At 44.8% G+C, this 144,179-nt stretch overlaps 2 protein-coding genes across 3 annotated transcripts in view; one reads left to right on the plus strand and one right to left on the minus strand.

The window, feature by feature from the left end:
* Window positions 1–2,722, plus strand: part of CCDC167 (coiled-coil domain containing 167) — a 4,327-nt gene extending 1,605 nt beyond the window's left edge. Inside the window, exons 2-4 of the mRNA XM_075863506.1 lie at window positions 1,314–1,408; window positions 1,684–1,736; window positions 2,118–2,722. Coding sequence (XP_075719621.1) covers window positions 1,314–1,408; window positions 1,684–1,736; window positions 2,118–2,221 — 252 coding nt within the window. The 3' untranslated portion in view covers window positions 2,222–2,722. The remainder of the gene's footprint in view (window positions 1–1,313; window positions 1,409–1,683; window positions 1,737–2,117) is intronic.
* Window positions 2,723–6,355: 3,633 nt separating this feature from the next.
* Window positions 6,356–64,696, minus strand: CMTR1 (cap methyltransferase 1). 2 transcript variants are annotated; one of them, XM_075863507.1, is made up of 25 exons: window positions 64,604–64,696; window positions 42,948–43,044; window positions 41,988–42,125; window positions 40,416–40,567; window positions 38,088–38,246; window positions 37,915–38,007; window positions 33,842–33,913; window positions 32,635–32,729; window positions 31,585–31,657; window positions 26,329–26,527; window positions 24,035–24,153; window positions 23,832–23,928; window positions 21,186–21,318; window positions 20,575–20,754; window positions 19,655–19,711; window positions 17,797–17,854; window positions 16,672–16,740; window positions 16,322–16,453; window positions 16,065–16,187; window positions 15,709–15,800; window positions 14,865–14,933; window positions 9,619–9,666; window positions 8,982–9,094; window positions 8,788–8,896; window positions 6,356–7,068 (listed from the first exon to the last, which is right to left on the minus strand). In XM_075863507.1, exons 3-25 carry the CDS (start codon window positions 42,115–42,117, stop codon window positions 6,906–6,908), a joined length of 2,535 nt encoding a protein of 844 aa, XP_075719622.1. In that variant the 5' UTR covers window positions 42,118–42,125; window positions 42,948–43,044; window positions 64,604–64,696; the 3' UTR covers window positions 6,356–6,905. The 2 variants fall into 2 exon arrangements, with proteins under 2 accessions (XP_075719622.1, XP_075719624.1); XM_075863509.1 differs by having other exon boundaries at window positions 64,567–64,696.
* Between the last annotated feature and the right edge of the window lie 79,483 nt (window positions 64,697–144,179).

Genomic DNA, 144,179 nt, shown 5'->3' on the forward strand with positions numbered 1-144,179 from the left:
TCTGCTCTGTGTATGACATGTCCCTGTGTTCTGTCCTATAGATCAGTGTCAGTCACTATGGCGCCCCGTGTCTGCTCTATGTATGACATGTCCCTGTATTCCGTCCTATAGATCAGTGTCAGTCACTATGGCGCCCCCTGTGTCTGCTCTGTGTATGACATGTCCCTGTATTCTGTCCTGTAGATCAGTGTCAGTCACTATGGCGCCCCCTGTGTCTGCTCTGTGTATGACATGTCCCTGTGTTCTGTCCTGTAGATCAGTGTCAGTCACTATGGCGCCCCCTGTGTCTGCTCTGTGTATGAAATGTCCCTGTGTTCTGTCCTATAGATCAGTGTCAGTCACTATGGCGCCCCCTGTGTCTGCTCTGTGTATGACATGTCCCTGTATTCTGTCCTATAGATCAGTGTCAGTCACTATGGCGCCCCCTGTGTCTGCTCTGTGTATGACATGTCCCTGTATTCTGTCCTATAGATCAGTGTCAGTCACTATGGCGCCCCCTGTGTCTGCTCTGTGTATGACATGTCCCTGTGTTCTGTCCTATAGATCAGTGTCAGTCACTGTGGCGCCCCCGGTGTCTGCTCTGTGTATGACATGTCCCTGTATTCTGTCCTATAGATCAGTGTCAGTCACTGTGGCGCCCCCTGTGTCTGTGGAGTGATAGTTTCAGGGTAGACTATCATTTTATTGGTGCGTATGACGTGGCGGCTGATTCCGGACGGGTTCACACGCAGCATAAATACTGCAGATTTTCCGCAAGGCATTTCATTATGGAAAATCGTCAGCAGAAGCAGCGAAGTGGATGATATTTGAACAAATCTCATCCAGACGCAGCGTCAAAAACCCGCCGAAAAAAACGCTCCTAAATTGACCCGTGGTACGATTTATTTTTATTAATGATATTTGCGTAATCGCTGCTTCTTTGTTGCGGGTTTCACACTGAATTCGCTGCTGAGGTAAAACCCGCAAGAAAAGCTGCAAAAATCGAAACTCGGAGAGAGAAAAAAAAGTCTATAATTACCCAGAATTCTCTGCTCCAGCGTCCGGGCCGGCCTCCAGGGATGACGTTTCATCCCATGTGACTGCTGCATCATCCCGGGAGGCCGGACTGCACGTCAACGGAGCGGCACATCGCCATGACTACGGCCGGGGTAAGTGTGAGCGGTTTTTTTCTAGCGCTGCTTCCCGCAGAAATTCCTTCCAAAAAACGGCACCACAATGTGCTGCGGGCTGGAGGTCGGATACGTTGTTTAGTTTTACGTGGTGTATCCGACCCGTGGGAACCACAATTCCTAATTGCGCAGTTTTTCCGGCAGATCGACGGCGTTGAGGAGCGGCTGGAGTCCTGCAGGAACAGCCTGGAAGATGTCGACTACAAATTACGCCAAGTTGAGCTGACGGAGGAAGGAAGGTGAGCGGGGGCCACGGCGCGGAAGGCGAAGTCGCCGGCCTGAGGCGCGATCATGAGAATCACACAGCGGGTCTTTGCATTTTCTAGAATTTTCATGGATGAGAAATGGCGACTATAGTAGCGTTATCCTTAATTGTCTAAGTATTGGACCCCTCGTTGGGTCGTGGGAATCTTTATGGGGGAGGTGCACGGCCCCCTCTGTCGATTGTGGCTTTCAGTTCAGGGAGTCCATGTTTTCCGCGCCGGTTTGACGTCTGACCGTTCTTATTCCACAGAAAATCATTAGAGAAGGAGAAGAACTCGCTCACCAGCAAGGTGTCGCATTATGGTAAGTAGGGGGAGGGGCATATGTACACCTGCACGGAGGGGGCGGAGCATGACAAAGTATCCAGTATTAAATATAGTGCAGAGAGAGGGTGGGGCATGACACAGAGGAATTGACGGCACGCTCCGGCCACAACAGATACTGTTCTGTACCTAGTGAGAGGCGGAGCATGACACAAGGATTTAAAAAAAATACCAGAGGCCCCGCCCCTTGTACTTGGCATAACAATGTATCAGTTCTGCCAGGACCGTTCCTTTAAACATAGTGCAGGACGTGAGGTGGGAGGAGCGTGACACATGATGGGGTGGAGCATGACGTGAAGGATTCGAGGTGTAAATACGGTGCTGGTTTCCAATTAACCCACGAGCTGCTTTGTCTTTTCAGAGAAGGAGCTGAAATCCCTACGACACGAGAACCGTAAGAACGCGCTGGTGTCCTTCGCCCTCTTCTCCCTCATCGTGGTGGGGTATTGCTGCTGGACCATGTGACGGTGGCGGGTGAGGAGGCTCCATGACGTCTCCCGCTTTACAGATATGAATGTCGGGGGGGGGGGTCGAGGAGCAGTTTCCAATAGCAGCGCCACGTTCCAGCTCCTGTCCCCTCCCCCACTTCTGAATGTAGTCCATCGTACGGTGATGTTCCCGGTTTCCGCCTCAGTCGCTGCCTGGAAAGATTATAAGAGGATTGAACTAGGAAACCCTCCAGAACGGCACCTGCAGCGGCTCATGAATATTAATGAGCGCCGCGGTGATGTCACCATCCTGCTGACTGCCTCCACACGGTCTGACCAGCGCTGTCGTTTCTATCAATGAGGATGTGGAATGTTTGTTTTCATACATCCCGGGGATCCACTACTGGGGTCCGGGAGGGGGAGCAGTAAAGACGTAATCTTCTGCGCAGTTATTCATCTTGGTAAGGCCGCGTTCACACCTGGGGAAGTGCTCATGTGGATGTGGAATTCAAAACCCCACACATAGTGGATAAAAAAAAGACTTGCATGCTGCGGATTCTCACCCATTGCAAAGCATCCGCCACATCTGCACAGATCCGGGGGCGACTACCACTAATGACGGCCGCCCCCCGGCGGTCCAGAGCCTGGATGGCAAATAAACCTGCGTTCTTTTTACTGCTGTAACTGTGTCAGTCTTTACTGCAGCTCTGGAATTCTATTAGTGAAGCAGGAGGCTCAGGATGAGCTGTAGATCCTTCTCATAGGGCACAAAAAAATGTATATCATAGAAACCATCAGTGACCTGAGCGTCCAGCGTTGTGGCCATATTACAGCTCTGCCGACCTTGTCAGAGGAGAAGATGGGCATGGCCGTGTGCATGAGGCCCATCCCCCGGAATCGCGTTTGCGGGAACAACCAGCCGCCGACGCCCGCATTTTCGGGCTGTGCTCCCATACAAAGTATGGGAGCACGGCCCGTAAACAACAAAAAGTAGGGAATGCTCCAGAACTCCCGACACAGGTCTACAGCACGGTCACCTATCCGTAGCGCTAAAGAAAGGTGTCCGTGGGTGGGTCCGTAATTGCGGACCGTATTGCGGTACAATTACGGAGATTTTTTACAGTCGTGTGCACGGCGCCTTGCTGTAGAAAATTCTGTTCCGTGTGGTCGAGTCGTCTATAGTGTATTATGTAAACGATCCGAGAGGGACTCAAAATAACAGTGAAGAGAAGTTCCCGCTTGCGTTGTTTGGCTTCGTTCACATCTGCGTCAGGGTCCCGTGCTGGCGTTTTGTCGGAGCTTCGCGTCAGAACGGGACCCGGACTGAAACAAATGGAAACGGTTTGCATCACCTTTTAATTTCACTGGTGACGGATCCGGTGCAAATGGTTTCCATTTGTCACCGGCGTGCAGGGGTTTCGCTGTTTTGACGGAATCAATAGCGTAGTCGATTAGTGAGTGTCAAAAACAACGGAACCGTCAACGGTGACAAACGGAAACCATGAGCACCGGATCCGTCACCATTAACATCATGGGTGAGGGAGGCGGCCAGGCCCGACTTGTTCCAGCAGCGTCCGTGTAAAACGTTATTCAGCCCGAACAGTGAACGCCATAAAAACCCACAACGCTGGAATTACTGGAAAGCCATTGCGGTCACATTCATGGCCACGACTGCTGTTTCCACGGTCCGTGCATTGCCCGGGAGCCTGGACCGCAAAAAGATCGGACATGTCTTATTACGGCCGCATTTTGCGGTCCAGGCACGAGGCCTAATTGTTAATCTCGCCTCCCAAAAAATGGGATAGAAAGTAATCAGTCGTCTGTACTCAAACGGTCGCAATGAAACCTACAGGTTGTCCTGCAAAAAACAAACCGCCGCCCAGCGACATCCACAGAAAATACAAGCGTGCGGATTATTTCAATTATTATATAAAGGACAGAAAAACCTAAAAAAAAAACAATCTACGGTCCGTAATTTTGTTCTGGTAACGAGCCGCGGAATAAAGTTGTCGTTTATAACGCGCGGAGAACGCCGTTAAAAAAAAAAAAAAAAAAGATGGTGGAACCGTCATTAGCGGCCGTACGACGGCCAACGGAAGTGTGCATGAGGCCTAAGAGTAATGGGACTTACAGATGTAGCCATCTTTATCTGGACTTTTAAGTGTCAAGAAACTTTAAAGGGGAATGTTACATGACAACAGTCTGAATCCGACTCCGGTGGCACCATAAGTCAAAGGGGATCATTCTGTGTCACTCATACAGGCACCAGAACTTCCTGTATGATGTCATCACATGGACTGTTCCACATGAGGGGGGGGCACTCCTATCACAGTTATAATTGAGATCACAGCTCAGCCTCCCCCGCTCTATGCTTATAATCTCTTATCTAGCAGGATAATTACACTGTCCTCCCCAGCAAGCAGAGATGGTACCGGCTCTAGCCACCCTTTAAAGGGTTATTCCCAGAATCAACGTTTATCACCCATCCACAGGATGTCTGATCGCTGGAACCCCCAACCGATCACTAGAACGGAGGTCCCAGGCCCCTGTTCATCTTCAACGCATCCCCCGCCTGCAGTGAGCGCTCTGAATCTGTCCGGCCGCTCCGTTCAAAGTCTATGAAACTGACAGACAGCAGAGTACAGCAGATTCCGTCAGCCCCATAGACATTGAACGGAGCAGCCAGGCAGGTTCTCAGCCACTGCTCCATTCAGCTTTCTCACAGGGGGGAGGGATCCCCATTCTATCGATCGATGGGGCCCCCAGCAGTCAGACATTTACCACCTATTCCATGGATATTGGGAATACCCCTTTAAGAGAAGTTCCCACCTGAGTGATTCCCCTCTTATATAATGTAGTAAATCCGGCAGCCGTGACACTGATCTCATTTAAATAATGGGGTCCGTACGGCTTTCAGTATTTTTAAAAGCAAGAATGGTGCTAGAAAGTGTGAACAGAGCCTAAGTCGGAGGAATTTCCCCATGGCTTCTGTATTTCTGTATCATCAGATGCCAGATAAAAGGAATTTTGTTCTTTTCGACATATCGAAACGTGGAAATCCCTCTGATGTAGCGGATGTGGTAGCCGAAGGTTTTGTCATCGAGAAGGTTTATTTAGTTTCCTGATAATCCAGCACCTATCAGGTCCCAGTCATGCCGGATTAAAGGAATTTTACTGTAGAATTAAAAATAAAATAATGCAACAAAAGTAAAGCCGTGAGTGTAGAAAAGAGATAAACCGCCAATAACAGGAAGCGCGAGGAACAGCAGATCACACCGGACAGAAAGCGTCGCCTGCTGCGATGTCAGATCCTGCTGCAGATGATCTCACCACACGACTCCGTACATCAATCCTGTCTGGGGGGGGGGGGGTCGTCTCTTGGCGCACATTACGACCTCGTATACAAACCGCCTTGTGTAAAGGGACACTATGGGTAACAGACACACGTAGCGGCCTGTCTGGCTGAGGGGCGGCCACAACGATTTTCAGTTAGACGGGGGCCACTACATAACCAAGAAGGACAAGAAGAAATACCAACAACTCCCCCCATCTCTGCTGGGATCCTAGAATTTTTCTCAATTTGTCCCAGATCATCATTTACAGCCAACATGAAATCAGATCCTGCTGTAAAGCCACTGGCTGCAGCAGGACCCTCCCCACTGTATATGAGACCCGAAGCCCCATCCTCTACGCTGCCTGTCAGCTAAAAATGGAAGCGGTCAGGAGGCAATGAACACCTATAGGATTGTCCGCAGACAGAGGGCAAGTTTTCCTCCTGTTTACTTTTATCTTTCCGGTTTGGCGTTCCCATAAATGCCGCAGTCTGCCAGTTTTGCTTGTGCTTTCCTTTAGGACCGCAGTGCACCCGCCTTCTACCCACACAGCAGCCGAGTCCTCCAATGGCTGCACCGGCACCAGGTCTCTATCCAATAAGACGCCTCTAGGATGTGGTAGAACAAGAGATTCACGCCAGGAGTTTCACAGCCTCCAAATCTGCTGCAACTGCGTGCCGGAGCACCATCTGTACGGAGCGTCCCAAGACTTCCGGCGGAAGGAAATCCTGCCCAATACAGAAAAGGTGACCACCGAAAAAAAGAGGCCACTGAATGCACAGAGAACAGACACGACACGTTCTATACCGATCCCCTCCGCAGAACGAGGCGCCAAAATCTCGTGTTATATCCAAACTCTGGTGCTTTATTGCGGTAGGAGTGGGGTGCGCGCCCTGTGACATGGGGACAAGGCAAACCATGCAGTAAAACACACGCTGATAAAACAGGACAATGAAGCTTAAAAGCAAATACAAGTCCAGCAGATCCCCCCTCCCCCACCTCAGCGTCCAAGTCTTCCATTTTATTCCAATTGTGCCCATAGAGAGTAACAGGAAACTTATAGGGGGGGGGGGGGTGACCGCCGGACGCTCAGGACGGGCAACTCTACGTAATAAGAGAAAAAAAAACTTGTTGCAACTCAACAAAACGAAACACCCGCAGCTACAAGAAAATATATTCCAATGTCTCTCTGATCTGCAGTGCAATAAATGTCTTTAATGAAGTAGACAGGAGGAGGGGGGGGTCCCCAAACACCCCCCAAGTCCCCTCCCCCTCCATTTAGGCTTCAAGTCTCTGACAGCCGCACTGACTCCGAGCCCAACAGGAGAGCAGCCGAGAACGAAGAGGTCGCCACGCGTTCCGCATCCCGCGTCCCTGACCGTCGTGTCACTACCTTTCCTCTCTACCCGCGGAGGACGACGGCTGATGCATCCGGATGAAGTGCAGGACGGCGTCTTTGGAGAGCTTGTCCGTGTTGGGGTTTTGTTTCTGGGACTCGTGGATCTGAACCCCCTCGCCCCATTCCCAGAAGAGCCGCTCCGAGTAGCAGATGCTGCGGGACACAAAAGCGGAGATGAGAATACGCAGGAAACCCCCCAACAATTCCTGCATTTAACCCATAAACAGGTATTAGACATTTTTCTGTAAATGAAACTTTCTACTTTACTTTGTATTTCATTACTCACCATTTTTAAGATCTGTGCTTGCGGTTAGTGAATGGAACACTCTTTTGTACATCCAGAGAATGAAAACCATTATAGACCTGTCCTGCTCACACAGCTGAGGGTTTGTTACCAATTGTTACCAATGTATAAAGTCTAGACCATCCTCTGTGAGCTAAACACAAATCAGTATCCTGATAGTTTGTTACAATGTATCAGTGCAGGTAAAATGTACAGTCGTGGACAAAATTGTTGGCGCCCTTCCGTTATAGAGAGAAAAACCCACAGCGGTCACTGAAATAACTGGAAACGGACAAAAGTAATAATATATTTTAATTGACTGAAAATCAACTAATATCAATCAGACTCTGCTTTTGAATTGGGGTTCAACAGAAAAAATAAAAAAACGAATGAAACTGTCCGGACGATAATGATGGTTCCTTAACGTAATATTTTGTGGCACAACCTTTTGAGGCGATCGCTGCAAACAAACGATCTGTGTAACTGTCAGTGGGACTTCTGCACCTGTCTGCAGGTATTTCTGCCGCTCCTCGTGAGCTCCGGCTGTCTCAGGTGTGACCGGGACTTCTCCAGGTTTCAGCTCCTTCCATAGATGTTCAATAGGATTTAGATCAGGGCTCATAGAAGCCGCTTCACAATAGTCCAATGCTTTGCTCTGAGCCATTCTTGGATGTTTGTAGCCGTGTGTTTTGGGTCATTTTCCTGTTGGAGGAGCCATGACCTGCGGCTGAGACGGAGCCTCCTGACACTGGGCAGCACATTTCGCTCCAGGATGCCTTGATAGTCTTGAGATTTCATTTTACCCTGCACAGACTCAAGACACCCGGTGCCAGATGTAGCAAAACAGCCCCAAAACATACCCGAGCCTCCTCCATGTCTCACAGTAAGTACAATGTTATTTTCTTTGTAGGCTTCATGTTTGTGTCTGTGAACATAGAACTGACGTGACAGCCCAGTGTCAGGAGGCTCCATCTCAGCCGCAGGTCATGGCTCCTCCAACAGGATAATGACCCAAAACTCACGGCTACAAACATCCAAGAATGGCTCAGAGCAAAGCATTGGACTATTGTGAAGCGGCTTCTATGAGCCCTGATCTAAATCCTATTGAACATCTGTGGAAGGAGCTGAAACCTGGAGAAGTCCCGGTCACACCTGAGACAGCCGGAGCTCACGAGGAGCCGCCAAAATACCTGCGGACAGGAGCAGAAGTCCCACTGACAGTTACAAAATATTAAGTCAAAGTCTGATTTACATGAGTTGATTTTCAGTAAATTAAAATGTTTTATTACTTTTGTCCATATCAAGTTATTTCAGTGACATTTGTGGGTTTTCCTTTATGAAAATGTCCACGACTATCAGTCTTCAGTCCAGGCTGCTGAGCTCACAGAGGATTGTCTGGACCAGATACAATTGTCATCCGTGATCAAGGACTAGGTCAGGATGCGTTTTCAGTCTCGGGATGTAAACAATAATGCTGCAGTTCACTGACAGCAAACAGAGATCTTGAGACTGGTAATTGAAAGACCTCGTTTACAGAAGACTGGACGAGTCCTTGGGATATTAGAGAGAGATCTGAGCTCCAGACTTACTGAAATGGTGCAATGGATTCGACCGGGACCTCGAACATGGACGTGTGGGTCCTGATGTTGTAGAAGTATTTGCGGTTGTGGCTCTTACTGAAGGCCATGGTCCAGGGATCTGCGGGGGGACACAAGAGGGTGGAGGTTATTGAGGGGGAGGGGTGAGCTCCATCTGTTCGGCACCTATGGCGCACCCTGCTCACCGTTCACCGTCTTTACAATGTACAGTCCGGCTGGCACAAAGTGACGGTCATCCCTGCCGGTGTAGGAGAGTCGCAGCATCCCACCGGAGCTCTTAATGATCTTCATCTCCAACCTAAGCCCGAGCACAGGAGAATGCGATCAGTGAATATCACGAGAGTCCCGGCCCAACCTCACTCCTGTCTTTGATGGGTCACATTGGATAGTGTCAGCGTTGAGCTATGTTCACACTTGCGTTGTTCAGGCCGTCTTACTGTACCCGCAAATATGGGGAACAAAACCTGAACCGAACAGGCATCTCGAAAGACAACCCTTTAATTTTAGACACATGAGAAGATGTCAGCGAGGAGGGACCCTGCGATGACGGCTGGCGCCACGTGTGCGTCTAACCACTATCCCCCCCAGAGCTGGCCGTACACTATAGAAACTCCTTCATCTGACGGCCATTCCTCCTACTCCCCGATACACTGGGCTGAGCATGTTCTCAACGGGAAGAGGGGAATAAGAAGCCGCCAGACCCTACAATGAATGGAGGATCAGGCGTCCTGAAGTCCCACATGCCCGATCCTTCTTTCCCCTGACATTGTGGGGAGAGTCGGGACCCCCCCCCATACACATTACATGAGAAGCTCTGAATACCTTAAGAAGATCTTCTGGATTTCCTCTAGTCGGTAAACTTCCTTCACCCTGTTGGAGAAGCACAAGAAATCACTATGTTAACCCTTTCACTGCCAGGGGTGTACGTAATACGCCAGGACGTCTCGCCACCACTAGATTATAAGGACTAAAGATTAGATCTTGGCATCTTTAACACTAATATGACTATTTACATCAGGAAAGGGTTTTGTAAAAATGGCGCCCGCTCAGAAGCCGTGCGGTGGGGGGTTCATTTACAGGCTGTCCAGTATACAAAGTCAGCGGAGTGACAACCTCTACAGGCCACGTGACGGCGGCCAATAGTTGTTAGGAAACATCCGTCCCTTTAAGATTACATGACTACTAGTCTAGTTTCTGGCTTCCGGGGGTTCTGGTTTTAGTTGTTGAGCCTATCCCACTTCTCTGTCTTTCTTCCTATCAGATTGAAGGGTGTAGTATTTAAATCCGGGTTGGTTCTCTTTTCTTTGCTTGTGATTTTCCTTGTCTTCATGTGGTTGATCAAGCTACCGACTATACCCTGTACCTCTGATTTGCACTTTTTGGAACTGGACCTCCGCTTGTCTCTGGATTACCCTTTGGTTACGGACTTGGACTTTCTGCTCCCGGCTGGTTTTGACCTTTGCAATCCCTGATTTTCTTCTAGCTTTGGGATTTGGACTTTCCGTTTACCCTCGGGCGGTCTTGCCTGGATTGCACCTCTCATCCAATACCGAACTCTGTTAAGACAACCTGGGTTCTATGCTGCAAAGTCCAACCTGCCTCGCGGTGGGCTCTGGCATCAGATGAAGAGACCTCAGTGCAGGGAAGGGGAGAGGCCATTGCCGATCTTTCATTTTTGCGTTCTCGTAGGCGATACTGTTAGGAAACGTCCATCGCTTTAAGATTACCATGACTACTTGTCCAGCTTCTGGGCTGTTCTGGTTTTAGTTGTTGGTCCAGAAGCATCGTCTAAATTCCGGACAATAATCTATGAGAGGACGCCGTCCCTGCTGGAGAGATAACAGATTGGCCTCAGCCACTGCGGTGATATCTGGTTCCCCATATATTAAACCCAAGGCCTCAAACCTGGGCCTTTTCGTTGGGTCCTGATGCCCCAGAACTTTCTTCTGCGGAGATCTTCTTTGGGGCCTTGGGATTAATATATGGAGAACCAGATGTCACTGCAGTTTCTGAGGCCGACCTGTTGTCTCTCCAGCAGGGACGGCGTTCTGTCATAGATTATTGATCGGAATATTGACGGTGGTCGTCTCTTCACAGTGGAGCGATGCAGCGCTCCGTCTCTTCACAGTGGAGCGATGCAGCGCTCCGTCTCTTCACAGTGGAGCGATGCAGCGCTCCGTCTCTTCACAGTGGAGCGATGCAGCGCTCCTTCTCTTCACAGTGGAGCGATGCAGCGCTCCGTCTCTTCACAGTGGAGCGATGCAGCGCTCCGTCTCTTCACAGTGGAGCGATGCAGCGCTCCGTCTCTTCACAGTGGAGCGATGCAGCGCTCCGTCTCTTCACAGTGGAGCGATGCAGCGCTCCGTCTCTTCACAGTGGAGCGATGCAGCGCTCCTTCTCTTCACAGTGGAGCGATGCAGCGCTCCGTCTCTTCACAGTGGAGCGATGCAGCGCTCCGTCTCTTCACAGTGGAGCGATGCAGCGCTCCGTCTCTTCACAGTGGAGCGATGCAGCGCTCCGTCTCTTCACAGTGGAGCGATGCAGCGCTCCGTCTCTTCACAGTGGAGCGATGCAGCGCTCCGTCTCTTCACAGTGGAGCGATGCAGCGCTCCGTCTCTTCACAGTGGAGCGATGCAGCGCTCCGTCTCTTCACAGTGGAGTGATGCAGCGCTCCGTCTCTTCACAGTGGAGTGATGCAGCGCTCCGTCTCTTCACAGTGGAGTGATGCAGCCCTCCGTCTCTTCACAGTGGAGTGATGCAGCGCTCCTTCTCTTCACAGTGGAGTGATGCAGCGCTCCGTCTCTTCACAGTGGAGTGATGCAGCGCTCCGTCTCTTCACAGTGGAGTGATGCAGCCCTCCGTCTCTTCACAGTGGAGTGATGCAGCGCTCCTTCTCTTCACAGTGGAGTGATGCAGCGCTCCGTCTCTTCACAGTGGAGTGATGCAGCGCTCCTTCTCTTCACAGTGGAGTGATGCAGCGCTCCGTCTCTTCACAGTGGAGTGATGCAGACCTCCGTCTCTTCACAGTGGAGTGATGCAGCGCTCCGTCTCTTCACAGTGGAGTGATGCAGACCTCCGTCTCTTCACAGTGGAGTGATGCAGACCTCCGTCTCTTCACAGTGGAGTGATGCAGCGCTCCGTCTCTTCACAGTGGAGTGATGCAGACCTCCGTCTCTTCACAGTGGAGTGATGCAGACCTCCGTCTCTTCACAGTGGAGTGATGCAGACCTCCGTCTCTTCACAGTGGAGTGATGCAGACCTCCGTCTCTTCACAGTGGAGTGATGCAGACCGCCGTCTCTTCACAGTGGAGTGATGCAGACCTCCGTCTCTTCACAGTGGAGTGATGCAGCGCTCCGTCTCTTCACAGTGGAGTGATGCAGCGCTCCGTCTCTTCACAGTGGAGTGATGCAGCCCTCCGTCTCTTCACAGTGGAGTGATGCAGCGCTCCTTCTCTTCACAGTGGAGTGATGCAGCGCTCCGTCTCTTCACAGTGGAGTGATGCAGCGCTCCTTCTCTTCACAGTGGAGTGATGCAGCGCTCCGTCTCTTCACAGTGGAGTGATGCAGACCTCCGTCTCTTCACAGTGGAGTGATGCAGCGCTCCGTCTCTTCACAGTGGAGTGATGCAGACCTCCGTCTCTTCACAGTGGAGTGATGCAGACCTCCGTCTCTTCACAGTGGAGTGATGCAGCGCTCCGTCTCTTCACAGTGGAGTGATGCAGACCTCCGTCTCTTCACAGTGGAGTGATGCAGACCTCCGTCTCTTCACAGTGGAGTGATGCAGACCTCCGTCTCTTCACAGTGGAGTGATGCAGACCTCCGTCTCTTCACAGTGGAGTGATGCAGACCTCCGTCTCTTCACAGTGGAGTGATGCAGACCTCCGTCTCTTCACAGTGGAGTGATGCAGCGCTCCGTCTCTTCACAGTGGAGTGATGCAGCGCTCCGTCTCTTCACAGTGGAGTGATGCAGCGCTCCCATGTCAATTCCGCCCAGGCCTTTCTAAAACCTTAAAAGATCTCCTGGTAAATTACCCTCCGCCCTTGACTTTAGAGGATACCATGACCCTTGTTGTGCGTCTGGACCGACAACTAAAACCAGAACCGCCCAGAAGCTGGACTCGTGGTCATGGTAATCTTAAAGGGACGGACGTTTCCTAACAATAGTGTTACTTGTGTAGGACGCTAAATACAGGACGGCGGCTCGAGGACTCCTATGTTCAGGTCCTTGGTGTCTTCTTATAGGGGAAGGCTCTTTAACCCCTCACTATTTATCCCGAGCACATCTCCGGCAGAGGTGTGGGTGTAGGGAGAGCTCCTCGCTGCACAGTATAAAGGCATATTCACACGGGTCAATGATCGCATGATCCCGTCCCCATACCGTGTACATCAACCTGTGTAAAGGACCTTTAACCCCTTAAGGACAGAACAATTTGTTTATTTTTTCCTCTTTGCACTCACAATTTTTTTCGTTTGGCGTAGCTGTAGGAGACTTTCTTTTTTGCGAGACAAGTTGTACTTTTTTGGTACGTTTAATTTGTATACATTTTTATTTTGTCAAAAATGCAGAAAAAAAGCAGTTCTGCTGCAGTTTTCATATTTATTTTTTTTACATCATAAATGACGCTATAAATTATGTGTATAATATTTTATGTTTTGGGACTTCTATTTTCTTAATTGTAAAAAAAATAGCATTTGTGTGTATTTTTTTTTTACAGATTTTTTTGTATTTAACATTAATATATATATATTTTTAGTAATAAAATGTAGCTTTTTTTTTTTTTTAATCCCGTAGGGGGATTTTTAATTTCGATTATTTCACTTTAACGTACTGGCAGCCACCTATATACTGATCGCACACTGGCAATAGAGCCTCAGTACGTCCTAACAACAGGAAATATGGCCAGACAGCCCTGCGATCCTCCAATGAGGCTGTCTACACATATGACATGTCCCCCAATCACATCACAGGGATTCCCCAGTCTCCCCCTTTGATTTTCCCTTGAACGCCGCGATCAGCTTTGATTTCAGCATTCAAGGGGTTAACGATGACGATCAGAGGTTTTTCTGATCTCCGCCGTTAGAGTGGGGCTGCGGCTGTGTACTACAGCAATTGCCCCTTCCCTGATCACACGGGCACACTTGTCGTGCCCGCGTGATGTCTATAGTCGTCATAATGCGGCAGCGTCCGGCCACTAATGATGAGCAGAGACATCGAGCGTTGCCAACAGGTTAAACTAGTGCCGATTGACTTGATTATATCGGGGATCGGTACTCGTTATGGGCAGGAATATCGCTGTGTAAACCAACCTTAAATTGAGTTCATATTTTTGCCACTTATTTTTTTTTTCAGAGACAGAAAAATATTGAACGTCCACCTAGTGTATCCAGTGGCGGTGAAAAGAAGCCGCTACCAGTGCGCCGATTCTTATTGACTGTCCTGCACAATAGCTGGAATGCTGGAGACTGCGCTGCTGAGCCCCGACGCTGGACATTCAGGGGGCGCCATAACAAGCCTTCAACCACAATGTCTAGACATAGGGGCATTTATTAAGAATTATTCCAATCGCTCTAACAGTGAATTGTCAGATTTAATCGCAGGACGACACCTTTCATGTAAGGGTGTGTTCACACGGGCTATGTTCTCACGGGCTATGTTCACACGGGCTATGTTCTCACGGGCTATGTTCACACGGGCTATGTTCTCACGGGCTATGTTCACACGGGCTATGTTCACACGGGCTATGTTCACACGGGCTATGTTCACACGGGCTATGTTCACACGGGCTATGTTCACACGGGCTATGTTCACACGGGCTATGTTCACACGTTTTTCGGGCCATAAATGTCCCGAAAAACGGCTGAAAAATCGGAAGCAGAAAGTCTCCAAACCACTGCCCATTGATTTCAATGGGAAATACGGCGTTCTGTTCCGACGGGTCGTTATTTTACGACTCATTGACTCAATAGAAAAACAGTTCCAAAAACACCCCTTGAAAACAGCTCCGCATTTTCAGCCGGATTTTGTGAAGCGTGTGAACATTCCCTAATCGTCTGCTGGTTTTACTCACCGGATGGGGTTCATATCTGGCCGACTGGGCTTTGAAACGGCTTTCACAAACTTCTCAGCCAGCTGTATCCTGGGGACGAACAGGACGTTATTCCCACAATCAGTCATTTTACTATTAGACCTTGTTCACACCAAGATGATTCTACCGCAAAACGGCACCGCATCCGATCCTTGGTGTTTCTGCAGCATTTTTATCGCTTTTTTACATGCCAAGCAACGCAAAAGCAGTTCTACTATAATTCTGAGGACAGCAGAGGTGCGAAGATCATGGTGGAAGTGTCTGTGCTCCCTGCATGTTACATAAGGAATAACGGAAAACGCACGCAGCTGCCATTATAACGCACGTACAGAAAGATTATTCCCTCTATACTGAAAAGGTCTGTAACGTTCTACTCTACTGTGTTTCAATTCCTAACCTTTTTTTTCCCCAAGATCTCTGCTTCTGGTCAGTGACTGGAAACTTTCTCAATTACATGCACCAAAAAAGTTGTGTAATCTGCATTAGAAAAACAGCGCCAGCAACACGTGCCATGTTTGAATAAGACTCTGCGACACGTACAACAGGTTTGAAAAAAAATGCGTCAAGGACGTGGTTTAAATAACCAAATTTATTATTAGGAATTGTAACATTTTATTTTAGTGCACAATGCTGGTATCTCGTGAGCTGCACCAAATGTATTTTGTAGTGAGCGCTATTTTAAGGAATTTGGCGCAATTTGCCACATTTCAATGCCTCGTCCGTCCTTTGTAAAGTGTCGTCGTTCCAACAATATTGATAAACCAGCCCCGATCCAGTGAAGAACCAGAATTATCCCATATACAATACAGAGGGGGGGACGACTTACCTCTGGTTGAAGTGCTGCGGTCGGACGTCCATGCCGTTAAGGAAGAGGACATCCAAGATGTGAATGGCGCTGATTTTTCGCTGTGCTTTACCCTGCCAATCAGAGAAAAAGTCCTTTACCAAACAATATGGCCGCCACTACCACTCTATGTATCAATACAGGAGCAAGGGATGTACAGTATCATTATAGAACTGGTATATATATAGTATAACTCTGGGTTGTCATCCAGATTTCCTAGTCATAGTCAGAAAAATCTTACAGAAGAGACTGAATCGAGGACGTTATATTCTGGGACTTCTTGACTTGAGGGGTACATTTATTTTTAATATATGGCCAGCATTAGAGTCACCACTCACCTCGCCTTTCAGTTCGTTGACAATCTCCACGGACAGGAGCGTGTCTCTAGGGAGCTCCGTTTTTAACTCCAGTTTAGTCCAGCGGTCGGCAGGACGGCCCCCCCAGGTGTAGATCTGAGACCTCTGAAGAGATAGTGACACAAATGGTTAAATAAAAACGTCCAGCGTGTGGTATAGAAAGCTCCGGAATGGTAAATCTGACTAGTAATGTAGGAGGCAGCGGGTCTATATCCAAGGCCATACTACAGCAGCCTTACCCCTAATCCTAAGAGGAACTTCTGCTCGCTGCCGGACACCATGCACCTGTAGTCCAGCACGTGGCTCAGCTTCTCCAGAGTCTTGGCCGTCAGTGGGGTCGGCTTTAAACTGTAAATGTCAATGTCCCGGCTCTAGAGACAGAATAGATGAATGGACACCACGATCCTCAGCCTCAGGGTCTATTCACACCTCGCGGTCATATAGCGTTTGTTGACACGATTTTTGCAAAGCTACTGCAAAACGCAATATGACTGCGACGTGTGAACAGATCCTCAAATACGGATATTGTAAGATGCAGAATGACCAGTAAGATGGGGTGAGACAAGCGGAGGTGGAGCGCAGACCGTACCTGGATCAGCTGGTAGAACTTGTTCTTAGGGTCGGTATTAGTAGGGGCCACTCGAGCCTGGTCAGGAATCTGGAAGGAGAAATGAGATTCATTCATCCCACGCAAGCATTTCAGATCCTATATGTTAAAGGAGCGCGGAGCAGATCTATAAAGGGATCGTTAGCAGAAATAAAAATTGTGAAAACTTTTTTTTTATTCTATTTCTTTTATGCGGAGATCTGATTACTTGAAGCTCCAGTCCCTGAGCCTGAGGCTGCACTACTGAGACCATGACGACAAAGTGATGCGTTCTGATCTCGGTCGCTCTCCTTGAAAGGAGAATCTACTGACTGTCCCATGTTTTCTGTGAACCTACTCTTATACTTCCAAAGCTACATCTGGAATTGGCCGTCACATCATTACCTTTGGACTTCTCCTGCGCTCCATCACCGCAGTGTTAAACTAACCTGATAACATGGTGTCCATTATAACCTCACATCATCACCAAGACTTAAAGGGGTTTTAGAGAATTGGCTGCTCTCAGTGCCACACCTGTCTACAGGTTGTGTCTGGTATTGCAGCTGAGCCCTATTCACTTCAATGGAGCTGAGCTGCAATACCAGACACATCCATGGACAGGTGTAGCGTTTTTTTCTGGAAGAAAGCAGCCATGTTATTTTTAAAAATCCTAAACAACTTCCTTAAGGCTCCCAGGGCAGGTAATGGTATAAAATAATAAACTATCTAATACTCACGCCTGAAATACACCCGGCTCCAGCGCAGCGGCTCCGGGCACTGAAGCTCTTGCAGCGGTCACAGCCCAGTGATTGGATGAACAGCACGGGACCACTGCAGGAGCTTCCACGACCAGAGCAACTGCAGGGGTAGGGGGGCATTTTAGGGCTGAGTATTAGACAGCTTCGATTTTAAACCATTACCTGCCATAGGAGAAATTTTGAAGTCCCAGATAACCCCTTTAAGCATCATCTTTGCTGGATCGGAGCCATGGTAGTCACGATGGAGAACTTGTGTATAGCCACGCTTCATGATTAGGCTCTGCACCAATCTCAGTCTTTTCAGGCTCATTCTTACTGTTCTGGTGACATAAACCAGCAGATATTATGGAGATGCAGCTTCTCTACTCACCCCCCACAGCTTCAGACACTCTTTACGCAGGTCGGCCTGGTGGGGCTCAGTCAGGGTCCTGCAAAAAAAAAAAAATTACAGGTGAATACAAAGGAAAAATGTCAAGATTAACCTTCCCTCAGAGGCTAGTTCATGATCGGGGTCCAGCGGCGGGGACCCCAGTGATCAGATGTCTGGACAGCAGCCTCTCGCTTATCTCTCCCCATTCCCACAGCTCTGGAAGGAATTGTAACATCTTCCGGCAGTCCGACCCCTCCGATCAGAGAGCGACGACATGTCCTAGAGATAGGCCACCACGTTGTACGATGGGAAAACCTATTGAAAGAGAACCTTTCACCTGCCCATACATGTGCAGCTGAGTGCGGCGTGTAATGGGCCAGGCTGCACAAACCCTGGGGCACTTTAAACAAAAATCTACTCCTCCGTTATTTAGACATCGGTGCCATTATATTTGGCGCCCGATATTTAAATAACCCCCTGATCTGTCAATGGGGCGTGTAATGGCAAGGGGGCGTGTAACATGGCTGGGACACTGTCCAATCAGCTACTGACAGTGTCACAGCAAGAGCTGGAGAGGAGAGCGTGCGCGCACACACACGCACGCACACACGCACGCACGCACACACGCACGCACGCACACACGCACGCACGCACACACACACGCACGCACACACGCACGCACGCTCTCACTCTTCTGCTCCCGGCAGACAAGGACAAGACTGATCTCTCGCGAGAGATCACATAGTCTTGTACTTGTCTGCCGAACTGGCCAGGGGGCGTGTAATGGGAAAGGGGCGTGTCACTGCTACGGACAGTGCAAGAGCTGGAGGCAGGAGAGGAGAGCGCGTATGCAGTGACACGCCCCCTGGCCAGTTCGGCAGACAGGTACAAGACTATGTGATCTCTCGCGAGAGATCAGTCTTGTCCTTGTCTGCCGGGAGCAGAAGAGTGAGAGCGTGCGTGCGTGTGCGTGTGTGCGTGTGTGTGCGCGCACGCTCTCCTCTCCAGCTCTTGCTTGTGACACTGTCTGTGGCTGATTGGACGGTGTCACAGCCATGTTACACGCCCCCTTGCCATTACACGCACCGTTGACTGTTCAGGGGGTTATTTAAATATCAGGCGGCAAATATAACGGCACCGATGTCTAAATAATGGAGGAGGGTAGAAAAAAATGTAAAGTGCCCCAGGGTTTGTGCCTGCTGGCCTATTACACGCTGCACTCACCTGTATGGGCAGGTGAAAGGTTCTCTTTAAATAGGTTTTCCCATCATAGACCTGGTGACCTCTCTCTAGGATATGTCGTCGCTCTCTGATCGGAGGGGTTGGACTGCCGGAAGATGTTACAATTTCAAGCTTCTCTTTAAGTCCATATTGCCTGACAGGGCATATACTGTATGTCCAGCGCGGTCTGCCCTAATTCTTTCCATTCTCCTTATATTCCAGTCCACACACTGCGCCAAGTCTGACGAGTGAACTTGCACTTTTATTTTAGGCAGCAGCATGGACAACAATTACCTAAAAAATACTTAAGCCGACCGTCCCAATGTGAGATGGAGCGTTCCACCAATACAACATGGGAGCTTTACGGTGGCAAATTCTCAATTCTCCCGCACTTTGCCCATCAGCAGACACGGGATGTTTTAGGAGAGTCTGTGTCTGCTGCTCCATACACAGGACACAGGCGGCTGAAAACTGCTCCTGCATTCTGCTGATGGATTACCCAGGAAACAACAGGGATTATGGACTCCATGATGTCTCCTGCAATCCCATATAACAGAATATATCAGCACAGGAAAAGCAAATATCAACCTGCAATTTAAACCCACGAATTACACAGGTCGTTGGCGATGTTACTTACGACTCCTGGACGAAGGCGTGAATCTTAGCCAGAGCTTTTATCTGAACCTCACAACAACTGCAGGGAAGACAGAAAGAAGAACATGTCTGAATATACTCAGAAGGTGTCACAGATGTCTGAAATTCAAGGAGTAATCAAGGCCTAACAGGGGGGTGATCACCATTTACCGAGTCCTGTCCACACAGCTGAGGGTTTGTTACAATGGATCAGTCTCTCTCCTGTCCTAGACTCCAGCCTCATCACTCTACTTAAACTAAGACATTGTAATAAACCGTCGCTGTATGAGCAGGACTAGGTCAACACAGGATACTAGCCTCTACATGCAAACAAGAATGTTTCAATTCACCGACAGCAAGCAGAAATAATAAAATTGTGACAAAATAAAAGACAAAGTATATTAGAAAGTTACTAAACTTTTTATAATACAATAATTAAGCTTCAAGGAAACAAAACCCCAATTATTCCAAATTGCCACTGCATACTGTTTATTATTGCGTTCAAAGGGAGCCGTATAAAGCTGTATATCGCTAGTACTCAGAGATCGGAGGGGCCGCAGAGCTGTACACTGCAGCGCTGCTCTTTTTCAGTGAATGGGGATCGGCTGTAGTTCCCTGCACGGCGGATGGCCGGGAGCGCGACTGTGCAGGGAAAACACAGAAATGGAAGCCGCGATAAATCAGCGCTGCGGCCCCTTCATTCTCAGGATAGGTGCGGGTCTCAGAGGTCGGACCCCCGCCATCATCACGTGAAGGATTTCAGACATAGAATCTTAATAATGTAAGCTTTATATTCACTTTAAATTGTTTAGTAATCTCTTTATGAACTCTGCAGCCGATAATCTCCAGCTTTGGGGGTTCTTTAAGGAGCATCTTATTATTTCGGAAAGAAGAAAGTTTTCCTTTGATGAAGTCAGTCCTCACCTTTCATTGGATCGCACCATGAACTCATGAAACTGCCGGTCACCTCTCAGCACCTCCAGAGGCACCACCAGATTTACATCTTGCTCAGAGTTACGCAGCTGGTTCAGGCGGAGGTTTACGGTAAACAAATAATTGCGCACGTCCTCTATACCCACCTTCAAGCCTCGGCACACCACGTACCTGGGAAGAGAGGGAGAAATGCTGCAGACGTGAGACAGAAGGTCACTACTCGGCTCTCATCAGGACGGACAGCCCGGGCTGCACCTAACACAGGTTCCATGTCGCCGCTCCACAACTTGCTGTATTACAGGGGTGTTCCGTTACCATAGGAGCACAAGCGGTACCTCACAAACTGCAATACACATTCATCCTGCGGACCCATATTGTGATCCGTGTGTCTGAGGCCTAACAGAGATCACTCTCCTGGGCAGCCGCTCTGTACAGCTCCATTAAAGTGAATGCAAAGCCGGCAGCCGGGAGCGCCAACGTGCCAGAAAAGTCAGAGAGGCAGCCGCATGATTAGCGCTACAGCCCCATCGTTCTGAGGATCAGAGGGGTCCCGGCAGTCGGGTTTCGATCTTTTATGCTCTGCCACGTCCCTGCTCACTCACCTTTCAGAATTAGCCGGCCGGCTGGTCAGTGGCTTGAAAAGAGAGATGCGCTCAAAGCAGCAGTACAGCAGGTAGAGCAGACCCACGCTGAACGGGGTGAACACGTCAAACGTCTTGCAGATGAAATGTCCTCCTGTAATGGTCATAGGAAATGATGAGCAACTGCAGAAAATAATGCAAAGAAACAAAGGAGGCATCGCCCACCAAAGACAATCAGATGCCAGAACAGTGATCGGATGGATATGAGATAGATAGATAGATAGATATGAGATAGATAGATAGATAGATAGATAGATAGATAGATAGATAGATAGATAGATAGATAGATAGATAGATAGATAGATATGAGATAGATAGATAGATAGATAGATAGATAGATAGATAGATAGATAGATAGATAGATAGATAGATATGAGATAGATAGATATGAGATAGATAGATAGATAGATAGATAGATAGATAGATAGATAGATAGATAGATAGATAGATAGATAGATAGATAGATAGATATGAGAGAGATAGATAGATAGATATGAGAGAGATAGATAGATAGATATGAGAGAGATAGATAGATAGATAGATAGATAGATAGATAGATAGATAGATAGATAGATAGATAGATAGATAGATAGATAATGAGATAGATAGATAGATAGATAGATAGATAGATAGATAGATAGATAGATAGATAGATAGATAGATAGATAGATAGATAGATAGATAGATAGATATGAGATAGATAGATATGAGATAGATAGATAGATAGATAGATAGATAGATAGATAGATAGATAGATAGATAGATAGATAGATAGATAGATAGATAGATAGATAGATATTAGATAGATATTAGATAGATATTAGATATGAGATAGATAGATAGATAGATAGATAGATAGATAGATAGATAGATAGATAGATAGATAGATAGATAGATAGATAGATAGATAGATAATGAGATAGATAGATAGATAGATAGATAGATAGATAGATAGATAGATAGATAGATAGATATGAGATAGATAGATAGATAGATAGATAGATAGATAGATAGATAGATAGATAGATAGATAGATAGATAGATAGATAGATATGAGATAGATAGATAGATAGATAGATAGATAGATAGATAGATAGATATGAGAGAGATAGATAGATAGATAGATAGATAGATAGATAGATAGATAGATAGATAGATAGATAGATAGATAGATATGAGATAGATAGATAGATAGATAGATAGATAGATAGATAGATAGATAGATAGATAGATAGATAGATAGATATGAGATAGATAGATAGATAGATAGATAGATAGATAGATAGATAGATAGATAGATAGATAGATAGATAGATAGATAGATAGATAGATAGATAGATAGATATGAGATAGATAGATAGATAGATAGATAGATATGAGATAGATAGATAGATAGATAGATAGATAGATAGATAGATAGATAGATAGATAGATAGATAGATATGAGATAGATAGATAGATAGATAGATAGATATGAGATAGATAGATAGATAGATAGATAGATAGATAGATAGATAGATAGATAGATAGATAGATAGATATGAGATAGATAGATAGATAGATAGATAGATAGATAGATAGATAGATAGATAGATAGATAGATAGATAGATAGATATGAGATAGATAGATAGATAGATAGATAGATAGATAGATAGATAGATAGATAGATAGATAGATAGATAGATAGATAGATATGAGATAGATAGATAGATAGATAGATAGATAGATAGATAGATAGATAGATAGATAGATAGATAGATAGATAGATAGATAGATAGATAGATATGAGATAGATAGATAGATAGATAGATAGATAGATAGATAGATAGATAGATAGATAGATAGATAGATAGATAGATATGAGATAGATAGATAGATAGATAGATAGATAGATAGATAGATAGATAGATAGATAGATAGATAGATAGATAGATAGATAGATAGATAGATAGATATGAGATAGATAGATAGATAGATAGATAGATAGATAGATAGATAGATAGATAGATAGATAGATAGATAGATAGATAGATAGATAGATAGATAGATATGAGATAGATAGATAGATAGATAGATAGATAGATAGATAGATAGATAGATAGATAGATAGATAGATAGATAGATAGATATGAGATAGATAGATAGATAGATAGATAGATAGATAGATAGATAGATAGATAGATAGATAGATAGATAGATAGATATGAGATAGATAGATAGATAGATATGAGATAGATAGATAGATAGATAGATAGATAGATAGATAGATAGATAGATAGATAGATAGATAGATAGATATGAGATAGATAGATAGATAGATAGATAGATAGATAGATAGATAGATAGATAGATAGATAGATAGATAGATAGATAGATAGATAGATATGAGATAGATAGATAGATAGATAGATAGATAGATAGATAGATAGATAGATAGATAGATAGATAGATAGATAGATAGATAGATAGATAGATAGATAGATAGATAGATAGATAGATATGAGATAGATACATAGATATGAGATAGATAGATAGATAGATAGATAGATAGATAGATAGATAGATAGATAGATAGATAGATAGATAGATAGATAGATCGATCTCACCTGTTCTGGTGACAGAGAGTCCCACCAGGAACTGGCAGAGCAGGAGTTGTTTGCTGAGAATCTCCTGAATATTTTCCTGGCCCTCCACAGAGAATCCCTGTAAGAACAACAAGCCGTCATTGACCAGCAGAGACTCAGACACAATTATCCGTCACGGCCGGCCGTCATAGCCGGACACAGCAGCGCTCGTCCTTTGTACGCACCCCGTCCGCCATCATGAAGTGCACGCCCTTGTGATCCGTATTGTCCATGACAAAGTTGCGGAAGGCTGTGATGTTCTCCGGGCGAGTGACGTCTCCGTCCCCATCCACCCCCCCCTCACCTGTAATACAAACAATTATACATGATATAATAACTACACAAAACCTGGCGGAGCAGAACATTATTACACTCGCCATCATTTTTGAAAGCTTTGGTTTTTTCCCGCGACGTTGCACGGCTTAGAACTTTAGCAGCAAATTCTCATATTTTGAATAAAATTTCAAAAGCCTCTTTTTTTAGGTACCAGTTCAGTTCTGAAGCGACTTTGAGGGGCCTATATATTCGAAACCCCCCATAAAACACCCCATTTTACAAACTAGACCCCTCAAAGTATTCAAAACAGCATTTAGAAAGTTTATTAACCCTTTAAGTGTTTCACAGGAATTGACAGCATAAAGGTGGCATTTACACATTTCATTTTTTTTGTCAGAAAACAGAAGGTTTTACCGGAGAAACAGAACTCAATACTTATAGCCCGGATTCTGCCGTTTTTAGAAATATCTCACATGTGGCCGTAGTGCGGTAATGGACCGAAACACCGGACTCCGAAGCAAAGGAGCACCTAGTGGATTTTATTAGGCACCATGTCCGGTTTGAAGGTCTTGTGGTGCCAAAACAGTGGAAACCCCATAAAAGTGACCCTATCTGGCAAACGACACCCCTCAAGGATCTTATCGAGGGGTATAGTGGGCATTTAGACCCCATAGGTTTTTTGCTGCATTTTGTGGAATTAGCCTGTGCAATTGAAAATCAAATTTTCCAGATAAAAGGTACGAATTTTTGATTTTGACAAGGAATAAAGGAGAAAAAGCCCCCCAACATTTGTAAAGCAATTTCTCCTGATTACGGCGACACCCCACATGTGGCCATAAACTGCTGGTTCGACAAACGGCAGAGCTCAGAAAGGCAGGAGCGCTACTTGGCATGTGGATTTTGCTGGATCGGTTTCTGGGCGCCATGTCGCATTTGCAGAGCTTCTGAGGTACCAGAACAGGGGAAACCCCTTAAAAGTGACCCCATTTTGTAAACTAGACCCCCGGAGGAATTCATTGTAGTTTTCATGGGGTGCATGCAAATTATTGATAAGTTTTTATTCTATTTTGTAGAGGCGTGGTGGCTAAAAAACAGCAATTCTACTATTGTTTTTTATTCTTTTTACAGCGTTCACCGTGCGCTATAAATGACATTCACGTTATTCTGCGGCGCGATACGATTACGGCGATACCACACAATAAAATACTTTTTATAAACAATCATTCACTTTTTGTGTTCCCTTATTCTCAGAGCCAGAAGTTTTTTATTTTTCCATCAAGAAAGCCGTGCGAGGACGTGTTTTTTGCGTAACGCTGTACAATGTAGTTTCGATCGGGACCATTTTTAGGTAAACGCGACTTTTTGATCTCTTTTTATTCCATTTTTTGGGAGGTGAAGTGACCAAAAAACTTGTGATTCTGGTACGGTTTATTATTATTTTATGGCGTTCACCGCGCGGGATAGATAACGAAATCCTTTTGTAGTTCAGGCCGTTACGGACGCGGCGATACCAATTATATATAGTTTATTTTTATTTTTTTATTAATAATAAAGGACTGAGAAGGGAAAAGGGGATTTTTACTTCTTATTACTTTTAAAACGTTTCTTTTTTTATTTTGACACAACTTTTATTTACTTTTTTACTTGGTCCCACTAGGGAACTAGGAGGGAGGAGACCGTGATCGCAAGTCTAATACACTGCACTACATACACATGAGTAGTGCAGCGTATTAGAGCGCTCAGCTACTCGCTAACAGAACTCATAGTGGGTCCAGGACTCACTAGGCTTCCGTAGATGGCATAGCCGGAGGCCATTATTAGGTCTCCGGTTGCCATAGCAACCATCGCCGCCCGCTATTAAGTAGCGGGCCGTCGATAGTGGTTTAACCCCTAAAAAGCGGCGGTCGCTATTGAACGCGGCTTCTAAGGGGTTAATCAGCAGCGCCACCGTGATCGGTCCCCGCTGAAGGAGCTGCGGCAATTGCTGTACGAGACAGAAGTTGTCACAGCTCCTGTATGTGTCGGGAAGACGGCCGAAATGACCGTTCCTCCGGTGACGTACTATTCCGTCATGGAGCGCGAACGATGTGGTTACAATGACGGAATAGTACGTCAAGGAGCAGGAAGAGGTTAAGTTTTTATCTTTTCATTATTTGTTTTACATCAGACTGGCTTGACGCTTGAATAAAAATACAAGATTTACCATAATAAGGTTCGAAGAGCTCGCCAGAAGCAGAGTAGAAGTCTTCAAGTTTGAAGTCATTGGGTCCCTTGAGGGTCATACCAAACCCTTTGGCGTGCCATTTTTTCCTCCATAAGACGTACTCTGAAAAGCCACCAGGTCCAGCGCAAACATCCGCAAAGTAAAGCAACTCTGAGTCTCGGTCTTTCAGCAGTGATTTCTGGAGAACAGGATGGAAGAGACACAAAAGGTAAACACAGAGGAAGAAACGAACATATAAATCGTAACCGGAGGTTATACTGTCCACCGAATGTCTGATATACCAATATGATAACACAACCTATCCACACTATTCTGTTGGTGGAGTCATTGTGTACATACATTACATTACTTATCCTGTACTGATCCTGAGTTACATCCTGTATTATACTCCAGAGCTGCACTCACTATTCTGCTGGTGGAGTCACTGTGTACATACATTACATTACTTATCCTGTACTGATCCTGAGTTATATCCTGTATTATACTCCAGAGCTGCACTCACTATTCTGCTGGTGGAGTCATTGTGTACATACATTACATTACTTATCCTGTACTGATCCTGAGTTACATCCTGTATTATACTCCAGAGCTGCACTCACTATTCTGCTGGTGGAGTCACTGTGTACATACATTACATTACTTATCCTGTACTGATCCTGAGTTACACCCTGTATTATACTGCAGAGCTGCACTCACTATTCTGCTGGTGGAGTCACTGTGTACATACATTACATTACTTATCCTGTACTGATCCTGAGTTACATCCTGTATTATACTCCAGAGCTGCACTCACTATTCTGCTGGTGGAGTCACTGTGTACATACATTACATTACTTATCCTGTACTGATCCTGAGTTACATCCTGTATTATACTCCAGAGCTGCACTCACTATTCTGCTGGTGGAGTCATTGTGTACATACATTACATTACTTATCCTGTACTGATCCTGAGTTACATCCTGTATTATACTCCAGAGCTGCACTCACTATTCTGCTGGTGGAGTCACTGTGTACATACATTACATTACTTATCCTGTACTGATCCTGAGTTACATCCTGTATTATACTCCAGAGCTGCACTCACTATTCTGTTGGTGGAGTCATTGTGTACATACATTACATTACTTATCCTGTACTGATCCTGAGTTACATCCTGTATTATACTCCAGAGCTGCACTCACTATTCTGCTGGTGGAGTCACTGTGTACATACATTACATTACTTATCCTGTACTGATCCTGAGTTACATCCTGTATTATACTCCAGAGCTGCACTCACTATTCTGCTGGTGGAGTCACTGTGTACATACATTACTTATCCTGTACTGATCTTGGGTTACATCCGGTATTATACTCCAGAGCTGCACTCACTATTCTGCTGGTGGAGTCACTGTGTACATACATTACATTACTTATCCTGTACTGATCCTGAGTTACATCCAGTATTATACTCCAGAGCTGCACTCACTATTCTGCTGGTGGAGTCATTGTGTACATACATTACTTATCCTGTACTGATCCTGAGTTACATCCTGTATTATACTCCAGAGCTGCACTCACTATTCTGCTGGTGGAGTCACTGTGTACATACATTACATTACTTATCCTGTACGGGTCCTGTATTATACTCAAGAGCTGCACTCACTATTCTGCTGGTGGAGTCACTGTGTACATACATTACATTACTTATCCTGTACTGATCCTGAGTTACATCCAGTATTATACTCCAGAGCTGCACTCACTATTCTGCTGGTGGAGTCATTGTGTACATACATTACTTATCCTGTACTGATCCTGAGTTATATCCTGTATTATACTCCAGAGCTGCACTCACTATTCTGCTGGTGGAGTCACTGTGTACATACATTACATTACTTATCCTGTACTGATCCTGAGTTACATCCAGTATTATACTCCAGAGCTGCACTCACTATTCTGCTGGTGGAGTCATTGTGTACATACATTACTTATCCTGTACTGATCCTGATTTATATCCTGTATTATACTCCAGAGCTGCACTCACTATTCTGCTGGTGGAGTCACTGTGTACATACATGACATTACTTATCCTGTACTGATCCTGAGTTACATCTAGTATTATACTCCAGAGCTGCACTCACTATTCTGCTGGTGGAATCACTGTGTACATACATTACTTATCCTGTACTGATCCTGAGTTATATCCTGTATTATACTCCAGAGCTGCACTCACTATTCTGCTGGTGGAGTCACTGTGTACATACATTACATTACTTATCCTGTACTGATCCTGAGTTACATCCAGTATTATACTCCAGAGCTGCACTCACTATTCTGCTGGTGGAGTCATTGTGTACATACATTACTTATCCTGTACTGATCCTGAGTTATATCCTGTATTATACTCCAGAGCTGCACTCACTATTCTGCTGGTGGAGTCACTGTGTACATACATGACATTACTTATCCTGTACTGATCCTGAGTTATATCCTGTATTATACTCCAGAGCTGCACTCACTATTCTGCTGGTGGAGTCATTGTGTACATACATTACATTACTTATCCTGTACTGATCCTGAGTTACATACTGTATTATACTCCAGAGCTGCACTCACTATTCTGCTGGTGGAGTCACTGTGTACATACATTACATTACTTATCCTGTACTGATCCTGAGTTATATCCTGTATTATGCTCCAGAGCTGCCCTCACTATTCTGCTGGTAGAGTCACTGTGTACATACATTACTTATCCTGTACTGATCCTGAGTTATATCCTGTATTATACTCCAGAGCTGCACGCACTATTCTGCTGGTGGAGTCACTGTGTACATACATTACATTACTTATCCTGTACTGATCCTGAGTTATATCCTGTATTATACTCCAGAGAGGCACTCCCTATTCTGCTGGTGGAGTCACTGTGTACATACATTACATTACTTATCATGTACTGATCCTGAGTTATATCCTGTATTATACTCCAGAGCTGCACTCACTATTCTGCTGGTGGAGTCACTGTGTACATACAATACATTACTTATCCTGTACTGATCCTGAGTTACATCCTGTATTATACTCCAGAGCTGCACTCACTATTCTGTTGGTGGAGTCACTGTGTACATACATTACATTACTTATCCTTTACTGATCCTGAGTTACATCCTGTATTATATACTCCAGAGCTGCACTCACTATTCTGCTGGTGGAGTCACTGTGTACATACATTACATTACTTATCCTGTACTTTTCCTGAGTTACATCCTGTATTATACTCCAGAGCTGCGCTCACTATTCTGCTGGTGGAGTCACTGTGTACATACATTACATTACTTATCCTGTACTGATCCTGAGTTACATCCTGTATTATACTCCAGAGCTGCACTCACTATTCTGCTGGTGGAGTCACCGTGTACATACATGACATTACTTATCCTGTAGTGATCCTGAGTTATATCCTGTATTATACTCCAGAGCTGTACTCACTATTCTGCTGGTGGAGTCACTGTGTACATACATGAAATTACTTATCCTGTACTGATCCTGAGTTATAACCTGTATTATACTCCAGAGCTGCACTCACTATTCTGCTGGTGCAGTCACTGTGTACATACATTACATTACTTATCCTGTACTGATCTTGAGTTATATCCTGTGTTATACTGCAGAGCTGCACTCACTATTCTGCTGGTGGAGTCACTGTTTACATACATTACATTACTTATCCTGTACTGATCCTGAGTTACATCCTGTATTATACTCCAGAGCTGCACTCACAATTCTGCTGGTGGAGTCACTGTTTACATACATTACATTACTTATCCTGTACTGATCCTGAGTTAGATCCTGTGTTATATTGCAGAGCTGCACTCACTATTCTGCTGGTGGAGTCACTGTTTACATACATTACATTACTTATCCTGTACTGATCCTGAGTTACATCCTGTATTATACTCCAGAGCTGCACTCACAATTCTGCTGGTGGAGTCACTATGTACGTACATTACATTACTTATCCTGTACTGATCCTGAGTTATATCCTGTATTATACTCCAGAGCTGCACTCACTATTCTGCTGGTGGAGTCACTGTGTACATACATTACATTACTTATCCTGTACTGATCCTGAGTTACATCCTGTATTACACTCCAGAGCTGCACTCACTATTCTGCTGGTGGAGTCACTGTGTACGTATATTACATTACTTATCCTGTACTGATCCTGAGTTACATCTTGTATTACACTCCAGAGCTGCACTCACTATTCTGCTGCTGGAGTCACTGTGTACATACATTACATTACTTATCCTGTACTGATCCTGAGTTACATCATGTACTATACTCCAGAGCTGCACTCACTATTCTGCTGGTGGAGTCACTGTGTACATACATTACATTACTTATCCTGTCCTGATCCTGAGTTACATCATGTACTATACTCCAGAGCTGCACTCACTATTCTGCTGGTGGAGTCACTGTGTACATACATGATATTACTAAAATCTTCAACAGAGAACTCCTGATAGGTGTAATGTGGACTGTCTCTCGGCTTTCCCAGATTCAAATATACCAAAGCGATGTCTTAAAGAGGCTCTGTCACCAGATGATCAAACCCCTATCTCCTATGGCATGTGATCGGCGCTGCAATGTAGATTACAGTAACGTTTTTTTTTAAACGATCATTTTTGGCCAAGTTATGAGCAATTTTATATTTATGCAAATGAGCCTTTCTAATGGACAAGTGGGCGTGTTTTCTCTTATTTCCAACTGGGCGTGTCTTGTGTGTGTAACATCGGGGCGTGTTTACTTGTTTTACTAGCTGGGCGTTGTGAATAGAAGTGTATGATGCTGACAAACCAGTCTATTCACAACGCCCAGCTAGTAAAACAAGTAAACACGCCCCGATGTTACACACACAAGACACGCCCAGTTGGAAATAAGAGAAAACACGCCCACTTGTCCATTAGAAAGGCTCATTTGCATAAATATAAAATTGCTCATAACTTGGCCAAAAATGATCGTTTAAAAAAAAAAAAAAAAAACGCTACTGTTCTCTACATTGCAGCGCCGATCACATGCGATAGGAGACGGGGGTTTGATCATCTGGTGACAGAGCCTCTTTAACAGAATATTTTGCAGCTTGACTGAAAACATTGCCTTTCTCATTGCAGGAAATAAACAGACTCCTATCCGATCTCAGACAACCTCTGTAAGGATTAATTGTGTTGTTCGGTAAATATTGAAGTAGAAGTCTCACCCCCTGAGCGTCTTTGGGGTTTGTAAACATGTAATCAAATACATGATCGATATTCGCCATCTTCATTGCAGCTCTGGAGAAGACATGACAATAAATACTGGGATAGAACACTCAATGAAGGTGAACAACATTAAAGGAGTCCTCCGCTGATATTTTATTTTTATTAATCCTTCTGCTGCCAGGACAATTTCACACATTGACATAAAAAAAAACAAAAAAAAACCTGAATTAAAAAAAACAAACATATTATACCCCCATAGCAATATATTTTATGTAAGTAGACACCGCACACATTGTGAAAAGGTCAAGCAATTTTGGTGCCATATGTAATGTTTTGTAAAAAATTCATAAAAATAATCCATGTTATTGGCTACAAGTCTGACCCGAGCAGATCCTGAGACGCACCATACCTCCTGGAGATAAAGGCACAAGATGTGCAGAGTTCATACACGTCACTTATACCTTGTCTACATACGGCCTATCGATGGTAAGAGGGATGACAATATGAAGACATGTTCCTGTATCCTCCCCCCACCCGGAATATCTGAAGGCTGTACACGGGCAGAGATGGCATTGACAGGCTGTGCTCTTTCTTCCTGATGTCACCTGCATCTCCCCCCTCCCCCACACAAAATCAAGAAGTAAAATGTTTCATCCCGCCCCACAACTACCAACAAGGCCTGAACCTCGAATATTACATGTAGAGCTTCCAGCTGTAGCCCTTATATTCACATCAATGGGTGGATGTAAAAGATATAGCTAGTTCTGCCCGTGTCTCCTGACCCTCCTCTGCCCTCAGTTCAGTGATACTTTTGCATTACACTTGAGTAATCTGAGACAGACTGGTTGATAAGGATCCGCTGCCTGGCAACCGCATAAGAAATGAGGAGGTTGTTACAATGTATCCATAGCAACCAGACTGTCAGACAGTTGAACTGTCCCAGTGCTGATAGACACACCATGTTATTCCTCCTACACTATTAATCAGATTTCTCTCAACTAAATTTAACTTGAGAAAAAAAAGAGAAATAGAGCGCAATTAATGCCGACCTGTTGAGGAAGAAGACTCCTCGGATCATCTCATATGGATTAGAGCGCGTCCTGGCCCTTCTCATCTCCTCCCCCTCCAACTCATCAAATGCGCTCTGCAGGAAAAAGAACACAAATATTCTGAATAGAAGTATCTGGGGTAATGTAGAAGACGAAGAGACATATACGAGGCAGCCGAGAACAGGAACGTATGGATGCAGAATTAGGACCCGTTCACACTAAGGTAAAAGCGAATAAGAGAAGAGCAGGGGAAATAGTCAGAACTCAGACCCAACACTACTGACAGACAGACCACTTAGACTTCTATCCATCCAGCCATCCTACAGCAGGGTGATTTCTCCAAGCACGGTCACTCTACTAATGCTGCCCATCAGCTTCAATGGAGAGTGTTCCCCGGCATTTTCCAGATTAGTCGGTCCCCACTGATCACCACTTTATCTATGTCCTATAATGGCGTATAGATGGAAAATACTTTTTCAAGGCGTGGACCCCCTATAAGGCATATTAGGGCAGATGAATGCAATAGAGGGATCCCCATTCAGCCCAAGGCATTGAAGCGACCCTCCAGTCCCATGACAACATTTTAAATATGACTGGGTATAGGGAGTTATATTACCTGGTGCCCTCCAGTTGGGCCCCTTTGCCATAGATCCGCTGCTTTGGGGTCCCCTTTGTGTTGCAACCCAACATGGTTGCAGTGATTCTTAGACTACGAGTCTGAGACACTCCCACTGTTTTCGGATTGGCCGGAGCTGCTCATATGAGCAATTCTAGCCAATCCGAGAATGAAGGGAGTGTCATAGACTCAGTCTGTGAAGCGGTGTGGCCATTTTGGAACAACACATAGGGGACCCCAAAGTGGCGGATCCACAGCAGAGGGGCGCAACTGGAGGGCACCATGTAATATTACTCCATACATCCATTCAGCGTTATCATTTTGTCCTGGTCGCTTTACGAGCCAAGAGACGCACCCTGCAAGACCCTACAAATCTGTGCTTGGCATGGACAGCCAAACTTTTCAAAGTCTACCATGTAATGCTTCCCCCAGCGAGGACAGCTGATCCCCCTCCCCACAATCAGCTGCTATTCAGGATCTATATCACATTCAAGTAACATCCCAGGCCATAGACTATAACGTGGGGGATTAGGACGCACTGCCAGGAACTCGGCCTATAGGTGAGAGGGTGAGAAGAGAAAGGATTCAGACCTTGCACTCCAGGAGGCTTCTGAGAAGCGGCTCTTGGCAGAACTCCGTCTCGTCGTCGATGATCATCTTCCGCTGAAACACAAGATGGCGGTAGAGGGCGTTAGCTGCGTTATCGACTAGGGTCTGCATCATTTATTATTCCCTTATGGACGTATTCTGGGCCTTAAAAGCAGGATCGCCAACCGTCCGCAAATTCACGAAACTGGGGATTGTGTATACGGTGTCCGTAATAATAAATAGACACACCAGTGATTTCTGCGCAGGTTATTATGTCATTATTATCACTTACAGGTCACAGTCAATGCTGCGGATGTTCATGTCAGTATCTGAGCAATAGCCACATATCACTTATCATCAGAGACACTGACGGAACGGAAACCAGCGCCAGCCTTATACCTCAGAGACAACGAAGTCACATGATCATGGCAGCAAAACCTCTGACACGGGGGATAAAATAGATGGATATTTGCGCCAAAACTCGTCTCAATACACAACATCTCCTAGTACAGGCAGTTACATTGGGACCAGCGCTGTGATATCCAGTCTGTGACCCGCAGGAATCATCCACGAGTGGCCGCGGTGTAAAGCCGCTGGAGTACGCAGGTTGTGATGCCGCTGGAGTACGCAGGATGTGATGCCGCTGGAGTACGCAGGATGTGATGCCGCTGGAGTACGCAGGATGTGATGCCGCTGGAGTACGCAGGATGTGATGCCGCTGGAGTACGCAGGATGTGATGCCGCTGGAGTACGCAGGATGTGATGCCGCTGGAGTACGCAGGATGTGACGCCGCTGGAGTACGCAGGATGTGACGCCGCTGGAGTACGCAGGATGTGACGCCGCTGGAGTACGCAGGATGTGACGCCGCTGGAGTACGCAGGATGTGACGCCGCTGGAGTACGCAGGATGTGACGCCGCTGGAGTACGCAGGATGTGACGCCGCTGGAGTACGCAGGATGTGACGCCGCTGGAGTACGCAGGATGTGACGCCGCTGGAGTACGCAGGATGTGACGCCGCTGGAGTACGCAGGATGTGACGCCGCTGGAGTACGCAGGATGTGACGCCGCTGGAGTACGCAGGATGTGACGCCGCTGGAGTACGCAGGATGTGACGCCGCTGGAGTACGCAGGATGTGACGCCGCTGGAGTACGCAGGATGTGACGCCGCTGGAGTACGCAGGATGTGACGCCGCTGGAGTACGCAGGATGTGACGCCGCTGGAGTACGCAGGATGTGACGCCGCTGGAGTACGCAGGATGTGACGCCGCTGGAGTACGCAGGATGTGACGCCGCTGGAGTACGCAGGATGTGACGCCGCTGGAGTACGCAGGATGTGACGCCGCTGGAGTACGCAGGATGTGACGCCGCTGGAGTACGCAGGATGTGACGCCGCTGGAGTACGCAGGATGTGACGCCGCTGGAGTACGCAGGATGTGACGCCGCTGGAGTACGCAGGATGTGACGCCGCTGGAGTACGCAGGATGTGACGCCGCTGGAGTACGCAGGATGTGACGCCGCTGGAGTACGCAGGATGTGACGCCGCTGGAGTACGCAGGATGTGACGCCGCTGGAGTACGCAGGATGTGACGCCGCTGGAGTACGCAGGATGTGACGCCGCTGGAGTACGCAGGATGTGACGCCGCTGGAGTACGCAGGATGTGACGCCGCTGGAGTACGCAGGATGTGACGCCGCTGGAGTACGCAGGATGTGACGCCGCTGGAGTACGCAGGATGTGACGCCGCTGGAGTACGCAGGATGTGACGCCGCTGGAGTACGCAGGATGTGACGCCGCTGGAGTACGCAGGATGTGACGCCGCTGGAGTACGCAGGATGTGACGCCGCTGGAGTACGCAGGACGTGACGCCGCTGGAGTACGCAGGACGTGACGCCGCTGGAGTACGCAGGATGTGACGCCGCTGGAGTACGCAGGATGTGACGTCGCTGGAGTACGCAGGATGTGACGCCGCTGGAGTACGCAGGATGTGACGCCGCTGGAGTACGCAGGATGTGACGTCGCTGGAGTACGCAGGATGTGACGTCGCTGGAGTACGCAGGATGTGACGTCGCTGGAGTACGCAGGATGTGACGTCGCTGGAGTACGCAGGATGTGACGTCGCTGGAGTACGCAGGATGTGACGTCGCTGGAGTACGCAGGATGTGACGTCGCTGGAGTACGCAGGATGTGACGTCGCTGGAGTACGCAGGATGTGACGTCGCTGGAGTACGCAGGATGTGACGTCGCTGGAGTACGCAGGATGTGACGTCGCTGGAGTACGCAGGATGTGACGTCGCTGGAGTACGCAGGATGTGACGTCGCTGGAGTACGCAGGATGTGACGTCGCTGGAGTACGCAGGATGTGACGTCGCTGGAGTACGCAGGATGTGACGTCGCTGGAGTACGCAGGATGTGACGTCGCTGGAGTACGCAGGATGTGACGTCGCTGGAGTACGCAGGATGTGACGTCGCTGGAGTACGCAGGATGTGACGTCGCTGGAGTACGCAGGATGTGACGTCGCTGGAGTACGCAGGATGTGACGTCGCTGGAGTACGCAGGATGTGACGTCGCTGGAGTACGCAGGATGTGACGTCGCTGGAGTACGCAGGATGTGACGCCGCTGGAGTACGCAGGATGTGACGCCGCTGGAGTACGCAGGATGTGACGTCGCTGGAGTACGCAGGATGTGACGTCGCTGGAGTACGCAGGATGTGACGTCGCTGGAGTACGCAGGATGTGACGTCGCTGGAGTACGCAGGATGTGACGTCGCTGGAGTACGCAGGATGTGACGCCGCTGGAGTACGCAGGATGTGACGCCGCTGGAGTACGCAGGATGTGACGCCGCTGGAGTACGCAGGATGTGACGCCGCTGGAGTACGCAGGATGTGACGCCGCTGGAGTACGCAGGATGTGACGTCGCTGGAGTACGCAGGATGTGACGTCGCTGGAGTACGCAGGATGTGACGTCGCTGGAGTACGCAGGATGTGACGTCGCTGGAGTACGCAGGATGTGACGTCGCTGGAGTACGCAGGATGTGACGTCGCTGGAGTACGCAGGATGTGACGTCGCTGGAGTACGCAGGATGTGACGTCGCTGGAGTACGCAGGATGTGACGTCGCTGGAGTACGCAGGATGTGACGTCGCTGGAGTACGCAGGATGTGACGTCGCTGGAGTACGCAGGATGTGACGTCGCTGGAGTATGCAGGATGTGACGTCGCTGGAGTACGCAGGATGTGACGTCGCTGGAGTACGCAGGATGTGACGTCGCTGGAGTACGCAGGATGTGACGTCGCTGGAGTACGCAGGATGTGACGCCGCTGGAGTACGCAGGATGTGACGCCGCTGGAGTACGCAGGATGTGACGTCGCTGGAGTACGCAGGATGTGACGTCGCTGGAGTACGCAGGATGTGACGTCGCTGGAGTACGCAGGATGTGACGTCGCTGGAGTACGCAGGATGTGACGCCGCTGGAGTACGCAGGATGTGACGCCGCTGGAGTACGCAGGATGTGACGCCGCTGGAGTACGCAGGATGTGACGCCGCTAGAGTACGCAGGATGTGATGTCGCTGGAGTACACAGGATGTGATGTCGCTGGAGTACACAGGATGTGATGTCGCTGGAGTACACAGGATGTGATGTCGCTGGAGTACGCAGGATGTGATGTCGCTAGGAGCCGCCAGCCCCACATGATGTCCATCTACTCTCCGGCCCTTACTCCTCAGTAGGACCACAATTGTTTAAAGGGCACCCCAATTTTGTCAACCTTTTGACAGGTCATAGGCTTCACATTTAACTGCCACCTCCTGCTGGTTCAGTATCTGCTGTGGTGCATTGTAGAAGATTAAGTGTTTGCACGAGGCAACTGCAACTCCCACAATAGAATTGCTATCATGTTCACCATTGTAACGGTGGACTACCCCTTTAACTGGCAGTTCGGCAATGTCATGGAGGCTTCAGCAGTGAATATATCAGGAAGAGACATCTCCATAATTCATCCAATGTCGGGGGTCCGATGTTACCATATCATCCAATCACTGACCTGCTTTTCTCACCATCATGCAATCAACAATTTACCTTGCCCACTGTCATCCAATCAACCAGCTCATCAGCGTCGGGAATCTCTGTGGTGCATTCTGGAAACCAATCAACTTCTTCATAAGCTGTGGCCTGGAACATCAGAGAGAGAAGAGTAAGGTGAAGCCGTCCATTACTCGGCGTCCCTGTGTCCCCTCTTCTTCTCAGCTCACCTCAGGCATGTCCCTCCAGGTTATATTCAGATCCGTCTCAAACCCTTTCAGGATCAGACCAAGACCTCTGCGGCCCTTCTGATTCGAGGTCTCGACAATTTCTTTTCGTCCTTGTCCAAACTTGCCCAGACCTTCTCCCTCACGAAAACCCATCTTTGCCTTAAGAAAAGAAAAAAAGTTAGGGACATGCGGAATCCAATGAGAATGGTCATGGAAGCAGCTGTCTGATACTGAAAATATTTCTGTCACCCGGTCACTCCTCCCTCAGCTCTCCCCGACAGTCAGTCTTTGTGAGAAAACCCTCTCACTGTGCAGACATGCCTGATTAAAGCTTTGTAAATCAGGGATGCACAGCCTGCGGCCTGGTAGCCACATGAGGCCTGTGATGCAATTCTGTACGATCCCCAAACATCAGAACAAAGACATGCTTGTCTGTGTCCTAATATTTCAGCTTTGGCATTGTTATGGGGGGCACTGTTTGGTGGTCACTTACGGTGGAACTGTGTGGCTGGCACCATTATGGAGGCAATGTGGAGCTGGCACCGTTATGAAGCACACTGCATGGTTGGCACTGTTATGGGGCACTGTGAAGCTGGCACTGTTTTCGGGAGGTACGGTGTTGCTGTCACTATTAGAAAGGACCATTTGTGGCTGGCACTGTTATGGGGCACACTGTGTGGTTGGCACGGTTATGGGGGGCACTGTTTGGTGGACACTGCTATGGGGAAACTGTGTGGTTGGCACTATTATCAAGGACCATGTGTGGCTGGCTCTATTATAAAGGACCCTGTGTGGTTGGCACTATAATGGGGGGCACTGTGTGTCTGGCACTGTTTTGGGAGGCACTGTGTGGCTGGCACTATTTCGGGGGGACACTGTGTGGCTGGCACTGTTTTGGGGGGCAGTGTGTGGCTGGAACTGTTTTGGGGGGACGCTGTGGCTGGCACTGTTTTAGGGGGACGCTGTGGCTGGCACTGTTTTAGGGAGGACGCTGTGGCTGGCACTGTTTTAGGGGGACGCTGTGGCTGGCACTGTTTTAGGGAGGACGCTGTGGCTGGCACTGCTTTGGGGGGACGCTGTGGCTGGCACTGTTTTAGGGAGGACGCTGTGGCTGGCACTGTTTTAGGGAGGACGCTGTGGCTGGCACTGTTTTAGGGAGGACGCTGTGGCAGGCACTGTTTTGGGGGGACGCTGTGGCTGGCACTGTTTTGGGGGGACGCTGTGGCTGGCACTGTTTTGGGGGGACGCTGTGGCTGGCACTGTTTTGGGGGGACACTGTGGCTGGCACTGTTTTGGGGGGACGCTGTGGTTGGCACTGTTTTGGGGGGATGCTGTGGCTGGCACTGTTTTGGGGTGACTGTGTGGCTGGAACTGTTTTATGGGGACGCTGTGGCTGGCACTGTTTTGGGGGGACGCTGCGGCTGGCACTATTTTGGGGGGACGCTGTGTGGCTGGCACTGTTTTGGGGGGACGCTGCGGCTGGCACTATTTTGGGGGGACGCTGCGGCTGGCACTGTTTTGGGGGACGCTGCGGCTGGCACTGTTTAGGGGGACGCTGTGGCTGGCACTGTTTAGGGGGACACTGTGTGGCTGGCACTGTTTTGGGGGGACACTGTGTGGCCCCCATACTATTTTAAGAAGCTGATGTTGAACTGTGTTATGCCTTGTGCAGCCCAATTGACTTCCCCGGTTTCATGCACCGGCCGCTCGCGCTGCTCTCTCCATTGTAGTTTATGTGAGTTTTATGCTCAGCCGTTTCTGTAACGCCTATAAACTACAACAGAGAGAATCGTGTGCATGTGCGGCCACCTCGTCTCCCCTGATCTAGAGTATCAAAAATAAGGAGCAGGGAACCCCCATTCTCCCAATAGGTGGGAGTCACAGAAGTGAAACGCCCACATGTCAGACAATTGTCACCTATACTGGCCATAAATGTCTCTAATGGGAATACCCCTTTACGTTTAATTGTGGGCCTTGGAAGTGGTGTTAACAATGTGGCGCTTGGGCCAGTAAATGTTGTGCCCCCCGCTGTAGACTGTAAAGGGAAAAACGTGATCACATATCAGAGACCAAACAATTATTGATGTACAACTTATGCTGGGTTGTTCAGGTGCAGTTCAATGGTGACAGTGAGGGAGGAAGTAGCTAGCTTCTCCTCCTAATCCATGAAAATCAATACAGCAACCGCAATGAAAAGAACTAAATGGTCAGACCTGGGATTTATAACAAACACATGGAGTCGTTTTATTGTCCTCCGTGAGACGCAGACCCGGAACGGATCAGGTCTTTAGGAAATACACTGAAATTTCAATGTAAATCATCAGTTACCATGAGCTTCTGGGAGACGCTGTTAAACATGGAGTAACGTGAAGACGTCCCCTCTGCCAGCGGTTCTGAGGCGCTCTCTTTACCCCCGGACCCGAAAACTGGTCTCTTCTCATCACTATCGCTGTCGGAGCCGGTGCCACTTGTGGAAGACTCTGGAGAGAGAAAACAACATCACATATAACATTTATACCACATAAATATAAGATAGATAAAAATTCCAGCTAAGAATCCCCAGCAATTACAAGACCTTAAAGGGGATGTCCAGGCACAGACAATGATGACCTATCCACAGGATAGGTCATCAGTATATGACCGTTGGGGTCCTACAACCAGACCCAGCACAGGTCAGCTGCTCCGGGCACCAGATGTCCATGCCGGACGCAGACGGCACCGGTCCAGTATAGCGGCGGAGCTGCAGTACCTCAGCTCCGCTCCTATACTAGTGATGCAGCACGGCCGCTATGCAGAGCTTCCAGCTCCGAACTCTGCATACTGTGCAATAATATCCAGCACCCAGAGCAGCTCATCAGTGCCGGACCCCCACCGATCATATACTGATGACCTATCCTACCCCTTTAAGATCAAGTTCTTAAAGATTAGATTTCCTTGTTTTTTTATATTTCTGTTTGTGTTAAATGCAATTACTGCTGCCCCGCAGGCTGTCACTCAGCTGTCCCAGTCACCTGAATAGAAGACATTTGCCTACTTAGATTTAGGAGCGAGGAATGTACCATTGTAAAACTAGGCCGATTTGCCATTCAGAGGCCTGAGAAAGCTTTTTGACAACCAAAATAACAACAATTACAGCTCACACAAAGGTTGTCACCCAATACTCCAAGACACCTAAAGAAATTCTTCCATGACAGTTCTCAAAGGACAGGTCACCCAGCTTTCCAGGATTCCTGAATGGCAAGTCCTTGTCTGCCAGTATCTAAGGCCTTGCGTACGCTGCACACCATATTGAGGCCGTTTAGTCCTGAGAGAGGTTTTGTTTCATGGATCAAGTTTTCCTCTAGAAGCACCGATTTTAATGCTCCTGGTAGAGAACTAGGTCCCAAACACAGCAGGCGATAGAGCAGACTCTGCATGCGTTACACAAGCCCTCAACTGACACCATATTCAGGATCTGTGAGACACGTATTCCAAACCTGCTTGTGTGAATGAGGTCTAGTCCTGTACAAGCCCTAGTGTAACATGAACCGGATCTCCTCCCCCGAGAAGATTCAGGTTGAGTTGAGTTGTGGGGGATTATACCGCGGACTTCACCCTATACATTGAAAAGGGTGAAAATCTGCATTTTTTTCCCAAACATAACGACCTTGCTGCAGAGTTGACAGACAGACTGCCGCCTGCTCACATGTGTGGATGTGGTTTTGAAAACCACATCCACCTGTAACGTAGTCAATCTGTGCAAATCTGTAAGATCTAAACATATCCTAATTATCTTTCACCCTCCTGCTGCCGCTGTCCCACAGCTCTGCCCACGCGTCACATGCAAATATTGAAGGGGTTAATAACAAGATACGAGGGAGCAGCGAGAATTACATGGCGCTGTCACGGGCTGCCGCTTACCTTGGGTGCCATGATTGCTGTATTGAGTGTCATCGTCAGAGGTTGAGCTCAGGTTGAGACCTAGTTCTTCAATGCGTTTCTTCTGTCGACTTTGGTTGCTCTGGATCGCTCGATCTGCGCGTCTCTTCATTCTTACCTCTGAAATGTGACAGGGAAACAAAATAAACCCTCACACCCGGCTGCACGGCAACACACATGATGTCTGAGGACTTGTGTACAGAATCATTCAGCACTGAATCGCTTGATCAGTCTTATGTAAATGAGGCCGAGACGTCAGGATGTAACACAAGGGGGGTCCCTACTCTGCCCTTCCCCCGATGAGTGGAGAGGAGCTGGAAGAACGGCTCAGCATTGCACGCACGGCCCCTTAATTTTAATGGGTGGCATCAATGCTTGATTTAACCTGCAATGTTGCTGCCGAGCAAATAAGGGGCTCAGTCAAGGCCGGACCCCCAAGAGATCATCTCGTGGTCCTGAGAGCAGCTTCCTGCAAAAGTGTTTTCCAAACCAGCTAAACATTTTACTGACAAGGAGAAATGAAAAGTTCTGCAAATTTCTTTGCGTTTCCTTTTCTGATCCTTTCCAATAATTCTGCTTGCTGACACAGAATGGAAGCTTTCTTGCTCAAATCCAGGGTCTAAAAACTCGTCCTGATCTGGTCCTGCTGACACAGCTGAACATTCGTTACAATGTATTAGTGTAGGGTATCCAGTGTCAAAAACACAGCAGGGAAACAAATCTCCCTCTCCAGTCCGGACTCTCCAGGCTGATGGTTTCCATAGGTTGATGCATTGTATGACATAGACCACTGATTGCTGTCGCACGTTGGCGTACAGGGATTGTCCGGCCGTTACATCCTGGATATCGTAATACGGGTGTATCTACATCAATCTAACCAGGAATAGATTACAGACATCTGCTGGATACTAATATATAGACTGTGGGTGATATTATACTCACAGAGGGTAAGGAACGTGCGCTCAGGAGCTGATGAATCCCCCCGATGACATGGACTCTCAGTCAGGTCATCACCAGCGTGTCAGGGTGGAGCGCCGCTCTGCAGGACAGAAGAGAACAAACATGGAGTTAATACAAAGATTGGAGGGACGCACAATGTCCGACCACACTGAGATATCACTGCAGATACTACAACCCAACGTATTACCAAACCGCATCTCCAACGTAAATAACATACAGTGTAACGATCATCCCATACTGATATGCTGGGTTATACTCCATTCACAACCAGAGCTGCATCTGCAATTCAGTCCTCTCTTACACCCCAATCACGTCCAAAGCTGCCAACACATATCTACTGGTTTTCTAGAAGATAAGCGTTACATCTGAGGACGGTTTCTTTGCTGTGAAGTATTTTTGTAGTGGCGAAGCAAACTCATTTCACCCCGAAAAGATACAAAAGAGTACAAGTAATATGTAAAACATGATGTGACTCAAGATCAGTACCAAATAAAGGACCTGTATATAAAAACATATGTACAATATACAGGAGGATACACTGTATATATAGAGGTGTACATTATACAGGAGGATACACTGTGTATATATAGAGGTGTGTACATTATACAGGAGGATACACTGTATATAGAGGAGGTGTGTACATTATACAGGAGGATACACTGTATATATAGAGGTGTACATTATACAGGAGGATACACTGTGTATATATAGAGGTGTGTACATTATACAGGAGGATACACTGTGTATAGAGGAGGTGTGTACATTATACAGGAGGATACACTGTGTATATATAGAGGTGTACATTATACAGGAGGATACACTATATATAGAGGTGTGTACATTATACAGGAGGATACACTGTATATATAGAGGTGTACATTATACAGGAGGATACACTGTATATATAGAGAGGTGTGTACATTATACAGGAGGATACACTGTATATATATAGAGGTGTGTACATTATACAGGAGGATACACTGTATATATAGAGGTGTACATTATACAGGAGGATACACTGTATATAGAGGTGTGTACATTATACAGGAGGATACACTGTATATAGAGGAGGTGTGTACATTATACAGGAGGATACACTGTATATATAGAGGTGTACATTATACAGGAGGATACACTGTGTATATAGAGAGGTGTGTACATTATACAGGAGGATACACTGTATATAGAGAGGTGTGTATATTATACAGGAGGATACACTGTATATATAGAGGTGTGTACATTATACAGGAGGATACACTGTATATATAGGTGTGTACATTATACAGGATACACTGTATATATAGAGGTGTGTACATTATACAGGATACACTGTATATATAGAGATGTACATTATACAGGAGGATACACTGTATATATAGAGGTGTGTACATTATACAGGAGGATACACTGTATATATAGAGGTGTACATTATACAGGAGGATACACTGTGTATATATAGAGGTGTGTACATTATACAGGAGGATACACTGTGTATAGAGGAGGTGTGTACATTATACAGGAGGATACACTGTGTATATATAGAGGTGTACATTATACAGGAGGATACACTATATATAGAGGTGTGTACATTATACAGGAGGATACACTGTATATATAGAGGTGTACATTATACAGGAGGATACACTGTATATATAGAGAGGTGTGTACATTATACAGGAGGATACACTGTATATATATAGAGGTGTGTACATTATACAGGAGGATACACTGTATATATAGAGGTGTACATTATACAGGAGGATACACTGTATATAGAGGTGTGTACATTATACAGGAGGATACACTGTATATAGAGGAGGTGTGTACATTATACAGGAGGATACACTGTATATATAGAGGTGTACATTATACAGGAGGATACACTGTGTATATATAGAGGTGTGTACATTATACAGGAGGATACACTGTATATAGAGGAGGTGTGTACATTATACAGGAGGATACACTGTGTATATATAGAGGTGTACATTATACAGGAGGATACACTATATATAGAGAGGTGTGTACATTATACAGGAGGATACACTGTATATATAGGGATGTGTACATTATACAGGAGGATACACTGTATATAGAGATGTGTACATTATACAGGAGGATACACTGTATATATAGAGGTGTACATTATACAGGAGGATACACTGTGTATATATAGAGGTGTGTACATTATACAGGAGGATACACTGTATATAGAGAGGTGTGTACATTATACAGGAGGATACACTGTATATAGAGAGATGTACATTATACAGGAGGATACACTGTATATATAGAGGTGTGTACATTATACAGGAGGATACACTGTATATATAGAGGTGTGTACATTATACAGGAGGATACACTGTATATATAGAGGTGTACATTATACAGGAGGATACACTGTATATATAGAGGTGTACATTATACAGGAGGATACACTGTATATATAGGGATGTGTACATTATACAGGAGGATACACTGTATATATAGAGGTGTGTACATTATACAGGAGGATACACTGTATATATAGAGGTGTACATTATACAGGAGGATACACTATATATATAGAGGTGTGTACATTATACAGGAGGATACACTGTATATATAGAGGTGTGTACATTATACAGGAGGATACACTGTATATATAGAGGTGTACATTATACAGGAGGATACACTGTATATATAGAGGTGTGTATATTATACAGGAGGATACACTGTATATAGAGAGGTGTGTATATTATACAGGAGGATACACTATATATAGAGAGGTGTGTACATTATACAGGAGGATACACTGTATATAGAGAGGTGTGTATATTATACAGGAGGATACACTATATATAGAGAGGTGTGTACATTATACAGGAGGATACACTGTATATATAGAGGTGTACATTATACAGGAGGATACACTGTATATATAGAGGTGTACATTATACAGGAGGATACACTGTATATATAGGGATGTGTACATTATACAGGAGGATACACTGTATATATAGAGGTGTGTACATTATACAGGAGGATACACTGTATATATAGAGGTGTGTACATTATACAGGAGGATACACTGTATATATAGAGATGTGTACATTATACAGGAGGATACACTGTATATATAGAGGTGTGTACATTATACAGGAGGATACACTATATATAGAGAGGTGTGTACATTATACAGGAGGATACACTGTATATAGAGAGATGTGTACATTATACAGGAGGATACACTGTATATAGAGAGGTGTGTATATTATACAGGAGGATACACTATATATAGAGAGGTGTGTACATTATACAGGAGGATACACTGTATATAGAGAGGTGTGTACATTATACAGGAGGATACACTGTATATATAGAGATGTACATTATACAGGAGGATACACTGTATATATAGAGGTGTGTACATTATACAGGAGGATACACTGTATATATAGAGGTGTGTACATTATACAGGAGGATACACTGTGTATATAGAGGTGTACATTATACAGGAGGATACACTGTATATATAGAGGTGTGTATATTATACAGGAGGATACACTGTATATATAGAGGTGTGTATGTTATACAGGAGGATACACTGTATATATAGAGGTGTACATTATACAGGAGGATACACTGTATATATAGAGGTGTACATCATACAGGAGGATACACTGTATATATAGAGATGTGTACATTATACAGGAGGATACACTGTATATATAGAGATGTGTACATTATACAGGAGGATACACTGTATATATAGAGATGTGTACATTATACAGGAGGATACACTGTATATATAGGGATGTACATTATACAGGAGGATACACTGTATATATAGAGGTGTACATTATACAGGAGGATACACTGTATATATAGAGGTGTGTATATTATACAGGAGGATACACTGTATATATAGAGATGTGTACATTATACAGGAGGATACACTGTATATATAGAGATGTGTACATTATACAGGAGGATACACTGTGTATATATAGAGGTGTGTACATTATACAGGAGGATACACTGTATATATAGAGGTGTGTACATTATACAGGAGGATACACTGTATATAGAGAGGTGTACATTATACAGGAGGATACACTGTATATATAGGTGTGTACATTATACAGGATACACTGTATATATAGGTGTGTACATTATACAGGATACACTGTATATATAGAGATGTGTACATTATACAGGAGGATACACTGTATATATAGAGATGTGTACATTATACAGGAGGATACACTGTATATATAGAGATGTGTACATTATACAGGAGGATACACTGTGTATATATAGAGGTGTGTACATTATACAGGAGGATACACTGTATATATAGAGGTGTGTACATTATACAGGAGGATACACTGTATATAGAGAGGTGTGTACATTATACAGGAGGATACACTGTATATATAGAGGTGTGTACATTATACAGGAGGATACACTGTATATATAGAGATGTACATTATACAGGAGGATACACTGTATATAGAGGTGTGTACATTATACAGGAGGATACACTGTATATATAGAGATGTACATTATACAGGAGGATACACTGTATATAGAGAGGTGTGTACATTATACAGGAGGATACACTGTATATATAGAGGTGTGCATGTTATACAGAAGGATACACTGTATATATAGAGGTGTGTACATTATACAGGAGGATACACTGTATATATAGGGATGTGTACATTATACAGGAGGATACACTGTATATATAGAGGTGTGTACATTATACAGGAGGATACACTGTATATATAGAGGTGTACATTATACAGGAGGATACACTGTATATATAGAGGTGTACATTATACAGGAGGATACACTGTATATATAGAGGTGTACATTATACAGGAGGATACACTGTATATATAGAGGTGTGTACATTATACAGGAGGATACACTGTATATAGAGAGGTGTGTACATTATACAGGAGGATACACTGTATATATAGAGGTGTGTACATTATACAGGAGGATACACTGTATATATAGGGATGTGTACATTATACAGGAGGATACACTGTATATATAGAGGTGTGTACATTATACAGGAGGATACACTGTATATAGAGGTGTGTACATTATACAGGAGGATACACTGTATATATAGAGATGTACATTATACAGGAGGATACACTGTATATAGAGATGTGTACATTATACAGGAGGATACACTGTATATATAGAGATGTGTACATTATACAGGAGGATACACTGTATATATAGAGATGTGTACATTATACAGGAGGATACACTGTATATATAGAGATGTACATTATACAGGAGGATACACTGTATATAGAGATGTGTACATTATACAGGAGGATACACTGTATATATAGAGGTGTGTACATTATACAGGAGGATACACTGTATATATAGAGATGTACATTATACAGGAGGATACACTGTATATATAGAGATGTACATTATACAGGAGGATACACTGTATATATAGAGGTGTGTACATTATACAGGAGGATACACTGTGTATATAGAGGTGTACATTATACAGGAGGATACACTGTATATATAGAGGTGTGTATATTATACAGGAGGATACACTGTATATATAGAGGTGTGTATGTTATACAGGAGGATACACTGTATATATAGAGGTGTACATTATACAGGAGGATACACTGTATATATAGAGGTGTACATCATACAGGAGGATACACTGTATATATAGAGATGTGTACATTATACAGGAGGATACACTGTATATATAGAGATGTGTACATTATACAGGAGGATACACTGTATATATAGAGATGTGTACATTATACAGGATACACTGTATATATAGGGATGTACATTATACAGGAGGATACACTGTATATATAGAGGTGTACATTATACAGGAGGATACACTGTATATATAGAGGTGTGTATATTATACAGGAGGATACACTGTATATATAGAGATGTGTACATTATACAGGAGGATACACTGTATATATAGAGATGTGTACATTATACAGGAGGATACACTGTGTATATATAGAGGTGTGTACATTATACAGGAGGATACACTGTATATATAGAGGTGTGTACATTATACAGGAGGATACACTGTATATAGAGAGGTGTACATTATACAGGAGGATACACTGTATATATAGGTGTGTACATTATACAGGATACACTGTATATATAGGTGTGTACATTATACAGGATACACTGTATATATAGAGATGTGTACATTATACAGGAGGATACACTGTATATATAGAGATGTGTACATTATACAGGAGGATACACTGTATATATAGAGATGTGTACATTATACAGGAGGATACACTGTGTATATATAGAGGTGTGTACATTATACAGGAGGATACACTGTATATATAGAGGTGTGTACATTATACAGGAGGATACACTGTATATAGAGAGGTGTGTACATTATACAGGAGGATACACTGTATATATAGAGGTGTGTACATTATACAGGAGGATACACTGTATATATAGAGATGTACATTATACAGGAGGATACACTGTATATAGAGGTGTGTACATTATACAGGAGGATACACTGTATATATAGAGATGTACATTATACAGGAGGATACACTGTATATAGAGAGGTGTGTACATTATACAGGAGGATACACTGTATATATAGAGGTGTGCATGTTATACAGAAGGATACACTGTATATATAGAGGTGTGTACATTATACAGGAGGATACACTGTATATATAGGGATGTGTACATTATACAGGAGGATACACTGTATATATAGAGGTGTGTACATTATACAGGAGGATACACTGTATATATAGAGGTGTACATTATACAGGAGGATACACTGTATATATAGAGGTGTACATTATACAGGAGGATACACTGTATATATAGAGGTGTACATTATACAGGAGGATACACTGTATATATAGAGGTGTGTACATTATACAGGAGGATACACTGTATATAGAGAGGTGTGTACATTATACAGGAGGATACACTGTATATATAGAGGTGTGTACATTATACAGGAGGATACACTGTATATATAGGGATGTGTACATTATACAGGAGGATACACTGTATATATAGAGGTGTGTACATTATACAGGAGGATACACTGTATATAGAGGTGTGTACATTATACAGGAGGATACACTGTATATATAGAGATGTACATTATACAGGAGGATACACTGTATATAGAGATGTGTACATTATACAGGAGGATACACTGTATATATAGAGATGTGTACATTATACAGGAGGATACACTGTATATATAGAGATGTGTACATTATACAGGAGGATACACTGTATATATAGAGATGTACATTATACAGGAGGATACACTGTATATAGAGATGTGTACATTATACAGGAGGATACACTGTATATATAGAGGTGTGTACATTATACAGGAGGATACACTGTATATATAGAGATGTACATTATACAGGAGGATACACTGTATATATAGAGATGTACATTATACAGGAGGATACACTGTATATATAGAGGTGTGTACATTATACAGGAGGATACACTGTATATATAGAGGTGTGTACATTATACAGGAGGATACACTGTATATATAGAGATGTACATTATACAGGAGGATACACTGTATATATAGAGGTGTGTACATTATACAGGAGGATACACTGTATATATAGAGGTGTGTACATTATACAGGAGGATACACTGTATATATAGAGGTGTGTACATTATACAGGAGGATACACTGTATATATAGAGGTGTGTACATTATACAGGAGGATACACTGTATATATAGAGGTGTGTACATTATACAGGAGGATACACTGTATATATAGAGGTGTACATTATACAGGAGGATACACTGTATATAGAGAGATGTACATTATACAGGAGGATACACTGTATATAGAGATGTGTACATTATACAGGAGGATACACTGTATATATAGAGGTGTGTACATTATACAGGAGGATACACTGTATATATAGAGGTGTGTACATTATACAGGAGGATACACTGTATATATAGAGATGTACATTATACAGGAGGATACACTGTATATATAGAGGTGTGTACATTATACAGGAGGATACACTGTATATATAGAGATGTACATTATACAGGAGGATACACTGTATATATAGAGGTGTGTATATTATACAGGAGGATACACTGTATATAGAGAGGTGTACATTATACAGGAGGATACACTGTATATATAGAGATGTACATTATACAGGAGGATACACTGTATATATAGAGATGTGTACATTATACAGGAGGATACACTGTGTATATATAGAGATGTGTACATTATACAGGAGGATACACTGTATATATAGAGGTGAGTACATTATACAGGAGGATACACTGTATATATAGAGATGTACATTATACAGGAGGATACACTGTATATATAGAGGTGAGTACATTATACAGGAGGATACACTGTATATATAGGGATGTGTACATTATACAGGAGGATACACTATATATAGAGAGGTGTGTACATTATACAGGAGGATACACTGTATATAGAGGTGTGTACATTATACAGGAGGATACACTGTATATAGAGATGTGTACATTATACAGGAGGATACACTGTATATATAGAGGTGTTCATTATACAGGAGGATACACTGTATATATAGAGAGGTACATTATACAGGAGGATACACTGTATATATAGGGATGTGTACATTATACAGGAGGATACACTGTATATATAGAGATGTGTACATTATACAGGAGGATACACTGTATATATAAAGGTGTGTATATTATACAGGAGGATACACTGTATATATATATATAGAGGTGTGTACATTATACAGGAGGATACACTGTATATATAGAGGTGTGTATATTATACAGGAGGATACATTGTATATAGAGAGGTGTGTATATTATACAGGAGGATACACTGTATATAGAGATGTGTACATTATACAGGAGGATACACTGTATATATAGAGGTGTGTACATTATACAGGAGGATACACTGTATATATAGAGATGTGTACATTATACAGGAGGATACACTGTATATAGAGGTGTGTACATTATACAGGAGGATACATTGTATATATAGAGGTGTGTACATTATACAGGAGGATACACTGTATATATAGAGATGTGTACATTATACAGGAGGATACACTGTATATAGAGGTGTGTACATTATACAGGAGGATACACTGTATATAGAGATGTGTACATTATACAGGAGGATACACTGTATATATAGAGATGTACATTATACAGGAGGATACACTGTATATATAGAGATGTGTACATTATACAGGAGGATACACTGTATATATAGAGGTGTGTACATTATACAGGAGGATACACTGTATATAGAGAGGTGTGTATATTATACAGGAGGATACACTGTATATATAGGGATGTGTACATTATACAGGAGGATACACTGTATATATAGAGATGTGTACATTATACAGGAGGATACACTGTATATATAGAGGTGTGTACATTATACAGGAGGATACACTGTATATATAGAGGTGTGTATATTATACAGGAGGATACACTGTATATAGAGAGGTGTGTACATTATACAGGAGGATACACTGTATATATAGAGATGTACATTATACAGGAGGATACACTGTATATATAGAGATGTGTACATTATACAGGAGGATACACTGTGTATATATAGAGGTGTGTACATTATACAGGAGGATACACTGTATATATAGAGGTGTGTACATTATACAGGAGGATACACTGTATATAGAGAGGTGTGTACATTATACAGGAGGATACACTGTATATATAGAGGTGTGTACATTATACAGGAGGATACACTGTATATATAGAGATGTACATTATACAGGAGGATACACTGTATATAGAGAGGTGTGTACATTATACAGGAGGATACACTGTATATATAGAGGTGTGCATGTTATACAGAAGGATACACTGTATATATAGAGGTGTGTACATTATACAGGAGGATACACTGTATATATAGGGATGTGTACATTATACAGGAGGATACACTGTATATATAGAGGTGTGTACATTATACAGGAGGATACACTGTATATATAGAGGTGTACATTATACAGGAGGATACACTGTATATATAGAGGTGTACATTATACAGGAGGATACACTGTATATATAGAGGTGTACATTATACAGGAGGATACACTGTATATATAGAGGTGTGTATGTTATACAGAGGATACACTGTATATATAGAGGTGTGTACATTATACAGGAGGATACACTGTATATATAGGGATGTGTACATTATACAGGAGGATACACTGTATATATAGAGGTGTGTACATTATACAGGAGGATACACTGTATATAGAGGTGTGTACATTATACAGGAGGATACACTGTATATATAGAGATGTACATTATACAGGAGGATACACTGTATATAGAGATGTGTACATTATACAGGAGGATACACTGTATATATAGAGATGTGTACATTATACAGGAGGATACACTGTATATATAGAGATGTACATTATACAGGAGGATACACTGTATATAGAGATGTGTACATTATACAGGAGGATACACTGTATATATAGAGGTGTGTACATTATACAGGAGGATACACTGTATATATAGAGGTGTGTACATTATACAGGAGGATACACTGTATATATAGAGGTGTGTACATTATACAGGAGGATACACTGTATATATAGGGATGTGTACATTATACAGGAGGATACACTGTATATAGAGGTGTGTACATTATACAGGAGGATACACTGTATATAGAGAGGTGTGTATATTATACAGGAGGATACACTGTATATATAGAGATGTACATTATACAGGAGGATACACTGTATATATAGAGATGTACATTATACAGGAGGATACACTGTATATATAGAGGTGTGTACATTATACAGGAGGATACACTGTATATATAGAGGTGTGTACATTATACAGGAGGATACACTGTATATATAGAGATGTACATTATACAGGAGGATACACTGTATATATAGAGGTGTGTACATTATACAGGAGGATACACTGTATATATAGAGGTGTGTACATTATACAGGAGGATACACTGTATATATAGAGGTGTGTACATTATACAGGAGGATACACTGTATATATAGAGGTGTGTACATTATACAGGAGGATACACTGTATATATAGAGGTGTACATTATACAGGAGGATACACTGTATATAGAGAGATGTACATTATACAGGAGGATACACTGTATATATAGAGGTGTGTATATTTACAGGAGGATACACTGTATATATAGAGGTGTGTACATTATACAGGAGGATACACTGTATATATAGAGATGTGTACATTATACAGGAGGATACACTGTATATATAGAGGTGTGTACATTATACAGGAGGATACACTGTATATATAGAGATGTACATTATACAGGAGGATACACTGTATATATAGAGGTGTACATTATACAGGAGGATACACTGTATATAGAGAGATGTACATTATACAGGAGGATACACTGTATATAGAGATGTGTACATTATACAGGAGGATACACTGTATATATAGAGATGTACATTATACAGGAGGATACACTGTATATATAGAGAGGTGTGTACATTATACAGGAGGATACACTGTATATAGAGATGTGTACATTATACAGGAGGATACACTGTATATATAGAGGTGTACATTATACAGGAGGATACACTGTATATATAGAGGTGTACATTATACAGGAGGATACACTGTATATATAGAGGTGTGTACATTATACAGGAGGATACACTGTGTATATAGAGGTGTACATTATACAGGAGGATACACTGTATATATAGAGGTGTGTACATTATACAGGAGGATACACTGTATATAGAGAGGTGTGTACATTATACAGGAGGATACACTGTATATATAGAGATGTACATTATACAGGAGGATACACTGTATATAGAGAGGTGTGTACATTATACAGGAGGATACACTGTATATAGAGAGGTGTACATTATACAGGAGGATACACTGTATATATAGAGATGTACATTATACAGGAGGATACACTGTATACATAGAGATGTGTACATTATACAGGAGGATACACTGTGTATATATAGAGATGTGTACATTATACAGGAGGATACACTGTATATATAGAGGTGAGTACATTATACAGGAGGATACACTGTATATATAGAGATGTACATTATACAGGAGGATACACTGTATATATAGAGATGTGTACATTATACAGGAGGATACACTGTATATATAGAGATGTGTATATTATACAGGAGGATACACTGTATATATAGAGATGTGTACATTATACAGGAGGATACACTGTATATATAGAGGTGTGTACATTATACAGGAGGATACACTGTATATATAGAGGTGTGTACATTATACAGGAGGATACACTGTATATATAGAGATGTACATTATACAGGAGGATACACTGTATATATAGAGGTGAGTACATTATACAGGAGGATACACTGTATATATAGAGGTGTGTACATTATACAGGAGGATACACTGTATATATAGAGGTGTGTACATTATACAGGAGGATACACTGTATATATAGAGATGTACATTATACAGGAGGATACACTGTATATATAGAGATGTGTACATTATACAGGAGGATACACTGTATATATAGAGGTGTGTACATTATACAGGAGGATACACTGTATATATAGAGATGTACATTATACAGGAGGATACACTGTATATATAGAGATGTACATTATACAGGAGGATACACTGTATATATATAGAGATGTGTACATTATACAGGAGGATACACTGTATATATAGAGGTGTGTACATTATACAGGAGGATACACTGTATATATAGAGGTGTGTACATTATACAGGAGGATACACTGTGTATATATAGAGGTGTGTACATTATACAGGAGGATACACTGTATATATAGAGATGTACATTATACAGGAGGATACACTGTATATATAGAGGTGTGTACATTATACAGGAGGATACACTGTATATATAGAGGTGTGTACATTATACAGAAGGATACACTGTATATATAGAGATGTGTACATTATACAGGAGGATACACTGTATATATAGAGGTGTTCATTATACAGGAGGATACACTGTATATATAGAGAGGTACATTATACAGGAGGATACACTGTATATATAGGGATGTGTACATTATACAGGAGGATACACTGTATATATAGAGGTGTGTACATTATACAGGAGGATACACTGTATATATAGAGGTGTACATTATACAGGAGGATACACTGTATATATAGAGGTGTGTATATTATACAGGAGGATACACTGTATATATAGAGGTGTACATTATACAGGAGGATACACTGTATATATAGAGGTGTGTATATTATACAGGAGGATACATTGTATATATAGAGGTGTGTATATTATACAGGAGGATACATTGTATATAGAGAGGTGTGTATATTATACAGGAGGATACACTGTATATATAGGGATGTACATTATACAGGAGGATACATTGTATATATAGAGGTGTGTACATTATACAGGAGGATACACTGTATATATAGAGGTGTGTACATTATACAGGAGGATACACTGTATATATAGAGATGTGTACATTATACAGGAGGATACACTGTATATAGAGGTGTGTACATTATACAGGAGGATACACTGTATATAGAGATGTGTACATTATACAGGAGGATACACTGTATATATAGAGATGTACATTATACAGGAGGATACACTGTATATATAGAGATGTGTACATTATACAGGAGGATACACTGTATATATAGAGGTGTGTACATTATACAGGAGGATACACTGTATATAGAGAGGTGTGTACATTATACAGGAGGATACACTGTATATATAGAGAGGTACATTATACAGGAGGATACACTGTATATATAGAGGTGTGTATATTATACAGGAGGATACACTGTATATATAGAGGTGTGTACATTATACAGGAGAATACACTGTATATATAGAGGTGTGTACATTATACAGGAGGATACACTGTATATATAGAGAGGTGTGTATATTATACAGGAGGATACACTGTATATATAGGGATGTGTACATTATACAGGAGGATACACTGTATATATAGAGGTGTGTACATTATACAGGAGGATACACTGTATATATAGAGATGTGTACATTATACAGGAGGATACACTGTATATATAGAGGTGTGTACATTATACAGGAGGATACACTGTATATATAGAGGTGTGTATATTATACGGGAGGATACACTGTATATATAGAGGTGTGTACATTATACAGGAGGATACACTGTATATATAGAGATGTGTACATTATACAGGAGGATACACTGTATATATAGAGGTGTGTACATTATACAGGAGGATACACTGTATATATAGAGGTGTGTATATTATACAGGAGGATACACTGTATATAGAGAGGTGTGTACATTATACAGGAGGATACACTGTATATATAGAGATGTACATTATACAGGAGGATACACTGTATATATAGAGATGTGTACATTATACAGGAGGATACACTGTATATATAGAGGTGTGTATATTATACAGGAGGATACACTGTATATATATATATATATATAGAGGTGTGTACATTATACAGGAGGATACACTGTATATATAGAGGTGTGTATATTATACAGGAGGATACATTGTATATAGAGAGGTGTGTATATTATACAGGAGGATACACTGTATATATAGGGATGTGTACATTATACAGGAGGATACACTGTATATATAGAGATGTGTACATTATACAGGAGGATACACTGTATATATAGAGGTGTGTACATTATACAGGAGGATACACTGTATATATAGGGATGTACATTATACAGGAGGATACACTGTATATAGAGGTGTGTACATTATACAGGAGGATACACTGTATATAGAGATGTGTACATTATACAGGAGGATACACTGTATATATAGAGATGTACATTATACAGGAGGATACACTGTATATATAGAGATGTGTACATTATACAGGAGGATACACTGTATATATAGAGGTGTGTACATTATACAGGAGGATACACTGTATATAGAGAGGTGTGTATATTATACAGGAGGATACACTGTATATATAGGGATGTGTACATTATACAGGAGGATACACTGTATATATAGAGATGTGTACATTATACAGGAGGATACACTGTATATATAGAGGTGTGTACATTATACAGGAGGATACACTGTATATATAGAGATGTACATTATACAGGAGGATACACTGTATATATAGAGATGTACATTATACAGGAGGATACACTGTATATATAGGGATGTGTACATTATACAGGAGGATACACTGTATATATAGAGATGTACATTATACAGGAGGATACACTGTATATAGAGAGGTGTGTATATTATACAGGAGGATACACTGTATATATAGAGGTGTGTACATTATACAGGAGGATACACTGTATATATAGAGATGTACATTATACAGGAGGATACACTGTATATAGAGAGGTGTACATTATACAGGAGGATACACTGTATATATAGAGATGTACATTATACAGGAGGATACACTGTATATATAGAGATGTGTACATTATACAGGAGGATACACTGTGTATATATAGAGATGTGTACATTATACAGGAGGATACACTGTATATATAGAGGTGTGTACATTATACAGGAGGATACACTGTATATATAGAGATGTACATTATACAGGAGGATACACTGTATATAGAGAGGTGTGTATATTATACAGGAGGATACACTGTATATATAGAGGTGTGTACATTATACAGGAGGATACACTGTATATAGAGAGGTGTGTACATTATACAGGAGGATACACTGTATATAGATAGGTGTGTATATTATACAGGAGGATACACTGTATATAGAGAGGTGTGTACATTATACAGGAGGATACACTGTATATATAGAGGTGTGTACATTATACAGGAGGATACACTGTATATAGAGGTGTGTACATTATACAGGAGGATACACTGTATATATAGAGATGTACATTATACAGGAGGATACACTGTATATATAGAGATGTACATTATACAGGAGGATACACTGTATATATAGAGGTGTACATTATACAGGAGGATACACTGTATATAGAGAGGTGTGTACATTATACAGGAGGATACACTGTATATATAGAGGTGTGTATATTATACAGGAGGATACACTGTATATATAGAGATGTGTACATTATACAGGAGGATACACTGTATATATAGGGATGTACATTATACAGGAGGATACACTGTATATATAGAGATGTGTACATTATACAGGAGGATACACTGTATATATAGGGATGTACATTATACAGGAGGATACACTGTATATATAGAGATGTGTACATTATACAGGAGGATACACTGTATATATAGAGATGTACATTATACAGGAGGATACACTGTATATATAGAGGTGTGTACATTATACAGGAGGATACACTGTATATAGAGAGGTGTGTACATTATACAGGAGGATACACTGTATATATAGAGATGTACATTATACAGGAGGATACACTGTATATATAGAGGTGTGTACATTATACAGGAGGATACACTGTATATATAGGGATGTACATTATACAGGAGGATACACTGTATATATAGAGATGTGTACATTATACAGGAGGATACACTGTATATATAGAGATGTGTATGTTATACAGGAGGATACACTGTATATATAGAGGTGTGTACGTTATACAGGAGGATACACTGTATATAGAGAGGTGTGTACATTATACAGGAGGGTACACTGTATATATAGAGGTGTGTACATTATACAGGAGGGTACACTGTATATATAGAGGTGTGTACATTATACAGGAGGATACACTGTATATATAGAGGTGTGTACATTATACAGGAGGATACACTGTATATATAGAGATGTGTACATTATACAGGAGGATACACTGTATATATAGAGATGTGTACATTATACAGGAGGGTACACTGTATATATAGAGGTGTGTACATTATACAGGAGGATACACTGTATATATAGAGGTGTGTACATTATACAGGAGGATACACTGTATATATAGAGATGTGTACATTATACAGGAGAATACACTGTATATATAGAGGTGTGTACATTATACAGGAGGATACACTGTATATATAGAGGTGTGTACATTATACAGGAGGATACACTGTATATATAGAGGTGTACATTATACAGGAGAATACACTGTATATAGAGAGATGTGTACATTATACAGGAGGATACACTGTATATATAGAGGTGTGTACATTATACAGGAGGATACACTGTATATATAGAGAGGTGTACATTATACAGGAGGATACACTGTATATATAGAGAGGTGTGTACATTATACAGGAGAATACACTGTATATATAGAGATGTGTACATTATACAGGAGGATACACTGTATATATAGAGAGGTGTACATTATACAGGAGGATACACTGTGTATATATAGAGATGTGTACATTATACAGGAGGATACACTGTATATATAGAGGTGTGTACATTATACAGGAGGATACACTGTATATATAGAGATGTACATTATACAGGAGGATACACTGTATATATAGAGATGTACATTATACAGGAGGATACACTGTATATATAGAGATGTACATTATACAGGAGGATACACTGTATATATAGAGGTGTGTACATTATACAGGAGGATACACTGTATATATAGAGGTGTGTACATTATACAGGATACACTGTATATATAGGGATGTGTATATTATACAGGAGGATACACTGTATATATAGAGATGTACATTATACAGGATACACTGTATATATAGGGATGTGTACATTATACAGGAGAATACACTGTATATATAGAGATGTACATTATACAGGAGGATACACTGTATATATAGAGGTGTGTACATTATACAGGAGGATACAATGTATATAGAGATGTGTACATTATACAGGAGGATACACTGTATATATAGAGATGTGTACATTATACAGGAGGATACACTGTATATATAGAGGTGTGTACATTATACAGGAGGATACAATGTATATAGAGATGTGTACATTATACAGGAGGATACACTATATATAGAGATGTGTACATTATACAGGAGGATACACTGTATATAGAGAGGTGTGTATGTTATACAGGAGGATACACTGTATATATAGAGGTGTGTACATTATACAGGAGGATACACTGTATATATAGAGGTGTACATTATACAGGAGGATACCCTGTATATATAGAGGTGTGTACATTATACAGGAGGATACACTGTATATAGAGAGGTGTGTATATTATACAGGAGGATACACTGTATATATAGAGGTGTGTACATTATACAGGAGGATACACTGTATATAGAGAGGTGTGTATATTATACAGGAGGATACACTGTATATAGAGGTGTGTACATCATACAGGAGGATACACTGTATATAGAGAGGTGTGTACATTATACAGGAGGATACACTGTATATATAGAGAGGTACATTATACAGGAGGATACACTGTATATATAGAGATGTGTACATTATACAGGATACACTGTATATATAGAGATGTGTACATTATACAGGAGGATACACTGTATATATAGGTGTGTACATTATACAGGATACACTGTATATATAGAGATGTGTACATTATACAGGATACACTGTATATAGAGAGGTGTGTACATTATACAGGAGGATACACTGTATATAGAGAGGTGTGTACATTATACAGGAGGATACACTGTATATATAGAGGTGTACATCATACAGGAGGATACACTGTATATAGAGAGGTGTGTACATTATACAGGATACACTGTATATATAGAGGTGTGTACATTATACAGGATACACTGTATATATAGGGATGTGTATATTATACAGGAGGATACACTGTATATATAGAGATGTACATTATACAGGAGGATACACTGTATATATAGAGATGTGTACATTATACAGGAGGATACACTGTATATAGAGAGGTGTGTACATCATACAGGAGGATACACTGTATATAGAGAGGTGTGTACATTATACAGGAGGATACACTGTATATATAGAGAGGTACATTATACAGGAGGATACACTGTATATATAGAGATGTGTATATTATACAGGAGGATACACTGTATATATAGAGATGTACATTATACAGGAGGATACACTGTGTATATATAGAGGTGTGTACATTATACAGGAGGATACACTGTATATATAGAGGTGTGTACATTATACAGGATACACTGTATATAGAGAGGTGTGTACATCATACAGGAGGATACACTGTATATAGAGAGGTGTGTACATTATACAGGAGGATACACTGTATATATAGAGAGGTACATTATACAGGAGGATACACTGTATATATAGAGATGTGTATATTATACAGGAGGATACACTGTATATATAGAGATGTGTACATTATACAGGAGGATACACTGTATATATAGAGATGTGTACATTATACAGGAGGATACACTGTATATAGAGAGGTGTGTACATCATACAGGAGGATACACTGTATATAGAGAGGTGTGTACATTATACAGGAGGATACACTGTATATATAGAGAGGTACATTATACAGGAGGATACACTGTATATATAGAGATGTGTATATTATACAGGAGGATACACTGTATATATAGAGATGTGTACATTATACAGGAGGATACACTGTATATATAGAGGTGTGTACATTATACAGGAGGATACACTGTATATATAGAGATGTACATTATACAGGAGGATACACTGTATATATAGAGGTGTACATTATACAGGAGGATACACTGTATATATAGAGGTGTGTACATTATACAGGAGGATACACTGTATATATAGGTGTGTACATTATACAGGATACACTGTATATATAGAGATGTGTACATTATACAGGAGGATACACTGTATATATAGAGGTGTGTACATTATACAGGATACACTGTATATATAGAGATGTGTACATTATACAGGAGGATACACTGTATATATAGAGGTGTGTACATTATACAGGATACACTGTATATAGAGATGTGTACATTATACAGGAGAATACACTGTATATAGAGATGTGTACATTATACAGGAGGATACACTGTATATAGAGATGTGTACATTATACAGGAGGATACACTGTATATATAGAGATGTACATTATACAGGAGGATACACTGTATATATAGGTGTGTACATTATACAGGATACACTGTATATATAGGTGTGTACATTATACAGGATACACTGTATATAGAGATGTGTACATTATACAGGAGGATACACTGTATATATAGAGGTGTGTACATTATACAGGATACACTGTATATAGAGATGTGTACATTATACAGGAGAATACACTGTATATAGAGATGTGTACATTATACAGGAGGATACACTGTATATAGAGATGTGTACATTATACAGGAGGATACACTGTATATATAGAGATGTACATTATACAGGAGGATACACTGTATATATAGGTGTGTACATTATACAGGATACACTGTATATATAGGTGTGTACATTATACAGGATACACTGTATATATAGAGATGTGTACATTATACAGGAGGATACACTGTATATATAGGTGTGTACATTATACAGGATACACTGTATATATAGGTGTGTACATTATACAGGATACACTGTATATATAGGTGTGTACATTATACAGGATACACTGTATATATAGAGATGTACATTATACAGGAGGATACACTGTATATATAGGGATGTGTACATTATACAGGAGGATACACTGTATATATAGAGGTGTGTACATTATACAGGAGAATACACTGTATATATAGAGGTGTGTACATTATACAGGAGGATACACTGTATATATAGAGGTGTGTACATTATACAGGAGAATACACTGTATATATAGAGGTGTGTACATTATACAGGAGAATACACTGTATATATAGAGGTGTGTACATTATACAGGAGGATACACTGTATATATAGGTGTGTACATTATACAGGATACACTGTATATATAGGTGTGTACATTATACAGGATACACTGTATATATAGAGATGTGTACATTATACAGGAGGATACACTGTATATATAGGTGTGTACATTATACAGGATACACTGTATATATAGAGGTGTGTACATTATACAGGATACACTGTATATATAGAGATGTACATTATACAGGAGGATACACTGTATATATAGAGGTGTGTACATTATACAGGAGGATACACTGTATATATAGAGATGTGTACATTATACAGGAGGATACACTGTGTATATATAGAGGTGTGTACATTATACAGGAGGATACACTGTATATATAGGTGTGTACATTATACAGGATACACTGTATATATAGGTGTGTACATTATACAGGATACACTGTATATATAGAGATGTACATTATACAGGAGGATACACTGTATATATAGAGGTGTGTACATTATACAGGAGGATACACTGTATATATAGAGATGTGTACATTATACAGCGGGGATAGGTGGTATATACAGACAGGCATATATACTATACAGAGAGATGATGACATGATAGGATGATATAATACGCTGTATACATTGAGTAGCCGCTGTTATACACGGGGTTACACGCACAGGATGTAGTGTCGGCTGCCGCGATCTCAGGTTTCGTTTCTCTGGATGTTTACTCCACAGCGCTGGGGTCCTTACCGCCTCCCGACGAAAGCCAATGACGTCATTTCCTACCGGCCCCGCCCCCAGGCGCAGAACATTGACGTCAGAGGCTGTCCACATCGCGCCTGCTGTAAAAATAATAATGATAAAATTGTAGAAAATGATAATATAACAGGAAGAGCCATAGCGAAGGAACACGACGCTGCATGCAATACACGATTTACTGTATAAAGATAGTGATGTCTCTATGCAAAATAGGTAATGGACACCGAATTACATATCACATGAATTTCCCACTCCATATATTACAATTATTAGCTCATATACTATATACAGACAGTACTGGTCACTATATACAGATACTAGACTCATATGTATTACAGTTATTACCTCATTCTATATACAGACAGTACTGGTCACTATATACAGATACTAGACTCCATATATCACAATTATTACCTCATATACTATATACAGACAGTACTGGTCACTATATACAGATACTAGACTCCATATATCACAGATTACCTCATATACTATATACAGACAGCACTGGTCACTATATACAGATACTAGACTCCATATATCACAATTATTAACTCATATACTATATACAGACAGTACTGGTCACTATATACAGATACTAGACTCCATATATCACAGATTACCTCATATACTATATACAGACAGTACTGGTCACTATATACAGATACTAGACTCCATATACCACAATTATTAGCTCATATACTATATACAGACAGTACTGGTCACTATATACAGATACTAGACACCATATATCACAATTATTACCTCATATACTATATACAGACAGTACTGGTCACTATATACAGATACTAGACTCCATATATCACAATTATTACCTCATATACTATATACAGACAGTACTGGTCACTATATACAGATACTAGACTCCATATATCACAATTATTACCTCATATACTATATATAGACAGTACTGGTCACTATATATAGATACTAGACTCCATATATCACAATTATTACCTCATATACTATATACAGACAGTACTGGTCACTATATACAGGTACTAGACGCCATATATCACAATTATTACCTCATATACTATATACAGACAGTACTGGTCACTATATATAGATACTAGACTCCATATACCACAAGTATTACCTCATATACTATATACATACAGTACTGGTCACTATATACAGATACTAGACTCCATATACCACAATTATTACCTCATATACTATATACAGACAGTACTGGTCACTATATACAGATACTAGACTCCATATATCACAATTATTACCTCATATACTATATACAGACAGTACTGGTCACTATATACAGATACTAGACGCCATATATCACAATTATTACCTCATATACTATATACAGACAGTACTGGTCACTATATACAGATACTAGACGCCATATATCACAATTATTACCTCATATACTATATACAGACAGCACTGGTCACTATATACAGATACTAGACTCCATATATCACAATTATTACCTCATATACTATATACAGACACAACTGGTCACTATATACAGAAACTAGACGCCATATATCACAATTATTACCTCATATTCTATATACAGACAGTACTGGTCACTATATACAGATACTAGACTCCATATATCACAATTATTACCTCATACATTATACAGACAGTACTGGTCACTATATACAGATACTAGACGCCATATATCACAATTATTACCTCATTCTATATACAGACAGTACTGGTCACTATATACAGAAACTAGACGCCATATATCAAAATTATTAGCTCATATACTATATACAGACAGTACTGGTCACTATATATAGATACTAGACGCCATATATCACAATTATTAGCTCATATACTATATACAGACAGTACTGGTCACTATATACAGATACTAGACTCCATATACCACAATTATTACCTCATATACTATATACAGACAGAACTGGTCACTATATACAGATACTAGACTCCATATATCACAATTATTACGTCATATACATTATACAGACAGTACTGGTAACTATATACAGATACTAGACTCCATATGTCACAATTATTAACTCATATACTATATACAGACCGTACTGGTCACTATATACAGATACTAGACTCCATATATCACAATTATTACCTCATATACTATATACAGACATTACTGGTCACTATATATAGATACTAGACTCCATATATCACAATTATTACCTAATATACTATATACAGACAGTACTGGTCACTATATACAGATACTAGACTCCATATACCACAATTATTACCTCAAATACATTATACAGACAGTACTGGTCACTATATACAGATACTAGATGCCATATATCACAATTATTACCTCATATACTATATACAGACAGTACTGGTCACTATATATAGATACTAGACTCCATATATCACAATTATTACCTCATATACTATATACAGACAGTACTGGTCACTATATATAGATACTAGATGCCATATATCACAATTATTTCCTCATATACATTATACAGACAGTACTGGTCACTATACATAGATACTAGATGCTATATATATCACAATTATTACCTCATATACTATATACAGACAACTGGTCACTATATACAGATACTAGACTCCATATATCACAATTATTACCTCATATACTATATACAGACAGTACTGGTCACTATATATAGATACTAGATGCCATATGACAATTATTACCTCATACTATATACAGACAGTACTGGTCACTATATACAGATACTAGACTCCATATATCACAATTATTACCTCATATACTATATACAGACAACTGGTCACTATATACAGATACTAGACTCCATATATCACAATTATTACCTCATACATTATACAGACAGTACTGGTCACTATATACAGATACTAGACTCCATATATCACAATTATTACCTCATATACTATATACAGACAGAACTGGTCTATATATATAGATACTAGACTCCATATATCACAGTTATTACCCCATATACATTATACAGACATAACTGGTCACTATATACAGATACTAGACTCCATATATCACAGATTACCTCATATACATTATACAGACAGAACTGGTCACTATATACAGATACTAGACTCCATATATCACAGATTACCTCATATACATTATACAGACAGAACTGGTCACTATATACAGATACTAGACTCCATATATCACAGATTACCTCATATACAATATACAGACAGTACTGGTCACTATATACAGATACTAGACTCCATATATCACAGTTATTTCCTCATATACATTATACAGACAGAACTGGTCACTATATACAGATACTAGACTCCATATACCACAATTATTACCTCATATACAATATACAGACAGAACTAGTCACTATATACAGAAACTAGACTCCATATATCACAATTATTACCTCATATACTATATACAGACAGAACTGGTCACTATATACAGATACTAGACTCCATATACCACAATTATTACCTCATATACAATATACAGACAGTACTGGTCACTACATACAGATACTAGACTCCATATACCACAAGTATTACCTCATATACTATATACATACAGTACTGGTCACTATATACAGATACTAGACTCCATATACCACAATTATTACCTCATATACTATATACAGACAGAACTAGTCACTATATACAGAAACTAGACTCCATATATCACAATTATTACCTCATATACTATATACAGACAGAACTGGTCACTATATACAGATACTAGACTCCATATATCACAATTATTACCTCATATACTATATACAGACAGTACTGGTCACTTTATATAGATACTAGATGCCATATATCACAATTATTTCCTCATATACTATATACAGACAGTACTGGTCACTATATATAGATACTAGATGCCATATATCACAATTATTACCTCATATACTATATACAGACAGTACTGGTCACTATATACAGATACTAGACTCCATATATCACAGATTACCTCATATACTATATACAGACAGTACTGGTCACTATATATAGATACTAGATGCCATATATCACAATTATTACCTCATATACTATATACTGACAGTACTGGTCACTATACATAGATACTAGATGCTATATATATCACAATTATTACCTCATATACTATATACAGACAGAACTGGTCACTATATACAGATACTAGACTCCATATGTCACAATTATTTCCTCATATACATTATACAGACAGAACTGGTTACTATATATAGATACTAGATGTCATGTATCACAATTATTTCCTCATATACTATATACAGACAGTACTGGTCACTATACAGAGATACTAGACGCTTTATATATCACAATTATTACCTCATATACTATATACAGACAGAACTGGTCACTATATACAGATACTAGACTCCATATACCACAATTATTACCTCATATACTATATACAGACAGAACTAGGCACTATATACAGATACTAGACTCCATATATCGCAATTATTACCTCATATACTATATACAGACAGTACTGGTCACTATATATAGATACTAGATGCCATATATCACAATTATTACCTCATATATTATATACAGACAGTACTGGTCACTATACATAGATACCAGACTCCATATATCACAATTATTACCTCATATACTATATACAGACAGTACTGGTCACTATATACAGATACTAGACTCTATATACCACAATTATTACCTCATATACTATATACAGACAGCACTGGTCACTATACATAGATACTAGACTCCATATATATCACAATTATTACCTCATATACTATAAACAGACAGAACTGGTCACTATATGTCACGGTGCGGGTTAGTGGACCCACTAGGCCGTACCGCGGTAGCGGGGAGGCAGCTGGCCAAACAACAGGAAACCCCAGAAATACAATGTCCCGCACAAGGGTACCTGGATAGTCCAGATGGTGGCCGCAACTCTGGCACAGATGAGATGGGTGCAGCAAATAACCCCAAACGTGGCGGATGACACAGGTGCCGCAGGTTGCGCCAGACGTGGCGGATTCCTCCGGACGTGGCAGATAACACAGGACGTGGCGGATTCCTCCGGACGTGGCAGATGACAGAACGTGGCGGATTCCTCCGGACGTGGCATATGACACAGGACGTGGCGGATTCTTCCGGACGTGGCAGATGACACAGGACGTGGCACGACCAGATACTAAAGGCACAGCACGGGAAACAGGAACAGGGAAAAAGGCACGGGTGACAACTGGAACGGGAAACACTAAGGGACCATTTGCAAGACAGACTGGGAAAACGAACAACGCTCAGGCAAGGATTAGAAGGCCTGGGGCCTTCTTATAGACCTGGAAATCGTGGCAGTTGATGACGACTTCCTATTTGCGTGCGCTGGCCCTTTAAGGCCGGGCACGAGCGTGCGCGTGCACCCTACGGGACACAGAACGGAGAGGAAGTGAGCGCTGGCGTCTCCTAGGAAGGAGATGGGGACCAGCGCTCACGGATCCATTGCGTCAGGAGGTGAGTAAACCGCGGCCATGGACGCTACACTATATATAGATACTAGACTCCATATATCACAATTATTACCTCGTATATTATACACTGACAGTACTGGTCACTATATATAGATACTATATGTGTAAAGGATCTGCCAGACACAGCTTCTGTGTCGACGCCCGTGGGTAATCAGTCTGCACCTGCTCCTAAGTCTGAGAGAGTGACACAATCTTCTACCAGTCAGGCTGGGAGGCTGAGGAGTGGGAGAGCCCATCACAGCCTGGCCAGACGGAGCTAGCTCCCGCCCTCTGTCTATTTATACCTGCATTTCCTGCTCCTCCTTTGCCTGTGATTCTTTTCTGTTTCCTGGCTCTGCTGCTCCTGCTATGATTATTGACCTTGCTTCATTTTTGACCCTGGCTTTACTGACTACGCTCCTGCTCTGCGATTTGTACCTCGTGCACTCCTGGTTTGACTCGGCTCGTTCACTACTCTTGTTGCTCACTGTGTTGCCGTGGGCAACTGCCCCATTTCCTTTAGCTTCTGTGTACCCTTGTTTGTTTGTCTGTCGTGCACTTATTGAGCGTAGGGACCGTCGCCCAGTTGTACGCCGTCGCCTAGGACGGGCCGTTGCAAGTAGGCAGGGACTGAGTGGCGGGTAGATTAGGGCTCACCTGTCTGTCTCCCTACCCCGTCATTACATAATCACAGGCCCATATACCTTTTCTACCCTGGTCCCTGACACAACTATGGACCCCCTTGAGACCCTGGCTCAGCAAATGCAGGGCCTCTCCCTACAGGTCCAAGCCCTGGCTCAGAAGGGCAACCAGCATGATGCTACCCTGGTAGTGCCCCCCACCTCACCTCTTGAACCACACCTCAAGTTGCCTGACCGGTTCTCTGGGGACCGGAAGACTTTTTTCTCCTTTTGGGAGAGTTGTAGGCTCTATTTCCGTTTAAAGCCCCACTCCTCGGGTTCTGAGAGCCAGTGAGTGGGTATAATTATGTCCCGGCTCCAGGACGTGCCCCAAGAATGGGCCTTCTCCTTGGCTCCTGACACCCCTGAACTTTCCTCTCTTGATCTTTTTTTTCCGCTCTCGGGCTCATATATGACGAGACTGACAAGACTGCCTTTGCCGAGAGTCAGCTGGTGACCTTACGTCAGGGTGAGAGACCCGTTGAGGAGTACTGTTCTGACTTTAGGAAGTGGTGTGTAGCTTCTCGGTGGAATAACCCTGCCTTGAGGTGCCAGTTTAGATTAGGTCTGTCGAACGCCCTGAAAGACCTGTTAGTTAGCTATCCCTCTTCTGACTCCCAAGATCAGGTTATAGCTTTAGCGGTACGTCTTGACCGACGTCTCAGGGAACGACGACTGGAACGTTTTTGTGCCTTCCCCTCTGACCCCCCCCCCCATGATGGCTCCCGAGGTTCCGTTGCTTCATTCTTCTACGGAAAACTCGGATGAACATATGCAACTCGGGGCCTCCGTCTCTCCCCAACAAAGTAGAAAGTTCCGCAGGAAGAATGGTCTCTGCTTCTACTGTGGGGATGACAAGCATCAAGTGAACAACTGTCCTAGGCGTAAGAATATAACAGCCGGAAGAACTTCCGCGCCTAAGTGACCATCGGGGAGGTCATTTGGGCGCACAGGTATTTCCCGTATATATGAAACCTAATAAGATCTTGCTTCCCTGTCAGGTCTCTTTTGAGGGTAGGTCTGCCACCGGCAGTGCCTTCGTGGATTCAGGGTCTTCTGCTAATATTATGTCTGTGGAATTTGCTATGTCTCTAGCTATGCCATTGATTGACTTGCCTAAACCTGTCCCGGTAGTGGGTATCGACTCCACTCCTCTTGCTAATGGTTATTTTACACAGCATACCCGTTTTTGAACTCCTTGTTGGCTCCATGCATTTGGAGCAGTGCTTTGTACTGGTGATGCAGGGATTGTCGTCCGATTTGGTTTTAGGCCTTCCCTGGTTGCAGATGCATAATCCCACGTTTAACTGGAATACTGGGGATCTTACCAAATGGGGTAATGAATGCATGACGTCATGTTTTTCTGTTAATTCTATTTCTCCCCCTGAGGTGGTGAACACGCTACCTGAGTTTGTTCAGGACTTCGCTGATGTTTTTTCTAAAGAGGCCTCCGAAGTGTTACCTCCTCATAGAGAATTCGATTGCGCAATCGATTTGGTACCAGGAGCTAAGCACCCTAAGGGTAGGATATTAAATCTCTCTTGTCCCGAACGTGAAGCCATGAGAGAGTATATCCAGGAATGCCTGGCCAAGGGTTACATTTGCCCCTCTACTTCTCCGGTAGGTGCTGGCTTCTTCGTAGGGAAGAAGGATGGTGGTCTTAGGCCGTGCATTGACTACCGAAACTTAATAAGGTCACTGTAAGGAACCAGTATCCCCTTCCTTTGATTCCTGATCTCTTCAATCAGGTTCAGGTGGCCCAATGGTTCTCTAAGTTTGATCTATGGGGGGCTTATAACCTTATCCGCATCAAAGAGGGGGATGACTGGAAGACTGCGTTTAACACGCCCGAAGGTCATTTCGAATACCTCGTCATGCCCTTTGGGTTGTGTAATACTCCCGCGGTCTTCCAGAATTTCATAAATGAGATTTTAAGAGACTACCTGGGGGTATTTCTTGTAGTGTACCTTGATGACATACTTGTGTTTTCCAAGGACTGGTCCTCCCACATTGAGCATGTCAGGAAGGTGCTCCAGGCCCTTCGGGAAAACAAACTGCTAAAACCGAAAAATGTGTGTTTGGGGTGCAGGAGATACCATTTTTGGGTCAAATCCTCACTCCTCATGAATTCCGCATGGACCCTGCCAAGGTTCAGGCTTTGGCTGAATGGGTCCAACCTGCCTCCCTGAAGGCGTTACAGTGCTTCCTGGGGTTTGCTAATTATTACAGGAGATTTATTGCTAACTTCTCGGTCATCGCTAAGCCTCTTACGGATCTTACTCGCAAAGGTGCTGACCTCCTCCACTGGCCTCCAGAGGCGGTCCAGGCTTTTGAGGTCCTTAAGAAGTGCTTTATCTCGGCCCCTGTGCTGATTCAGCCTAATCAAATGGAGCCATTCATCGTGCAGGTTGACGCGTCCGAGGTGGGAGTGGGGGCTGTCTTGTCCCAGGGTACCAGGTCCCTCACCCATCTCCGTCCCTGTGCCTACTTCTCCAGGAAGTTCTCGCCCACTGAGAGTAACTATGATATTGGCAACCGCAAACACTTAGCCATTAAATGGGCATTTGAAGAGTGGCGCCACTTCCTGGAGGGGGCTAGGCACCAGGTAACGGTCCTTACCGACCACAAGAATCTGGTTTTCTTAGAATCTGCCCAGAGGCTAAACCCGAGACAAGCTTGATGGGCGTTATTTTTTACTAGATTCAACTTTTTGGTCTCCTATAGGGCTGGGTCTAAAAATATTAAGGCTGATGCACTATCGCGTAGCTTCATGGCCAGTCCTCCTTCGGAGGAAGATCCTGCATGTGTTTTGCCTCCAGGTATAATCATTTCCTCTGTTGATTCTGACTTAGTCTCCGAAATTGCGGCTGATCAAGGTTCAGCTCCCGGGAACCTTCCTGAGAACAAGCTGTTTGTTCCCCTGCAATTCCGGCTAAGGGTACTCAGGGAAAATCATGACTCTGCACTATCTGGCCATCTAGGCATCCTGGGTACCAAGCATCTCATTGCCAGAAACTATTGGTGGCCTGGGTTGCTTAAAGACGTTAAGGCCTACGTCGCCGCTTGTGAAATTTGTGCTAGGTCCAAGACTCCCAGGTCCCGACCAGCGGGCTTACTATGTTCTTTGCCCATTCCCCAGAGACCTTGGACCCATATGTCCATGGATTTTATCACCGATTTGCCTCCATCTCAAGGCAAGTCGGTGGTGTGGGTTGTAGTAGACCGATTCAGTAAGATGTGCCACTTTGTGCCCCTCAAGAAACTACCCAATGCTAAGACGTTAGCTACCTTGTTTGTCAAACACATCCTGCGTCTCCATGGGGTTCCTGTCAGTATTGTTTCTGACAGAGGGGTACAATTTGTTTCATTGTTTTGGAGAGCCTTCTGTAAAAAGTTGGAGATTGATCTGTCCTTCTCCTCGGCCTTCCATCCTGAAACTAATGGCCAAACTGAGAGGACTAATCAGTCTCTAGAACAATATTTAAGGTGTTTTATCTCTGACTGTCAATATGATTGGGTCTCCTTCATTCCCCTCGCCGAATTTTCCCTTAATAACCGGGTCAGTAACTCGTCAGGGGTCTCCCCCTTTTTCTGTAATTTTGGGTTTAATCCACGGTTCTCCTCCGTTTCACCTGGTAGTTCCAACAATCCCGAGGTAGATGTCGTTCATCAGGAACTGTGCACAGTCTGGGCCCAGGTTCAGAAGAACCTAGAGGCGTCCCAGAGCATACAAAAGACTCAGGCAGATAGAAGACGTTCTGCTAACCCCTTGTTTGTGGTCGGGGATCTGGTGTGGCTATCTTCTAAAAATTTGCGCCTTAAAATCTCGTCCAAAAAATGTGCTCTCCGATATATAGGGCCGTACAAGGTCATTGAAGTCCTTAACCCTGTCTCCTTCCGACTGGAGTTACCCCCGTCTTTTCGAGTACACAACGTGTTTCATGCCTCCCTCCTTAAACGCTGCTCCCCATCCTTGGCTCCCTCGAGGAAACCTCCGGTCCCTGTTCTCACCCCTGAAGGGGTAGAATTCGAGGTGGCCAAGATTGTGGACAGCAGGATGGTCCAAGGCTCCCTCCAGTACCTGGTCCATTGGAGAGGATACGGGCCTGAGGAGAGGACTTGGGTACCCGCCCGGGATGTTCACGCTGGGGTATTGCTCAGGAGGTTCCATCTTCGCTTCCCCAATAAGCCAGGTCCACTTAGAAAGGGTCCAGTGGCCCCTCTTAAAAGGGGGAGTACTGTAAAGGATCTGCCAGACACATCTTCTGTGTCTACGCCCGTGGGTTATCAGTCTGCACCTGCTCCTAAGTCTGAGAGAGTGACACGATCTTCTACCAGTCAGGCTGGGAGGCTGAGGAGTGGGAGAGCCTATCACAGCCTGGCCAGACAGAGCTAGCTCCCGCCCTCTGTCTATTTATACCTGCATTTCCTGCTCCTCCTTTGCCTGTGATTCTTTTCTGTTTCCTGGCTCTGCTGCTCCTGCTATGATTATTGACCTTGCTTAATTTTTGACCCTGGCTTTACTGACTACGCTCCTGCTCTGCGATTTGTACCTCGTGCACTCCTGGTTTGACTCGGCTCGTTCACTACTCTTGTTGCTCACTGTGTTGCCGTGGGCAACTGCCCCATTTCCCTTAGCTTCTGTGTGCCCTTGTCTGTTTGTCTGTCGTGCACTTATTGAGCGTAGGGACCGTCGCCCAGTTGTACGCCGTCGCCTAGGACGGGCCGTTGCAAGTAGGCAGGGACCGAGTGGCGGGTAGATTAGGGCTCACCTGTCTGTCTCCCTACTCCATCATTACAATATGCCATATAACACAATTATTACCACATATACTATATACAGACACTACTGGTCGCTATATATAGATACTAGATGCCATATATCACAGTTATTACCTCATATACTATATACAGACAGTACTGGTCACTATGTACAGATACAAGACTCCATATATTACAATTATTACCTCATATACTATATACAGACAGTACTGGTCACTATATACAGATACTAGACTCCATATATCACAATTATTACCTCATATACTATATATAGACAGTACTGGTCACTATACATAGATACTACTACTAATAATAATATTATAATAATCCTTATTTATATAGCACCAACATATTCCGCAGCACTTTAGGAACATGTACAGACAATAACAGACATTAGATATTGCGAAAACTAATTAACAGTTCAAACAAGAGGAGTGGGGACGCTGATCATAAGAGCTTACAATCTATGAGGAAATCGAGAAGAGTGAGGACGCTGCCCACAAGAGCTTACAATCTATGAGGAAATTGAGGACAAGAGGAGTGAGGATGCTGATCACAAGAGCTTACAGTCTATGAGGAAATAGAGGAGAAGAGTGATGACTCTGATCACACGAGCTTACGCATACCTCCCAACCGTCCCGGATTCAGCAGGACAGTCCCGGAGGTGTCGGGTTATGTCCCGCTGTCAACTGTATCTGTGTCCTTGTCACGTTCTGTGGGTATGTGGACCCACTGGGTCTTACCACCATAGCGGGATAGCAGCTGGACAAACAGTGTACCAAGTCAATGTCTATAGTCCGAGTAAGGGTACCTGTGGTAGTTCACACAGTACCGATAGGCTCGAATGGGACCTTGGCAGCAGACAGCAGACGAGATCAGTGGCACAACACGACTCCAACTATCTAAGGCACAGGAACAAGGTAGCACAGGATACAGGGAGCAGGTACGGGAACACTGGGAACAGGAAAACACTAAGGGACCATTTGCAAAGACTAAGACGGTTAAACACAACAACGCTCAGGCAATTAAGGAAGTAGCAGTGCCCTTCTTATAGTCCAGGGTGAGTATGGGCTAATTACTGATTTTCTTCATATGTGTGCGCTGGCCCTTTAAGGCCGGGCACGAGCGTGTGCGCACACCGTACGCAACACAGCAGAACGAAGCGGAAGTGAGCGCTGGCGTCTCTTGAGGAGGAGATCCGGACCAGCGCTCACAGATCCATGGCTGCGGCCGTTGGGGGTGAGTAATCCCGACTGTCCGTGGCCAAGGGCATTAAAATCCTCAGGACGAGGATACAGTTGAACCCAAAATCTGAAGCAGGGTACCATCAGCTCCCTGCTTCAGAATTATTTCAGAGCAGAGGGAGCTCCTCCGCTCGCTGAGTACTCCCTGGGCACAGCGCTATTGTGCTCAGAGAAGCTCTTGATGTCACTGTCCATGTCATGTAGGGTGCGTTGACCCACTGGGCCGTACCGCCTTTGTCTTGTTGGGGGTTTGTGGACCCACTAGGCCGTAGCGGGGAGGCAGTTGGCCAAACAACAGGGAACCCCAGCAATACAGTGTCCCGCACAAGGGTACCTGGATAGTCCAGCAAGTAACGCCAAACGTGACGGATTACACAGGTGCCGCAAGTTGCACCAGACGTGGCGAATTCCTCTGGATGTGGCAGATGACACAGGATGTGACACGACTTCGACACTTGTAGGCACTGGAATAAGAACAGCACGGGATACAGGAACAGGTAACGGCACGGGTAACAACTGGAACGGGAAACACTAAGGGACCATTTGCAAGACAGACTTGGGATAACTAACAATGCTCAGGCAAGGATCAGAAGGGCTGGGGCCTTCTTATAGACCAGGAAATCATGGGCAGTTGATGATTATTTCCTCTTGTGCACACGCTGGCCCTTTAAGGCCGGGCACAAGCGTGCGCGCGCCCCCTACGGGACACAGCAGACCAGAGCGGAAGTGAGCGCTGGCGTCTCCTAGGAAGGAGATGGGGACCAGCGCTCATGGATCCATGGCTGCGGGCGTCGGGAGGTGAGTAAACCCGATGGCCCGTGGCCATGGACGCTACAGCCTTGACGGTATGGCAGCTGTCCTACAGGATACAAGTCAAAGTCTCTAGTTCGAATAGGTGTACCTGTGGTAACTTCAGACAGTAGCAATATAAGCTCGGATGGGACCTTGGCAGCAGGCAGACACCAGGCATGGTGTAACAAGGCAGTTGTAGTACACAGCAGAACATGACTCCAACTGTAAACGGCACTTGGACCAGGATAGCATGGGATACAGGTAGCAGGAACGGGAACACTGGGAACTGGAAAACACTTAAGGGACCATTTGCAGAGACGAACATAGGTAAACGACAACAACGCTCAGGCAATGCAGGAAGGGGCAGGGCCCTTCTTCTAGTCCAGGGTGCTCATGGGCTAATTTGGGTATGAAATTCAGGTGTGCGCGCTGGCACTTAAGACCGGACAAGAGCGTGCACACTCACCTTACGGGACACAGCAGAGTGAAGCGGAAGTAAGCGCTGCCGTCTCCTGAGGAGGAGATGCGGGCGAGCGCTCACTGATTCATGGCTGCGGCCGTCAGGAGGTGAGTAAACCTGACGGCCCGCGGCCATGGGTGTTACAGTATCCCCCCTCTTACACCCCCCTCCTCTTGGGACCAGAGCGAGAGAGAAACTTCTTCATGAGGGTAGGGGCATTTTAGTTCTCTGGCTCCCAGGACCTCTCTTCAGGACCAAACCCCCTCCAATCCACCAAATAAAAAATTCTTCCTCCTACTCTCTTCGTGTCCAGGATCTCCTTAACCTCAAATGTATCTGATGAACCGCTGGAAGCAACTGCAGAACTTGGAATCTTGGTGTAGCGCTTCAGGACCACAGGCTTCAGAAGGGAGACATGGATGGAGTTGGGGATCTTGAGGGTAGTGGGTAGCCGAAGCTTGTAGGAGACCAGTATTGATCTGTTGCAAGATCTCGAAGGGTCAGAGGAACCTGGGAGCAAACTTGTATAATGGCACCCTCAGCCGGATATTTCTGGAGGACAGCCAGACCTTGGTACGTCGAAGAAACTGGGGAGGTTCTCTTCTTGTGTCTGCCTTACGTTTTATGCGGTCCACCGCCAGCAGAATGGAGGATCGGGTCTGCTGCCAGATCTGCAGGAAGTCCCTAAAAGCAGAATCAGCTGCGGGCACTTCGGACATAACGGATACTGGGACAGGAATTCGTGGGTGTTGGCCGTAGACGATGAAGTGCGGTGTAGTTATTGTGGACTCGCTTGTATGGTTATTGTACGAGAACTCGGCCCAAAGAAGAAGTTGCACCCAGTCATCATGCTGCTTGGAGATGAAGTGTCGTAGGTAGTTCTCCATGATTTGATTGATCCTCTCGACTTGACCATTGGACTGAGGATGGTAGGCTGAGGAAAAGCCCAACTTTACATTGAGGAGTGTAACGTCTATGGCCACGGCCCGTCGATCGGTCGTTAACCCTGCCGGCCGTGGCCATAGACAGCTTACCTGCCTGCAGCGTCGTCCCCCAGTCAGGCGCCGGCACTCTCTTCCGGGTTCCGAGTGTCTCCGGCGGGTGCGCGTGCACGGCCTTAAAGGGCCAGTGCGCGCGTTTTGCAAAAAACTGCAATCTGGCCCAGGATGCCCTGGGCTATAAAAAGGGCATCTGCCCTCTTGCCATTTTCCAGAGCGTTGTTAGTTTTCCCGTTGTCAGTCTTGCTTATGGTCTCCCAGTGTCTTACAGCCTCTTAGTGTACCTTGCTCCTGTATTCCGTATCCCATATCCTGTTTCCGTGCTACCTAGTGCTATTGCCGTGCTGTGCTACCTACCGTGCTGTGCTACAGTCTACGCTACCCTGCTACGCCTCACCGAACGACTTCCCACCGCCTGGTCCTGGACGTGTCCGCCTCGCCACTGCCTACGATTGCCTCAGGTACTCTCGCTGAACCATTGAACTGTGTACCTTCCGGTTTGGCCAGCTGCCATCCCCGCTACGCGGTACGGCCCAGTGGGTCCACACCCCGCATCGTGACAGTCACCCCGCATCGTGACAGTACGCTCTGGCCATGGACCCCGTTGGCCAATTCAAGGGCTTGTCACCCTCCCAAGCCATGCAGGCGGATCTGCTGGATCTCCGAGCTAGGCAGGACCAGCTCCTCGTGGCCGTGGACTCTATGGCGCAGCAGCTAGGGACGCTAGTTGCCTCCATTCCTGCTTCTATGCAAGTTCCTCAAGCCGACCCTCCTGTTGCTCCTCCTGGCAGTTCCTGTACGGACCCTCGGTTCTCGCTGCCATTGCCCTCTCGGTTCGATGGAGACGCCAGTGCTTGTCGGGGGTTCCTGAACCAATGCCACATTCATTTTACCCTGCACTCTCGGGCATTTCCGTCAGATGGAGCCAAGATCCCATTTATCATCTCCCTCCTGACCGGCAAGGCCCTGGCATGGGCTAACCCTATCTGGGAACGTCAGTGACCCGAGACTTCCAGGAGTTCGCACGAATATTCCGAACCGTTTTTGAGGAACCAGGACGAGTCTCATCAGCCGCCACCGCTATCTTCAACCTTTGCCAAGAGGACAACTCCGTGGGCGAGTATACTATTCAGTTCCGGACTCTGGCAGGAGAGCTATCCTGGAACAATGAGGCATTTGTGGCATCCTATTGGCATGGCCTGTCGCCCGAGATCAAGGACGAACTGGCTGCTCGAGACCTGCCTCCCGCGTTGGACGACTTGATTCTGCTTGCCACTCGGGTTGACATAAGGCTGAGGGAGAGATCCCATGAGGTTCGTCAGGAGCGCCGGCGTCCTAGACTGGCGCCCAACTTTCAGCAACCCCTCTTGCCTGCTTCTTTCGCTTTGCCTGAGGTTCCGATGCAAGTTGACCGACAAAAATTATCGGTCCAGGAGAAACAGCGCAGGCGCACCTCTGCACTGTGCTTATATTGCGGCCTCGCTGGCCACATCGTGCGTCTGTGTCCTCACAAGCCAAAAAACCCCAGCGCCTAGGCTTGGTTGGAGAGACAACCCTGGGCGTCAACATATTGAAGCAAGAACTCTCCTCCAAACTATTTATCCCTGTAACCATTATTGCTGGCGAGAGGTCTCATCAGGTCTCCGCATATCTGGACTCCGGCTCTGCAGCCAACTTCATCTGCCAGGATCTTGTGGATCTCCTACAGTTGCCCACTATCCCGCTTGAAAGGCTGTTGATCGTTGCCTCGGTGGATGGACTGCCATTACCAGACCCAGTTGTGTCCGTAACCAAGCCGTTGAAACTCCAAGTGGGAGCCCTTCATGCTGAGATCATCTCTCTGTTCGTCCTGTCCAAGGCCGTCAACCCCGTGCTGCTGGGGTTGCCTTGGCTTCGTCTGCACGCCCCCGTCCTGGATTGGAACTCTGGAGAGGTTCTCCAGTGGGGCTCGAAGTGTCTTGACCGCTGTCTGAGTCACATCCAGTCGCCACAGCCCGCTCCTCTTCAGTCGTTGGCAGGTTTGCCCCTCTGTTTCTCTATGTTCGGCGATGTCTTCAATAAAAAGGAGGCCAAGACCTTGCCGCCACACCGGGCATATGACTGCCCAATCGACCTGGTTCCGGAATCGTCTCCTCCTCGTGGTAGAGTGTATCCTCTCTCCTTGCCAGAGACCCAGTCCATGTCGGCTTACATCAAGGAGAACCTGGAGAGGGGTTTCATTCATAAATCTTTATCCTCGGCCGGAGCAGGGTTCTTCTTTGTTAAAAAGAAAGATGGATCATTACGACCTTGCATCGACTACCGAGGTCTAAACCAGATCACGGTGAAGAACAGGTATCCTCTGCCTTTAATTTCTGAACTGTTTGATCGCATACGGGGGGGCAAAAAATTTTTCTAAACTGGACCTGCGGGGGGCCTATAATCTGATCCGGATTCATCGAGGTGACGAGTGGAAGACTGCCTTTAATACTCGTGATGGGCATTACGAATACTTAGTCATGCCCTTCGGCCTGTGTAACGCTCCCGCAGTATTCTAAGAATTTGTCAATTACATTTTTCGCGATCTCCTGTATGTTTGTGTTGTGGTGTATCTCGATGACATTCTGATTTTTTCCCCAGACCCAGTAACTCATCAAAGTCATGTCCGCCAGGTGTTGCTCCATCTAAGAGAGAATCGACTTTACGCCAAATTGGAGAAGTGTGTGTTCGAGAAGAAGTCTCTATCCTTCCTGGGCTATATTATCTCAGATCAGGGTCTCAAGATGGATCCCCAGAAGGTAAAGGCCGTCCTGGAGTGGCCACGCCCCCAAGGCTTAAGGGCCATCCAACGCTTTCTAGGATTCGCCAACTTCTACCGACTCTTCATCCCCAACTTCTCATCTTTGACAGCACCTATCTCCACCCTCACTAAGAAAGGTATGAATGCCAAGTTGTGGACCCCGGAGGCTGAAGCCGCATTTGAATCCTTAAAGAAAGCCTTCACATCTGCCTCCATTCTGCACCATCCGGACGTATCCTTACAGTTTTCGTAGAGGTGGACGCCTCCTCGGTGGGTGCTGGTGCACTGTTGTTCCAGAAAAGACCGAAAGGCAAGGCCGTGGTATGCGGTTACTATTCCAAGCTGTTTTCTCCCGCAGAGCGTAACTACTCGATTGGGGACCGGGAGTTACTGGCCATCAAACTGGCTCTGCAGCAGTGGAGACACCTACTGGAAGGCGCGGTTCACCCTATCCTGATCTTCACGGATCACAAGAATTTGACCTACATACAGACGGCCCAGCGGTTGAATCCTCGTCAAGCCAGGTGGTCGTTGTTCTTTGCTCGGTTCCGGTTCGAACTCCACTACCGTCCCGCCGACAAGAATGTGAGGGCCGATCTTGTCTAAACCTTGCCGAAACCGAGGACGCCATGGAATCTCCACAGAATATCATTGATCCATCCTGTATCTTCTCTGTGAATCCCCTGCAAGTCAGAGACATTCCTCCGGGTAGGACTTTTGTGCGTCTGGTTGACCGAGGAAGAATTCTTCGCTGGGGTCACAACTCTAAGCTGGCAGGTCACGCGGGTGCTCGTAAGACCCAAGATTTAATCACCCGTCAGTTCTGGTGGCCCACGCTGCCCAAAGATGTCTTGGACTTTGTCTCCTCTTGCACATTCTGTGCAGCAAATAAAGTTGCTCACTCCAGACCTGCGGGCCTGCTCCAACCACTGCCTGTGCCCGTTGCCCCGTGGCAACATGTCGCTATGGACTTCGTCACGGATCTTCCTCCTTCTGCGAGTTGCAGTGTGATCTGGGTGTTGGTGGATCGATTTTCCAAGATGGCTCACTTCATCCCGTTGACCGCTCTGCCGTCTGCTACGCAGTTGGCTGACCTCTTCATACAGCACATCTTCCGTCTGCACGGATTGCCCCTGTCTCGGACAGAGGTGTCCAGTTCACCTCGAAGTTTTGGAGAGCACTCTGCGGGCTCCTTGGTGTGAAATTGGACTTCTCTTCGGCCTATCATCCCCAGTCCAACGGGCAAGTCGAGAGAGTTAACCAGATTATGGAGAACTACCTACGTTACTTTGTGTCCAGGCGCCATGATGATTGGGTGCAGTTGCTCCCGTGGGCAGAGTTCTCCTATAACAACCACACCAGTGAGTCGACCACATCCAGTCCATTTTTCATCGTCTACGGCCAACATCCTCGTATACCTCTTCCTGTTTCTACAATGTCCCAGGTGCCTGCAGCCGACTCCACCTTCAGGGACTTTCTACAGATATGGCAACAGACCCAATCTTCTATCCTCTAGGCGGTGGACCGCATGAAGAGAAAGGCAGATACAAGAAGACGGGTTCCTCCGCAGTTCCTTCCAGGGACTAAAGTCTGGCTGTCTTCTAGGAATATCCGGCTGAAGGTGCCGTCATGCAAATTTGCCCCGAGGTTCCTTGGTCCCTTTGAAGTCCTGCTACAAATTAACCCGGTATCCTACAAGCTGCGGCTCCCCCCCACTCTCAGGATCCCTAACTCCTTTCACGTCTCCCTGCTAAAACCGGTGGTCCTGAACCGCTACTCCAGGACTCCTAGTCCCACAGTGGTTCCTGGCGGCCCATCTGGGACTTTCGAGGTAAAGGAGATTCTGGCTACCAAGAAGGTGGGAGGAAGGACATTTTATTTGGTGGACTGGAGGGGGTTCGGCCCAGAAGAGAGGTCTTGGGAGCCAGAGGAGAACATCGATGCCCCTGTCCTTGTGAGGAAGTTTCTCTCTCGCTCTGGTCCCAAGAAGAGGGGGCGTAAGAGGGGGGATACTGTAACGTCTATGGCCACGGCCCGTCGATCGGTCGTTAACTCTCTTCCGGGTTCCGAGTGCCTCCGGCGGGTGCGCGTGCACGGCCTTAAAGGGCCAGTGCGCGCGTTTTGCAAAAAACTGCAATCTGGCCCAGGATGCCCTGGGCTATAAAAAGGGCTCTGCCCTTTGCCAGAGCGTTGTTAGTTTTCCCGTTGTCCGTCTTGCTTATGGTCTCCCAGTGTCTTCCAGCCTCCCAGTGTACCTTGCTCCTGTATTCCGTATCCCCGCTACGCGGTACGGCCCAGTGGGTCCACACCCCGCATCGTGACAAGGAGTTTATAGAGGGCGTTCCAGAACCTTGAGGTGAACTGAACCTCCCGATCAGATACGATAAGCCGTGCAGGCGGAAGATGTGTTGGATGAAGAGGTCGGCCAGCGAGAAGCAGAAGGTAGACCGGTCAGCGGAACGAAGTGAGCCATCTTCGAAAATCGGTCCACCACCACCCAGACCATACTGCATCCCACAGAGGGAGGCAGGTCCGTAACAAAGTCCATTGCAATATGCTGCCAGAGCGCATCGGGCACAGGCAGCGGCTGGAGCATGCCAGCAGGTTTGGAGTGAGCAACCTTTTGAGCTGTGCACACCGAGCAGGATAAACAAAGTCCATAATGTCTTTGGGCAGCGTGGGACACCAGAAATGGCGGACAATCAGGTCTTACGGGTACCCGCATGACCTGCCCGTCTGGAGCTGTGTCCCCATTGGAGGATTTTCTCTCTGTCTGCCAGGCGCACAAAAGTCCTCCCCGGAGGGATGTCTTTAACTTGCAGAGGGTTGACAGAGACAATGCAAGACGGATCAATAATATTTTGTGGAGATTCCATGATGTCCTCTGTCTCGACCGATCTGGATAAGGCATCGGCCCTCACATTCTTGTTGGCCGGACGGTAGTGGAGCTCAAACTAGAACCCGGCAAAGAACAGCGAACACCTGGCCTGACGAGGGTTCAGCCTTTGGGCCGTCTGGAGGTAGGTGAGATTCTTGTGGTCAGTGAATATCAAGATGGGATGAACTGCGCCCTCTAGTAGATGTCTCCACTCCTCCAGGGCCAATTTGATGGCCAGTAACTCCCTATCCCTAATTGAGTAGTTGCATTCTGTGGAAGCGAAGAGTTTAGAGTAATAGCCACATACCATTGTCTTGCCCTTGGAACCTCTCTGGAACAGGAGTGCACCAGCACCGACAGAGGAGGCATCCACCTCCAACGAAAACTGTTGAGATACATCAGGATAATGGAGGGTAGAGGCTGACATGAAGGCACTCTTCAGGCTATTAAATGCCGATTCCGCCTCTGGAGTCCACACTTTGGCGTTCATGCCTTTCTTGGTGAGGGTGGAGATGGGAGATGTCAGTGAGGAAAAATTTGGGATGAACTGCCGGTAAAAATTGGCGACGCCCAGAAAACGCTGTATAGACCTTAAAGGAACAGTGTCATCGCAAATAATTTTTTTATATGTTAAAGATGTTAGTGCTTTAATAAAAACGTTTTTATTCATTTGTGTGTTTGTGTTTTACTTTTTCTTATTTTTACACTTTTTCTTCCCTATGGGGGCTGCCATTTTTTGTTCCATTTCTGTGTGTGTCGATTAACGACACACACAGACATGGAATACGGCAGCCACAGTCCCATAGGGACTGCGAACGGCTCCCGTCCCATTGACGGCCGTGTACGGCGTCTGTGTGGGAACTGCGCATGCGCCGCTCCCACACAGTCCTATTCGAAATTGGCGCCGTCCGGCGCCATTTTCCTGTGGACCGGAAGTCGCGGCCGGACAGTAATATTACTACTTCCGGTCGCGGCTTCCGGACTTGTGCACATGGAACAGCGGCAGCAAACGGAGCGGACGGGCCGGAGGGAGCCGCGGCGGCAGGAGCAGGTAAGAGATTTCAATGTATGTTAGTGTTTGTGTGTGTTTACTACTGTATGTAAACCTACTACACTGTGGGTTACCTCAAAAAATGGCGACACACAGTGTAGGAGGTTAAACCTTTCAAACCCCTCGTTTATCCCGGCACTAGCCAGGATAAAGGAGGGGGGGATGCTGAGAGCTCACTAGAGCGAGGGCTTTTAACCCAATGTTGCAATGCTGCAATTTTGGGAACAGCCCCATCTAGTGACCAAAAATGGGTAGTATTATAAATTAGAAATAATTTATAATATTTCCTGGCTCGTGCCAAAAAAAAAATAATAATTTGAACAATGTTTAATCACCCACACACTAAATGTTTAATTTTTTTTAAAAAAACATGTTTTTCTGGCAACACATTCCCTTTAAGCCTTGAGGGCGTGGCCATTCCAGTACGGCCTTCACTTTCTCCGGATCTATCTTGAGACCTTGGTCCGAGATTATGTAGCCCAGGAAGGGTAGAGAACTCCTCTCAAACATGCACTTCTCAAGCTTGGCATACAGACGACTCTCCCTCAATCGCAACAGAACTTGACAGACATGTCTCTGATGAGTCAACGGTTCTGGGGAAAAAATTAAGATATCATCAAGATAGACCACAACACAATTCAAGTCCGCTCCAGACAGCTGGAGGGAACGGAGGTAGTGGCGACACTTGAGACCAGTGTGTTGCTGAGTGCCCATGACGTCGCGGCACTCACAGCCAATACTCTGAAACAGCCAGCAATCCTTACAACTGCACGAACCAGTAGTTTTCACTGCTAACAGGCAGGCTGTCTGTTTGCCTAAACACAGCGTACGCTGCTGTCTCTGTATTGCCGCCGAATTGTGTATCGCAGCGGCAACACTGAGAACACTAAATAAAACACAACAGGCAGTTTGTCTCTCTGCATTGCCGCATAATTAAGAACCGCAGCGGCAACGCTGAGAACACAAAACGCACTCGGTGACCAGCTAGCTGCTCACTGAGATAGATTGCTTTCTGTCCGCGTTGCTGGCCGAGCTGCTGCTTGAGCCAGGAATGGAACAGCAACGCTGGTAACAGAACAAATACAACACAATCTGAAGACTAATTAACTGTTCATTGACACAAAAATTTTAATCCTTTTGCGCTGCTACTCACCAAAAGTTTGGAGCGGCAACGCTTAAAAGGTAGTCAATGATCAGGCAGTTGCTCATAGAGTTTGAACACAACCTCCTGTAGTGTGCATATGCAAGGTATCTTACAGATACAAAAATAACCCTTGCAGCACCACCTCGTTTATTTCCACCTGAGTAGTAGGGCCAACAAGCTCCCTACACAGTGGAATTTGTTTAAAGCTGTAATCACACTGTGCAATAATTTAATCAAAATACCACACAATGTGGCAATAAAGGGGACATTGCATAGCATAATCCTTCTCCTACTACACTAGTCGGTATCAATAAAAAATTGAAGGCGACATTGTCCACCATGCTCTACCTTTCCTCCCCTCTCCCTATACCTACATTTTTCATAGACCACAACACAGACATAGAGGAGGTCCCGGAAGATGTCATTAACAAATTCTTGGAAGACCGCCGGAGCCTTACACAGGCCGATGGACATCACCAGATGCTCATAGTGTCCATCTCAGGTGTTAAATGCCATCTTCCATTCGTCACCCCGGCGAATCATTATTAGGTTATAAGCCCCACGCAGATCTAGTTTGGAAAAAATGTTAGCTCCTCGTATGCAGTCAAAAAGCTCAGAAATCAATGGCAACAGATAACTATTCTTGACCGTGATCTGATTGAGACCCCGGTAGTCGATGCAGTGTCGCAGAGAACCGTCCTTTTTCTTGATGAAGAAGAACGCGGCTCCTGCCGGGGACGAGGACTTCCGTATGAAACCCCTCTCCAGATTCTCCTTAATAAAGGCGGACATAGACTGAGTTTCTGGCAAGAAAAGAGGATATACCCTACCACGGGGAAGGGATGCATCAGGAAATATCTCGATAGGACAGTCATACGCCCGGTGTGTGGGTAGCGTCTCCACCTTCCTCTTGCTGAAGACATCCGAGAACATAGCATAATGAGAAGGCAATCCTGTCAAAGACTGAGGACGAGGAGGCGGGGCCAGATGGATCTGCTCCAGGCAGCGGTCGAGGCACTTGGGACCCCACTGGAGAATATCTCTGGAATTCCAGTCCAGAACTGAGGCATGTACTCGGAGCCAGGGCAGGCCCAGCAGTACAGGATTGACAGCCTTGGGTAGAACAAGAAATTAGATGAGTTCAGAATGAAGAGCTCCTACCTGGAGCCTCAGCAGTTTGGTCACAGGTACAATCTGGTCTGGCAGAGAGAGTCCATTCACCGAGGAGACAATTAATGGCCTCTCCAGAGAGACTGTAGGCAATTGGAGGAGATCCACTAGATCCTTGTGGATAAAACTGGCTGCGGACCCAGAGTCAAGATAGGCAGCGACCCGGTGGTTCTTCTCGCCGGACATAATAGTCACGGGGATGGACAGTTTAGAAGAAAAGTCTCTAACCAGCGCAGTATCACCTGGGGTTGTCTCCCCAATCAATCCTAGGCATTGGGTTTTTTCGGCTTCTGAGGACACAGACGTACCGCATGGCCTCCGAGGCCGTAATAAAGACAAAGTCCCGAAGTGCGTCTGCGGAGTTTCTCCTGAACGGATAGTTTAAGCCGGTCTACCTGCATAGGCTACTAGGTGGACCACCTGGTGAGGGTAACAGAAATTGCTGGAAAGTAGGAGCCAGCCTAGGGAGTTTTCTCTCCCGACGAATCTCCTGGGATTGTTCCCGGAGCCCCATATCAATCCGGGTGGCAAGCAAAATGAGGGCGTTCAGGGTGGATGACAGATCACGAGAAGTCAGTTCGTCCTTGATCTCAGGCGACAATCCCTGCCAGAATGTAGCCACTGGGGCCTCGTCGTTCCAGGACAGCTCTCCTGCCAGGGTACAGAAATGAATGGCGTTCTTGCCCACGGAGGTGTCTCCCTGGAGCAGGTTCAACAAGGAGGCCACGGCTGACTGGAAGTCACCGGTCTCTGGTCCCTGTCCTTCCCAGATCGAGTTCGCCAACGCTAGGGCCCTGCCAGTTAGCAGAGAAACAATCCTGACGCCATCAGACGGAAATGCTCTGGCATGAAGAGAGAAGTGGATCTGGCACTGATTGAGGAATCCCCTGCAGGTACTCGCGTCCCCGTTGTAACGAGGCAGTAGTGGTAGCGAGAATCGGGGATCAGCACTGGTGCTGAGAGGAAGTGTTGTAGAAGGATCAGTCGGAACAGTAGCTGAGGAGGCTGCATGTTGTGCATCTAACCGCTGTGCAGTGGAATTCACTGCCAGGAGGAGTTGGTCCTGTCGTGAACGTTGGTCTCTGTCACGTTTGGTTCGTGGACCCACTGGGCAGTACCGTGTACGGCGGTAAGGCAGCTGGCCAACAGGACGCAGGTCAAAGTCTATAGTTCGTATAGGGTACCTGTGGCAGCTCGGACAGTAGCAAGGCAGGCTTGGCAACAGGTGGACGTCAGGCGTGGAGAAGCAGGACAGGTGTGGAATATAGCACAGCACGGCACTAGATCAGGATACAAGTATAGGATACAGGAACACTGGGAGCAGGTAACGCTAGGGGGCCATATGCAAGACAAACTAGGAATACACAACAAAGCTCAGACATAGAACTAGGGGGCTGGACCCCTCTTTTAGTCCAGAGTACTCACGGGTCAAGGTTCATGAACGAGGTCCGGTGCGCACGCTGCCTCTTTAAGAGCGGACACGAGGGTGCGCGCACCCTACGGGATCCGGCTGTGGTGAGTAGACTCCTGAGAAGGAGGCTGGGGCCAGCGCTTGCCGACTCGTGGCTGCGGCTCTCAGGGGGAGAACGGAGCTGACAGCCCGCAGCCACGGACATTACAGTCTTGCAGATCTGTCTGCACCGCTTGAGACAACGGCATAGTCTTAGGCGGACCAGCGGGGTCCATGGCCTGAGCGTACTATCACTTAGGATGCGTTGACTCACTGGACCGTAACGCCTTGACTGTATGGCAGCTGGCCAACAGGATACAAGTCAAAGTCTATAGTTCGAATAGGTGTACCTGTGGTAACTTCAGACAGTAGCAAGATAGGCTCGGATGGGACCTTGGCAGCAGGCAGTCAACAGGCGTGGTGTAACAAGGCAGGTGTACTCAGCACAACACGACTCCAACTCTAAACAGCACTTGGACCAAGATAGCACGGGATACAGGTAGCAGGAACCGGAACACTGGGAACTGGAAAACAAGGGACCATTTGCAGAGACGAACATAGGTAAACAACAACAATGCTCAGGCAAAGCAGGAGGGGGCAGGGCCCTTCTTATAGTTCAGAGTGCTGATGGGCTAATTTGGGTATCAAATTCAGGTGCGCGCGTTGGCACTTTAAGACCGACACGAGCATGCGCGTGCACCCTACGGGACACAGCAGTGTGAAGTGGAAGTGAGCACTGGCATCTCCTGAGGAGGAGATGTGGAGCAGCGCTCACTGATCCATGGCTGCGTCCGTCAGTAGGTGAGTAAACCTGATGGCCCGCAGCCATGGGTGTTACAGTCCATATATGGACTGTAGCGTTCATGGCCCCCGGCGGCTGCAGCCATGGATCTGTGAGTTCTGGCTCACATCTCCTTCTCAGGAGACGCCAGCGTTCACTTCCAGTCCGCTGTGTCCCGTATGGTACGTGCGCACGCACATGGGAATCATCATCATCAATTAGCCCATGATTCCCTGGACTATAAGAAGGGCCCTGCCCCTTTGCTCATTGCTTGAGCGTTGTTAGTATTCCCATGTCAGTCTCGCAAATGGTCCCTTAGTCTAGTCCTGTTCCCGTTGTTACCCGTGCCTTGCTACCTGTATCCTGTGCTGTGTTCTTGTTCCTTAGCCTGTTAGTGTTGGAGTCGTGTCCTACCTCACCTGCTGTTATTTTCCTTGTCCAGTGTCATCTGCCACTTCCAGTGTCAACTGCCACGTCCAGTGTCATCTGCCACGTCCAGTGTCTTCTGCCACGTCCAGTGTCTTCTGCCACGTCCAGTGTTATCCGCCACGTCTGGCACAACCTACTGCACCTGCTGTCATCCGCCACGTCTGGCGTAACCTGCTGTACCCACCTCTATTTGTGCATAAGCCTCGGCCACTGTCTGGACTTTTCAGGTACCCTAGAGCCGGATTTTGTATTTATTGGGTGCTCTGTTACTTGGCCAGCTGCCTCCCTGCTATGGCGGTGCGGCCTAGTGGGTCCACATACCCACAGACCGTGACAGTACGCTCAGGCCATGAACCCCGCTGGTCAACCTGGGACCTTGACGACACAAGCCATGCTGGTAGAGATGCAAGACCTTCAGTCACGGCAAGACCATCTCCTCCTGTCAGTGAACGCCATTGCACATCGGCTGGTTGCCCAAGCCACAGTCTTCACCGCACCTATTCCTTCTGTACCTTCTGCTACACCTCCTGTCTGTACCAGTGCCGATCCCCTATGCTTCCTGCCGCTACCTCCTCGCTATGATGGAGACACACGTTCTTGTAGGGGATTTCTGAATCGGTGCCAGATCCACTTCAGACTACAAGCCAGGGCCTTCTCTGATGACACTGGGATTGCCTTTATAATCTCTCTCCTTACTGGCAAAGCCCTAGCATGTGCAAATCCTCTGTGGGAACATCAGGGACCAGAGACTCGTGACTTGCAGTGCTTTTTACGGACTTTCCGTTCGATATTTGAAGAACCTGGGAGAGTTTCTTCTGCTGCTGCATCCCTGCTGACCCTACATCAGGGAGACCTCTCCGTGGGCGAGTATGCTATTCAGTTTCGTACCCTGGCTGCGGAACTAACCTGGAAAAAAAAGGTCTTGGTGGCCACATTCTGGCAGGGACTGTCTTCTGGGATTAAAGACGAGCTGGCCCACATCTGCCACCTACCCTGGACGATCTCACCCTACTAGCCACCCGGGTTGACATGAGGATCCGGGAGCTTTCTTAAGAGGTTCTCCGGGAGAGAGGATTTCCATGGCTGGCTTTTACTTTCCAGCAATCCCTACTGTCCTTCAGAGGAGCCTATGCAGATGGACCTGGCCAAATTGTCTACACAGGAGAGAAAACGTAGACGCACTTCAGGACTTTGTATTGCGGCCTCGGAGACCATGTTGTGCGTTTGTGCCTCCAGAGGTCAGAGCGAACCCAGTGCCTAGGATTGGTTGGAGAGACGACCCTAGGCGGAACGGTACCAAATAAAAGATTCAATTCCAAGCTCACCATTCCTGTGACCATAGTGTCCGGCGAGAAGACGCACCGGGTTTCTGCCTATCTGGACTCCGGGTCTGCGGCAAACTTCATCCAAAAGGATCTAGTGGATCATCTCCAGTTGCCCACAGTTCCTCTGGAGACTTCTTTGGCTGTTGCCTTGGTGAATGGACTGCCTCTGCCCGATCCGATTGTATCTGAAACCAAGCCGCTGAAGCTTCAAGTTGGAGCCCTTCATTCGGAACTGATTTTGTTTCTTGTTTTGCCGTTAATCCTGTTCTGCTGGGTCTGGCTTGGCTTCGACTATATGCCCCAGCCCTGGACTGGAATTCAAGAGAGGTTCTCCAATGGGGCTCCAAATGTCTCGATCGCTGTCTGTTGCAGATCCATCCTGTCCAGCTACCTCTGCCTCAGTCATTGGCAGGGTTACCCCCTCATTTCGCTCAGTGTGCAGATCTCTTCAGAAAGAGGGAGGCCGAGACGCTGCCCCCACATTGGACTTATGACTGCCCCATTGAACTGGTTCCAAATGCCTCTCTTCTCCGTGGACGGGTATATACCCTCTCCTTTCCAGAGTCTCAATCCATGTCGGTCTATATCAAGGAGAATTTAGAGAGGGGCTTCATACGAAAGTCTTCCGGCCGGGTTCTTCTTTGTTAAAAAGAAATACGAATCTCTTCGACCCTGCATTGACTACCGTGGTCTTAACCAGATCACGGTCAAGAATAAATACCTGTTACCACTTATATACAAACTGTTTGACCGTATACGAGGAGCCAGGGTTTTTTCAAAATTAGACTTGCGTGGGGCTAATAATTTGTTCCGAATCCCTCAAATTGACAAGTGGAAGATGGCGTTCAAAACCTGAGACGGGCACTACGAATACCTGGTGATGCCCTTTGGACTATGTAACGCTCCCGCGGTCTTCCAGGAATTCGTCAATGATATCTTCCTAGATCTCTATGTCTGTGTTGTAGTGTATCTCGATGATATTTGATTTTCTCCCCAGATCCGACAACTCATCGGAAGCATGTCCATCAAGTTCTACTGCGATTTAAGGGAGAATCGTCTATATACCAAGCTGGAGAAGTGTGTCTTTGAAAATAATTCTCTGCCCTTCCTAGGCTACATCGTCTCGGATCAAGGTCTCAAGATGGATCCTGAGAAAGTAAAGTCCGTTCTGGAATGGCCACGTCCTCAAGGCCTGAGGTTTTTTGGGATTCACCAACTTCTACCGTCAGTTTATCCCAAACTTCTCATCGATGACTGCTCCCATCTCTACCCTTACCAAGAAGGATGTGAACGCCAAGGTGTGGAATCGAGAGCCAGAATCTGCATTTAATAGTCTCAAGAAAGCCTTTATTTCAGCCTCGATACTCTATCATCCTGACGTATCTCGGCAGTTTTCATTGGAGGTGGAAGCTTCTTCTGTTGGTGCAGGTGCAATTCTGTTCCAGAGGAGTTCCAAAAGAAAGGCAGATCTAGCAGATAATAATAACACTTACAGGTGACCGGGGCAGATCTAGCAGATGATAATAACACTTACAGGTGACCGGGGCAGATCATAATAACACTTACAGGTGACTGGGGCAGATCTAGCAGATAATAATAACACAGGTGACTGGGGCAGATATAGCAGATAATAGAACTTACAGGTGACCGGGGCAGATCTAGCAGATAACACTTACAGGTGACCGGGGCAGATCTAGCAGAAAATAATAGCACTTACAGGTGACTGGGGCAGATCTAGCAGATCATAATAACACTTACAGGTGACCGGGGCAGATCTAGCAGATAATAGTAACACATGTGACCGGGGCAGATCTAGCAGAAAATAATAGCACTTACAGGTGACTGGAGCAGATCTAGCAGAAAATAATAGCACTTACAGGTGACCGGGGCCGATTTAGCAGAACATAATAACACTTACAGGTGACTGGGGCAGATCTAGCAGATAATAACACAGGTGACCGGGGCCGATCTAGCAGAAAATAATAGCACTTACAGGTGACCGGGCCGATCTAGCAGAAAATAATAGCACTTACAGGTGACTGGGGCAGACCTAGCAGATAATAATAACACTTACAGGTGACCGGGGCACATCGAGCAAATAGTTCTTTAGTACAACCAATACTACTAGCAATGTTTCTCTATGGGGATTACATGGCTGTGTGCTGGGTTTTATGCATCTGTTTGCAATGGGTGTGGCTAAAACACTGGAACTCAATAATTAGGAGAGGGTGCACATACTTTGGCTATATAGTGTTCTTTGCCCCCCACAGACTGTGACCCTGAACTGCGCCCACAGCTTCTGCTCCTTCTGCATCCTGTCATGGAGAAAGGGGAAGGAAGAATGTCCCATCTGCCGACAGGAGATAAAGTCCCAGACCCGTTCCCTCGTCCTAGATAACTGTATTAACCCCATGGTGGACAAACTGACCCCCGAAATGAAAGACCGTCGACTGGCTCTTATACTAGAGCGTAAAGGTGAGAGGTGGGTGACTCGTACCACAGCTTTCTGTTATTAAAATTCAAGAAGATTTAAAGCAAGACCATTATATCTTCTCCATTTAAATGGAGACTTTTTTCCTCTGCAGAGAGTAACCACTCTATTGGGGATCGGGAGCAACTGGCCATCAAATTGGCTCTGTAGGAGTGTAGACAACTGCTAGAGGGCGCAGCTCACCCCATCCTGATCTACACCGACCACAAAAACCTCACCTATCTCCAGTTTGGCTCAATGACTAAACCCCCGTCAAGCCAGGTAGTTGCTGTTCTTCACCCGTTTCCAATTTGTGCTCCACTACCGTCCCACTGATAAGAATGTGAGGGCCGATGCCCTGGCAAGGTCACTTGAGACGGATGACACGGTGGAGTCCCTTCAAAGTATCATAGACTCCGCACTGTATTCGGCACCATCCCAATTTGATACAAATAAGGCTAAAGTCTTGCTGGAAACAGCTATTCCTACTAAACTTTCCCAAGGGGATAGAGAGGTATTGGATGCTGAATTTAGTTTGGAAGAAGTGTTGGATGTTATTAAAAATCTGAAGGCTCACAAAGCCCCGGGGCCAGATGGGTTTTCTTCAGGTTACTATAAACACTTTAGGGAGGTCCTGGCCCCACACATGGTTGAGGTGTTTAATGCCTATCGGGGAGGTAACAGTTTGCCTCCTTTCTCAAATTTAGCTTACATACATCTCATTCCCAAACCTCATAAGGATCATACAGATCAGGCCAATTACCGCCCGATATCCCTTCTCGATGTGGATCTTAAGATTATGACAAAAATTCTGGCGGTTAGATTGAATTCTTTCCTCCCTTCATATATACATAAAGATCAAGCGGGTTTTATACCCCTCCGACAGGCGGAGGACCAGACGAGAAGGGCTGTGGATATTATTTCAGCAGTTCGCTCGGGTTGGGATGGAACTCCCGGACGTCAAAGTATGTTATTAAGCCTTGACCTTCAGAAAGCCTTTGACTCGTTATCCTGGGAATACTTGTTTTATGTCCTTGATAGGATGGACTTTGGCTCCAGCTTTTTGTCTATTCTTAAGATCTTATATTCTTTACCTACAGCAAAAATAAACTCTAGAGGATATATGTCGGGAGCTTTTCCAATATGCAGAGGAATGCATCAGGGTTGCCCGCTATTGCCCTCCCTGTTTGCGCTGGCTATTGAGCCATTGGCCAATCTCATACGAAACTCTCCCAACATTAGAGGAGTACAGGTGGGGGGAATAGAACATAAATGTGCTTTATTTGCGGATGACATTCTGCTTTTTCTGTCGACACCTCTTACATCCTTGCCGAATCTTTTTCATATCTTTGATCAATTTGGCAGGCTGTCTGGACTTAATGTCAATCATACCAAGTCGGTGGCGATGAATCTCACATTACCAGATAGGGTAGTAAAGCTCCTACAACTTAATTTTGATTTTAATTGGGATGCGCGTAGATTGACGTATTTGGGCATCAAACTGACACCCACAATAGAGTCCCTCTACAAAGACAATTTCCCTCCACTTTTTAAACAAATAGCTGCAGATCTTGCTAGGTGGTCTCCTCTTAATCTTTCATGGTTTGGTCGTATTGCCTCCATTAAAATGACGATTTTGCCCAGATTGCTGTATTATTTCCGCATGCTCCCTATCGTGGTCCCACAGAAGTCGCTTGGAAAAATCCAAGCGCTTATTATGTTGTTTATTTGGGGTTCTAAAAGCCAGAGGATACAGAGACAGACTTTATTTCCGCCCAAAGTTGCGGGGGGTCTTGGCGTTCCCAATATTCAGCATTACTACTATGCAGCGCGTCTGGCACAGTTTACAGATATTTATGGGAGACCATACTGCCCTCAATGGACACAAATAGAAACGACCGCATGTGCTCGTTTTCCGCTAGAAACGCTATTGTGGATGGAATCCTCGGACAGGCCTCCGGTTCTCTCCCCTGTGCTTTCTCAGATGTTACAGCTGTGGGATACGATTAGAAAAAAATTCCATATTAAATCAACCCATAATCCTCTTATGACTATCACGGGTAACTCTGCCTTTCCTCCGGGTCTGCGTAGCATGGAATTTCGCTGGTGGCTCAATAAGGGGTTTTACAGAATCAAGGACTTCTTTATAGGGGGGGACATTAGAACTTTGGATTACTTTAAGGAATCACACTCGATGCCCCCATTGGAGCACTTTAGATATATACAGATACACCATTTCTTGTTGGATTGGAAATCCAAGCAGGAGGACATCAGTACATTGACCACTTTTGAAAGGCTTTGCTGGCTCTCGGGTCTACGACATAAAATATCCATGATATATTCCGATCTGGTCACTCCGGAGGGTAAACTCCCTTACATGACCCGTTGGGAACACGATTTAGGCACGGGCGTGGAATTGGAGCAGTGGAGGGAGATGGCATGTATGACTTTAAAATTATCTATCAACACATCCTTGGTTGAAGCGGGTTACAAGGTATTAATGAGATGGTATATGGTCCCCACACGTATAGCTTGATTTAATCCGTCTGTAGACTCGCACTGCTTTAGGCAGTGTGGTGCGGAGGGCACACTGATGCATATCCTATGGGAATGCCCAGTAGTTGCCGCCTTTTGGAATCAGGTATACCAGCTTATTAACACGGTCCAAGTCAAATCCCCCACGGATGTAATTACGGCACTGTTGGGTGGTCCTATTCCGGAAGTTTGTATCTCCACGCGTAAATTTGTCCGATATGTATTTCTGGCAGCTAAAATAACTATTGCTAGAGCTTGGCGATCATCCACACTGTCTATGGATATTTTGATTGATAAGTTCTCATGGATAATGATCAATGACCGCCTTACACATCTGCTAGCTGGCATATTAGACAAATTTGATGCCATTTGGGCCCCATGGAGGAATCGCACACTTTCGTGAAATACATAGAGACAGATACGATCCCCTTCTATACTACACCTTTCCTCCCCCCCTCCTTTTTGTTATTGAATGTTTCCCCCCCCCCCTTTTTTTAGAGGCCATGTCATGGTACTCTATGAAGCAATGTGATGTCAATGATAGTTACCTATGTTAGCAATAACTACATTTATATGCCTTATATTTGGAAGGAGTTTTGATGTCATAACAGACATGTAATGTGAGTTTCACTGCAGGCCATGTTGGTCTAGTATTCTGCTCAATTGTATTATTGATTTTCAAAAAGTTGAGACTCTGTGAGTCTGTGTTATTATTATTTTACAAAAACAGTTTAATAAAAAACTATTGAAACCAAAGTATCAGACCCGTCCTGCATTGTCACTTCCAATCCTTTGCAGGTTAGAGACATCCCTCCGGGAAGGACTTTTGTTCAGTTGGCAGACAGAAGAAGAATTCCCGGCTGGGGACACAGCTCTAAACTGGCTAGGCATACTAGTGTTCGTAAAATCCGAGACCTGATTACTCATCATTTCTGGTGGCCCACGCTACCCAAAGATGTTGTGGATTTTGTCTCTTCTTGCACGGTGTGTGCTTCTAACAAGGTTGCTCACTCCAAGCCTACCAGAGTGCCCCAACCTTTGCCTGTACCTAATGTCCCCTGGCAGCACATTGCGATGGACTTTGTCACCGACCTTCCTCCCCCAGCAGGATGCAACACTGTCTGGGTGGTGGTGGACCGGTTCTTGAAGATGGCACATTTTATCCCGCTGACCGGCCTACCTTCTGCTCCCCGACTGGCGAGTCTCTTCATTCAGCACATCTTCCGCTTGCATGGCTTGCCCCTTCACATCGTGTCTGATCGGGGGGTTCACAACCTATCACCCTCAGTCCAATGAGCAAGTCGAGAGGATTAACCAGATCATGGAAAATTATGTCCGCCACTTCATCTCGATGTAGCATGATAACTGGGTACAGCTTCTTCCATGGGCCAAATTATCTTATAACAACCACACATGCGAGTCCACCACTTCCACACCATTCTACATTGTATACAGTCAACATCCTAGAGTCCCTCTTCCTGTGCCGGCTACATCTCAGGTACCCGCTGCTGACTCTGCTCTTAGGGACTTTGTGCAAATCTGGCAAAAGACCCGGTCCTTTTGATAAAGAAAAAAAAAAAAAGACCCTGTCCTCTATTTTGCTAGCAGTCGATCGCATGAAGCGAAAAGTGGATATAAAAAGAAGAGAGAGCCGCCTCAGTATCTTCCAGGTACCAAAGTCTGGCTGTCCTCATGGAATATTCGTTTAAAAGTGCCTTCATACAAGTTTTCTCCCAAGTTCATCTGACCTTTTGAGATACTACAACAGATAAACCCAGTCTCCTATAAGCTTCGGCTGCCTCCTACCCTCATAATCCCCAACTCCTTTCATGTGTCCCTCCTGAAAGCAGTGGTCCTGAACCGCTACAGTAAGACTCCCAGTCCCGCAGTCGCTCCCAGCGGTTCATATGATGTGTTTGAGGTGAGGGAGATCCTGGACTGCAAAAGGGTAGGAGGAAGGACTTTCTATTTGGTGGACTGGAGAGAGTTTGGTCCTGAGGAGAGGTCCTGGGAGCCGGAAGAGAACCTCAGTGCCACTGCTCTCATTAAGAAGTTCCTCTCTCGCTCTGGCCCCAAGAAGAGCGTGCGTAAGAGGGGGTATACTATAGCGTCCATGGCCGTGGACCATCGGGTTTACCCACCCCACCCCCCCCCGGTGGCCGCACCCATGGATCTGTGAGTGCTGGCTCGCATCTCCTCAGGAGATGCCAGCACTCACCCCCGGACCCCTGTGTCCCGTAGGGTGTGCGCGCACACGCACATGGGAAACATCATTATCAATTAGCCCTGATTCCCTGGACTATAAGAAGAACCCTGCCCCTTTGCTCATTGCCTGAGTGTTGTTAGTATTCCCATGTCAGTCTTGCAAAAGGTCCCTTAGTGTTATCCTGTTCCCGTTGTTACCAGTGCCCTGCTACCTGTATCCTGTGCTGTGTTCTTGTTCCTGCGCCTGTTAGTGTTGGAGTCGTGTCCTACCGCACCTGCTGTCATCTGCCACGTCCAGTGTCTTCTGCCATGTCCAGTGTCTTCTGCCATGTCCAGTGTCTTCTGCCACGTACAGTGTTATCCGCCACGTCTGGCACAACCTGCTGTCATCCGCCACGTCTGGCGTAACCTGCTGCACCCGCCTCTATCCGTGCTAAAGCCTTGACTACTGTCTGGACTATTCAGGTACCCTAGGGTGGGACTTTGTATTTATTGGGTATTCTGTTGCTTGGCCAGCTGCCTCTTCGCTACGGCGGTGCGGCCTAGTGGGTCCACATACCTACAGACCGTAACATGGACAGTGACATCAGCAGCTACTGATTGAGCGAAATCCCCATTGCCGATGATCTGGCCGGGGATTCTGCTCCTAGAGGAAACCCCTGAGGTCACTGTCCATATAGGGACATTGACATCAGGGGCTCCTCCTGGAGCCCAATCCCCGGCCAGAGTTGGCAACGGGGATTCCACTCAAGGAGTAGCCACTGACGTCACTGTCCATATGTGCTATGGCTGGGGATTCCGCTCCTAGAGGGAGTCCCACTGGCACTATATACAGGGGGGGTGTTGCACTATCTACATGGACAGTGTGGCACTATATAGGGGCACTATCTACAGGGGACACTGTGGTACGATCTACAGGGGCACTGGCAAAATATATATGGGCACTGGCACTAGGGGCAGCTAAGGGCATTATACTGTATAAGAGATAGAAGAGGATTGGGGATGCTCATCACAAGAGCTTACAATCTATGAGGAAATAGAGAAGAGGATTGAGAACGCTGATCACAAGAGTTTACAATCTATGAGGCGTTAGGATGCTCATCACAAGAGCTTACAATCTATGAGGAAATAAAGGAGAAGAGGGTGAGGATGCTGATCACAAGAGCTTACAAGCTATAAGAAATAGGGGTGACACAATATGTAAAGTGCTCGTTCTGCACAATGCTCCTCCAGCTTTTATATAATGGGGTAGTACACATAAAGCTGTATAAGCTGGTCGCCAGCCAGTATCTGTGTATGACTGATATGAGGTGTATTAGGGTGGATACTGCTGAATCAGGGGGTCAGGTTCTGATGACTAATGTAATAGTGGTGAGGGGAAAAGGAGTCAGATTAGGGGATGTTTTAGGCCTGTGTAATAAGATGTGTTTTCAGAGCACACTTAAAACTGCGGATGTTGGGAATCTATCTGATTGTCTGGGGTAGCACATTCCAGAGGACTAGTGCAGCACGAGAAAAATCCTGGAGACGGGAGTGGGAGGTTCAGATTATGGGGATGTTAATCCTATTACTTTCACCCACAAAGCTCTCCCCAGTGCTGCACCTCCTTACATCTCCCCATCTCTGTCTACCACCCTACCCGTGCTCTACGTTCTGCCGGCATTGGTGTAGCGGTTGGTCAGGTAGATGAGCCTGGCTGCTGCATTAAGGATAGAGTGGAAAGTAGGGGAGAGTTTGGTGACAGGAAGACTAATTAGTAATGAATTACAGTAGTTAACACGAGAGTAAAGCAGAGTGACAATGAAAATTTTGGCTGTTTCCACAGTAACAAAAGGGCGGATTCTGGAGATGTTTTTGAAGTGAAGGTGACAGGAGCGTGTAAGTGATCGAGAAAAGGAAAGATCTGAGTCAAAAGTAATCCCAAGACAGCGGGCATGCTGCCCAGGAGTGATGGTAGTGCCACACACTGAGATGGAGACATCAGGTTTAGGTAGTTTAGTAGATGTGGGAACACAAGGAGCTCAGTTTTCGAAAGAACCAGTTTCAGATAGAGAAAAGACATGATGATAGAGACACCTGAGAGACGATCACTGGAGGACATGATGTTAGAAATAGTGGACAGACAATCACAGGTATTTTGTATTAGAGCAGGGGTGATGTCACAGGAGTTACAGTTAGGTCCAGAATTATTTGGACAGTGACACAAGTTTTGGCATTTTAGCTGTTTACCAAAACATATTGAATATACAGTTATATAATCAATATTTTTCAAGGGACCAACGGTAATTGGACAATTATCTCAAACGCTATTTAATGGGCTGCATGGGCTATTCCCATCGTTAATCTATTATCAATTAAGCAGGTAAAAGGCTGGAGTTGATTCCAGGTGCAGCATTTGCATTTGGAAGCTGTTGCTGTGAACCCACAACATGAGGTCAAAGGAGCTCTCAATGCATGTGAAACAGACCATCATTAGGCTGAAATAAATGAAGAAATCCATCAGAGAGAGCACAAATGTTAGGAGTGGGTATATCTACTCCTTTACCCTGCCTGCTCTCAGGTCTGGGGTATGTCTACTCCTCCACCCTGCCTGTTCTCAGGGCTGGGGTATATCTTCTCCTCCACCCTGCCTGTTCTCAGGTCTGTGGTATGTCTACTCCCACCCTGTCTGTTCTCAGGGCTGGGGTATATCTTCTCCTCCACCCTGCCTGTTCTCAGGTCTGTGGTATGTCTACTCCCACCCTGCCTGTTCTCAGGTCTGGAGTATATCTTCTCCTCCACCCTGCCTGTTCTCAGGTCTGTGGTATGTCTACTCCCTCCCTGCCTGTTCTCAGGGCTGGGGTATGTCTACTCCCACCCTGCCTGTTCTCAGGGCTGGGGTATATCTTCTCCTCCACACTGCCTGTTCTCAGGTCTGGGGTATATCATCTCCTTCACCCTGTGTAAAGGATCTGCCAGACACAGCTTCTGTGTCGACGCCAGTGGTTAATCAGTCTGCACCTGCTCCTTGGTCTGATAGAGTGACTCGATCTGCTACTGTAAAGGATCTGCCAAACACAGCTTCTGTGTCGACGCCCGTGGGTAATCAGTTTGCACCTGCTCCTATGTCTGTGAGACTGACTCCATCTTCCACCACTCAGGATGGCAGGCTTAGGAGTGGGAGAGCCTATCACAGCCTGGCCAGACGGAGCTAGCTCCCGCCCACTGTCTATTTATACCTGCCTTTTCTGTTCCTCCTTTGCCTGTGATTCTGCTCTGATTGTTTCCTGGCTCTGCTGCTGCTGCTTGAACTACTGATCCTCTGCTTGTTATTGACCTTGGCTTACTGACCACTCTCCTGCTCAGCGTTTTGTACCTCGTGCACTCCTGGTTTGACTCGGCTCGTTCACTACTCTCGTTGCTCACGGTGTCTCCGTGGGCAGCTGCCCCGTTTCCCCTGCTTCTGTGTACCCTTGTCTGTTTGTCTGTCGTGCACTTACTGAGCGTAGGGACCGTCGCCCAGTTGTACCCCGTCGCCTAGGACGGGTCGTTGCAAGTAGGCAGGGACTGAGTGGCGGGTAGATTAGGGCTCACCTGTCTGTCTCCCTACCCCGTCATTACAGCTACCACTCAGGCTGGTAGGCTGAGGAGTGGGAGAACCTATCACAGCCTGGCCAGACGGTTCTAGCTCCCGCCCTCAGTCTATTTATACCTTCATTTCCTGCTTGTCTTTGCCTGTGATTCTCTCTTGTTTCCTGGCTCTGCTGTTCCTGCTATAACTATTGACCTCTGCTTCATATCGACCCTGGCTTTACTAACTACGCTCCTGCTCTGCTTTTGGTACGTCGTACACTCCTGGTTTGACTTGGCTCGTTCACTACTCTTGTTGCTCACGGTGTTGCCGTGGGCAACTGCCCCATTTCCCTTAGCTTCTGTGTACACTTGTCTGTTTGTCGTGCACATATTGAGCGTAGGGACCGTCGCCTAGTTGTACGCCTTCGCCTAGGACAGGCCGTGCAAGTAGGCAGGGACTGAGTGGCGGGTAGATTAGGGCTCACCTGTCTGTCTCCCTACCCCGACATTACACCCTGCCTGTTGTCAGGCCTGGGTGATGTCTACTCCTCCACCCTGCCTGCTCTCAGGGCTGGGGTATATCTTCTCCACACTGTCTGTTCTTAGGTCTGGGGTATATCTTCTCCTCCACACTGTCTGTTCTCAGGTCTGGGGTATATAATCTCCTTCACCCTGCCTGTTCTCAGGGCTGGGGTATATCTTCTCCACACTGTCTGTTCTTAGGTCTGGGGTATATCTTCTCCTCCACACTGTCTGTTCTCAGGTCTGGGGTATATAATCTCCTTCACCCTGCCTGTTCTCAGGGCTGGGGTATATCTTCTCCTCCACACTGTCTGTTCTCAGGTCTGGGGTATATCATCTCCTTCACCCTGCCTGTTGTTAGGTCTGGGGTATGTCTACTCCTTCACCCTGCCTGTTCTCAGGGCTGGGGTATATCTTCTCCTCCACCCTGCCTGTTCTCAGGTCTGTGGTATGTCTACTCCCACCCTGTCTGTTCTCAGGGCTGGGGTATATCTTCTCCTCCACCCTGCCTGTTCTCAGGTCTGTGGTATGTCTACTCCCACCCTGCCTGTTCTCAGGGCTGGGGTATATCTTCTCCTCCACACTGCCTGATCTCAGGTCTGGGGTATATCATCTCCTTCACCCTGTGTAAAGGATCTGCCAGACACAGCTTCTGTGTCGACGCCAGTGGTTAATCAGTCTGCACCTGCTCCTAAGGTCTGATAGAGTGACTCGATCTTCTACCACTCAGGCTGGTAGGCTGAGGAGTGGGAGAACCTATCACAGCCTGGCCAGACGGTTCTAGCTCCCGCCCTTGGTCTATTTATACCTTCATTTCCTGCTTGTCTTTGCCTGTGATTCTCTCTTGTTTCCTGGCTCTGCTGTTCCTGCTATAACTATTGACCTCCTGGTTTGACTCGGCTCGTTCACTACTCTTGTTGCTCACGGTGTTGCCGTGGGCAACTGCCCCATTTCCCTTAGCTTCTGTGTACCCTTGTCTGTATGTCTGTCGTGCACATATTGAGCGTAGGGACCGTCGCCCAGTTGTACGCCGTCGCCTAGGACGGGCCGTGCAAGTAGGCAGGGACTGAGTGGCGGGTAGATTAGGGCTCACCTGTCTGTCTCCCTACCCCGACATTACACCCTGCCTGTTGTCAGGTCTGGGAGATGTGTACTCCTCCACCCTGCCTGCTCTCAGGGCTGGGGTATATCTTCTCCACACTGTCTGTTCTCAGGTCTGGGGTATATCTTCTCCTCCACACTGTCTGTTCTCAGGTCTGGGGTATATCATCTCCTTCACCCTGCCTGTTCTCAGGGCTGGGGTATATCTTGTCCTCCACACTGTCTGTTCTCAGGTCTGGGGCATATCATTTCCTTCACCCTGCCTGTTCTCTGGTCTGGTCTACTCTTCCACCCTGCCTGTTCTCAGGTCTAGGGGATGTCTACTCTTCCACTCTGCCTGTTCTCAGGTATGGTCTACTCTTCCACCCTGCCTGTTCTCAGTTCTGGTCTACTCTTCCACCCTGCCTGTTCTCAGGTCTGGTCTACTCTTCCACCAATCCTGTCCTCAGGTCTAGGGGATGTCTACTCTGCCACCCTGCCTGTTCTCAGGTCTGGTCTACTCTTCCACCCTGCCTGTTCTCAGGTTTGGTCTACTCTTCCACCCTGCCTGTTCTCAGGTCTGGTCTACTCTTCCACCCTGCCTGTTCTCAGGTCTGGTCTACTCTTCCACCCTGCCTGTTCTCAGGTCTGGTCTACTCTTCCACCCTGCCTGTTCTCAGGTCTGGTCTACTCTTCCACCAATCCTGTCCTCAGGTCTAGGGGATGTCTACTCTGCCATTCTGCCTGTTCTCAGGTCTGGTCTACTCTTCCACCCATCCTGTTCTCAGAACCACCATAAAATACAGCAGCAGGGGAAGCAGTGTTAGACAGGTAAAGTCATGTTTCTGTTAGAGCCCGGAGGTTGAGAGAATTAGAAAGTAATAAGTCATGAATAAAGGTGATTTTACTGCACGCGGACTGAGAGTTCCAGAGCGCACACTTAAATGTGACTGGAGAAGACATACAGCGAATGTTATAAGATTAGTAAGGTTTCTATGTGCGGCAGGTAAAAGGTTGAACTTTTCAGTAGAAGAGGGAGGACCAGGGTTAGGCGAGGTGTCCGCCGCATCTAATAGCAGAGCGAGAATCTAGAGAGAAAGCAGACACTGTGTAGTGTACGTCTCAGTGATCCTATATACAGATACTACATCTCCTCTGTGTAGTGTACGTCTTATACTGATCCTATATACAGATACTACATCTCCTCTGTGTAGTGTACGTCTTATACTGATCCTATATACAGATACTACATCTCCTCTGTGTAGCGTACGTTTCAGTGATCCTATATACAGATACTACATCTCCGCTGTGTAGTGTACGTCGCAGTGATCCTATATACAGATACTACATCTACTCTGTGTAGTGTACGTCTTATACTGATCCTATATATAGATACTACATCTCCTCTGTGTACATCTTATACTGATCCTATATACAGATACTACATCTCCTCTGTGTAGTCTACATCTTATACTGATCCTATATACTGATACTACATCTCCTCTGTGTACATCTTATACTGATCCTATATACAGATACTACATCTCCTCTGTGTAGTGTACATCTTATACTGATCCTATATACAGATACTACATCTCCTCTGTGTACATCTTATACTGATCCTATATACAGATACTACATCGACGCTGTGTACGTCTTATACTGATCCTATATACAGATACTACATCTCCTCTGTGTACATCTTATACTGATCCTATATACAGATACTACATCTCCTCTGTATACATCTTATACTGATCCTATATACAGATACTACATCTCCTCTGTGTACGTCTTATACTGATCCTATATACAGATACTACATCTCCTGTGTGTACATCTTATACTGATCCTATATACAGATACTACATCTCCTCTGTGTACATCTTATACTGATCCTATATACTGATACTACATCTCCTCTGTGTACATCTTATACTGATCCTATATAGAGATACTACATCTCCTCTGTGTAGTGTACGTCTTATACTGATCCTATATACAGACACTACATCTCCTCTGTGTACATCTTATACTGATCCTACATACAGATACTACATCTCCTCTGTGTACATCTTATACTGATCCTATATACTGATACTACATCTCCTCTGTGTACATCTTATACTGATCCTATATACTGATACTACATCTCCTCTGTGTACATCTTATACTGATCCTATATACAGATACTACATCTCCTCTGTGTACATCTTATACTGATCCTATATACAGATACTACATCTCCTCTGTGTACATCTTATACTGATCCTTTATACAGATACTACATCTCCTCTGTGTACATCTTATACTGATCCTATATACAGACACTACATCTCCTGTGTGTACATCTTATACTGATCCTATATACAGATACTACATCTCCTCTGTGTACATCTTATACTGATCCTATATACAGATACTACATCTCCTCTGTGTACATCTTATACTGATCCTATATACAGATACTACATCTCCTCTGTGTACATCTTATACTGATCCTATATACAGATACTACATCTCCTCTGTGTACATCTTATACTGATCCTATATACAGATACTACATCTCCTCTGTGTACATCTTATACTGATCCTATATACAGACACTACATCTCCTCTGTGTACATCTTATACTGATCCTATATACAGATACTACATCTCCTCTGTATACATCTTATACTGATCCTATATACAGATACTACATCTCCTCTGTGTACATCTTATACTGATCCTGATAGTAGTATGTGATAGTAGTGTCAAAAATATTTTTAATTATCTTTATATGTGTGAACATATATTGCTTTTGTGAAAGTGATTAGAATAGGTTTCAAAGATAACATTTTGCATGGACTCCATCTTGTATGGTAGGCATCCATTTTGGATCATTGGAATCTATCTTTTGGCCTGAAGGAGCTATCTTGAGGTTAATAAGTAAAAAGTAAATATCAGCAGATGTCCTGAAGCAATTCTATGTTAAGTGTTCTTGAATTGAATGTTTTATTACTCTTTTAAGGAGCAGATCAAATAGCCTTGGCCGAATGGACAATGGCTGTTTACCATAAGTCAGCCTTGGACTCAGGCCTCTGTTTAATTAATTTAAACTTCTCTGCAGTCTCCATTCTCTAGTGAGATAAGAAGTAGAGACAAATTAACTTGTGTCTCTGAAATGTGTGTCTTCCCATGGGACAAGGTTCAGGCCACCTGGGGCTTGGAGGGTGAAGAATTATTATAATGCATTGATATAATTCTTATTGGCTGAATCAGAGTAATTATCATATTGTAGATGATTGGCTGAAACCAAAGCCTACACCTTTCCTGTCATTATACCATATGTGGAGTTTTGGGATATTACCATATATAGAATGTTTATGTTTGCAAGTATAAGGTTACCACCTACTCTCATTTTCCTATAAATAAAGATGGATCCGCCCCCTAGGGCAGAGATCATTTGAACACTGAAGCTGCGTGTCATGGTCTCTCTCCGGCCTCTCTCAGATCCACCATTGAGAGGGCATTCACTAATTTGGAGCTCATAGACAAATGCAGATAATGTCCAACGTTAACGGACATACTAAATTCTGCAGCGACATTACTTGGGGGCTCGTCCGGGATTCTCAACACAGATCGAAGGCGACAATCGAAGGTGGATGACGGCTAAGATGACGGAGAACTGCACACAAAACCGGTGAGTAAGAAATGTTATTCTTACTGTGCACTTCTCTCTTGTTTTAGCTGCCGTCCAGGTATTGTCTCTTTTGACTATTTGGGAACCATGAACACCATTTGTCTATGAGTTGTATGTATGAATTATAGGAATAGGTGTGTAAGTAGAAATGAATCTGTGAGTGTATCTGTGAGAGGCTGAGATAAGGGAGCGTTTGCTTTCTGATCCCAAAACATACAGAAACAACCAAATACCGAGAAAACACTAAACGGCCTGTCCGAAGTGTTCCCTCCGGCCCCTGGGTTTTGTATGTATTAAGATCAGGTTGCAAATTGATCCTTGCAGAAGTGACGGGTAACCATCCCCGCCCAAGTGATTGTTAGGACTTTCGCGTATCCAGACTGTGACCCATAGGAGGCGCACCTGGCCGGAAGTAAGCGTATGTATATGGGCTAATCCTCCGACGCCCGATCTGAATGAGTTACTGATCGTTAAGTAACATCTCTGTAACTAGAAAGTTTATGGAATATCCACGGGCCCCTGAGACAGTGAGATAGTTATAAATCACATCCCTTTTGAATACAACATAAAGTAGGTTAACGTACACTGCACCGAGGGACTTGCAATAATTGATCTTGTTGACAATAGTTATTTGGCTGCTGTTTAGGAGACAGGATCAGAGACGTGGTTGCCCAATGACAGTCTAAAATATTTAGCAGAGCGCGTGGGGGGGTAAACTCCATGACAGTCTAAAATATTTAGCAGAGCGCGTTGGGGGAAACCACCATGACAGACTAAGAAAGCCGAAAGTTTAGCAGAGTGCTTTGAGGAGCCCTACGGACAGACTAAACACAGGAGTTAGCAGAGTGCCTAGGGAATTCTCATTGACAGACTAAGAAAGCCGAAAGTCTAGCAGAGGGCGTGGGGACTTCTGATTCAAAGTATGCCCAAGGTAAAGTGCTGGCCAGCCGGGAATGGGGGCATAACACCCAAGGTATAGGGTGTGGACAAACAGCAGCAGATATTGTTTGGAAACGATGCGGGGACGGTGCAGTAAAGAACCTGGAGAAAATAACAAAAAAGGCGGGAATGTCCGAGTAGTGGAATCCTCAGTTATACCAGATGGGATGATTTCTTGAGAGATGAAGGGCCCTGGATTAATAGACAGAGTTGCAGAGAACAGATAGAAGTGATTGAATGTACCAGAAAAAAAACAAAAACAAAAAAAAAACACTAGGAAACACAGTTGTCAGTTGTCAGTAAGAATTGACCAGCGTCTAATTCTATAGATAGAGACATTCCAGTAGAAAATAATGTACCAACATATAATTCTTCTATGTACAACTTTATAAACCAAAGGTTTCCAGAAACAAGAGGTTTCCAGGGGTGACAGGCGATCAGTTATTAGCCAAACATAGAGAGAAAGGCGTCATCAGAATTCATAAAGGAATCAATTAACTCTTCACTTCCTAAAAAGGGAACATTGGGTGAAATGTTCAGGGATTATTGATAGAGAGATAGATAGACGTGGATTAGGTATTGGCTAGAAATAGAGTTAAAGCCAATAGGATAATTTTAAGTGTAATGACCCGGATTGTAGAAGTGAGATTGATAAAGTGAAGATTCTTATGTATTTCTATCCAGATCTGCTTGTTGGAATATACTGTATATCATCTGTCCTAAATTGTCACTAATGAAATTTCCTCTCGTTATAGGAGTTTTCCAAGACGTTTTAAACTTTACTGTAAATCTTTTTCCTTTTATTTTTATTTAACAGTCATTTTAATAATTGCATGGAATGTCTAATAAGATATTGTTAATCTATAGAAACCGTGTTAGACTAATAGAACTAATGATAAGAGAATAACGTGTGTTAACGTGAAGATGTTTGGTCATTGACTGACAGGAGCACATGGTGACATTGTGACGTTGTAGCTCATAAGTTTTGGCTAGTAAGGGGTTAATGCTACATTCTCTGTTATCTGTAGTTTAGCTGTGTCTGCAGAAAGTGCACATATAGTGCAAAATAAGAACTGTAACTTAAAGATTAATAGGAAAAAAGCCTGATAAGAAGACAGGATTGAGTATTATATGTTTTATGTTTATATGTTATATGTTACGTTATATGTGTTTTATGTGTCGACCACAATGAAAAACTTCATTCATATTTAAATGTAATATGATGCGCATTACTAAATGAAGATTATAGTTCATTGGATGAATAATCCAAGATTAGGAGTTTATACACAGTCATTCTAGTTATATACTTGTTTTACCAAAGATACACACAAAAGGCATACAGGTGTGAGATTGGATTCTCAGTACTGAGAGTGTCTGGGAACAGCTGGTGTTGTGAGTGACTTGTGTATGTGCGGAACTATTTTTAAAGGGAAATGGTTTCTTTGAAATCACCACATGATAAGTGATTCGACAAGAAATATTTTTTTATCTCATTGTTACATTTTAGGTTATTATTATTTGATATGAAAGTTTCTATTGGCATGTGAGGACACATATAGTGCACGATATGTTTCACCATTTGTGTTAATGGATTGGTTTGTTTAATAATTGACATAAACTCATTAAGGAACCAAATATTTTGCAAACCTCTTATTAATTTATAAGAGTATCCTTTCTGTTTAGTGGTGGTATATGCACATGACACACACACACACACACGCACACACACACACACAAACATATTGGGAATATATTTTATGAAATGAAAATGCAAATAAGATGACAGCATTCACAGGAGCTGTTACGTTTATGGTGTCAGATTCCTGTCCAGTCAATCTTATAGTTTCTGACATCCTTGCAGCAATGTAGGTTGTCATTGGATATAAGTCTGATGGACAGATTGAAGTTACTGATGATATGCTAAATTTTATGTGTGCTGCACTCTATGGGGATTGCACTAGGAGGAGACCTCACACCTCAGGTATTATTGAGGGTGGTCCTGTCCTCCTTCTGGGCACAGGGTAAACAGATGTAGGACGCATTTCTGTGGCCCCTGTGATTGTTAAAATTGTTTGCAAACAGCCCCAAACCCCAGTTGAAGCAGTGCCCTCCGAGCCTCCCACAGTTGAAAAGTATTGATAACCGAACCATACATTGATGTACAGTGTTACAGTGTTAAACCCTACTACATTGCTTCCGCAGGGTTCAACAGAGGAGGAAGAAATGGATAGGTTATATGGTCAATGGGAGACTTGAGAGGGAATGGGATAAGTCACAGGAAACAGTAGACAGTGAATTTCCAGCCTGGTGGGAAGTTGGTTTCTCAGCACATTTGATTCCCCAGTACACAGGTCACCAACATAATTGTATTGAATTAATGAAAATAGAGATGAAAACATTAGAAAATGTAACAGGGGATCCAATATCTAATCCAGCTTTTGAGTTTTTCTTTTGTAGATGGTTCCAGGTACCACCATGAAGGATGCTACAAGACTCGGTATATACTGTTACTACCGAAACAGAGGTAATAAAGTAACAACCACTCCCATCCTCCGTGTCAGCACAGTAGGTGGAGGCGAAGGTACTCGCTGAGTTGTGTAGACTGGCTGAAGGTAAATTTATATATACTGACTCTAGATATGCTTTTGGTATTGCACATGATTATGGCCCAATCTGGAGGAGCAGAGATTTTGCTGGATCCACGGGTAAACCCATAATGTTGAGAGAGTGAGAGAACTGTTTGAGGCTCTGACACTGCCAAAGCATGTAGGTATACTCAAAATGCAAGCTACCCCTGAAGCGAGGGGGAATAGACTAGTAGACAAGGCTGCAAAAGCTGCGGCTCTCATGTCCCTCATAGAGGAGGACGTAGTATTCTTGACCAGCATAGTATCTGGTCCCATAGACATGATAATATTAAGTAGATTACAAAGTCAAGCCACAAAAGAGGAAAAAGGACATTGGCAGACAAAAGGTGCCAGTGAAGGGGAGGATGGAATATGGAAGGTGGGTAACAGGATGTGCCTACCCAGAGTCCTCTTCCCCATGATAACCCAACTAATGCACGGACCAACGCATGTGTCAAGAGAAGGAACGAGTGCAATGGTGACCAAATGGTGGGTACCCCCGGGGTTTCAGCAAGTGCTGCTGCCTGATTTGTCCAGAGGTGCATGATATGTGTCCGCCATAACATAGGCAAAACTATGCGGGTTGCAAAAAGGCATATGGTAAAGGCAGACTACCCATATCAGCGATTGCAGATTAACTCAGTTACCAAAGGTGGGACAGTATAACATGTACCGGTCTGTGTAGATCTGTTCTCAAGGTGGCCTGAGGTGTGGCCAGTAACGTGGGCCACAGCAAAAGTAGAAGATTGCTCTCAGAAGTGGTATGTAGATATGGGGTCCCTGAGACAATAGAAAGTGATAGAGGAACTCACTTTACTGGAAGATACTCCAAGAAATCTTGCAGGTCCTGGGTATAGAGCAGCTTTTCACACCCCGTATCATCCCCAGAGCAGTGGGAAGGTAGAAAGGTGGAATGGGACATTGAAGTTAAAGATCCAGAAGGTCATGTCTGAAACCCATAAACCCTGGACTGAGTGCCTGCCCATTGCCCTCTGACCTCACCCGTTATGTGGGCGCTCACGCAGATGTATAAATATGTTTATGATTCCATTCCAGATCCTAAGTGATAGGAGGACATTGTTTACAGCCGGGGACTGGACGTGTTTAAAAAGACACCGTAAAGCACCACAGCCGCACTGTGACGCTCCGTACCAAGTCCAGCTCACAACTTCCACATCCGTTAAATTGGAAGGAAAGAACTTGGACACGCCGGTCACTGCTGACAGGTCCTCAATCACGAGGCTGAACTGTGGGTCTCGTCAAGCTCCGGCTGACCACCATCTTCTCTGTCATCTCTACATTACCTATTGTCTAAATGATGAGCTAGAAGAAGAGTTTAATGACAAGTTTATCAAACATCAAGTGATATCAGTATTGACTAAATTGCTGGACTATTGTATATGTCTCCATTCAAAGACGATGCCATATGTGAAGATAGATGAGGTTATTGCCTTGGCCTTGCAGTCCCATCTCTTTTCCCTAGCGCTTAACCCTTACTCTCCTGGAGTTGTCCTTCGTGTAATAGCAGCGTGGGCATTGGTTCCCTGGCTGTTTTATCGTGTAGGATATTCAAAGAGGGAAGCGCTGCGGAAAACAGATCTCAGGCCAGGAATACGGCCGTCCATGATTAGATGTTACCCCAATGACACCGTGTGATGTGTAAACATAGGTCAGGTTAATGAAAATGACATGTTGTTTGATGCTGTAAACCTCACCGGCTGTGAGGGAAGAGACACAAAATATGTATCTTGTGTGGGGGTAAAAGTAACTGGCAGCTCCCAGTGCTCCGAGACAGCTAGCAAATGGTTAATCTCAGGGTCTAGAGGGTGTAACACGAGGTAATCTAACTGATAAAGGGGGTGGTATCAATGAATGCCACCGGACGGGACGTAATCTTATCCTCCTGGATTGCAGGAGTGTTAAATCACTCCAGGGATGTGCTTCAACCAAACATGTATGTCATATATGTGGTTGTAAAGCATATAAGTGGTTGCCACCCAGGAGACCAGGAGTACGTACCCGAGCCAGACCACAACCAGCTACTTAGATAGAGATATTTTATGTTTAAACTTGTAACATGTTTTATTGCAAAAGTATCAGCAGTTAAGAAAACAGCGCAGGATATAAAAGTGCATGAGGTCCAGACCACCCTAAGAACCGAGGAGGGAGGAAACATTCAGAGCCACCTGTTTACGTGACACTAAATGCTTCCATACCTGATAAAGTCATCTGTCAAGCCGTAGAAAACCACCAAGATAGATGGTATTGCCCGAATTGTGAAACCTGTAATTCCCTAAATCTTCAGGTGTGTACAGTATGTAACGCTGTGCACTCACCTATTGCTAGACACGTATCCTGAGTATTCGTTTCGCAGTGAATGGCATTAAAAATGCCCTGGTCTAGGGGATCTAGCCAGAACGTAATCTCGGGTGAATATTCGAATACATGGCTAAGCAAATTTATGTTCAAAAGAAGGGAATTGTCAAAAATATTTTTAATTATCTTTATATGTGTGAACATATATTGCTTTTGTGAAAGTGATTAGAATAGGTTTCAAAGATAACATTTTGCATGGACTCCATCTTGTATGGTAGGCATCCATTTTGGATCATTGGAATCTATCTTTTGGCCTGAAGGAGCTATCTTGAGGTTAATAAGTAAAAAGTAAATATCAGCAGATGTCCTGAAGCAATTCTATGTTAAGTGTTCTTGAATTGAATGTTTTATTACTCTTTTAAGGAGCAGATCAAATAGCCTTGGCCGAATGGACAATGACTGTTTACCATAAGTCAGCCTTGGACTCAGGCCTCTGTTTAATTAATTTAAACTTCTCTGCAGTCTCCATTCTCTAGTGAGATAAGAAGTAGAGACAAATTAACTTGTGTCTCTGAAATGTGTGTCTTCCCATGGGACAAGGTTCAGGCCACCTGGGGCTTGGAGGGTGAAGAATTATTATAATGCATTGATATAATTCTTATTGGCTGAATCAGAGTAATTATCATATTGTAGATGATTGGCTGAAACCAAAGCCTACACCTTTCCTGTCATTATACCATATGTGGAGTTTTGGGATATTACCATATATAGAATGTTTATGTTTGCAAGTATAAGGTCACCACCTACTCTCATTTTCCTATAAATAAAGATGGATCCGCCCCCTAGGGCAGAGATCGTTTGAACACTGAAGCTGCGTGTCATGGTCTCTCTCCGGCCTCTCTCAGATCCACCATTGAGAGAGCATTCACTAATTTGGAGCTCATAGACAAATGCAGATAATGTCCAACGTTAACGGACATACTAAATTCTGCAGCGACAGTAGTATGGGGAGGAGTGATAGTAGTAATGAGCACTCGTCTCTATATAAGCTCCTTGTGAAAGGAGCAATCGAGCGCCGATCAACGAGCTGTCTCATTGATCGGCGCTCGTTTACACGGTCCATGTCGGGGACTGACCAAGAATACTAGACCTGCATATTAATGAGGATTAAATACAGAACAATAGATGTTGTACTGTGCACAATTTCAGAATAAGAAACTCAATTAATTTTGTCAAACAGAATTGTGATGCACATTATTAATAAATGACCCATGGTTGTATTATCTTACACCTTCACTATCCTCCAGGGAGCCTTCTATCTGTTCTTCAGGAATCACAATTAGTCATGGGTTCCAACATATTTATTTTTCCTTTTTTTTTTTTTTTTTCTATTTTCTATCAAATTCATCATGGCGTCCCCAATATCTTCATGTGACCCATGCAATGCGGATGAGAAGATGGAGATTGACATTGGTGACTGTTTGTTCTCCAATATAAAAAAAAAAGTCAATACTTCGACTGAGTTCTCAGCAGGGGAAGCAGACTAGATTGACGCGTTCTCAGACTCATCAGCTTCTGCGTTTTTTCTACGGTGAGAGAGATAAATACAAGTTAGTTACGTTTTTAAGTGTGGGTTGATTGTTTAGTCTTGCACTGTATAGTCGTCTGCCATGAAATAGAGAACCTGTGTGACAGGGAGCTGAAATGATTAACGCTCTGTCATAAAAAGCGCTAAACATACCGATCAAAGTGAGCATTGTGTTCAGCACCGGGACTTAAAGGGGGTTTTACGAGTTCATAATAAATGTAACCAGGGGAGGGGGAATGCAAGAAAAAAAAATAGCTATTACTCACAGCGCAGTCAATCCAGTGCTCCCATAACTTTGTTTTTCTAAAACAGAGCTCAAAATCTGCATAGACATTGGGGGAAATGTTCAACTTTTCCGTAGATAAGTTACAAAGGACTCAAAAGTTGAAATTTTTGAGGAAAATTGTGACTTTTGGGCCGTTTTTATCACTCTCATGGTTTTTTTTTTTTTAAAGTGGGTGGAGCTTATTAAAAGGGACAGGCCAGTCCCATCTACACAAATTTCAAGAAACTGTTGTGTATATTATAGTGGGAAATTACTCCAGCTCCTATATACCATAGATTAGACTGTGTGGGCAGGGGTGTACAGACAAGCCTAGTGCCAGGCCCCATACAGCCCCGCACAATCGGATATTAAAATAAAATTAAATAAATGAAATTGAAAATGTACTTACCTGACCGCCCTGCTTCTCCCTTTAAATCTTCAGAGGCTCCGAAATGAGGCAGCGCATACAAGGTTTTTTGTTTTGTTTTTTTTAATAGAAAGTCCGAGTCGTACTTTCTGTCACCCAAAGTGCAAAAAAAAGTGCAGAAAGGATGCGGTCTATCGCAGCCCTACTCCTAAAGGAGAGAGGCCCCACATAACCATTCCCCGACCCTCCAAATCATAGGCCAAGAGGATCGAGGATCAATGATCCCCCCTTGCCAAAGCTAAGGGGGACCCAACAACACTCCAAGGCTTCTACCCGAGCTGCCACCCCAGTGTCCACCTTGGAGCCTGTATCTGGTTGCGCCTCTCTTCTGAAGAAGGTAGGCCGGGTTGCAGGGGAAAAAGGAACCAAAAGGCCGCACATTTTCCCCCTAGACCTTGGAAGGGTCCCAAAAGGGCACCGTATCCAAAAATCCTGTGACACAAGTGACAAACACAAAGTGAAAAAACAAAATTAAATATGTGGATGTGCGCTGCGATACAGCCTGGACATTCGCCAGATATAAAAATTCCTCATTTCCAAGCAAGAAGAAAGGGAAAATAAAGGTGTGAAAGACAAGTGCGTGCAAATGTGCCATCACTCAGTAGAAATCCACCCCCAGTGAGTTTGGGCACCCCAGGGTCACCACTCCCGGGGCACTTAGCAACTCGGACTTTCCAGCTACCGGACAGATAGCATCAACCATGTGGTTCTCTGCCCCTCTACTCGGTGTTCTGTCATCCCTCTATGATGGCGTCCAACCCACCGGCAGAGATGATTACTAACCTCAGATTAGGATCCTACTATACATGGTCTAAGCCAGGGGTCTCAAACTCGGCCGGGTAAGTGGGCCGCATATAGAAAAAATGGGAAGTTGACGGGCCGCATTACTTTCAAATTTGATACAATCCAAAATTATTGTTAATCAATTCGTTATTTGAACTACTATAACACTATACTACTATAATAATACTGCCAGGTTTAAAATTTGAGATATTTCTCCACGTGCTTATTTCAAACAATCCAGCTTTCCAGTTTAAGTGTCGCTAAATGCAGTCCGGCGGCTCAGTTAGCACACATGTCAAGATTGGGCAGCCCCTTTTTAGATAGTGCCGTAGTGCGCCCTGTAGATGCTGCCGCAGTGCCCTCTGTAGATGCTGCCGCAGTGCCCTCTGTAGATGCTGCCGCAGTGCCCTCTGTAGATGCTGCCGCAGTGCCCTCTGTAGATGCTGCCGCAGTGCCCTCTGTAGATGCTGCCACAGTGCCCTCTGTAGATGCTGCCACAGTGCCCTCTGTTGATGCTGCCACAGTGCCCTCTGTTGATGCTGCCACAGTGCCCTCTGTTGATGCTGCCACAGTGCCCTCTGTTGATGCTGCCACAGTGCCCTCCGCAGATGCTGCCACAGTGCCCTCTGTTGATGCTGCCACAGTGCCCTCCGCAGATGCTGCCACAGTGCCCTTCGCAGATGCTGCCACAGTGCCCTTCGCAGATGCTGCCACAGTGCCCTCCGCAGATGCTACCACAGTGATGTCAGGGGCTTGCCCAGAGCTGGAGTCCCGGAGAAGTGCCGTTTCTGCCACTCTGCCCGGGATTCCAGCTCTGCTCCTAACATCACTGTCCATATATGGACAAAGATGTCAGGGGCAACACCAGAGCTGGAGTCCCGGGCAGAGCGCTAGTAGGCTCTTCCTGGGACTCCAGTTGTGCTCCTGACATCACTGGGACTCCTGCTCTGGGGAAGCCCCTGACATCATTGTCGATGTATAGACAGCGATGTCAGAGGCTTCCCCAGAGTCCCGGAGCAGAGCCGATAATAGCGCTCTGCCCGGGACTCCGCTCTGGGGAAGACCCTGACACACTGTCCATATATGGGCAGCGTTGTCAGGGAATTCCACAGAGTCCCGGAGCAGAGCCTGTACTAGCGCTCTGCCCGTGACTCCGCTCTGGGGAAGACCCTGACACACTGTCCATATATGGGCAGCCATGTCAGGGAATTCCACAGAGTCCCGGAGCAGAGCCGATTCTAGTGCTCTGCCCGGGGCTCCGCTCTGGGGAAGACCCTGACACACTGTCCATATATGGGCAGCGATGTCAGGGAATTCCACAGAGTCCCGGAGGAGAGCCTGTACTAGCGCTCTGCCCGGGACTCCGCTCTGGGGAAGCCACAGACATCGCTGTTCATATGTGGACAGCAATGTCAGGGAATTCCGCAGAGTCCCGGAGCAGAGCCGATACTAGCGCTCTGCCCGGGACTCCGCTCTGGGGAAGACCCTGACACACTGTCCATATATGGGCAGCGATGTCAGGGAATTCCACAGAGTCCCGGAGCAGAGCATGTACTAGCGCTCTGCCCGGGACTCCGTCTCTGGGGAAGCCCCAGACATCGCTGTACATATGTGGACAGCGATGTCAGGGAATTCCAGAGTCTCGGAGCAGAGCCGATACTAGCGGCTCTGTGTCCCGCGGGCCGCAGAGGACAGCCCCAGGGGCCGCATGTGGCCCGCGGGCCGCGTGCCTGAGACCCCTGGTCTAAGCCAAAGACCGAGGAGCAAGAACCTGGCAAGAAACTCCCCATCTCACCTTAGTAATCATGGTATCTCCCCTGCCAGGTAAGTATACAAGGTCCTAACACAGAGCAGCATCAGGATGTTATACGCGAGGCAGGAACGCAGCACCTAACGTGAGGCGTTAGGACCTCGTATGTGCCATGGCCTGATGTGGGAGCCTGAGAAGATCCAGGAGGGAAAGCGGAGCTGTGAGGTGCATAAACTTATTTAGTTTATGTCAGATCAGAAGAGTGATGGTGTCCGCCAGTGCGACCACAATTGTTACGCTACAATTGTACGCATGGATAGCAGATAGATGTTAAAGATTAATTAGGAAGCATGTGCCTCTTACTTAATCTTTTGCACATTACTCCAGCAGAGCAAAAAGCTAAGATTGGCGTATGGAGCAAATATGCCACATAGAGTTAAACAGTAAAAGCCTGCAGCCACCACTAGGTGGAGCCTAGGAGCTCACTGCATATTGTTATTATTGAGGTCAATTTATAATCAGTATTCAGTAAGCTCCTGGGTTCCCCCTAATGGTGACTGCAGGTCACCAGAAATGTATCATTAACCTATATGTCTATGTAGGGGATTTGTAACTCTGTATAAAAAAAAATCTGATATTAAACCTATTTATATTAAAAATAATACAAAACAAAATGGATTTTAAGGCTGAACATTGACTTCAATGCTTCCCACTGCTCCCTCTTCGTAAAGAGTTTCTCTGAGGTTTATTAGCTTCTTACCATCTCCTTCTCTTCATCTTTTTTATCTGAATTCCTTCTCTTACGTATCGGAGCTGAATTGAGGCTGTTGCTTCGTGACACTGAAACGCTAATAGAGCTCCCATCACCAGTCATTTCTAAAGCCAAAAGATATATCTGCAACTACAGAATACAAACATGAAATAATTGTACTTCGCAAAGAAATAATCAGTCATAAACACTTGGTTCAGCAAACTAAGATTATAATGAAAGGGAAGCTCATCAAACTCCCTAATGAACCATTATTTAAAGGGCTGTTTGCTCAAATGAGCTTGAGATGTTGCCTAGCAACGAGTGATGTGTTCAGTGGGTGACTTTGTTGAATACGTTTGATCCTATGGCGACCGGGGTGGTCACCCACTGTTCTGAAGAAGGTGGAGCACATTGGTAAGTACTAACCCAAATGTCTGAAATGTTTACATGAAAGTTTTATATTCACAATAGAGAAACAAAAGTAGGATGAAAACACTTGGCAAGGTATCTGAAGTTTAGGCTGGGTTCACACAACCTATTTTCAGACGTAAACGAGGCGTATTATGCCTCGTTTTACGTCTGAAAATAGGGCTACAATACGTCGGCAAACATCTGCCCATTCATTTGAATGGGTTTGCCGACGTACTGTGCAGACGACCTGTTATTTACGCGTCGTCGTTTGACAGCTGTCAAACGACGACGCGTAAAAATACAGCCTCGTCAAAAGAAGTGCAGGACACTTCTTTGGATGTTTTTGGAGCTGTTTTCTCATAGACTCCAATGAAAACAGCTCCAAAAACGGACGTAAAAAACGCCGCGAAAACGGCGCGAAAACGCCGCGAAAAATGCGAGTTGGTAAAAAAACGTCTGAAAAGCAGGGTCTGTTTTCCCTTGAAAACAGCTCTGGATTTTCAGACGTTTTTGTTGACTACGTGTGAACATACCCTCAGCTGCACTGATCCAACATACCCTCAAATGCAGCCGTCAAGTGGCTCCGTCTGAATCCCACTTCAAACTTTTATGGCATATCCGCAGTTATAAATGTGTGATAGGTGAGGGTTCCACCTCTGAGCGGCTCCGGACTCTCTCTGCCACCATTTGCTAAATCAGAGGTTTCCGTCCTGTGGCTCTGCAGCTGTTCTGAAACTACAACTCCCAACAAATGGAGACCCACAGGTTGGAGACCACTGCTCTAAGCAAAGCACTAATGTGTAAACTATAGGCGGGCTTTAATTTAAGAAATCATGAGAGGGTCAAGATCACGGACTTCATCAGTGGGATCCTCTGAAATTTCTTTATGAAGTATCAGACGATCACTTTATGGATATGTTCACACGGCTTATTTTCGGGCCGAAAAACGGCCGAAGAATCGGAAGCAGAACGCCTCCAAGCATCTACCCATTGATGTCAATGGGAAAAACTGCGTTCTGTACCGACGGGGCGTTTTTTTACGCGGCCATTGACTCCATAGAAAAAACAGCTTAAAAAACGGCCATAAAAAACGCAGAGAAAAACGCGAGTTGCTAAAAAAAGGCTGAAAATCAGGAGCTATATTCCATTGAAAACAGTTCCGTATTTTCAGATGTTTTTGGTTAAGCGTGTGAACATACTGTTAGGTGGAATTTCCCTTCAATGCCGTCCCGCTCTGTCACGTAATAGTACATCAAGGTTTGCAGTCAATTCCAATAAAATTAAGTCACAGTGATGATGCGTGGCACCGGAGCAGTGTGTGCTCCATCACTTGCAGGTATCGGCTGTATTATACGTTTGACATCCCGCTCTAATGCAGTTTAACCCCTTAGATGCAGCAGTCAATAGCGACTGCGGCACCTGAGAAGTTTGTCAGAGGGAGCCCCCCTCTCTGCTTTATGTACAGAGTGAACTAGATGGCGCCATACAGAGCATTCATTGACTCCTGGATGTAAACAGCGCTGTTTTAGAAGATCTGATTTCATGGAGAAAACAGCTACAAAATATATTTTGCACAGTTTGAACACATGACACACATTTTAATGAATTTTATTTATACGAAATTCGAGAACCCTTTTATTTGACCAGTTTTTGATACTTGATCCTATTAGTAATAGTAATGCGGATAATAAAGATATGACGTCTATGACGTCGCCAATCTTATTAAGACGTGAATTTACCTTGAGATAGATGTTTGATATTTTCTATAGGTCCTTCACTCCCACTTGTAGTATCTGTTTCTGTTTCCACAGATGAAACCGTCAGAGTGAGTGAACTTTGCCGAGTGCAAGTCCTGGTCGTGTCTTCATATATTAACAAAATACAAAAGTAAAGGCTTTCATTTTAGAACATATTGTCAGGACTTAATAACTTGATTTACTGCTAATCTTAAAGTGGAGGTTCATCTATGAATACATTCCACCAATTTCATATAGAATTAATCTACATAGGAAGATTAAGTCCTTTTGTAAACACATTTTATCAATTATCCTGTACTGAATAATGAGTGCAGGTCTGCAGTATAATACAGGATTTAACTCAGGATCAGCACAGGATAAGTAATGTAATGTATGTACACAGTGACTCCACCAGCAGAATAGTGAGTGCAGCTCTGGAGTATAATACAGGATGTAACTCAGGATCAGTACAGGATAAGTAATGTAATATATGTACACAGTGACTCCACCAGCAGAATAGTGAGTGCAGCTCTGGAGTATAATACAGGATGTAACTCAGGATCAGTACAGGATAAGTAATGTAATGTATGTACACAGTGACTCCACCAGCAGAATAGTGAGTGCAGCTCTGGAGTATAATACAGGATATAACTCAGGATCAGTACAGGATAAGTAATGTAATGTATGTACACAGTGACTCCACCAGCAGAATAGTGAGTGCAGCTCTGGAGTATAATACAGGCTGTAACTCAGGATCTGTACAGGATAAGTAATGTAATGTATGTACACAGTGACTCCACCAGCAGAATAGTGAGTGCAGCTCTGGAGTATAATACAGGATATAACTCAGGATCAGTACAGGATAAGTAATGTAATGTATGTACACAGTGACTCCACCAGCAGAATAGTGAGTGCAGCTCTGGAGTATAATACAGGCTGTAACTCAGGATCTGTACAGGATAAGTAATGTAATGTATGTACACAGTGACTCCACCAGCAGAATAGTGAGTGCAGGTCTGCAGTATAATACAGGATTTAACTCAGGATCAGCACAGGATAAGTAATGTAATGTATGTACACAGTGACTCCACCAGCAGAATAGTGAGTGCAGCTCTGGAGTATAATACAGGATGTAACTCAGGATCAGTACAGGATAAGTAATGTAATATATGTACACAGTGACTCCACCAGCAGAATAGTGAGTGCAGCTCTGGAGTATAATACAGGATGTAACTCAGGATCAGTACAGGATAAGTAATGTAATGTATGTACACAGTGACTCCACCAGCAGAATAGTGAGTGCAGCTCTGGAGTATAATACAGGATATAACTCAGGATCAGTACAGGATAAGTAATGTAATGTATGTACACAGTGACTCCACCAGCAGAATAGTGAGTGCAGCTCTGGAGTATAATACAGGCTGTAACTCAGGATCTGTACAGGATAAGTAATGTAATGTATGTACACAGTGACTCCACCAGCAGAATAGTGAGTGCAGCTCTGGAGTATAATACAGGATATAACTCAGGATCAGTACAGGATAAGTAATGTAATGTATGTACACAGTGACTCCACCAGCAGAATAGTGAGTGCAGCTCTGGAGTATAATACAGGCTGTAACTCAGGATCTGTACAGGATAAGTAATGTAATGTATGTACACAGTGACTCCACCAGCAGAATAGTGAGTGCAGCTCTGGAGTATAATACAGGATGTAACACAGGATAAGTAATGTAATGTATGTACATAGTGACTCCACCAGCAGAATAGTGAGTGCAGCTCTGGAGTATAATACAGGATGTAACTCAGGATCAGTACAGGATCAGTAATGTAATCTATGTACACAGTGACTCAACTTTTTGCATAGATTATATATATTTCAAAACTGTGAAATGCTGTTCAGAGATAATCATTACTTTGCATCCTGCTCTGAATATTACTCATGAAATGTGTCCTTTCTAATCACCACTATGTTTACCTGTACCGCCAATAGATAATACAGTTCAAGTACATGCGGGTTTTTTCAGAGATGGGCAAACTCAATTATATAATATACCTTTAGTAATGACAGATGAGGTGGCCTCTGGAAATCAGATACTAGAAAATCACTGACTAGCTGCTGCAGGTAGGACTTTCTACACTTTTATATAGACCTTATGGGTATGTTCTCACAGGACCATGGTCCCCACAGGAAATTCCGGAAGCAAAACAGTACCAAAGTGTGAAGTTTTTCGGCCAGATTGTGCGCTGCGGACACGAAGTTAAAAAAAAAAAAAAAAGTCTATACTTACCAGTAGTTATGGCGACGCATCTCTCTGACGTCCCGCAGCCCGGCTTCCTGGGATGATGTTTTGTCCCATGTGACTGCTGCAACCTGTGATTGGCTGCAGCAGTCACATGGGATGAAATGTCATTCCTGGAGGACGGGCTGGACGCAGGAGCAGAGAGTTCTGGGTAAGTCTAGACTTAGGATCCACTGAGCTTATTTCAAAGAGTGATATCATTGTGCTGATTCCGAGAGGTCACTAGTCCAAGCTCTGGGGCTCTGACTGCACCCTCTACAAAACATCTGAACTTATCCTCTGTTCTCCATGTTTTACAAGGTGCTTGATACTGTGTTTAGACTTTGCCACAAACACGGGAAAAAAATCACATCTTAATCGTTAAGCCCTGATGTTCCTAATATGTCATGGGCAATGGCCGATACCCTGAACATATACCATTATCTTTGGATTCTGGGTTGCTATTGTCTTCATTGCTGCTGTTCTCCTCCTCTTTTTCCTCGTCCACTGGCTCAGAATAATCCATACCTTTAAAAACAAAAGATATTAGACGGATCATCACAAGGTCATGTCAAACACACACTCTATAAGGTGAACACCGGGAACCTACAGAACTCCAGGCTGCTGGAGGCGCTCTGCATCTCTTGAGTGTTGGATGGACCATCTCCTGCAGCTGAAAGGAAACAGTGGACAAATCCCTCAGTCTATTGTATATAAAATATAGGTTTATATTTGACCTGAAAGCAAGTCCTAAAGTTTAATTGCGACATGGAATTGAGTTAGAACACTGGACCCACATTAATTCTAGTACATGTAAAAGCTGGAAAGAAGCCGGGCAGGAAAGTAATGACGCCATTACAGTCAGTGAAGACGTTGGAGCCTCCCATGACCCAAGAAAACCAAAGAAGTTACTAAATCCAGCTGGAGCTTCGAAGAGCAGCACAATGGAGCCGACTAAAGCTTTACTATATTCTGGTTATGAGAAGACCCAGCTATGAAGACAGTCATGAAATCATGAACAGGACAGTGAGAAGCCTGAAGACCCTAAAACACGACAACATTCTGGAGAAAAACAGTTCGCATGGTCATCAGGAGTTGTCGGTAGTGTGTACGGAGCCGTGAATCCAACTTAGTACTACAATTCCGATCGCCAGGCGTTTACAGTCTAATCTCCTCATATTGACACTATAGGAAGCCCGTTAACCCCTTCCTGCTGTGGCCACTTTTGACCTTCCTGACAGAGCCTCATTTTACAAATCTGACATGTTTCACTTTATGTGGTAATAACTCCAGAATGCTTTCACCTATCCAAGCGATTCTGAGATTGTTTTCTCGTGACACATTGGAATTTATGTTACTGGCAAAATTTGCTCGATACATTCAGTATTTAATTGTGAAAAACACCAAAATTTAGCAAAGTTGCAAAAATTTGCATTTTTAAAAAAAAAAATTAAATGTATCTGCTTGTAAGACAGGCAGTTATAACACACAGAATTGTTGCTAATTAACATCCCCCATATGTAAACAATAGATTGGCATAGTTTTTTGAATATCGTTTTATTTTTCTAGGATATTACAAGGCTTAGAACATTTTTAAGAAAATTTCAAAAGGCTATTTTTTCAGGGACCAGTTCAGTTGTGAAGTGGCTTTGAGGGCCTTATATATTAGAAACCCCCAAAAAATCACCCCATTTTTAAAATTTCACCCCTCAAAGCATTCAAAAAAGCATTTAGAAAATTTCTTAACCCTTTAGACGTTTCACACAAATGAAAGCAAAATAGGTGAAATTTACAAATTTCATCTTTTTGTGCAGATATTAATTTTTAATCCATTTTTTTTGTAACACAGAGTTTTACCAGTGAAACGCAACTCAATATTTATTGCCCAGATTCTTCAGATTTTAGAAATATCCCACATGTGGCCCTAGTACGGTAATGGACTGAAGCACCGGCCTGAGAAGCAAAGGAGCACCTAGTGGATTTTGGGCCTCCTTTTTATTAGAATATATTTTAGGCACCATGTCAGGTTTGAAGGGCTTCTGCGGTACCAAAACAGTGGAAATCCCCCAAAATTGACCCCATTTGGGAAAGTAGACCCCTCAAGGAAATTATCTAGGGGTATAGTGAGAATTTTGACCTTACAGGTTTATTGCAGAAATTATTGGAAGTAGACCATGAAAATTAAAATCTAAATTTTTTCAAAGAAAATGTAGGTTTAGCAAATTTTTTCTCATTTCCACAAGGACTAAAAGAGAAAAAGCACTGCAACATTTGTAAAGCAATTTCTCCCGAGTAAAACAATACCCCACATGTGGTCATAAACAGCTGTTTGGACACACAGCGGGCTCAGAAGGGAAGGAGCGCCATTTGGCTTTTGGAGCTCAAATTTAGTAGGAATGGTTTGCGGAGTCCGTGTCACATTTATTAAAGCCCCTGAGGGGACAAAACAGAGAAAACTCCCAAAAAGTGATTCTATTTTGGAAACTACACCCCTTGAGGAATATATCTAGGTGTGTAGTGAGTATTTTAACCCCACGGGTGTTTCATAGATTTTATTAGAATTTGGCAGTGAAAATAAAAACAATCCTTTTTTTCCAATAAGACATAGTTTAGCTCAAAATTTTTCATTTTCTCAACAAACAAAGAAAAAAAGGAACCCCAACATTTGTAAAGCAACTTCTCTGGAGTACGGTAATATCCAGTATGTGGTCATAAACTGCTGTTTGGGCGCACAGCAAGGATCAGAAGAGAAGGAGCGCCATTTGGCTTTTGGAGCACAGATTTTGCTGGATTGATTTCTTGCATGTTAACCCCGCAGGTGTTTTGCAGAAATTAGTGTGCACTTGATGTGAAAATTTGATTTTTTTCCCATATATATGCAAAATATGTGGTGCCCAGCTTGTGCCACCATAACAAGACAGCTCCCTAATTATTATGCAGTGTTTCCCGGTTTTAGTAACACCCTACGTGTGGCCCTAATCTTTTGCCTGGACATTTGACAGGGCTCAGGATTGAAAGAGTACCATGTAAAATTGAGTCCTAATTTGGCGACTTAAACAGTATTGGTTCAATTGCAGAGGCTCTGATGTGAAATAATAAAATAATAAAAGAAACCCCAGAGAAGTGACCCCATTTTGGAATCTGCACCTCTCAAGGCATTTATTAAGGGGTAGTGAGCATTTTCACCCCACAGGCCTTTTCCATAAATGATTGCGCTGCGGATGGTGCAAAGTAAAAATTTAAATATTTCCCTAGATGTTTTCAGTGGCAAATATGTCGTGCCCAGCTTGTGCCACCGGAGACACACACCCCAAAAATAGTTAAAAGGGTTCTCCCCGGTATGGCGATGCCATATATGTGGAAGTAAACTGCTGTTTGGGCACGCTGTAGGGCTCAGAGGGGAGGGAGCGCCATTTTGCTTTTGGAGCGTGGATTTTGCTTGGTAGTAGTTTTGTTTCGAGTTTTACTGGTATTTCAGTTTATAATGTGGGGCATATGTGAGCTGGGCAGAGTATACCAGGGGCATAGGCAGGTGGTATAATAATGGGGTTAAAAAAAAGAATAAAATAATCTATAGATCTGTGTTACGCTGTGATCAATCCTTTCTGCAGAGGCCGGTGTCGCACTGATAAATGACCAATCAGCGTCATACACTTCTCATTGTTCCAGCCCAGCTTCTTTCACTGCACAATCACACTGGACTGTGGATCATGCTGGGCTGGAACAATGAGAAGTGTATGATGCTGATTGGTCACCGATTGGTCACTGATTGGTCAGCCTCATACACTCCTCTGTACAACGCCCACTTGGTCAAAAGTAAAAACACGCCCAGTTGGTCATTAAGAAACTCATTAGCATAAATCTAAAATTGCTCATAACTTGCTCAAAAATGATCGTTTTTCAAAAGAAAAACCACTGTTGTTATCTACATTACAGCGCCGATCACTTTATGTAGGAAATAGGGCATTTATAATCTGGCGACAGCCTCTTTAACTAATTTTATGTTTTCATAGACATAGTGGTATGAGGGCTGTTTTGTTGCAGGACGAGCTATAGTTATTATTGGTACCATTTTGTGGTACATGCGACTTTTTGATCACTTTTTATCCTATTGTTTGGGAGGCAAAGTGACCAAAAAACAGAAATTCTGGCATAGTTATTTAGTTGTTTTTTTTACATAGCGTTCACCACGCGTTATATACTACATGTTAACTTTATTCTGCGGGTCATTACGATTCCGCCGATAATTTATAGCACGTTTTATGTTTTACTTTTTGCACAATAAAATTACTTTTGTAAAAACAATGTATTTTTTCTGTCGCCAAGTTGTGAGAGCCATATGGAACTTTTACATTTTTTAGTCGACGGAGCTGGATGAGGGCTTGTTTTTTGCGAGACGTGCTATAGCTTTTATAGGTACCATTTTTGGATACATGAGACTTTTTGATCACTTTTTATTTCAATTTTTGTAGGGCAAAGTGACGAAAAAAACTGGAATTCTGGACGCAATGATACCAAATTTGTATGGCTTATTTATTTTTTCAATAATAAAAGGACTTGATAAGGGAAAAAGGGCGATTGTGTTTTATTTTATTACTTGAAACTTTTATTATATTTTTTACAACTTTTTTTACACTTTTTTTTACACTTTTCTTTAGTCCCACTAGGGGACTCAAAGGTCCAACTGTCAGATATTTTTTCAATACATTGCACTACCTATATCAGGGGTCTCAAGCACGCGGCCCGCGGGTCGCATGTGGCCCCTGGGGCTGTAATCTGCGGCCCGCGGGACACAGAGCCGCTAGTATCGGCTCTGCTCCGAGACTCTGGAATTCCCTAACATCGCTGTCCACATATGAACAGCGATGTCTGGGGCTTCCCCAGAGCCGGAGTCCCGAGCAGAGCGCTGGTGTCGGCTCTGCTCCGGGACTCTGTGGAATTCCCTGACATCGCTGCCCATATATGGACAGTGTGTCAGGGTCTTGCCCAGAGCGGAGCAGAGCGCTGGTGTCGGCTCTGCTCCTGGACTCTGTGGAATTCCCTGACATCGCTGTCCACATATGAACAGCGATGTCTGGGGCTTCCCCAGAGCCGGAGTCCCGAGCAGAGCGCTGGTGTCGGCTCTGCTCCGGGACTCTGTGGAATTCCGACATCGCTGTCCACATATGAACAGCGATGTCTGGGACTTCCCCAGAGCCGGAGTCCCGAGCAGAGCGCTGGTGTCGGCTCTGCTCCGGGATTCTGTGGAATTCCCTGACATCGCTGCCCATATCATATATGGACAGTGTGTCAGGGTCTTGCCCAGAGCGGAGCAGAGCGCTGGTGTCGGCTCTGCTCCTGGACTCTGTGGAATTCCCTGACATCGCTGTCCACATATGAACGGCGATGTCTGGGGCTTCCCCAGAGCCGGAGTCCCGAGCAGAGCGCTGGTGTCGGCTCTGCTCCGGGACTCTGTGGAATTCCCTGACATCGCTGCCCATATATGGACAGTGTGTCAGGGTCTTGCCCAGAGCGGAGCAGAGCGCTGGTGTCGGCTCTGCTCCTGGACTCTGTGGAATTCCCTGACATCGCTGTCCAAATATGAACAGCTTTGTCTGGGGCTTCCCCAGAGCCGGAGTCCCGAGCAGAGCGCTGGTGTCGGCTCTGCTCCGGGACTCTGTGGAATTCCCTGACATCGCTGCCCATATATGGACAGTGTGTCAGGGTCTTGCCCAGAGCGGAGCAGAGCGCTGGTGTCGGCTCTGCTCCGGGACTCTGTGGAATTCCCTGACATCGCTGTCCACATATGAACAGCGATGTCTGGGGCTTCCCCAGAGCCGGAGTCCCGGGCAGAGCGCTAGTACAGGCTCTGCTCCGGGACTCCCTGACATCGTTGCCCATATGTGGACAGTGTGTCAGGGTCTTCCCCAGAGCTGAGTCCCGGGCAGAGCGCTAGTATCGGCTCTTCTCCGGGACTCTGTGGAATTCCCTGACATCGCTGCCCATATATGGACAGTGTGTCAGGGTCTTCCCCAGAGCGGATTCCCGGGCAGAGCGCTATTATCGGCTCTGCTCCGGGACTCTGGGGAAGCCTCTGACATCGCTGTCCATACATCAACAATGATGTCAGGGGCTTCCCCAGAGAAGGAGTCCCAGTGATGTCAGGAGCACAGCTGGAGTCCCAGGAAGAGCCTACTAGCGCTCTGCCTGGGACTCCAGCTCTGGGCAAGCCCCTGACATCACTGGGGCAGCCTCTACAGAGGGCACTGGGGCAGCCTCTACAGAGGGCACTGAGGCAGCCTCTACAGAGGGCACTTTGGCAGCCTCTACAGAGGGCACTTTGGCAGCCTCTACAGAGGGCACTGTGGCAGCCTCTACAGAGGTCACTGTGGCAGCCTCTACAGAGGTCACTGTGGCAGCCTCTACAGAGGGCACTGTGGCGTTATCTACAAGTGGGTGTGTGACAGTATCTGAAGAGGACACTGGCATTATCTACAGAGGGCACTGTGGCCTTATCTACAGAGGGCACTGTGGCCTTATCTACAGAGGGCACTGTGGCCTTATCTACAGAGGGCACTGTGGCCTTATCTACAGAGGGCACTGTGGCCTTATCTACAGAGGGCACTGTGGCCTTATCTACAGAGGGCACTGTGGCCTTATCTACAGAGGGCAATGTGGCCTTATCTACAGAGGGCACTGTGGCCTTATCTACAGAGGGCACTGTGGCCTTATCTAGGGGTGTGTTGCATTATCCACAGAGGGCACTGCGGCAGCATCCACAGAGGGCACTGCGGCACTATCTAAAAAGGGGCTGCCCAATCTTGACATGTGTGCTAACTGAGCCGCCGGACTGCATTTAGCGACACATAAACTGGAAAGCTGGATTGTTGAAATAAGCACGTGGAGAAATATCTCAAATTTTAAACCTAGCGGTATTATTCTAGTAATATAGTGTTATAGTAGTTCAAATAACTAATTGATTAACAATAATTTTGTATTGTATCAAATTTGAAAGTAATGCGGCCCGTCAACTTCCCATTTTTTCTATATGCGGCCCACTTACCCGGCCGAGTTTGAGACCCCTGACCTATATAGTGCAATGTATTAGATATTTCAGTCATTCACTGATAGCAAGGCAATTAGGCTTCGCTCTGGGCGGTGCCTAATCGGCTTCCGTAATGGCAGAGCAGGAGGCCATTGTTAGGCCTGTTGCCATAGCAGCAGTCGGCAGCCCTGCAATTGCAGGGTAGAGTTGACGATCTGCTGCCAACCACTAAGATGCAACGATCGCTTTTGATCGCTGCACCTAAGGGGTTAAGTGCAGGGATCAGAGCTAGCTCCGGTTCCTGCCATTACAGGTGGATGTCCGCTGTAACATACAGCGGACATCCACCGCTAATGACGACGGCTCATTTCCTGAGCCAGCACCATCTTGCTGACGGCTACGGAAGCCTTTTAGGCCCCGCTTCTGGGCGGGGCCCGGAGGGTTTCCATACTTGGCAGACAGGGAGGCCACTATTAGGCCACCGGTTGCCGATGCAGCCACTGGCACCCCGGCGATTTCATTGCAGGGGTGCCAAGGAGCTGCAAACACCTTAAATACAGCTATCGCTTTTGGCCATACATTTAAGGGGTTAATGGCGGGGATCGAAGCTAACTTTGGTCCCCGCCCTTACAGCAGGATGTCCGCTGTAAGATACAGCTGACATCCGGGGATGATGGCACCGACTCAGCGTCTAAGCCGGTGTCATCCATTTGACGTAAGTATACAACATTTTGCGGGAAGCGCTGGCTTTCCATGACGTATACTTACAACAAATGTCAGGAAGGGGTTAATGTATCTACATGTTCCTAGAGTGTGGAACAAGCTAGAGACCCAAGAGAAAATCCAGTAGAAAATGTGGAGAACATATAAACTCAATGGTCAGAACTGAATCCAGAACCCCAGTGCTGTAACACTGCCAACCAGGGAGCCACCGTCCTGCCATATGATTAAGATATCCCATTCTGCTGAATGCCGGTACACAATGACATACGTTATTGATAGTATTGTAGAGCTTAAGGGTCCTTTTATATGGCCCGATTTGGGCAATGAATATGAGCGCCGATCAATGAGACAGCTCGCCAATCGGCGCTCGTTTGCGCCTTTCACAAGCAGCAATTATTGGCTATGTACGGGGACGAGAAATAGTTATTAGGATCATTCGTCCCTATACATTTTCATAATATCAGCGGAACGTCTCCATGTTTACACACCAAAATGGGCTACCTACTAGCCACAATTTTCTTGGCCGAATAAACGAGCAGATAAGCTGATGAAAGAGCAATTGCACTATTTCCTTATTTATATCTAGACAGACATAGACAGTTGCAAAACTTGGGGTAAATTTTGCTCCCATTGCGGTCCCCATAACTTGCAGTTCAAAGAGAACATTTCCCAAGAAAGCAGCGTTATGAGTAGTATTATTATTATCAAGTAGCAACAATTTGGTTTTGGTTCCTGGTGACCTTATGAATAACATATCAGGCTTCCCAATAGCAATTTCAGAATTTCTTATTTTAACCCATCAGAAATTGTGTTCACCTTCTGTGCGATCACTGTATAGCTCTGAGCAATCCATCTCTAGGCCTGTGAACACAGAGGATCAAAAATACAACACTCGGTTAATTTCATCCGGTCCACACACTGCTGGAGGTTATTGATTGTGTGTGATAATATAACATACTGGATTCACAGCTGCTGGAAGAACCTTTTGGCTCATGGGAACTCTCTCCTTCTTTTGGGGGTAGTCTACAGAAAAAGGATAAAAACAATGTAAACATGTAACTCTTCAATGAGCAGTCGAGAGCAGTGATGTGCAGCCTGTTACTAAAATTGTACTGGTTGCTGGACTCTGTTCTAATGAAACAAATGGGATCACAAAAAGCGAACTCTGCCACATGCCTTAGAGGTTACTTCAAGTGGTTCTCTGCTTTGGACAATCCCTACTTGCTAGAAGGGTCCTATGACAATAAGCAGATCACAAAGTGTCCCCTGCTGGGCCCCCCAGAGATCAGCAGTGATCTGTGGGGAAACATGGCAGTAAGTGTTCAATTTCCCTACACAGTGTCCATTCATATCAATGTGTTGTGTATCTAATACAGGACAAAACGGGTCCTCCAGAGAGAGAGAGACGCTCTATGTGATCGCTCTCCACTCTGACCAAGAGATGAGGATCCTGAACAGAAGACCCCCCTCTATTATCTCACAATTCACTAATAGGGAGTATAGATATAAGATTCCTAAAGCAGAAATCCCCTTACAGTAGACATGGCTGTAACGTCCATGGCTGCGGACCGTCGTTCAGACTTACCATCTGACGGCTCTGGCCATGGACGTCTGTGTTCCCGGCGGCATCTCCCTCCAGGGAGACGCTGGCACTCACTTCCGGGTTCTGTGACTGGTTTCCGCGGGGCGCACACTCCCGCACGTGCACGGCCTTAAAGGGCCAGTACGTGTCCAGCTGTCTATTATCAGTAATTAGCCCAGAATGCTGCTGGACTATAAAAAGGGCTCTGCCCACTTGTTCCTTGCCTGGGCGTTGTTGTATACCTAATGTTTGTCTTGCAAATGGTCTCCCACTGTTTTCCAGTTCCCAGTTTTACCCGTTCCTGCTGCCTGTACCCTGTATCCCGTGCTATCGTATCTACTGTGCCATCTACAGTGAAAGTCAAGTCGTGTCTTCCGTTGCATCTACTGTGCTGTCTACGGTGAAAGTCAAGTTGTGTCACCGCTACTGTCCTGTCTACATTGCCTCAGGTACCCTTTCTGGACTATAGACTTTGTTTTGTACCTAGTTGGCCAGCTGCTATCCTGCCACGCGGTACGGCCCAGTGGGTCCACACCCCGCGCCGTGACAGGATCAACATCTTGTGGCAGTAGATTCCATGGCACAGCAGCTAGTGGCACTGGCTACTTCCTTCTCTGCTCCTATTCAAGCTCCTCCGATTGACCCTCCTGCTACACCTCCTGGCAGCTCTGGTTCGGATCCTCGGTTCTCGCTGCCATTGCCACCTCGGTTCCATGGAGACGCAAGTTCGTTCAGGTGGTTTCTGAACCAATGCCATATCCATTTCACTCTGCACGTCCGAGCATTTCCTTCGGACGGAGCCAGGATCGCCTTCATTATGTCTCTACTTGTCGGCAAGGCCCTTGCGTGGGCGAATCCTATCTGGGAACGACAGGGACCCGAGACTTCCAGGGGTTCGTGTAGTTGTTCCGTACTGTATTAGAAGAGCCTGGACAAGTCTCGTCGGCAGCCACTGCTATCTTTAACCTTCGCCAGGAGGACGCCTCCGTGGGCGAATACACAATCCAGTTCCGGACTCTGGTAGGATTATTGTCCTGGAACAATGAGGCATCCTTCTGGCATGGCCTATTGCCCGAGATCAAGGACGAACTTGCTGTTCGAGATCTACCAGCTGCCTTGGATGACCTCATTCTACTTGCTACTCGAGTGGACATAAGGCTCAGAGAGAGATCTCAAGAGGTTCGACAGGAGAGACGGCTGCCTAGACTGGCGCCCAACTTCCAGTAACCCCTCTTGCCTTCTTCTGCTCCGCCCGAGGTTCCGATGCAGGTGGATCGGCTTAAACTGTCCATTCAAGAGAAACAGCGCACGTGCACATCTGGAATGTTTATATTGCGGCCTCGCTGGCCATGTCGTGCGTTTGTGTCCTCAGAAGCCAAAAAAAAACAACGCCTACGATTGGTTGGAGAGACAACCCTGGGCGATACTGCATTTAATAGAGAACTATCCTCCAAACTGTTCATTCCTGTAACCATCGTCGCTGATGAGAGACCCCATCCAGTCTCTGCCTACTTGGATTCTGGCTCTGCAGCCAATTTCCTCTGCCAAGACCTTGTGGACCTTCTTCAGTTACCCACTGTTCTGCTGGAAAGGCCGTTGATCGTTGCCTCGGTAGATGGACTGCCTTTGTCTGACCCAGTTTTGTGTGTGACCAAGCCATTAAAACTCTAAGTGGGAGTTCTTCACTCTGAACTCATCTACCTGTTTGTCCTGCCAAGGCCGTCAACCCTGTGCTGCTAGGTTTGCCTTGGCTCCGTCTACATGCCCCAGTCCTGGATTGGAACTCTGGAGAGGTTCTCCAGTGGGGTCCGAAGTGTCTGAACCGCTGTCTGGTGCATGTCCGTCCGCCTCCGTCTTCTCCGCATCAGTCACTGGCAGGGTTGCCTCCTTGTTATTCTCCGTTCTCAGATGTCTTCAACAAGAAGGAAGCAGAGACATTGCCTCCACATCGAGCGTATGATTGCCCTATCGACTTGGTTCCTGATTCGTCCCCTCCTCGCAGTAGAGTATACCCTCTCTCCTTGCCTGAGACCCAGTCTATGTCTGCCTACATTAAGGAGAATCTGGAGAAGAGCTTCATACGAAAATCCTCATCCCTGGCTGGAGCCGGGTTTTCTTTGCCAAGAAGAAAGATGGATCCCTCCGACCCTGCATTGAGTACCGAGGCCTCACGGTGAAGAACAGGTACCCATTGCCTTTGATTTCAGAACTGTTTGATCGCATATGGGGGGCACATTTTTTTTCTAAGCTAGACCTGCGGGGGGCTTACAATCTAATCCGGATTCATCAGGGTGACGAGTAGAAGACTTCATTTAATACTCGTGATGGACACTACGAATATCTGGTCATGCCCTTCGGCCTGTGTAACACCCCCGCGGTGTTACAAGAATTTGTCAATTACATTTTTCGTGATCTCCTCTATGTCTGTGTTGTGGTGTATCTCGATGACATTTTGATTTTTTTCCCCAGATCTTGTGACTCATCAGGGTCATGTCCACCAGGTGTTGCTTCAATTAAGGGAGAATCATCTTTATGCCAAGTTAGAGAAGTGCGTGTTCGAAAATAGGTCTCTACCCTTCCTGGGCTACATCATTCAGGGCCTCAAAATGGACCCTGAGAAGGTGAAGGCGGTTCTGGAATGGCCACGCCCCCAAGGATTAAGGGCCATACAACGCTTCCTGGGATTCGTCAACTTCTACTGGCTGTTCATTTCTAACTTCTCTTCATTGACAGCTCCCATCTCCACCCTCACTAAAAAAGGTATGTGTGCCAAGGTATGGACTCCAGAAGTTGCATTTAAAACCTTAAAAAAGGCCTTCATGTCAGCCTCTATTCTTCATCACCCTGATGTATCCCTACAGTTTTCATTAGGTGGACGAAGCCTCTGTTGGTGCCAATGCACTTTTGTTCCAGAGAGGCTCGAAAGGCAAGACTACTCAATTGGGGCTCGTGAGTTACTGGCCATCAAGCTGGCCCTGCAGGAGTGGAGACACCTACTGGAAGGCGTAGCTCATTCTATGCTGGTCTTCAAGGACCACAAGAACCTGACCTATCTACAGACGGCTCAGTGGCTGAATTCTCGTAAAGCCAGGTGGTCGTTGTTCTTTGCTCGTTTCCTGTTCGAACTCCACTACCAACCTGCCGACAAGAATGTGAGGGCCGATGCCTTGTCTAGGTCGTTTGAAATAGAGGACACTGTGGAGTCCCCACAGAATATTATTGACCCTTCCTGCATCTTCTCTGTTAACCCTCTGCAGGTTAGAGACATTCCTCCGGGAAGGACTTTTGTACGTCTGGCAGACAGAGGAAGAATCCTTCGCTAGGGTCACAGTTCCAAGCTGGCAGGTCACGCGGGTGCCCGTAAGACCCGAGACCTAATTGCCTGTCAGTTCTGGTGGCCCACGTTGCCCAAAGACGTCATGGACTTTGTCTCCTACTGTACGGTGTGCGCAGCAAACAAAGTTGCCCACTCTAGACCAGCCGGTCTGCTCCAATCACTGCCTGTGTTCGATGACCCCTGGCGGCATGCTCCTATGGACTTCGTCACAGATCTGCTTCTCTCTGCGGGATGCAGTGTGATCTGGGTGGTGGTGGATCGATTTTCTAAAATGACTCACTTTGTTCCCCTGACTGGCCTGCCTTCTGCTGCTTGATTGGCCGATCTCTTCGTTCAACACATCTTCCGTCTACACGGCTTGCCTCTGCATATTGTCTCGGATCGAGGGGTCCAGTTCACCTCGAAGTTCTGGAGAGCACTCTGCGGCCTCCTCGGTTTAAAGTTGGACTTTTCCTCGGCTTATCATCCTCAGTCCAATGGACAAGTTGAAAGGGTTAACCAGATTATGGAGAACTATCTGCGGCACTTTGTCTCCAGACGGCATGATGACTGGGTGCAGCTGTTTCCGTGGGCAGAGTTCTCCTATAATAACCCCACTAGTGAGTCCACCACCTCCAGTCCGTTCTTCATCGTCTACGGCCAACATCCTCGTTTCCTGTCTCTACTATGTCCCAGGTGCCGGCAGCTGACTCGACCTTCAGGGACTTTCTGCAGATATGTCAACAGACACGATCTTCAATTCTGCTGGCGGTGGACCGCATGAAGAGAAAGGCAAACACTAGAAGAGGGGATCCTCCCCAGTTTCTTCCAGGTACGAAGGTCTGGCTGTCTTCCAGGAATATCCGGCTGAGTGTGCCTGTAAAGGATCTGCCAGGCACAGCTTCGGGGTTAACTCCCAGAACTAATCAGTCAGCACCTGAGAATACATCCCTGAGACTGACTCCTGCTTCCACCATTCAGGCTGGCAGGCTTAGGAGTGGGAGAGCCTAACGTAACCTGGCCAGACTCAGCTAGCTCCCGCCCTCGGTCTATTTAAGCCTGCCCTTCCTGTCCCTCGGTGCTTGTGATTCTTTCCTTGTGGTTTCCTGGCCCAGCTACAGCTCCTGCTATTTTTGATCCTGCTCCATACAGACCCTGGCTTACCGACTACTCTTCTGCTTTTCGTTTTGTACCTCGCACACTCCTGGCTTGACTCGGCTCGTTCACCACTCTGGTTGCTCACGGTGTTGCCGTGGGCAACGGCCCCTTTTCCTTGCTTGTGTTCCTTTGTATGTTTGTCGTGCACTTACTGAGCGCAGGGACCGCTGCCCAGTTGTACCCCGTCGCCTAGGGCGGGTCGTTGCAAGTAGGCAGGGACAGAGTGGCGGGTAGATTAGGGCTCACTTGTCCGTCTCCCTACCCCCTGCCATTACAGTGCCATCTTGCAAGTTTGCTCCCAGGTTCCTCGGACCATTCGAGATTCTGCTACAAATCAATCCTGTGTCTTACAAGCTTCGGCTGCCTCCTACCCTCAAGATCCCTAACTCCTTCCATGTCTCCTTGCTGAAGCCCGTGGTCCTGAACCGAACTCCAGGACTCCTAGTTCCGCAGTGGCTCCTGTCTGCTCGTCAGGGACTTTCAAAGTGAGGGAGATCCTGGCCACCAAGAAAGTGGGAGGAAGGACGTTTTATTTGGTAGATTGGAGGGGATTTGGTCCAGAAGAGAGGTCTTGGGAGCCAGAGGAGAACATTGATGACCCTGTCCTCGTGAAGAGGTTTCTCTCCCACTCTGGCCCCAAGAAGAGGGGGCGTAAGAGGGAGGATACTGTAACGTCCACGGTTGCGGACCGTCGTTCAGACTTACCATCTGACGGCTCCTGCCATGAACGTCTGTGTTCCCGGCGGCATCTCTCTCCAGGGAGACGCCAGCACTCACTTCCGGGTTCGTGAATGGTTCCCGCGGGGCGCGCGAGCGCGTGCTCAGCCTTAAAGGGCCAGTGCGCGTCCAGTTGTCTATTATCAGTAATTAGCCCAGAATGCTGCTGGACTATAAAAAGGGCTCTGCCCACTTGTCCCTTGCCTGAGCGTTGTTGTATACCTAAAGTTTGTCTTGCAAATGGTCTCCCAGTGTTTTCCAGTTCCCATGCCATCTACAGTGAAAGTCAAGTCGTGTCTTCCACTGCATCTACTGTGCCGTCTACGTTGAATGTCAAGTTGTGTCACCGCTACTGTCTACATTGCCTCAGGTACCCTTTCTGGACTATAGACTTTGTTTTGTACCTAGTTGGCCAGCTGCTATCCCGCCACGCGGTACGGCCCAGTGGGTCCACACCCCGCGCCGTGACATGTACGTTACATAGACAGCAACAAAAGGTCTGGAGACTCCAGGTAAAGTTGGACATTCTTTATTTCTGTAGGGATACAACACATTCACAAAAATGTGCCCATGGGGCAGTAATCAGGTCAGGATAATTAAAAGAAATTGAATTTTACTCTGGACATGAAGAAATAAATGTCCTCGAGGAACGTATGTTTTGCAACAGCTAAAGAGAAAAAACATCCGCTCCAGTCTCTGTGTGCAACACATGTACTGCAAGTGACAGCAATAACTGGACAGAAGCCATGAAACGCGTCTCTGCTCATCTCACACCATAGCTGAACCTGCAGATCCTTCTCTCATAGATTATACCACATTAATCTGAGAGAAACGGATACAAAAACATCCGCTCCACTGTCTGTACAGCACATAAACCGCAAGGTGACAGCAAAAACTAATAACTGGACAGAAGCCATGAAACGCGTCTCCGCTCATCTCACAACATGAATAACCCTGTAGATCCTGCTCTCCCAGATCCTCCTACATTTGGAAGCTTTGTGATCTCGCTGGCGCCCTTTTCAAATTCTACAAACACTACAGTTAAAACATCCAAGGACAAGACCAAAAAATCCACATGCTTATCTCTCGCCCTGTGGGTCACAACCTACGACTACGTGTTTTGGGGACCTGTAGCCCAATATCTGTAATACCTGCACACGACGCCCTCACCTTCACGAATGTAACAATGTCCCTGAGGGGTGATCTGGCGTATTTTCCTGCCACACGCCCGTCACATGATTATCATTACGATCTTTATATTATCATTATTATTCTACATCGTTACTGTAAAATCGCAACATTTCTGCAAATACGGACATTTCGTGTCTTACCTTGTGTCACCTTTCCCCATAGTCCGGCCAGCAGAAATTCTGATGTGTGTACAGGTGAGATAAGGGAAGGTGTTTGGGGGAGTTGGTCGCTCTGTATAATAATAACCCAAGAACCGAACATGAAGTCCTGATAAATGCGGACACTGCCCCTCCCCCTCACTTTCTCGTATGCAGAGAATAAGTTTCACTTTCATGAATTGTTTTGTTTCCAGGAAATCACTGCTGTGAAGACATGGAAGAGGTTCGCGGCAGCAGTGATTAACCCTTCATTTACCCCCTGTCCGTATAATAATAATAATAATAATCTTTATTTATATAGCGCCAACATATTACGCAGCACTTTACAATTTAGAGGGAACATAAACAGACAATATCAGACATTACTGTTAGAAGAATTTTCCATACTTATCAATAATGATTCAAGTTTTCATCCCAATAAGAGTTTTATTCTCATCGATGAGGAGACAAGTCAAAATCAGCAGTTGTCTGCCTTCATTACATAAGCATAGGTTTATATACACATATACCAAATGAAAACCGTTTGTGGCTTTCCTGTCATATGAAATGTCTTACACCTCAAAATGAGATTAGACCACGTTGGACTTCCTCTGGAGATTGCAATCTTTATTAAGAAATCCAACCGACTTACACACTTAAGAATATAACATATTTAACCTTTTGTTAGCTAAAGCATTTTCTGAGAACCCTGTATGCACATTTAATATCTATTACATGAAGTAACAATAAATTTAAAATAAAACTATTCTAACATTCCCTCCTCTTATAAATTTATGTAGACATGTTCTGTAAGATTATCCAGGACAGGTTCTCTTCTTTTGAATCTCTTGGCACATTGTCTTTGTCACTGAGGTCTCAATTAATCTTTGGATCAATCCTCTTATGCAGAGTGTCGCATCGACAAACAGTCAATATACTGGCAACAACAGCAATGGTCATGAGTATAGATGTTACCAGGCCAGTCCATTTTCCAAATTATCCCTCAATCCATGAGGTGAAGATGTCATTTATTCTGGAGTTTTCCTGCAAGCTCTTCGGACAGTGAATTGAGTCCTTCCATTGCCTTGGTAATACTGCCATCAGGAGCTGCATTATTGGGAATAAAAGTACAACAGACATTTTGCAGACACCCCCTTTTCCTGCTAGTAACACCCAGGGTTATTCTATTTTGCCATGTCATTAAAGATATAGGTCCCAACTGATCTGCAATGCCCTTTATTGCATCTCTGGTAAAATTAACAAATCTTTGTTGATTGTAATAAATATAATTAATCCAGTCGACATTCTTATTTATCGTAGACCACCAGAAAAGTACAGACTAGAAGCCTGATGCAATCTGATTTTGGGCCTTAAACTCATTTGGCCCCCTTCGGGGTACTCCTATTTTCTATGTATATTCTATGGTCAAAGGAACTTCCAGGGATCTACCGCTTATAGCGATTCAGATAGTCTCCAGGGCGTTTTCTCATTCTCTGAAACTCTGGTGCTAAAAACAAGTGGAATGGCATCAGAATCTGAACCAGAGTACAGCTTCCCTGCCATTTGGCCTTCCTTTCTCCACATAGCCACCAGAGATCAGTCCTTGCCCTTGTCTGGTTGGTAAACCAATTAGAGGAGTAATTACCATTATCGGTCACAAAATTGTTCAGTGAGGTTCCCTACTTTCTTACCTTGCCCATTCCTCAGAAAGCAGGTGTAGTTGTCTGGGTAAGCCACTACTAAGGGAGGGATTTCATCTCTCCCCACAGGTGGGTACAATAAAGAGAATGTCTTACATCACCTGGATTATATGATGCATTATATAAAGATAACACGCATTGCAGACATTGTGGGTTCTCCTTATCTGATAGCCTGAAAGATATAGTAGCCGGATATGGTCTGGCTTTTGCACAAGCGATACAGTTAGTTCTATTATTTTGGATTGCAGTGTATCTCATCCAGACTAACCATTCATGTTTATCACTGTAACCTGTTTCTAATGCCAATTTATCTTCATAAGTGAAGTTGGCCAGATAAACTTTAGAGGGTAGGTCTATCTTTGGAACTAAAAAACTTTCAGTTGCAAGAAATGCCCTATAGGCCAGTACCTGAAACTTCAATTCCTATATCATATAGTCCCTTATCCTTTTTATTAGGGTATTTACAAAGATAGTACAAATGTATTTATCTGAATATGCGCTAGTTTGTAAGCTATGTTTCTAGCCTTGCATTGATCTATAACACAGCGCGGAAATCTATTTCATATGTTGCAATCTTACCTTCAGTGAAATTAAAATATTTAACTCTTTAAGCTAAGTCTTTAAGGAATCATACTCTGACCCTGTTTCCCAGGGATCCCATACCTTTGGTTGATACACCTTGGACCCCCATAGAATACCTAGAATAACATATAACATTTTGCCCTGTCTCCTCCCAGGCTCTGGATGTTTTCTTCGCTGAAGTTTGAGACCAGTCACTTCTAACAAATGACCACCCTTTGTAATCAGTCCTTTATAGCCTAGGAGGATAGTGGCAATTTCCTAACTACCTTACAGTGTTATAATTGTATCCAAGAGGTACGTTCAGCTATCTGTACGGCCGTAGGTGTGGTAAGCAGAACCTGATATGATCTTTTTCAATGAAAATAATATCCAATTTCCTGGCTTCACAGGTTCAGGTTCAGGTATAGGTACACCTGGAATACAATTAGAGATAGAAACTTCCTTGTTGGTTAGCATTTTTGCCATAAATTCAGCAAGTGTAAAATCAAACTCTTCATCCATCCTAGAGAATGGATGTAACTGTGGTATTACAAATAGTCAACCCATTTGGTGAATACATCAATAATCACTAAACAATAAATCTTCCCTTTGGGTTTCGCATAAGAACTAATGTCAAAAATAACTATTTTAATAACATGCGAAATCAGCATTAATATACTTGTCTTAAAGAAACAATATCTTTCTTATTCACTACATAAGAACAAGACGGGGTCTCCAGACAAGATGACTGCTGCACAAAATAAATTAATCTAAACATTATTTTAATCACTTTCATTTTTCCCACCTTTTGTTTATTTTAGGACATTTTGTACCCAAGCCAGGTACTTAAAATAGGGCTTATCCCCCTTACGGACTTTATTTTCTTAGCTTGCTCTATCCTGCATAATGCCAAAAAGGTCTATACAATGGCAACAGGTTGAACCAACTACTTGGCAAATGCCAAGGGAGCAGTGTTCAATCTGTCGGCCACTTTCTCTACATTATGAGCATTCTTTACTGCTAAACCTACTAACATTTTCAATAATCCAAACTTCTCCTCCACGGTACATATTGGTCATAATTGTCGAACTGTCACTTACTGTCCTAATGGGACTTTTACCCCTGCAGATATAACAGGTTATGGGCAGCATCTTCCTCAAACCTAAAGACACCCAGGTCACATAACCTCTGGGCTCTCATTGCTGCCATGTACTTCTTACATATGAGTGACAACAACCAGTGACCTTCACCTCATACCTCCACATAAAACACCTCAAGTTGTTATTCACAATACCGTGACATATTTACATACATTATAATTATAAACCTCAGACAATATAAACAATAGGGTCTCAACTAAGAAAATAATCACCAATCTCATACTATCACCCCTCAGGTTTGGGTCTCATCAGTTCATTGACAAATTCTGTATATCAAATCAAACAAACACCTTTATATAAGAAAAACTTCTCTGTCCCTCTGGACAGGGCACATAGATAATATGTAGTTACTGGGTACATTTTATGTCACACATGTTGTTACCCTTTTCAGCAGGATTTGTACCTTAATCTGAGCTGATTATCTGTAACATCTTCTACTCACAGAAATATTCACATATACCATACGTTTTATCTGACAAGTGTCTCAAACCAAATTTCTTCTTGCATACTCTGAGATTCAAATTAACACCCTTATACATATTCCAAATATCTTAGGAAGCAAAAACAACTTCAATGAAATCCATACAAATGTGTTAGAATGGATATTGTGGATTTGGGAACTGTTCTCTTTTTGGTCTTACATTCCCCTGTGAATTATATTTGGCGCATGTTAAACTAGTTAAACGAAAAAAATTTTTAGAGTAGTTAGTAAAGCCATATGCCGTGAACACTTTATATATGATCTCTACCATCCCCCCTGTTGAGACATGGCTTGTCCCATGGCTCAATATAACTGCAGATCTGAATAAGTTGCTGGGTAGGATGTATTTGTTCTTACAAGATCCATCTACATACAGTATGAGATCACTATCTAGTAGTG

Source organism: Rhinoderma darwinii, chromosome 4 (genome assembly GCF_050947455.1).
Source record: "Rhinoderma darwinii isolate aRhiDar2 chromosome 4, aRhiDar2.hap1, whole genome shotgun sequence".
Classification (NCBI taxonomy): Eukaryota; Metazoa; Chordata; class Amphibia; order Anura; family Rhinodermatidae; genus Rhinoderma; species Rhinoderma darwinii.

What these genes read in the sequence shown, in the direction of transcription:
- CMTR1 (XM_075863507.1), bottom strand. Translation starts at nt 42,117, where the DNA reads ATGAAGAGACGCGCAGATCGAGCGATCCAGAGCAACCAAAGTCGACAG. An exon ending in ACCCCAAAGACGCTCAGGGG is followed by an intron (nt 26,528 to 31,584) that starts GTGAGACTTCTA and finishes CCTGTTCTCCAG; the next exon opens with AAATCACTGCTGAAAGACCG. An exon ending in ACTTCATGATGGCGGACGGG is followed by an intron (nt 23,929 to 24,034) that starts GTGCGTACAAAG and finishes TTGTTCTTACAG; the next exon opens with GGATTCTCTGTGGAGGGCCA.